Source organism: Macaca nemestrina, chromosome X, assembly GCF_043159975.1.
Source record: "Macaca nemestrina isolate mMacNem1 chromosome X, mMacNem.hap1, whole genome shotgun sequence".
Classification (NCBI taxonomy): domain Eukaryota; kingdom Metazoa; phylum Chordata; class Mammalia; order Primates; family Cercopithecidae; genus Macaca; species Macaca nemestrina.
The window spans coordinates 38,277,928-38,422,106 of NC_092145.1; positions in this window are offsets into that span (position 1 = coordinate 38,277,928).

Consider the following 144,179-nt stretch of genomic DNA (forward strand, 5'->3'; position numbering starts at 1 on the left):
GGCTGAGATTATATGGTTTTCTACATATAGGATCATGTTGTCTGCAAACAGATATAGTTTACTTCCTCTCTTTCAATTTGGATGTCATTTATTTCTTTCTTTTGCCTCATTGCTCTGCCCAGGACTTTCAATACTATGTTGAATTGGAGTGGTGAGAGAGGGCATCCTTTTCTTGTGCCGATTTTCAAAGGGAATGCTTTCAGCTTTTGCCCATTCAGCATGATGCTGGCTATGGATTTGTCATAGATGGCTCTTATTATTTTGAGGTATGTTCCTTAAATATTTAGTTTGTTGAGAATTTTTAACATAAATGGTGTTGAATTTTAGTGAAAGCCTTTTCTGCATCTATTAAGACAATCATATGGTTTTTGTCTTTAGTTTTGTTTATGTGGTGAATTGCATTTATTGATTTGTGTTTATGTTGAACCAAACTTACCTCCTAGGGACAAATCCTACTTGATCAAGGTGGATGAGGTTTTTGATGTGCTGCTGGATTCTGTTTGCCAGTATTTTGTTGATAATTTTTGCATCCATTTTCATCAAGGATATTGGCCTGAAATGTTGTTTTCTTGTTGTGTCTCTGCCACATTTTGGTATCAGGATGACTTTGGCCACAGAATGAGTTTGGGAGGAATTCCTTCTCCTCGGTTTTTTGGAATAGTTTATATAGGAATGGTACCAGCTCTTCTTTGTACATCTGGCAGAATTCAGGTGTGAATCCATCAGGTCCAGTTTTATTTTTTTTCTGGTTGGTAGGCTATTTATTACTGATTAAATTTCAGAGCCTGTTATTTCTCTGTTCAGGAAATCAGTTTCTTCCTGACTCAGTCTTAAGGGGTGTTGTGTTCAAGAATTTATCCATCCCTTCTATGTTTTCTAGTTTGTGTGCATTGTGTTTATAATAGTTTTGCTGGTTATTTTTGTTTATGTGAACTCCGTGGTAACATTCCCTTTGTTAATTCTAAATCTGTTTATTTGAATCTTCTCTCTTTTCTTCTTTAGTAGTGTAGTTAGTGGCCTATATATCTTATTAATTTTTTTCAAAAAACTACTGGATTCATTGATCTTTTGAATGGTTTTATGTGTCTCAATTTCCTTCAGTTCATCTCTGATTTTGGTTATTTTTTGTCTTCTGCTAGCTTTGGGGTTGATTTGTTCTTGCTTCTCTAATTATTTCAGTTGTGATGTCAGGTTGTTAATTTGAGATCTTTCTGAATTTTTGATGTGGACATTTAGTACCATGAATTTCCCTCTTCATACTGCCTTAGCCATGTCCCAGAGATTCTTATATGTTGTGTTTTTGTTCTCATTAGTTTCAAAGAACTTCTTGATTTCTGCCTTAATTTCATTATTTAACCAAAAGTCATTCAGGAACATGTTTTTAAATTTCTATGTATTGCATGGTTTTGAGCAATCTTCTTAGTCTTGACTTCCATTTGTATTGCACTGTGGAGAGTGTGTTTGGTATGATTTTGGCTATTTTGCATTTCCAAAGGATTGTTATATGTCCAATTATGTGGTCCATTTTAGATTAAGCGTATATGTTGATGAGAAGAATGTATATTCTGTTGTTTTGGGTGGAGAGTTCTGTAGAGATCTACCAGATCCGTTTGGTGCAATGTTAAATTCAGGTCCTGAGTGTCTTTGTTAATTTCCTGCCTTGATGATCTGCCTTATACTGTCAGTGGAGTACTAAAGTCTCCCACTATTATTGTGTGGGAATCTATGCCTCTTTTTAGGTCTCTAAGAACTTGCTTTATGAATCTGGGTGTTCCTTTGTTGAGTGCACATATATTTAAGATAGTTAGGTCTTCTTGTTGAATTGAATCCTTTACCATTTTGTAATGCCCTTCTTTGTTTTTATCAATGTTTGTTGGTTTAAAATCGGTTTTGTCTTCAGCTATGATTGCAACCACTGCTTTTTTTCTGTTTTCCACTTGCTTGGTAGATTTTCATCCATCTCTTTATTTTGAGCCTCTGGATGTCATTTTGTGTGAAATGGGTCTCTTGAAGACAGCATACCTTTGGGTCTTGCTTTTTTATCCAGTTTGCCACTCTGTGTCTTTCAAGTGGGTCATTTAGCCCATTTACATTCAAGGTTAGTATTGATATGTGTGGATTTGATCATGTCATTGTGTCCCTGGTCTATTTAGGTAAGTGTGTTTTTGTATTAGCTGGTAGTGGTCCTTCCTTTTTATATCTAGTGCTTGAGATCCCTTGTAAGGCAGGTCTGGTGGTATAAACCTCCCTTAACATTTGCTTATCTGAAAGGAACTTATATCTCCTTCACTTAGGAAACTTAGTTTGGCTGGATAAGAAATTCTTGGTTGAAGATTTTTTTTCTTTAGGAATGTTGAATATGGGCTCCCAATCTCTTCTGCCTTGCAGGGTTTCAGCTGAGACATCTGCTGTTAAACTGATGGTGTTCTCTTTGTAGGTGACTTGACCTTTCTCCCTAGCTACATTTACCATTCTTCCTTTCATTTCAATCTTGGAAAATCTGGTGATTAACTGTCTTGGGGATGATTTTCTTGTGTGGAATCTCACAGGAGTTCTCTGTTGTCCTCTCTAGCAAGGTTGGGGAAATTTTCCTGGATGATATCCTGAAATGTGTTTTCCAAGTTGTTTGTTTTTCCCTCTACACTTTCAGGGATGTCAATGATTTATAGATTTGGTCTTTTTTTTCTATAAAGCTTCTATACTTAAATTTTTAAAATATAAAAGTGTCAATTTATTATGGTTCAATACATAAACTGACATTCAAACATCTTAAACTTTAGGAACAAAAGTTTAAAATTCAAACCGAAGTACAGTTTTCAGGAAACATCTAGAAGTAATTTGTTGTCTAATCTAGAGTACTGACAAAAATTGCTTCATGATGAATAAAGTGTGTTTCACCAGCAAGTTTCTTTTTGTTTTGTTTTTTCATTCCTCCATGAAAATCACCGGCAGTTGAATTTAGACCAACTTCATAATGACCATGGCTCTGTACCTGAGAAGAAACCGCTAAAGAAATCCCTTAGGTTAACCAACAAGCTTGGCTTATAATTCAGAGGGGATAAGCAAAGCATGTAAATGAACAAATTAAATTGTTCTTTAGAGATGAAGGTAAAAGTGTGTCCATTACAGTAATTTTTGCCTCTGACAGATTATTCAATTTTCAGTGTTTTCCTTATTTTTTTTGGTGGGGGGAGGGAGGGTCTTGCTCTGTTTCCAGGCTGAAGTGCAGTGGTGTGTTCATGGCTCACTGCAGCCTCAACCTCCTGGGCTAAATGCAATCCTCCCACCTTAGCCTCATGTGTAGCTGGAATTACAGGCACATGCCACTTTGCCCAGCTAATTTTTTAATGTTTTGTAGAGGCAGGGTCCCACTATATTGCCCAGGCTGTTCTCAAACTCCTGAGCTCAAGCGATCCTCCCACCTCAGCCTCCCAAAGTGCGTGGATTACTTGTGTAAGCCACCGTGCCTGGCCTTACCTGCTAAAAAACAAAACAAAACAAACAAACAAAGAACCAAAAAAAAAAACGTAGGTTTTCTTGGAGTCTGTGCTATTCGCATCTTGCAAATGCAAACCACATATGCTCTTTAATGAAAACCTTTCCATGCACACCACTGTTAGGAAGAACATCATTAAATAACTGACTTCTATATCCATAAAAGGATGATTTCAGTTTCAAGATTTTAGATTTACTAGAGATAGCCTGTATTTGAGTGTATCAATCATGTCACACAAAGAAAAATATTTGCAAAGTGTTCTCTGTTCAGAAACGTCACAAATGCTTCTCCTGTTTGTCAGATCATTTTGCAATAGGTCGAGTAATACTTATCTACATAAAAACCTGAAAATTGACTCAGGCAAGTGTATTGAATTAGTAAATTACCCCAATGAAACAGTGTTGAGAATTATTTTGTCTTGTGGGCTCTGAGGCTTTGGGAGGTAGAGGTGGACCCTGACAGTCTAGGTCATCAACATCCACATTCAGTTCATGCCTTTTCTCAGGCACAGTTCAGTACTGAATACTATTTATCATTCTGCACAATGTTGGCTACATCTTTCAGGTGTTAGTCAGATTCTTAGATTAGCTTCTTAGCTCTGTTCTGTTGATGAACAGAAGACTTCAATTTTCAGGACTGGTGATTCCGGCATCTTCCACAAGCTTTCACTTTCACATCTTTAACTAAACTATGTGTTATAAATTTGGTCTCCTTCAAAAGTGCCCTGAAGTCAACTTTGGTTGTAATATATTTGTCTCTGACATATTCTTCAAATTATCTTTGTTTTTTTCCTGTCATTGGAGGAGAACTCCACCCAGAATCTTAATTTTTTAACTTCTTCCACGTGGATGTTAAGGTACTCGAGGTTTCATCTAGAATTCTTCCCTCTTCTTTCTGGCAAGTACTTCAATGTTCTCATTAAGCTTCTCTTTATCTTCCCTCTCCAACAAAGATCTAGATTCCCAGTGGTGATCTTTTTGATGAGTCCTGTATCAAACCATGACATATGTGAAGAATGTACCCAAACAACCCTTGGGAAAAGGCAGGATTTTTCGAGAAAGTTCCAGGGTATCTACTGGTGTCAATACACTTTCAGTCCTACACCTCAGACCTTTTTTTTTATAATCACTTTATTGAGATACAATTCACATCTTTCACTTAAAATGTACAATTGAATGGATTTGAGTATATTCAGAGTTGTGCAACCTACACCACAAGCTAACTGTAGGATATTTTCTCCACCCTGAAAAGAAACCCCATACCCATTAACAGTTACTCTGTTCTACCTACAGCCAGTCTAGGTAACACTAATCTTTCTGCCTATTCTGGACATTTCATATGAATGGAATCATCATGTGATATTTTGTGACTGTGTTCTTTCACTTAATGTTTTCAAGGTTTATCCATGTTTAGCATATATCAGTCCTTCGTTTCTTTTTACTGCCAAATAATGGTTATGGGCCTGGGGGTAGAGTTGCTAAGTCATACGGCAGCTCTGTTTCATCTTTTGAGGAACCGATGATGTGTTTCCTGAAGTGGCTGGGCCATTTTACATTCCCACCAGTAATGTATGAGGGTTCCAATTTCCGCACATCTTCACCAACACTTGCTATTATTTCTCTTTTTAATTATGGCATTCTAGTGAATGTGAAGTGATATCTCCTGTTTTTTTTTTTGTTTTTTTTTTTTTTTATTATGGAGTCTTGCTCTGTTGCCCAGGCTGGAATTCAGTGGCATGATCTCAGCTCACTGCAACCTCTGCTTCCTGGGTTCAAGTGATTCTCCTGCCTCATACTCCCAAGTAGCTGGGACTACAGGCATGCACCGCCACCCCCGGCTAATTTTTGTATTTTTAGTGGAGATGAGGTTTCACCATGTTGGCCAGGCTGGTCTCAAACTCCTGACCTCAAGTGTTCCACCTACTTCGGCCTCCTAAAGTACTGGGATTACAAGCATGAGCCACTGTGCCCCAGCCTCATAATAGTTTTGATTTACACTTCCCTAATGCATCTTTTCAGGTGCTAACTGGCCATTTGTTGATGGTTTTTCCTTCTTTTAAAAACTGCTGAGACATCCATAAACATTTTCAAAATGTAGGGTATGTTTTTCAGTGTGAAGACAACTGTTTTGATGTGTTTTCCTTTGCTCTCTATCACCAAATACTGTACATACAAATAGGAAGACTGGGATTTTTGTTGTCCATTGTTAATCCTAAATGCAACCAAACACATGGAGACTTTGAAAATCCTTCAGAATAATGCTATAGTTAAGATTTTGCTAAAGCAAGTGTATTTTTCTAACTCCTTGAGCTGCATATTGCCTTGAATAATCAATCATCATCTGGATTGTATCCTCTTCGGGGGCACTTTTGTTTCCTTTCAATTCTTCCCTTGCCCAATACTTCAGGTATTTGTGAGCAAAATCATTTGGAACTTGCCAAATTGTTTGCAAAATCCTTCTGTAGTGGAGAAGAACTTGTTGCCTTCTTATGAACTGCTTTAATGTTAGCATTGCTGGGGGTAAGCAGGAAGTGGCCGTGTCTGCCAGTGGTCCATGGCCTCTTTAATCACTTACTTCTCAGAGATTTTACTATGTCCTTTTATTCTTTTTCCTCTTTTTTTCTGATTGTCTTATTTCAGAGAACCAGTCTTTATGTTCTGATGTTCTTTCCTCTGCTTTGTTAATATTTGTGATTGCATTGTGAAATTCTTGTATTATGTTATTCATGTCTGTCAGACCCAGTAGTGTCTTTCTTGTACTGACTATTTTGTCCTTCAACTCCTGTATTACTTTATTGTGATTCTTACATTCCTTGGATTAGGTGTTGCCATTTTCCTGAATCTTGATCATCTTCATTCCTATCTATATTCTTAATTTTATTTCTATAATTCCAGCCAGTTCACCCTGGTTAAGAACTCTTACTGGTGAGCTGGTGCAGTCATCTAGAGGACATATGGCACTCTGGCCATTTGAGTTACTGGAGTCCCTGTGTTGGTTCTTTTTTATCTCTGTGTTTGTATATTACTAAAACTGCAATGTAGACTGAGTACAGTCAATAGACTTCTATTCTGAATGTTTTCACCAGGTCAAGGGTTTGTGCAAGGTCTTCATTTGAAATTGATGCCTTATCTCTGGTTTCAGAGGAAGGTATGTTAGTGAGGTACTTTTGGTGTTGAAGCATTGAAGTGTGATCCAATAGGTGGCACTTAGGCTTATTGCTTAGTTGGTAGACTCTTGCTTGGTTGTATGGCTCCCCTACGTTTCCTCACAGTTGCAGTGAGGTTTCCTCTTAATGCCCTGGAAGTATGGGTTTCTCTCCCCCTTGAGTGCTGCCTCTAGATCACAGCTTGGCACTCCTGGGCTGCTCACTGACGCTCTTGGGTGATCTCAGTATTTATTTTTCTTCCTCAACTTGGAGACAGCAGAGAAAGGGACCTTGGTAGTGGTTGTGGCCTTTTGCTTGTCTCCTGTGGGCTCCACCCCAGAGAGATGCAGGTCAGCAGTTGCTCTGTGCAATCAGCCCAGGATGGAGGGTCTGTGCTGCAGGCCCATCTACGGGTTCCCTGTCTGGTGATGAGCAGTGGGGTGTATGTGGGTGACATAGTTTGGCTCTAGGTCTCCACCCAAATCTCATCTCAAATTGTAATCCCCACATGTTGGGGGAGGTACCTTGTGGGAGGTGATTGAATCATGGGGGTGGACTACCCCCTGCTGTTCTCGTGATAGTGAGTTTGCACTAGATCTGGTTGTTTAAAAGTGTGTGGCACGTCTTGCATCTCTCACACTCTTTCTCTCCTGCCACCTTGTGAAGAAGGTCCTTGCTTTCCCTTCACCTTCTGCCAAAATTTTAAATGTCCTGAGGCTTCCCAATCATACTTTTTGTTAAGCCTGCAGAACTGTGAGTGAATTAAACATCTTTTCTTCATAAATTACCCAGTCTCAGGTAGTTATTTATAGCACTGTGAGAATAAACTAATACGGAATATTGGTACCAGCAGTGAGGTACTGACATAAAGATAACCTGAAAATGTGGAAGCAACTTTGGTAGTAGGTAATGAGCAGAGGCTGTAACAGTTTGGATGACTCAGAAGACAGGAAGATGTGGAAAGTTTGGAACTTCCTAGAGACTTGTTGAATGGTTTTGACCAGAGTGCTGTTAGTGATATAGACACTGAAGTCCAGGCTGAGGTGGTCTCAGATGGAGATGAGAAACTTGTTGGGGACTGGAGCAAAGTTGACTCTTGCTGTTCTTCAGCAAAGAGACTGGTGGCATTGTGCCCCTGCTCTAGGGATCTGTGGAACACTGAGCTTGAGACAGATGATTAGGGTATCTGGTAGTAGAAATTTATAAGCAGCAAAGCATTCAAGATTTAACCTTGCTGCTCCTAACAGCATACAGTCATATATATTCACAAAGAGATGGTTTGAGATGGGAAATTATGCTTAAAACAGAAGCAGAGCATAAAAGTTTGGAAAATTTGCAGCCCAGCAATGTGGTAGAAAAGAAAACCCCATTTTTCTGGGGAGAACTTCAAATTGGCTGTAGAAATTTGCATAAGTGACAAGGAGCTGAATGTTAATAGCCACAACAATGGGGAAAATGTCTCCAGAGCATGTCAAAGATCTTTGCAGCAGCCCCTCCCATCACAGACTCAGAGGCCTAGGAAGGAAAAATTGTCTAATGGACTTGGCCCAGAGCCCTGCTTCCCTGTGCAGCCTCAGGACCTGGTATACTGTGTCCCAAACACTCCAGCTCCTGCTGTGATGAAAAGAGGCAAAGGTACAGCTCAGATCAGTGCTTCAGAGGGTGCAAGACCCAAGACATGGCATTCACATGGCGTTGGGCCTGCAGGTACACAAAAGGCAAGAGCTAAGGTTTGAAATCCATCTGGATTTCAAAAAATGTATGGAAATGCCTGCACGTCCAGGCAGAAGTCTGCTGCAGGGATAGAGACCTCATGGAGGACCTCTACTAGGGCAATGCAGAGGGGAAATGTGGGCTTGGAGCCCCTACAGAATCCCCACTGGGGCACTGCCTAGTGGAGCTGTGAAAAGAGGGCCACCATCATCCAGAACCCAGAATGGTAGACCCACTGACAGCTTGCACTGTGTGTCTGGAAAATCCACAGGCACTCAATGCCAGCCAGTAAAAGCAGCCACAGGGACTGTACCCTCTGCAGAGCCACAGACATGGTGCTTGTCCAAGGCCTTGGGAACCCACCCTTTGCATCATTGTGCCTTGGATGTGAAACATGGAGTCAAAGGAGATTATTTTAGAGTTTTAAGATGAAATAAATGCCCTGATGGGTTTTGCAATTGTATGGGGCCCGTATCCCCTTTGTTTTGGCCAATATCTTCTATTGGAATGGGAGCATTTACCCAATTCCTATAGCTCCATTTCATCTTGGAAGTAACTAATTTGTTGTTGTTGTTGTTGCTTTTTAGTTTTACAAGCTTATAGGCGAAAGAGTCTTGCCTTGTTTCAGATGAGACTTTGGACTTGCAGTTGAGTTAATGCTGGAATGAGTTAAGACTTTGGGGAACTGTTGGGAAGGAATTATTGTATTTTAAAATGTAAGAAAGACATTAGATTTGAGAGGGGCCAGAGTGGAAAGATATGGTTTGGCTCTGTGCCCCCACTGAAATCTCATCTTGAAGTGTAATCCCCACATGTTGTAGGAGGGGCCTGGTGGGAGGTGATTGAAGCATGGGGGTGGCCTTTCCTCTTGCTGTTCTTGGGATAGTGAGTGAGGTCTCATGAGATCTGGTTGTTTAAAAGTGTGTGGCATTTCACTCCTCATGCTCTCTATCTTTCTCCTACTATCATGTGAAGGTTCTTGCTTCCCCTTTGCTTCTGCCATGGTTATAAGTTTCCTAAGTAATCCCAGTCATACTTCCTGTTAAACCTGTGGAACTTTGAGTCAATTAACCTTTTCTTTCATAAATTACCCAGTCTCAGGTAGTTCTTTATAGCAGTGTGAAAATGGACTAATACAGTGGGACATGTGGGAAATGAACTAGTCTCCTCTCCTTGGGTTGACTGCAGCTTCTTGGAGGTGTGGATAAGGAAGTTAAGGTCTTTGCTTCTTTGCCGGTCCAAGGGCAGCAAGGGCAGTTCCACTGCAGAGGCAGTGGCAGAGACACTCTCAGTTGCCTCTAAATGCTCTTTCCAGGGAGCATCTCTCTCGATAGTTGCTACTCTCTCGATAGCTCTGGTTGGGTGTGTGTGTGTGGAGGGGTGTTTGGATGCCCAGGCCTGGAGTATCTGCCTAGTGAGGAGATACGGGAACAGCCACCCATGTAATAGTGTGGCTGCTTTTCCACAGGGTTGCTGCAGTATGCTAGGGGCCCGCTTCTGTCTGCATTCACCTCAGATTTTCCAGTACCTGGAGGTATCACCAGTGAAGGCTGTGAAACAGTAAAGATGGGAGCCTGCCTCTGCCTTTGGGACCTCTGTCCCAGGGAGGTACAGACTTGTTGCTTGCCTGAACACACCTATAGGAGGTGGCTGGATACCCCGGTTGGGATGTCCCACCCAGTGAGAAGGAATACGATTGGTTCCCCACTCAGAAAACCATTCTGGACATGTTTTCATAGAGCAGCTGTGCTGTGCTGGTGGTCCACTTCAGTGCCCAGTTTGCTGAGACACTCCAAAGCCTGAAGACTGGAATAGCTGATCACCCAAACAGCAAAGATGGCAGCCTGCCCCTCCTCTGGGAGCTTCATCCCAGGGAGATCTGAAACCTATGTTAGCCAGAGAACACTGGTGGGGGTAGCTGGAGATCCTAGTTGGGAGACCACACCCAATGAGGAGGAACGGGATGAGGGACCTGCTTAAAAATGTTGTCTGGGGTGGGAGCGGCAGCTCACGACTGTAATCCCAACACTTTGGGAGGCCGAGGCAGGTGGATCACCTGAGGTCAGGAGTTCGAGACCAGCCTGGCCAACATGGTGAAACCCCATCTTTACTAAAAATACAAAAATTAGCCGGGTGTGGTGGTGGGTGCCTGTAATCACAGCTACTTGGGAGGCTGAGGCAGGAGAATTGCTTGAACCTGGGAGGCAGAGGGTGCAGTGAGCCAAGACTGCGCCACTGCACTCCAGCCTGGGCAACAGAGTGAGATTCCATCTAAAAAGAAAAAAATGTGATCTGGTCACATTTGTGTAGGGATGCTGTGCTGTGCTGGCAGCCTACAATAGCCCCTGGTCACCTTTGTCTCTCCAAAATCTGAAGGCTGGAATAGCTAAGTCACCCAAACAATGAAGATGGTGGCCCACCCCTCCTTCTGGGAGCTCTGTCCCAGCGAGATTTCAAATCTATGTTGGCTGGAGAGCACTGATGGGGGTGACTGGAGACCTCAGTCGGGAGGTCCCATTCAGTGAGGAGAGATGGGATTAGGGACCTGCTTTAAAAAGCAGCCTGACCATGTTTTCACAGAGCAGCTGTGCTGTGCTGGGGGACTGCCTTCTCCCCTGGTTGGCTCAGACCCTCCAAAGCCCCAAGGCTGGAATGGCTAAGTCACTACAACAGCAAAAATGATGACCTGCCCCTCTCTTTGGGAGCTCCATCCCAGGGAGGCTTCAAATCTCTGCTGGCTGGAGAACACCAGTAAGGGTGGCTGGAGGCCCTGGTTGAGAGATCCCACTCAGGGAGGGGGAATGAGATTAGGAATCTGCTTAATACAATAGCCTGGCCATGTTTTTGTAGAGCCAGCTGTGCTGTGCTGGGAGATCCCTTTTGCCCGATTGGCTTGGACACTAAATCCTGAAGGCTGGAACAGCTGTTGCTCAAACAGCGTAGATAGAGGCCCACCCCTCCCTCTGGGAGCTCCACCCCAGAAAGGCTTCAAATCTCTGTTGGGTGGAGAACACCAGCAGGGTGGCTAGAGGCCCCAGTTGGGAGATTCCACCCAATAAGCAGGAACAGGATTGGAGACCTGCTTTAAAAAGCAGTCTGGCCACGTTTTTTTAGTAACAGCTATGCTGTACTGTGGGCTCCCTTCCACCTCGGGTGGGCCTGTCCTTTCCAAAGCCAGAAGGCTGGAAGGACTGACAAGGTCACCCAAACAGCAAAGATTGCAGCTCACCTGCCCTACTCCCAGGGAGCCCATCCCACGGAGATGCAATGCTGCTACTGGTAGCTGGCTGGAATTCTGAGACAGTGGGTCTATCCTGTGAAGTGTGGTGGAAGTGGGGCCTGCAGACCGTCAGTGCTCAACCTCCTTGATTTAGCCTCTTTCCTAGGGGTATGTATGGGGGTCTTACCTCCCAATGTGCTAGAGCTGCAGTTACTTCTGTTGGAAAACCCAAGTATCTAAGGCTGCCAGGTCTCCATGCGTGCCTGAGAAGCTGATCTGCCAAGACTCCATGTAGCTCTATGTGACAGACTGAAGGCTCTGGTGGAGTGGGTTCATGAGGGGATTTCCTGACAACCTGAGGGTTGCTAATATTTGTAGGAGTAGTGTGGATTTCCAGGGTCACACATTCACTCACCATTTTCCTGGGCGAGGGAGGTTCCCTTGGCTCCAAGTTGCTCCTGGGGGAGGGGGCGGGGGGGGGCGGGGGGGGGCGGGGGAGGGCGGGGGAGCTGTTGTCCTGCCTTGCTTTTCTCTGTTCTCCGTGGGTCAATTTGTTTCCTTGATTAGTTACAATGTGAGTACCTGGATGTTTCATTTGAAGGTTCTTTATTTACTCACCCCTTCCGTTTCTATCTGTGAGAACTGTGAATACTAACTGCTTCTAGTTAGCCATCTTGGCCACCTCCTTAGAATTTTTTCTTTACTTTATAAGTTTCTTTAAATCTCCAGCATCACTCCTGTGCCTCCTGCCATTACTTACTTAACACTTGTGTGTTATAAGAATCATTCTTTTCTTTTTATTTATCAACTGTCTATTCTTCTGATTCTTTGGCTCTTTCATGTTCACCTGTTCTCATATCCATTTTCTCACATGTTTGTATTTAGAAATAAGCTGGTGGCATACACAAAAGTGGCAGGAAACATGACTTCCGAAGCCACTCTAGGAACTCTAGGAACTTGAGAAGGAAGAGCTGGTTGGTGTGAGTTGAGTGTATTTTTTCCTAGTGAATTTAATGAAGCTATGAGGTCTTTGTCTTATTCTTCTAGGAATTCTGAAGTTTTTGTGGGCTATGAATAAATGTAAGCACCATAGTTTAATAGTATTTCTTCTTAAATATATGGTTTTAAATCATATATGATATGGTTCTTTATTCCCCTCTGTAGCCCTTCTATTTTATTTGGTTTTATTTTCTCCCCAAGGAGTATATCTCATGTGTTATAATGAAAGTCAAGGCAAAAAGTAATTCAAAATATATACATTCAATACAAGAACTATAAGGAACATCTCTTGGCCCTGACATAAATTAACCCCATTCTGCAATACTATGGAAGAACTAGCAAAGTTTATTATACCAATATATTGACTCTATGCTCTAAAAGCTTTATAATTCATGACTAAGATCTATAAATTTAGAGAAGAAACACCATGACTATACTTACATGGCAGAAATAGAGAGCATACTTGAGTCAGTGCTTTGGATAGCTAGTTGTTTATTTGGATAAGTATTGTCAATATAATTAAAACCATAACATTGACAATCAATTAGATGATGTGATTGCTATGAAATCTTGGAAATTATTGAATCATGTCTTTTAGGTAGGAGTAGTGGTTCGTGAGAAATAATTCTCTGGTTCTGTTGTTACATGTTGTTCAATTCCCTGATTCTGGAAAGATGCTAGACTTACTCCCTTCCTTTTTTATCTGTTTTCTTTTCTTCTTTCCTTCTACTGTATATATGTATTTATACATAGCCCTTGCATTCTTCCCTTAGGAGATATATCTATATCTATCTCTATCTATTTATCTATCTACCTATTTATAATTTAGTATGCTAAATAAATTTACTTGTATTAATAATATATAAATATGTCACACTCCTTCCTTGAGATATTAATATTTATATATCTATATTGTGTATATAAATAAATATATATTTATAAGTTATATATTTATACATATATGTGCATATAATACATATGTATACAGAGATACAAATAAATAAGTAAATAAGTAAGTATAGATATATTCCAAGAGAGAAGTATGCATGGGGTTGAGGGGAAAGAGGGATGCAGTTCTCATCTTTAGGTCATTTATACATGAAGGGGAGAATTGGTAAGCTTTCTTGATCAAAGCGTTAATCAGTTTTATATATTTTCCTGTATTGCAAGAACTATAGATCAAAGGTATTTTATTGCATGTTCATAGCTTTTTGTGGGGTAAGAAGTGGCAAGTATAATAAATTACTATATCCTATTAGTTGTGCAAAAATGATCTTTACAAGGAAACAACTTGTTTTCTTTCTCTTTATGACACTTAACACATTTAGTGTGATAGCACACTAACCTGCATAAATGTTGTACCTCTCCTCCTATGTTTTAAGCTTCTGGATGGTAATGACAGTGTTTGTTTCCTATTTTATCCCTCATGGTATCTAACAGGGTGTCTAACATGCCTGGAACAAAGCGAGTACTCTGCAAATGCTTCTTGAATAAATGAACCCTAGGAAGTTGAGAGCTGTAAGACAACACTTTAACTTTGAATAAAACAGTAGTGCTTGAGGTATCTTACCTGGATTCTGTGTACATTTCAACATAATTCAAAAAGGTGAAAACTTACCTTCATTAATTATAAAGGTTTATGTTGGCCACCACTTAGTTCCTATGGTTACGTCTCTGAGATATTATAAAATAGGTACTTCAAGAGTTTGGTAACAAGAACGAATTGGCTGTTGAGAATTCATGAATGCTGATAACTAATTTACTTATAATGGTTATAATTAATTAGTTTAGAATCATCTACTGCAGTCTTAAAATGAATAGGATATTTAAAGGTCACCACTGCTCTAAGCTCTCATTTAAAACTCTGAACAAAAATACATTGCAGATATCAATTGAAACATTTGAAATTAGTCTCTGGCTAAAATAGTCCTAAAATAGTAAATGATAGATTTATTTGCTTTCTCTTAAATGTTGTGATCTATATACTATGCTATTAAGTTATTATAAAACACTAATTTCCAAAGTTTTGGATCACCGGGGATATGCCCATCATTTATGACATAGAAAGAAGTAGAATGAATCATGTACACACTAAGTAATTTCCTACTAGATGTTTAGCAATGAATTTTCACTTTTTTCCCCTTCACTGGAAATGCAAATTGATATCATGCACTAAATCATGTTTAGCACTAAAGATATGAAATTCAATTAGAAAGTCCATTTATCAATGACAGATAACATCTAACAATAAATCTCAACATAACAAAGCAACCTGTCTACACATAATGGGAACACAGAAGAAATAGCATTTCTCACTGTGATTTTTGACTAGAGGTGTGTTAGCAGATATGTGATAATATTAAAATGGGGCATTTGTAATTGTAAAATAGTAAATCTTTGAAGAAAGTTGTTGCTGTTGGATCATGGCAGAAGCTTTCCACCTGTATCTCACCTAATATTGTTTCAGAAAATGTTGCTATCAGTGCCATGTAAAAAAGTCTCCACAATCAAAGAGGTTTGGAAAATTGTTTATAGTGGTTCTTTAGCCATGCCTTCCTGGTGTCAGTAGGTTTTCCTATAGTTCTGAGTGGTTGTAGGAAAGCACGTCTACCCACTGAATTGTGTCTTTTGTATGAAAGCAAACAACTTATCAAAACACCAAAAACCAGCTTGTTTAAATATGGTACATAAATCAACAATATATAAAGTATAAATGCCAAGTGTGACAGATTGTATTGTCTAAAGATGTTTGCAACAGTATCTCCCATCCCACACATTCTTTTTACAAAGTAATGCGGACACTTTTCCCATGGAGAAGTGGGGTCTTTGTTGGCTTCCCTTAAATTTGGATGGGCTTGTGACTATAGCAGACGTGATGCAATGTAACTTCTGAGACTAGTTCATAAAAAGTGATATAATGTCTGGTTCTTTTGGATACCTGCTTGTAGCCCTGAGCTGCCACATAAACAAGTGTCTCAAGGCCACCATGCAGTGCCATGAGGATGCCCAGATTATACCATGTGGAGACTACATATAGTGGAAAAAATACCTGGCTTGCAACCTACTGCTTCAGCCAGAACCCCTGCAATTCCAGCTGTAATCAACATCTGACCACAATCACATCTGACACTCTGAACCAGTCAGCACTATTCAGCAGAACCCTTTCAGAAACCCCTGACCCACAGAAACCATAAGAGGAATAAATGTTGTTTTAAAACCATTACATTTTGGGGTGATTTGTTATGCAGCAATAGTAATTAGAACTTTGGGTATCATATTTAACACAATATTTAGTAATAATACATACCATTGTATTCATAGTATAATACATACATATAATAATACATACCTTAGTATTCAAACCAATCATGACCTCATTGACCTTCAGCTTTTGACACTGTGAAATGAGGCTATTATTTTGAATTTAACAAAGGAATAAGAAAAGCATATTAAATATTTCACACGTTCCAAGTCTTGAGATATATTGTAGATAAGCCACATGTTCACTGCCCAAAGTGTTTCCAGGAACATAATTTAGGGTTACTGAGCCACTAGGAACATATTATTTTACTGTTCTTCTTGAATTATTTAAATAAAAGAGAGTATTAGAAATGTTGACACCTGCTTCTTTACCATTTACAGCCCACAAAAACCTTAGCGTGATTCAGTGATTTAAAATGAGGTGAGCATTTGAGTGTTCTCAGCTGGAGTCCTATTTCTGGACTTTAAAAGGCCCCAGGAATGTCTAAGAGCAACCAGAGATCTCCCTGAGAACAGTGATTCAGAAACGTCTTACAGGATGATGTTCCCTCACATGGGAAAAACTGAGAAGATACCACAAGTAGATTTTCTGAAGATAGGAGTCCAGTATGCTTCCTTAGTCATAAAGAGCCATTAAATCAGTGTGGTTGCCAATGATTTTCCTGAAGAGTGGAGGGCAGACTGCATAGTCATTAGGTAAGCAAATTTGAAAAAGCCCATTTAAAAGGAGGTTCTGATGACATACATTTGAAAGAGGGAGCAATATATGTCTGGGGAAATATTTTAAGACCTAGAAAAATGTCCAGTGTTTGTCTAGAAGTATCGAAACATCAACTCTCATTTTCCAGTAAAGATTTGAACTTTCTTTCTCCAAATATAGACATGTAATGTTGTCTTAATCTAGAGAGGTTAATTTTCTCTTTGTCAGCTAACCAGTGAGTGATTAGACACTATCATGCTCATTGAAATTCACTTAATATAACTTACCATTTATCCCTTACCATGCACCTGGTATGTGTATTAAGTCTTTTAATCATCACAACAACTCTATGAGACATAGGCACTGTTACAATCCACATTTTACAGATGAGGGCCCCTGAATCCCAAAAAGGTTAACTTGCCCAAGATTACGCAGTCAATAATTGATAGTCTGGATTTAAATACGGGCAGTCTGGCTCTAGAACCAGTGCTGTTCAATTCCATGCTATATTACCTGTCTTGGATATTTGTTGGTATATAGTGCTAGCCAAAGATGGTGCTAAGTTAAAATTCTGTTGTTGTTTTTTATCTCAAGAACTCTGCTCTCAGATAAGTTACTTAATTGTTCCGACTCTTTGTCTCTGCAACTATGTGATGAGAATAATAATATAGTTCCTATGCTTATACTACAGCTGTGAAGATTGTAGGTAGTATATGTGAAGTACCTAGTGTGATACTCAGTACATACTCTCGGTGCTGATAGTGATGGTAGTATCTTCTTTCTCTGGTATGTCCTACTCAAAGCTTAATATGATAGTACATGGAGACACAGGGACAGATGTGTAACTCACATCTGTCTGCACAGATGTGTGCAAGGCAAGAAAAGATGATATGGCAGAAAGGAAGTACAGAAGTCTCTTTAATTGGGCATCTCCACACCTAAATGATAATGTGGAGGTACCAAGAAAGAACCTAGGTTTAGGAAAGGGAAGCCACAGTGAAGAACTAAGAATGTTCAGAAAAATGAGCAATGATAAGTCATAGAGTGCAGGAATTTGGTGCAGAGCCTAAAAGTTCACTCACAATCAAGAGTATTATTTGCATTTGACATGCTGTAGGGGTGGTATACTATAGGTTTGAGAATAGAGGAGTTACATAATCTGAACATCCCATAGGGAACATATTTTCTTATTACTGTGGAGAAGAGGGCTTGGTGATAATTAAGGAGACAAACAGTTATCCAGCTGGTTACAATTTGGGTTAAGCCTATAATTTTGGAAATGGAAAGTAAGGGGCACATCTGAGACCTCTAAAATTTAATAGATCTTCAACATTCTTGAGGGTTATGTCTTGAGATCTTTGCAGACTCCCAAATTCAGTAATACAATTATAACATATAATTCATTATAAAATGTAGTGAAGTATGACTGAAAAATTTATGGGAACCCTTTGGGTCATTAACAATCCAATAAATGCATCTAAATAATTCATACAGCTCTTAAGATAAATTCTACCAATAATATCACATCCTTAGACCATTCCACTTACATTACCATTACTTGCAAATTGGCATTCTTTGTACAGCCTTTTTACAAGGAAATTATCTCCTCCACCCCTACCCCAATTCCTAAAAATTACTATGTTACACATTACCAATGGAGAACAACAAAGCCATGTTAAGATGCAGGCACTTAAAGGAAATGATATCTGTGGTGGGTGTCAGCTGGGTTCATGCACAAGCTAAGTAACTTACCTCGATACACCAGCCAAAAGGAGTACATGGTACAATTTCATGCTTCAGTTCACTGACAAATTGACTATGTGCCATGGACCTTCAGAACCACTTGAGAATAATTATAACCGAATTTCAAACCTGTGAATGCTTAGTAAAGGTTGAGTATACATTAAACTTTGTGTCACTTAGTTAAGATAAGACTATTGGTCTAAGCGCCTATCTACCCAGTAAGCCTAATTACACAATTAGAATGCTTTTGCTTGTAAGGACTAAATCATGTGTCAATATGGGAGTGCATATGAGCATGAAAATCTTGTCTCTTTTACCTGAAACTGCTCTATTACATCCATTAAAACCCTATGTCAGTGATTTTGCATCCCAGGCAATATTTGGCAAAGTTTGTATACAGTTTTAGTTGCCACAACTTGGGGAGTTGTGTTACTGGCATCAAGTGGGTAAAGGCCTTGAATGCTGCTAAATATCCTACAAATGCAAAAGACAGTCCCCTACAACAAATAATTATTCAACCCAAAGTGTCAGTACTGTTGAGGTTGAGAAACCCTGCCTTATGTCAAGAGAGTAATCTTATCTGGGAGAGGCCACTTTTAATTTTTCCCACTGTGATTACTTTAATGCATCAACAAGACTGGACCATGGGATGCCCAAATATCTCATTAAAAACTGTTTCTGGGTATGTCTTTGAGGGTGTTTCTGAAAGAGATATGCATTTGAATTGGTGGAATGACTGAAACAAATTGGGTGGGCATCATCCAATCTGTTGAGGGCCTAAAGAGGTCAAAAAGACAGGAAGATTAAATTAACCGCCTAACTGTTAAGCTGGGTCACTGATCTCCTGCCCTCAGTGTTTCTGGTTCTCAGGGTTTCAGACCTAAACTGGGAACTACCCCATTGGCTCTTTGGCCTGTGAGCTATGCTTTTTGGGGCATCCAGCTTTCAGACAGAGATCATGGGGACTTCTGAGTCTCCATATCTTTACAGTAAATCTCTCTCTCTCTCTCTCTCTCTCTCTCTCTCTCTCTATATATATATATATATATATACACACACACACATACACACACATATATAGATAGATAAGTGATATATAGATAGATAGATATAGATATACTGGTTTTGTTTCTCAAAAGAATCCTAACTAATATAATATACCTATTAAAAAGCTGGGTTTGGTCCCCAGTTCTTGGTTCCTCTTGATTTTTAGTCCAATAACTAGGAGAATCTACAATCCCTAGTGTCAAGGATGTAACATTTTCATATCTACAAGATCACTTATTTGTAGTAAGCCACTGAACTTTGTGATTTATACATGTAGCCCATGCATAAATATTTAGTATTTACTGTGCTAGTTCTGAGTTACAGTGAAGAATAAGTTGGACAAGCTATTTTCCCTTAGGGTTCCATAGCATTTAGAGTTTGTTGAGGGATACAGACAAGCAAGCAGACAATTACAATGTCGAATGGTAGCTGCTGTGTTAGCAGAGTCCAGGTTCTCTGGGAGCATACTATGCATCTTTTAAAATCAGGTGTTTGTGGGAAGCTCACCTTTAAAGCGTATCTATTCGGTTCTGTTTATATGCTGGATTACATTTGTTGATTTGCGTGTGTTGAACCAGCCTTGCATCCCAGGGATGAAGCCCACTTGATCATGGTGGATAAGCTTTTTGATGTGCTGCTGGATTCGGTTTGTCAGTATTTTATTGAAGATTTTTGCATCGATGTTCATCAGGGATATTGGTCTAAAATTCTCTTTTTTTGTTGTGTCTCTGCCAGGCTTTGGTATCAGGATGATGTTGGCTTCATAAAATGAGTTAGGGAGGATTCCTTCTTTTCCTATTGATTGGAATAGTTTCAGAAGGAATGGAATTAACTCCTCCTTGTACCTCTGGTAGAATTCGGCTGTGCATCTGTCTGGTCCTGGACTGTTTTCGGTTGGTAGGCTGTAAATTATTGCCTCAATTTGAGAGCCTGTTATTGGTCTATTCAGGGATTCAACTTCTTCCTGGTTTAGTCTTGGGAGAGTGTGTGTGTCCAGGAATTTATCCATTTATTCTAAGTTTTCTAATTTATTTGCATAGAGGTTTACAGTATTCTCTGATGGTAGTTTATTTCTGTGGGGTCGGTGGTGATATCCCCTTTATCATTTTTTATTGCATCTATTTGATTCTTCTCTCTTTTCTTCTTTACTAGTCTTGCTAGTGGTCTATCAATTTTGTTGATCTTTTCAAAGAAACCAGCTCCTGGATTCATTGATTCTTTGAAGGGTTTTTCGTGTCTCTATCTCCTTCAGTTCTGCTCTGATGTTAGTTATTTCTTGCCTTCTGCTAGCTTTTGAATGTGTTTGCTCTTGCTTCTAAAAACCACATGATTATCTCAATAGATGCAGAAAAGGCCTTTGACAAAATTCAACAGCACTTCATGCTAGAAACTCTCAAGAAATTCAGTATTGATGGAACATATCTCAAAATAATAAGAGCAATTTATGACAAACACACAGCCAATATCATACTGAATGGGCAAAAACTGGAAGCATTCCATTTGAAAACTGGCACAAGACAGGGATGCCCTCTCTCACCACTCCTATTCAACATAGTGTTGGAAGTGCTGGCCAGGGCAATCAGGCAGGAGAAAGAAATAAAGGGTATTCAATTAGGAAAAGAGGAAGTCAAATTGTCCCTGTTTGCAGACGACATGATTGTATATTTACAAGACCCCATCCTCTCAGCCCAAAAATCTCCTTAAGTTGATAAGCAACTTCAGTAAAGTCTCAGGATACATAATCAATGTGCAAAAAATCACAAGCACTCCCATACACCAATAACAGAGAGCCAAGTCATGAGGGAACTCCCATTGACAATTGCTTCAAATAGAATAAAATACCTAGGACTACAACTTGCAAGGGAAGTGAAGGACCTCTTTAAGGAGAACTACAACCCACTGCTCAATGAAATAAAAGAGGACACAAACAAATGGAAGAACATTCTGTGCTCATGGATAGGAAGAAACAATATTATGAAAGTCGCCATACTGCCCAAGGTAATTTATAGATTCAATGCCATCCCCATCAAGCTACCAAAGACTTTCTTCACAGAATTGGAAAAAACTACTTTAAAGTTCATGTGGAACCAAAAAAGAGCCCACATTGCCAAGATAATCCTAAGCCAAAAGAACAAAGCTGGAGGCATCATGCTACCTGACTTCAAACTATACTGCAAGGCTACAGTAACCAAAACAGCATGGTACTGGTACCAAAATAGAGATATAGGCCAATGGAACAGAACAGAGCCCTCAGAAGTAATACCACACATCTACAACCATCTGATCTTTGACAAACCTGAGAAAAACAAGGAATGGGGAAAGGATTCCCTATTTAATATATGATGCTGGGAAAACTGGCTAGCCATATGTAGAAAGCTGAACCTGGATCCCCTCCTTACACCTAATAAAAAAATTAATTCAAGATGGATTAGAGACTTATATGTCAGACCTAAAACCATAAAAACCCTAGAAGAAAACCTAGGCATTACCATTCAGGACATAGGCATGGGCAAGGCCTTCATGTCTAAAACACCAAAAGCAACGGCAACAAAAGCCAAAATTGACAGATGGGGTCTCATTAAATTAAAGAGCTTCTGCATAGCAAAAGAAACTACCATCAGAGTGAACAGGCAACTTACAGAATGGGAGAAAATTTTTGCAATCTACTCATCTGTCAAAGGGCTATTATCCAGAACCTACAAAGAACTCAAACAAATTTACGAGAAAAAAACAAACAACCCCATCAAAACGTAGGCAAAGGACATGAACAGACACTTCTGAAAATAGGACATTTATGCAGCCAACAGGCATATGAGAAAATGCTCATCATCACTCACCATCAGAGAAATGCAAATCAAAACCACAATGAGACACCATCTCAAACCAGTTAGAATGGCAATCATTAAAAAGTCAGGAAACAACAGGTGCTGGAGAGGATGTGGAGAAATAGGAACACTTTTGCACTGTTGGTGGGACTGTAAACTAGTTCAACCATTGTGGAAACACTGTGGCGATTCCTCAAGGATCTAGAATTAGAAATACCATTTGACCCAGCCATCCCATTACTGGGGATATACCCAAAGGATTTTAAAACATGAATTGAATTGGCAATCTGCAGCCTGAACTACTTTTAATTTTGGTTGTTGTGTGAGGAGAATGGTGAATTGGAGGGCGAGGCTTATCAAGATCACATTGGTACCATCTCCAATCCTGAAATCCCCATCTTCCTTTTTCTTCTTGTGCATATTACAAAAATAATCCTTACTCACTGTTAAAATTTTCTAAAGTATACAAATTGAGACATGAAATTCCACTCAACATCCATCAATTTCGTTTTTCAAAGCAGTACTGTGGTTTGAACGTGTCCTCTAAAAGTTCATGTGTTGGAAACTCAATTCCCCTGCCCCCATGAATAAATTAATGGATTAATTAGGTATCTGCCCTTATGAATGCACTAGTGCAGGAGTGGGTTTCTTATTACAGGAGTGGCTTTGTCATAAAAGTGAACTTTCTCTTTCTCTCTTGCCCTCTCACTACGTGATGCCCTCCTGCATGTGATGATGAGGAAAGAAGGCCCTCAACTGATGCTGGCACCATGCTCTGAGACTTCCCATCTTTCAAAACCATGAGCTAAATAAGATTATTTTCTTTATAAATTACTCAGCCTGTGGTTTTATGCTATAGTAACAAAATAATGGTTTAATAAAGTGGTGTCAATAGTATGTTTTCTGCAAGCCTTATCTTCACTTCCTTTTTAATGCCGTTACATTCACAAACTGTATATAGTCTTGGAGGTTTTAAAGCATAAATTATATCCGTCTATCTATCTATAGATGTAGACCTCTTCCCTTTTTCTTTTTGAAATATTTTCTGAAAATCTTTTTACATCAGCATACATGAATCTACATAATTATTTTTCTAGTTGCTTAGTTTTTTATTATCCGGATGAGCCATAATCTTGGGTGGCTCTTACTTCACCACAGTTATCCCAGTTACAGATTACTTTTCTTCTAAGGGGGTGGGGCACTGGAGTGCCTCTTAAGAAATCAGTGGTCTGCCGGATGATGGGAAAAATAATTAGAACTCCTTAGTCAAGGCTTATATAGAGACTATCTGCACCCGAAACCTTCAACCTTAAACACTACCCCTTGCTCAAAGCCTTTCCCTTTCCCACTTTTATAAAAGCCCTTTAGACTGCAGGATTTTGTCTGCCATGCCCCTCAGTAATGCCTTTGATATTTGCCTTAATGTGATTTCATTTGGATAAATGTATCTGAGGGGGAGAAAGGCGGGGAAGCACCCAATGGGATTTGCCCCAGAACCTGCCCACTCCCTTTTTCCATCTGTGCTTCAGATGAAACACACTCAGTTGCTTTTGGATGTAATTTAAATGATAATAAGGCTGTTAGAAATATAAATAAGGTAGGGAAAGGAACTTGGGAAATTCACAAAAACAGGCAGAATGCAGTTGACAGGAAGCAGAGAGTGGAGGCACCTGCCTGTGCAAGCCAACAGTAAAATAACATATGTTTGAAGGGCCCCAGGCTCAGAGAAATTTATTTGAGTTTGTTAATGATATTACTTTTTATTCCTGTCTTTGCCAGCTTTATTGGTATATGTTTTCAGGATCAAGAAAACAGGCAGTCTGACTTACTGTTTTTAAAAAATCTGCACTTCACCTTTTACTTTACAGTTTTTATAAAAGATGGGATCATTTTATCCCTCCAGATGATCACAAAGAAGAATTGGATATCAGTTTTTTTGTTACTGTTTTCAACCAAAAACGGTGTCGACTGAGGCAGATGTGGTCATTGTTCAAGGCACCCTAGGAAGGATGGAGTTGATAGGCAAGAGATAACATGAGGACCTGGGTTAGGGCCAATGTTGAGAGAACCCAGAAGATGAAAAAAAGGAAGGCAGACTGAAGAGGGCAGGAGCCAGAGCAGAAAACAGGGCAGAAATTGAGAGACAGATCAATCAAGCTGGTCAGGGACAGGAATAAAGAAGCCTAAGGACCATTGAAATAGACTGCCAGTGTACCAGGTTAAGTGCCCAGGGAACAGGATTGGCAAAAATAGTGCCTCTGTTGAGAAGTTACACTACTGAAATGAGTAACACCAAAATTGCCTGATCTTAGAGTGAGGTGAGAAGAGTTTGATTTTAGTGGGGTAGATTAAAGGACTCTGAGGGAAGCAGAGCATGGGTCAATTCTCAGATATAAAGCATTTTGGTCCGCATTCTTCCCAGTCTACTGGGTATTTAACCACCCTTTTGTAGAATTGAAAGTTCACGCATCTGTACCTTATATTCTTTTGAGCCATTTACTGTTTTAAAGGACAGTAGGTATATATATGGTAAGAGGAGAATAGAGTCAATTTTAGTTGCAGTGGGCAGAGAGAGAAGTGTCATGGTTCCTGAATATGGACAATAACTATAACAAGAGTGCTGTGAGGCTTAAGAGCCTTAACAATGGTGCAGAGCTTTATGAACATGTCTTCCAGTTTCTTGAAGAGATGGATCAATATAGTAATATAGGTGCACATCCTTTCCAGGCATCTCTTTTGAACAGGCTAGTCATTGGGATGCCAAGTGTTTGCTTACTTACTGTAATTGACTTTGCCCCATTACACTTGGTGGGTAGCTCAGAATTTACTTATGACAGTAGTTTCTAAATTTTATTTTTAACAGTAGGGTTTTTTTAAATCAAATGGAATCTCACAGACAGCTGTAATATTTAAACATATGTTAGAATATTTTAAGTTCAAATGCACCCCATTTCAGCACATGTATAACGTTTTGATGAATGCAAGCCTTTAAAATATGGGCTTCTACATGACAGTTGTATTCTTATGTTCAGCTTTCACATCTAACTTACTCTTCTGTAAGATTTTGTTTGCACAGTGTAGAGACATTCCTAATTCACACAGATGAATTGGAAATAAAAGCAGCATTTCTGATAGCTCAGCTTGCAGTCTCAGGGGACTCTTGAGATAAATAAAATGATAGGAGTAGCTACCAATCAAGGTCTGCACCAAAAACTAAATCATCTGGCAGCAAAAATTAGCACTGTATGTACTAATCTGATGTATATTCCATTTCAGTGTGTTATTTTACTACGTTTGAAAGATATTTAAAAATATAGGCCGGGCAAAATGGTTCACGCCTGTAATCCCAGTATTTTGGGAGGCTGAGGCGGGTGGATCACCTGAGGTCAGGAATTTGAAACCAGCCTGGCCAACATGGTGAAACCCTGTCTCTACTAAAAATACGAAAATTGGCAGGGCATGGTGCCAGGTACCTGTAATCCCAGGTACTTGGGAGGCTGAGTCGGGGGAATCACTTGAACCTGGGAGGTAGAAGTTGGAGTGAGCTTTTATCACGCCACTGCACTCCAGCCTAGGTGACAGAGTGAGACTGCATCTCAAAAAAATAAAAATAACTAACTAACTAAATAAATATTATTGTAATTTAAACTGAATGCTTTTGGAATCACCAGAACATCTTTGAAGAACCTTAGAGGTTTTTGAAATACAGTTGTAAAGCCTTTGGCCTAATAAGGTGTCTGCTCTAGGAACAGCATAGTGAGAAATGAGTCAGGGAACTGAATCAAAGGAAAAAACTTGTAAGAAAATTGTGGTTGTCAGTCAAGCCAGATGATCAGGTAAGCAAGTTCTATGATTCATAAAAGGGTTACTCAATTGTTTCTTGGATAATACAACAATGTAAACACTGGCTACCTGACTACAAGTGCTTGGGACAGGGTTGTGGTAGGGCAAAGTAGGCTCCTGACTGGAAAGCAAAGATAAAGCTGCCTCAAAACTATTTTTTTCCTTTATTTCTCTTTGCATATTTAGTTTTTACTATAGTAGGTTTTCGATAAATATTAATTAAATAAATTAAGAGGAATGTGAATGTCGATCTTGATGAAGAGTTAACAGAGGTAAGATAGCCTCTGTGAGTATATTGCTGCCCTCAGATACCATAAGGATACTTAGTCCATTCTGGCGGATATAAAAAAACACTATAAATTGAGTAGCTATAAATAACAGGAATTTATTGCTCACAATTTGCAAGCCTTGGAAGTCCAATATCAGGGTGCTGGCAGATAAAATGTCTGATGAGGGCCTACTTCCTGGTTCCTAGATGGTGCCTTCTTGCTGTGTCCTCACATGGTAGAATCCATCCAGTAGTCTCTCTGGGGCCTCTTTTATAAGGCCAGTAATTCCATTCATGAATGCTCTGCTCCCATGACCTAACCACCTTCCAAAGACCCCACCTCCTAATACCACTACCTTGGGGGTTAGGATGTCAACATATGTATTTTGGTGGGACATCAACACTCAGAACATAGCAGATGCCTTATACATAATTGATGTACCATTTATGTTTACTGAATGAATGCAGAACTTTAATCTTGAAATCCAGGGCCTGTATATGTTTTTTGTAGAGCTTTGAGCACTAATTTTTGTCTTATTCAACTAGCTTCACCCCATTACATTGGGCTTTCTTTTAAAGAATATGGCTCAACCTATGACTGGCTAATACAGTGCTAATTAACAGATTCCTTCCCTGTCAGTTCTAGGCCTCCCAGAACAAATGTCCCAACAAACTTTCTTTTGCTCTCATCTGCTTGTTATCAATTCCAAACTTAGTTGCTTCTGATATTGCCTTTTGTTTTTCCTCGGTACACCTGGTTTTAGCAAATTGCACATCCTCTTAACATATGCCCCTCAATGACATTAAACCCATCCCACCCCTGCCACAACAACTCATGTAATGCCTTTTTTTCCATTAATCCTTTTTTATCATCATTCACTGTTTCCCTTGATATCCCCAAATGTGGAATAGTGTGGAATAGTGAGGCTAAATTTTAATAATAGGTCACATTTTTTTCTTTAGCATTTACTATGTGCCAAGTATTAAGCTAAATGCTTCACATGCCTTATCTCCATCCTTTCAAAACCCCAATGTAGTAGATATTGTATTTTCCCCCATTTTACAGCTGAGACAAATGAGGTCCATAAATAATAACTAACTTGAACAAAGTCACACAACTTTTTAGTGAGAGCCAGAATCTGATTCCAGACACTATTTCCTAATTCTTATCGTCACTCCCTGCAAAACAGCTTGTAGGAAGGAAGCATATTATTAGCAAAAACATCATTTTTTTGTGATTCTGGCTAGAGTCCAACTTTTACACAGGCCTTTGGAATGAAGATCAGGACATCGCTTTTTCTGTCTCTACTGCTACTCTTAAAGGCAAATACCAACTCAATGTATTGTGTGTTATCAAATTTGAGGGTTAAGAGTGATTGTCTTAGTATATTCAGGCTACTATAATGAAATACCTTATGCTGGGTAACTTATAAACAGCATAAATTTATTGCTCACAATTCTGGAGGCTGAGAAGTCCAAGATCAAGGCACCAGCAGATTCACCAGTATGTGGTGAGGGCTTACTCTTTACTTTGAAGATGATGCATTCTAGCTGTGTCCTCATGTGGCAGAAGAGGGGAATGAGCTCTCTTGGGCATCTTTTGTAAGGGAATTAATATTATTTATGAGGACAGAGCCCTCATGACTTAATTGCCTTCCAAGAGGCCCCTACTATTGTGTATTAGATTTTAATAAATGAATTGTGGACAGGTGGATTGTGAGGAGGGCAAACATGCATATCATAGCAATGGTTCTTCCTATTTCAGGAACTATAATTATAAGGGCCACTGAGAGGGTAAGAGGCTGTCCCAGAGTCACATATCAAAGGTGTGGCAGAAGCAGGAAACAAACCTGTGGGTTGTCAGTCTTAGTCCACCTACACTTGCAGGCTATGCCTAGATAAGGGACATGGAGAATTTCCGGATGTATTTGAGACTTCCATATTGCTCTGAAAAAATGTCTTGAGTGAGTCCTCTTCCTTTTCTTCCAGTGCCCCCCTCAACTAAATTTTTCCGCAGCAAAAATGATTTGTGAAATCATATCCTATTTATTCCCACTTTCCATGAAATTTTGTAGTGAGCTCCAAGTCTTCTACAGACTTATTATTTCCTGTTTGTCTCTATCTCTTCTTCCCTAGTCTGGCAAGTTTTATGCTAATACTCCTAACACTTAGTGAGCACCTTGAGGTGCTCCTGCCTTCTCCACACACAGGCATAAGAATCACAAGGTTTGTGGCCTGTGTTCACTATGTGAACATAGTGCCTGCTTAGGACCCTTTGAGGTGGTAGGGTTATGTTTCCTAAGGCAGTCTATACAAGGTCTGTATTATGACTTTGAGGATAGTAATTAAAGTAGGGACAGGCTGGAAGCTATGGTTGAGAAAGCAAAGAATATGCAAAAGTCTAGGTCAGCAACTAAGTGGGTGATTCTTGTTTGCATTTATGAGAGTTTTATCCAAACCACCAGAGGAGGTGGAATTCAGCGTATGCTTGCTCCCTTCCTGGATTGTTAGACATTGTCTTACCCCAAACCTGTTAACAACCACTATTCTTCACAAGATTGTGACATATCCCTTTTTTACAGGAGGAAAAAAATAATAGTTAACATCAATTAAATATATCTTAATCATATGTGTCTGGTATATTATGTGCCAAGCATATAGTGTTAAGGCGTATTAATTTATATAATCCATGCATATACTCTATAAAGTAAGTACAATTGTTATTATCTCAATTTTTCATTTAGGGGAACTGAGGCAGAAAAAGAACAGCTTGCCCAAGATCACATAGCTACTAAATGGTAGAAGTGGGGCTAGAATTAAAGCAGTGTGACTCCAGAATCCACTTAGTTACTTAGTCTGCTATACTGCATCTCAGAAGCATAATCACTTAGATTCCGACAAACGGTATCTGAATACAATAGGGCTGTGATAACAAAACTACTATAGACTGAGAGCTTATAAAGATATCTCTCGATAGATAGATAGATAGATAGATAGATAGATAGATAGACAGACAGACAGATAGATAGATATCTATATCGTACAATTCTGGAGGCTGGAATGTCCATGTTAAAGGTGCTGGCACATATAGTGTCTGATGAGGGCCTGCTTCTTGGTTCATTGACAGCCATCTTCTCGCTGTGTCCTTACATGGAAGAAAGAGTGAGAGAGTTCTCCAGGGTGTCTTTTATAAGGTCATTGATCCCATTCATAACGATAACACAGGGTAAAGAAAAATATATATGTTGGGCTTCTATCTGTATTTTACAATAAGCCACTTTAATTTTTTCTTGGAAGGGTTCAGGAAACAGATAATACAAAAGTAATCCTGGGACCCTGGTAGTGACTGAGACATCTGCAAGGAACTGAAAGGACACAATCTGTAAGGAGTTGAAGTTGAAGGAGTAAGGTAGCAACCCTAAGAGATCTCTGTAATTAATTGCTGCTCTAACATTTCCTAGAGTTCTTCTGATGCCTTCAAAGAAAGTGATATGTTCTTGGCCTTTTGCATACTTCATTTGTTCCTCACAATAACCTAATTATGTAGGTATTCATTTTGCCCTCCACCTATCAGAAGAAGGAACTCAAGTCCTGAGAAGACAAATATTTTGTCCAAGGTCTCAGAACTGGTAAGTGGCAGAGCAGCCTGGATTTAAACTCAGGCAGTTTGTTTTTAGAGCCCACATATTTAAATGTTGCAAAGGATATAGAAAATCTAGAGTTCAAAAGCTCGTGCAAATAAAGCGTCAGAGCAATGAGTCAGCAATCTGAGGAAAGCAAGATCCTGAAGGATCAAACTATTGAAAAGCAAACCCAGCAGCTGGCCAAAAGGTCAATGTCAGCAGAGCCTCAAGCAATGATGAGGCAAAATGAATTAGAAAACACCCTTGAGGAACAGTAAAAGGAAATTTGAATTTTACCTTTCCCAGCTAGCAAACACCATGTATGTTTCCTATTAGTGCAAAGACCAGTCCAGTAGTATAGCTAGCCTCAGAGCTATAGGGAGAAGTAGGTTCAGTAGAAATGACTGAATGGACTGGCAGTAGCAGGGAAGAACATATTCAGCTAAAGTTACTTGCTAGAGATCATTTAGAAAATAATAGAATTATGGACTATTAGAAGTTAGAAAAAATACTAGATTCCTCTATACCACATTTATTCTTAAGTCATTTTTTATGACATTCCTGTGAAAAGGTCACACCTTCCCGCCTGTGTGGTTTTCAGGTAACTTTCATGTTTCAAAATGTACTCCTTATGTTGAGCTGAAATCTACCCCCATGTACTTTCCTTCTTTGGGGCTCAGTTATTTGCTCCTGGAGCACACTTGAGTAAGTCAAACCTCTGTCCACATGGCAACACCCTTTTGGGGCACATTTTGGAGAGAAATGGGGGAGGATAAGTTGTGCTATTAGCTTAACCTGATTGGAAGGTAAGCATAGGCTGACTTTTCTCATGAAAAGTCAGAAAGTCAAAAGTTTTATTTGATCATGGGAAGTATAGTTCATTAATCCATGACTTCTCCACAAGGGGATTTTGTTTTGGAATTGCTATTGTCTGAACTCATTCTTAATGGATCTTCTAAAACACCCTCAAAGCAGTTCATTCCCATGGTAGGCTCAGTTGTAGTTTGACTTTATTATTTACTTCTGGCCCTGAGATCTTGGCTCTATTCAGTGAAGAGTATGAGGAAGCAATTCCTGTTCCAAACGAAGGTAAATCCTAGCAAACTCTCTCTTTCTCTCACTATTCCTGCAATTATTACATACATTTCCAAATATATTCATTCTTTATAGCTAACCTAGTAATTTAGAATAAACATTCAGTATTTACAGAGACACGGTATAAGTGAAATAAGAACAGAAATAACAGGCTTTGTCTTATTTTGTTGATGACATTAATAGCTAAATAAGATAAAATAATACAGGTTAAATTGGATTCTGTGCCTGAGTCTAAAAAAAAAATAATATAGGCTAAGGGTCACACAAAAAGTTATGCATTCTTTGTTGTGTGTGTGATAGAGAGAGAGTTAGTACCAGACAGAAAGAGGAAAATGTCATACAGAGTTGTCTGGAAAGACCATCCAAGATATACAGCTTCTTGGCTTCTGTATGATGAGAAAGGAAGGAAAAATGAAACAATGGCAAGTATAGATGAAAACTAGAGCTTGCGAATCAAACTTAAGGAGGATGTATGAACCACATAGAGGAATTCCATACTAGATACTTGTGAATTTTTCCAACCAGAAGTTCTGAAAATTAAGAAAAAAAATGAATTAAGAAGTTGAGACAGTGTGAATTTAAGAATTAAAAAAAGGAATGATTGGTCCTAAATTGGAACTGAAAGAAGCAGAAAAAATGATTTTCACAGAAGCTTGGAATAGTGTTTCATGGGGTTCCTTTTTTTCCCCTTTGGTGTGTGTATGGGGGCAGGGGCTCTGGCTTGGCAAAGGTCCAGCTGTCTAAAGGTACTAGTGTAGTTTTTGTTATGGGGCACCTTGGAATGGTAGAGTGGGCAGGGGTGTGTAGCTGGCCAAACCTAGTTAAGGAAAAAAGGGAATGAGGAACTCAGAAGGCTATAAAGAACAGAGGGAAGATCTTCCAGTTAGGCCACAAACTCTATTGGATCTTTTAAGAGCTCTTTCTCAGTTCTGATGCTGTCAAAGTCAGATAGTTAAAGTGCAAAGAAGGGCTATGAGGCAGTTTTGGAAAATGAATAGACATTAAGGGTACTGGCGAAGTAGATGGAAACACTCACACATGCATATGTGTATGAATTCACACATATTCATACATCTATGTAACACACACACACATGCATACACACACTCACTCATGAATGGCATTACTTCAGAATGGCTTATAACTTTAGCCAAAGAGTAATTTAGACCATGGATGCAGTCCTGTATGCTGTTCAAACATCAGTGGTAATCTGGGTACTGAAAAATTGCCTTTAGCCCCAACCCACAGAGGGTGAGTCCAGGATTGACAGACAGGCTGCATTGTTGTAAGTGGATCTTATAAGAATTTAGATATCTTGGGAGGGAGATATTCTAGGGTTTTTTCAGTTAGGGAGAAAGAAAAGTTACACTGAGTGCACAAGGCAAAGGAAGCTAGGCAGAATCTCTCTTCTCCTATCCCTGCTATTGTCAAGTACACACTCAAGAAGTCTTGAGTGTATATTGTGTGAGACACGAGGCAAACTTTTCTGACCCAATAATTTCGCTGAAGATGATGAAAAGGATGAGTGGGTCCTTTCTGTTTCCAGTAGCAACAGTTGAATAACAGGAATGAAAACTCTCCTGCCTATGAGATTTAAGATGGGAGAACAAAAGGTCAAGGGATAGGATCCACAATCAATGACTAATTGACTTCTCTACACTGAGGAGCTCTTGCTGGATTTTAAGATGTGATTGTGTAATCCCTCATAGTGCCACACTGTTTATAATTTACCCCAGATAAGAAGTGCATTTTCTTGCCGATGCTTAAAATGCAAAGATATTCAACCCTGAACAAATTAAAGGCAACATAAAGTAAATGACCTTTATTCATTATGATGCTCTCAGCTCTAGCTGAATAAAGAACATCTTTTTTCACCTAAATTTTAAATTACAGGGTCCCCTAGATCAAAATCATAATGACATTTATCTTGTTATCTGATGCCTGTAAGAAGTTGAAGGGATTTCTAAATATAGTTGTCTCCATGTTTCAGACACATTTTTTCACTTTATTTGACAGTTATTAAGTACATTAATTTGCTGATGGTAATTTCAACACAACAATCATATAAAAAATGTAAGTCTTGTTTTCCCATCAAAGAAGAAGAAACTAGCAACTATCTTGAGAGCCATAAATCAAAGTATTAAAGACCCTTCAAATACCATTTAGGGAGTGAAGTGGAATTCTGGGTATCAAAATTCAGTTGGATAAGAAATATAATATGATTATAGTTAAAGGAACTTTTTTATGTGGTATTTCCCTAACCCAGATAGAGGGATATGGTAGTTTTACTAGAATAATCGGTAAGCAACAAATATATAGGTACAAGACAAGGTCTTGAATTCTTGGTTGATTCTACCAAAACAAACTCATAAATAATGTAGGTGAAAAAGCTTATTGAAGCAGATAGCTTGAAAATCCAATAACTTGAGAGTAAACATTGACTTTCTTAGTAGAATGTTTTGTGAAGGCCCTGAATTTATTTCCCTGAGGTGAAGCTAATCACATCTGCTTTGTTCCATGGCTCTAGGCTGTACCCCGCTAGCTTTAGCCAGGTTTCCTGCAAATGCGTATAGTTGGCCCCAAGGGCCTGAACCAAAGATCAGGAAAATGGCCTAAATCCACACACACCAATGAAAAAACAACTCAAAGTGTATTTTTTCTCCATAAATGAAGGGTAGCATATTATTAGTAATAAAAATACCACTTTTCTTCAAAAACTTTGATTTTAGGATATACATGGTTCTTAATGTGATTGTTAAAAGTCCCAAATGAGCCCCAGAGTATACTGGGGATCAAGCATGACAGAACATTTTATTTATCCTAGTTGGTAGTATTATCCCTATCCATTGTTTTGAAGCAAAACAGGTGGATTTCTTGTTGATTATAAGACTTTCCTTTTAGACACACCCATATAACATTCACATCCTGGTCCTATACAATCCATGTAATTTCACTTTATTACTTTCCTTTTTCTTTTTTTAAAAATAGTATTACCAAAATAATATATGTATATAGTTTAAAGTATAATTTGTGTTGAAAAATCAGTCCCTATATTCATATCTCTCCACAGCCCAGTCCCATTTGAAACTGTTAGCTATTTCGTCTAGTATTTACCTTCATATTTCTAAATGACATACTGTGTTGCATTTTCTTGACTTATTGACATTACACATTGCCTATTAATTTCTTATAATAAAATATAAGAATTTAAGCTCTCTAACTTCTCTCTCACACACATTCACTTCTATTATTATTTAAAATACTATGCCTATGTAAACAGTGTTCACTGTTGAACTCAGTGTTCTACCATGATTCTATTTCTTTTCTCTTGCAATTTTTAAAATCATAAATTGCTCTTTTTTGTTTTCCATTTCCCATGTTTTCTTTATACTTAACTTAATTTCTCCTCAATGTCCTTCTAGAATTGTCAGTGACAATCATTATTTTTTAAAAGTACTCAAATACTTGGAAAAAGTTAAATCCCCCACTAGTTCCATTCTTCCCTATAAGCTTCTTTCCCACAGTCCTGTATCCTCTTTTTTCTTTTTTTTTCTTTTTCAACTTTTATTTTAGAATCTGGGGGTATGTGTGCAGGTTTTTTACAAGGGTAATATTGCATGACACTGAGTTTTGGGATATTACTGAATGTGTCACCCAGGTAGTGAGCATAGTACCCAACAGGTAGTTTTTCAGCCCTTTCCCCTCTCCTCCTCTCCCCTACATTGCAGTCACAAGTGTCTATTGTTCTCATATTTATGTCTTCATTTACCCAATGTTGAACTCCCACTTATAAGTGAGAAATGCAATATTTGGTTTTCTGCCTCTGCTTTTTTTTTTTTTTTTTTTGCTTAGGGCAATGGCCTCCAGCTGCATCCATATTTCAATCTAGAATGGATGTTCTCTGTTCTCTAGGCATGGGCCACAGTTGTCCCATAACCTCCTTTCCTCATTCTGTGGTGGATCACCTGTTCGATAGATTCCATTGTCTTTCTAGGTTTATTATCTCACTTTGATAAGCATATGCCACCTAAGAAAAGACACATGGAGAATAAAGTTTTGAGTTCTTATAATCAGCCCTTTAAAAAATCCTATTTTTTGGCCGGGTGCGGTGGCTCATGCCTGTAATCCCAGCACTTTGGGAGGCCGAGGTGGCCGGATCACCTGAGTTCGGGAGTTCAAAACCAGCCTGACCAACATGGAGAAACCCAATCTCTACTAAAAATACAAAATTATCCGGGCATGGTGGCACATGCCTGTAATCCCAGCTACTAGGGAGGCTGAGGCAGAAGAATTGCTTGAACCTGGGAGGCGGAGGTTGCAGTGAGCCGAGATTGCATCATTGGACTCCAGCCTGGGCAACAAGAGCGAGACTCCGTCTTAAAAAAAAAAAAAAAAAAAAAAAAAAAAAAAAAAAAAAAAAATCCTATTTTCAATGCTGGTGGGAATGTAAACTAGTTCAGCTATTGTGGAAAGCAGTTTGGAAATTCCTCAAAAAGCTAAAACCAGAACTACCATTCAACCCAGCAATGCCATTATTGGATATATACTCAAAGGAATATAAATCATTCTACCATAAAGACACATGCATGCTTATGTTCAACACAGCTCTATTCACAGTAGCAAAGACATGAATTCAACCTAAATGCCCATGGATGGTAAACTAGATAAAGAAAACGTGGTATATATACACCATGAAAAAGAACGTAGCCATAAAAAAGAACAAGATCATGTCATTTGCACGGACATGGATGGAGCTAGAGGCCGTTATTCTTAGCAAACTAATGAAGGAACAGAGAGCCAAATACCATATATTCTCGATTATAAGTGGGAGATAAACATCAAGTATGTATGGACACAAGAAGAGAAAAGGAGACACCAGGGCCTGCTTGAAAGTAGAGCATGGGAGGAGGGTGAGGATTGAAAAACTATCTATCAGATACTCTACTTATCCCCTAAGTGACAGAATAATCTGTACACCAAACTCCCTGTGAGATGCAATTTACTTATACAACAAGCCTGCACATGCACCCCTGAACCTAAGATAAAAGTTAAATAAATAAATGAAAGGATAAAAGAAAGAGAAAAATCCTTTAAAAAAGAATTTCTCTCAATTTGGAAAATTGCTTGGGCACCTCTTGGCTACATGAGTGATACATTATAAACTTGATTAACAGTTTTATATGTATGTGAGATGAGAGGTTGAATGCTGCTGCTTGATGAGTTTGCTTGAATGGTGATCAGGCAACAGCTGACCTCTTCATAGCCACCCTCCAAATGTCAGAGGTCTTTTTCTCTAAGGACCTTAGTTTCTCCAAGAATCTTTGTCTACTGCATCATCCTGAGCAGAGTAGCAGTGATACATACCTAGCTGTTTCTAGGAACAGGACAGGGAAAAGGAGTGAGGGTTCTTGTGCTCAATATGGGATTTCTACTTAATCTTCTTGTTCTCATACCCATGACTTATCCTTGTCCTACACTACGGTCCTTGAGCCTGGAGCCTCCCAGTTCAATTTTTCCGGAGACTAAATCTCTCTTCTCTTGGGGGAAGAAGGGGTAGACACCACCCACGTGGATCAGAAAAGGGGAACTGGTGAGTTCAACCACTATGTATATTATCTTTCGACCTGAAAATATCTCTTCATCTGAAAACAACTTTTTCAGTTGCAAGCCATTTCCTTACGTTCTGCAGTACCTGGTGCCTCCAGGCATTGAGCCTCAGATTCTGCAGAGATACTGGAGTTACTTCTCATTGTTTTTCCCCCTCTGCAGGCACTGAAGTTATAAATTCCGTTTCTATGCTAAATCAGTTAATACTTTTCTTTCCACGTTTTATTTTGTGGAAAAAAAAAAAAAAAAGGCTTTAAAAATCTTTTGTCTCCTGTTGTCTCGTCTTCTATTTTCTTAGTTCCTGTTCCTAATATCATCCATTACTGCTATCCATGGCTCTTGGCTTAGGGAGAAAACAAGATAAACTCGTGGTCAATTTGCCATATTTAACTAGAAGTCTGTTTATCCATTACTTTCCTATAAGCATGATGGTTTGCATATTCTTCTCTCCTTATCTATAATTACAGTTGATTTAGTGTGGCTTTGACAGAATAGACAAGAAAGCTAAATTAAAGTGGACTTTATATAAAGATTAGTTCTTGATTCCAACTCAGCAATATTTCTTAGGGTCCTATAATAAGTGGTTTTAGTTTTCTCGACTTCAGGGGACATTATCAATATCATCTTGGGCCTATTACTAATTAGCAAATATAATATCAGTGTACCCTTAATAAGTTGTCTTTCAAACATGTTGTGTCCTAAATGTTCTAGCAAGAGAATTATAAGGAGGCATTAGCTTGAAATTCCACAAAAAGTAAATCCAGGCATTTGTGTGATAAACTTTTAACTAACTTGCAGTTATTAAGTTTAAACATAAGATAATCATGTATAGCTTCAAGTTCCACTCAAAAGTTTCCTGAAATTCTGCATACACTAATTCCTTAGTTATTTATTTAGAAATATCCCTGCTGGTGAGCAGTTACGTAGCTTTCATTGTTTCCCACTTATTTAGGTTAGAATTATCTACAGCAGGAGGTTGGACTTCTTTTTTGAAATGTGAAAGAGATGATTTGGAGATGGATTCAATAGAAACCCAAAACCCAGCATTGCACAATATACTTATGTAACAAACCTGCACATGTACCCCCTGAAACTAAAATAATAAAAAAGAACTTTTAAAAAAATAAAGTGAAAGATGAACACTGTATAATTCCCTTTAAAGCATTTAATATTTTGTTAAATGTCTTAAAGAATCGTAAAAGAAATAGTCTTTTTAAAAAAGCTATGATAGACAAAATTATAAGCCCCAAATATATATCTCCTGGAGCCTCTGAATATGTATTGTTACTTGGCAAGGACAAATTAAGGTTGTGGATAGAATTAGGGCTGCCAATCAGCTGACCTTGGAATGAGGAGAGTAGCTTAAATTATCCAGGTGGGCCCAATGTAATCACAAGGGTACTTATAATTGGAAGAGGGAGGCAAAAAGAGAGTGTCAGAATGATGCAGAAAGACTTGACAAACCACTGCTGGCTTAGAAGATGGAAGAATGGGGGCCAGGAGCCAAAGAATGTGGGAAGTCTCTAGAAGCTGGAAAAGGCAAGAAAATGAATGATTCCCTGGAAACTCTAGAAAGGAATGCAGCCCCGCTGGTACCTTGATGTTAGTCTAGTGAGAACTGTGTCATACTCCTGACCTCCAGAATCATAAGATAATAAATTTTTGTTGTCTTAAGTCACTAAATTAGTGGCAACTTGTTACAGTAGCCATAGGAAACTAATACAGAAGTCATATACTGAAACTTCACTTTCTCCATTCAATATACATATTGAACAGGAACTAGTACCAATAACCGTGAAGATAATATGGGGGCTACAAAGTTGAAACATGAGGGCCATGATCTTTAGGAACTTATAGACCAGTATATAAGATTTTGTGTTGTTTCGGGTGTGCTATGGATTGGTGGAAAGAGTCTTGTCTTGTCTTTTCGTTTCGTTTCTTTTCGTTTCTTTTTTCTTTTCTTTTCTTTTCTTTTCTTTTCTTTTCTTTTCTTTTCTTTTCTTCTCTCTCTCTCTCTCTCTCTCTCTCTCTCTCTCTCTCTCTCTCACACACACACACACACACGGTCTTGATTCATTTAGCTAAGGATATACAAATTTAGCACAAGCGAGGTGCTTATTAGAGTAGGATCAGCAGCAGCATTATTCCTTTAACCCTTTTAGTCCCTAATGTGGGGCACAAACAGTAGCAGGTAACACTGCTTGAATAAGGCATGATCTTGCCAAGTGCGAGAAATCTGATTTTGTGCTGTACCATATCCCTTCTCTGTGTGAGGGTTATATCACTGCCCAGGAAGAATTAAGTAACACATGCTCTTACATTTAAGGGAGTATTTATACATATCTGGTTTTCCTGCTTCTTGTTCTCAGAGTATTGTTTCTTAGGTTCTCAGTATCATGAGGCTGCATCTCACTCAGGGTGTAAAAGCTGAGTCAGGGAGTGCCCAGGTCCCCCTGAGGTGTATTTCTTCATCTAGAAAGACCATTTCTCCATGCATATTTAAGTATGTGAATTTAATTGCTTTACATATAAGGTAGAAAGTGATAAGAGAAATATGTTTGCATACACAGCAACAGACATGTAGACATGTTGCTTTGGATACTTCTAAACAAATATTGTTAAGGTGATTAATGTATTCTCTTTTTTTTGCTCCAGGTTTTAGATTTAATATAGATAAATGGTATATATTTCTTATCTAGGAACATTGTTTCTTCCTTTTTGGGTATTTTTTTTGTTTGTTTTTCTTTTTTAATTTGCAACTTTTATTTTCAGTTCAGGGGTACATGTGCAGAATATGCAGGTTTGTTACATAGGGAAACATATGCCATTGTGGTTTGCTGCACAGATGATCCTATCACCTAGGAATTTTTTTTTTTTTGATTTTTGAAATTCCCTTTTTTTTGGTTTTGTTTTTTGTTCTTCAAAAGGCACTTTTAAAAATTTTATTTCAATAGATTTTTTTGGGAACAGGTCGTGTTTGGTTACATAGATAAGTTCTTTAGTTGTGATTTCTGAGATTTTAATGCCAGCACCCACTGGTTATTCTTCCTGATCCTCTCTCTTCTCCCACCCTCCACCCTCCACCCTCCAACAGGCCTCAGTGTGTGTTGCTCCACTCCTGTGTCCATGTGTTTTCATAATTTATCTCACACTTATAAGTGAGAACATGCAGTGTTTGGTTTTCTATTCCTGCATTAGTTTGCTAAGGATAATGTTCTCCAACTCCATCCATGTCCTTGCAGAGGACAAGATCTTGTTCCTTTTAATGGCTGCATAGTATTTTGTAGTGTACATGTACCACATTTTCTTTATCCAGTCTATCATTGATGGGCATTTGGGTTGATTCCATGTCGTTGCTATTGTGCAATGGACATACACGTGTATGTGTCTTTATAGTAGAACAATTTATATTCCTTTGTGTATATGCCCAGTAATGGGATTGCTGGGTTGAATGGTATTTCTGCCTCTAGGTCTCTGAGAAATCACCACACTGTCTTTCACAATGTTTGAACTAATTTACATTACCACCAACAGTGTAAAATGGTTCCTTTTTCTCCATAAAACTTGTCAGCATGTTGTTTTGATTTTACTTTGTTGTTTTTGTTTTGACTTTTTATTGATAGCCATTCTGACTGGTATGAGACCATATCTCATTGTGGTTTTGATTTGCATTTCTCTAATAATCAGTGATGTTGAGCTTTTATTCATATGCTTGTTGGCTGCATGTGTGTCTTCTTTTGAGAAGTGTTGGTTCATGTCTATATTAGTCCATTTTCAAGCTGCTGATAAAGACATACCCAAGACTGGTCAGTTTACAAAAGGAAGAGGTTTATTTGGACTTACAGTTCCACATGGCTGGAAAGGCCTCACAATCATGGTGGAAGGCAAGCAGGAGCAAGTCACATCTTGTGTGGATGGCAACAGGCAAAAGAGAGCCTGTGCAGGGAGACTCCCATTTTTAAAACCATCAGCTCTCATAAGACCCATTCACTATCACAAGAACAGTATGGGAAAAACCCACCCCCATGATTCAGTCATCTCCAAATGGGTCCTTCTCAAAAGAAGTGGGAATTATGGGAGCTATAAGATGAAACTTGGGTGGGGACACAGAGCCAAACTATATCATTCTGCCCCTGGTCCCTCCCAAATCTCATATCTTCACATTTCAAAAGCAGTCTTGCCTTCCCAACAGTCCCCCAAAGTCTAAACTCATTTCGGCATTAACTCAAATGTCCACAGTCCAAAGTCTGATCTGAAATAAGGCAAGTCCCTTTTGCCTATGAGCCTGTAAAATCAAAAGCAAGTTAGTTACTTCCTAGATACAATGGGGGTATAGGCATTGGATGAATACAGCCATTCCGAATGGGAGAAATTGGCCAAAACAAAGGGGCCACAGGCCCCAGACAAGTCCGAAATCCAGGAGGGCAGTCAAATCTTAAAGCTCCAAAATAGACTCCTTTGACTCCATGTCTCACATCCAGGTCAGGCTGATGCAAGAGGTATGTTCCCATGGTCTTGAACAGCTCTGCCCCTGTGGCTTTGCAGGGTACAGCCTCCCTCCTTGCGGCTTTCACAGGCTGGCATTGAATGTTTGCAGCTTTTCCAGGTGAATGGTGCAAGCTGTTAGTGGATCTACCATTCTGGGGTATGAAGCATGGTTGCCCTCTTCTCATAGCTCCACTAGGCAGTGCCTTAGTAGGGACTTTGTGTGAGGTCTCTGACCCCACATTTCTTTTCTGCAATGCCCTAGCAGAGGTTCTCCATGAAGGCCCTGGCCCTGCAGCAAACTTCTGACTAGGCATTCAGGAATTTCCATACATCTTCTAAAATCTAGGCAGAGGTTCCCAAACCCCAATTCATGATTTCCATGCACTGGCAGGCTCAACATCATGTGGAATCTGCCAAGGGTTGGAGCTTTCACCCTCTGAAGCCACGAACCAAGCCCATTCAACCATGGCTGGAGTGGCTGGGATGGAGGTACCAAGTCTCTAGGCTGCACACAGCAAGCGGACCCTGGGCTCAGTCCCTGAAATCACTTTTTCCTCCTAGGCCTCAGGGCCTGTGATAGGAGGAGCTGCTGTGAAAACCTCTGACATGCCCTAGAGACATTTTTCCCATTGTCTTGCAGATTAACATTTAACTCCTCATTACTTATGCAAATTTCTGCAGCCAGCTTGGATTTCTCCTCACAAAATGGAATTTTCTTTTCTATCTCATTATCAGGCTACAAGTTTTCCAAACTTTTATGCTGTTTCCCTCATAAAACTGAATGCATTTAATGGCACTCAAGTCACCTCTTGAATGCTTTGCTTCTTAGAAATTCCTTTTGCCAGATACCATAAATCATCTCCCTCAAGTTCAAAGTTCCCCAAATCTCTAGGGCAGAGGCAAAGTGCTGCCAGTCTGTTTACTAAAACATAACAAGATTACCTTTACTCTAGTTCCCAACAAGTTCCTTATCTCCATCTGACACTACCTCAGTCTGGATTTCATTGTCCATGTCATTATCGGCATTTTTGTCAAAGCCATTCAACAAGTCTCTAGGGAATTAGAAACTTTCTCACTTTTTCCTGTCTTCTTCTGAGCCCTCAAAACTTCCAACCTCTGCCTGTTACCCAGTTCCAAAGTTGCTTCCCCATTTTCGGGTATCTTTTCAGCAGCGCCCCAGTCTACTGGTACTAATTTACTGTATTAGTCCTTTTTCATGCTGCTGATAAAGACATACCCAAGACTGTGCAATTTACAAAAGAAAGAGGTTTAATTGGACTTACAGTTCCACATGGCTGGGGAGGCCTCACAATCATGGTGGAAGGCGAGGAGAAGCAAGTCATATCTTAAATGGATGGCAGCAGGCAAAAAGAGAGCTTGTGCTGGGAGACTCCCCTTTCTAAAACCATCAGATCTCGTGAGACCCATTCTGTATCACAAATACAGCACAGAAGAGACCTGCCCCCATGATTCAATCACCTCTACCAGGTCCATCCTACAACACGTGGGAGGTACAAGATAAGATTTGGGTGGGGACACAGAGCCAAACCATATCAATGTTCTTTGTCCACTTTTTAATGTTTTTTTTTGTTTTTTCTTGTAAATTTGTTTATGTTCCTTATAGATGCTGGATATTACACCTTTGTCAGATGCATAGATTGCAAAAATTTTCTCCCATTTTTTAGGTAGTCTGTTTACTCTGTTGATAGTTTATTTCACTGTGCAGTAGCTCTTTAGTGTAATTAGATTACATTTGTCAATTTTGACTTTTGTTGTGATTGCTTTCAATGTCTTTTTCATGAAATTTTTTCCATGCCTATGTCCTGAATGATATTGCCTAGGTTGTCTTTCCAGAGTTTTTATAGTTGTGGGTTTTACATTTAACTCTTTAATCCATTTTGAGTTGATTTTTGTATATGGTATAAGAAAGGGGTCTAGTTTCAATTTTCTGCAGATGGCTAGTCAGTTCTCCCAGCACCATTTATTAAATAGGGAATCCTTTCCCCATTGCTTATTTTTGTCAGGGTTGCCAAAGGTCAGATGGCTGTAGGTCTGCTGCCTTATTTCTGGGTTCTCTATTTTATTTCATTAGTCTATGTGGATTAATGTATTCTCTTAAGCAAAAAGATACAAGGCAACTGTTAGGACAACTGGGCTTCAAAAGGCCAGGAGGCAAAATTAAACATGTTAAAAAGAAAATCTCTTGATTAGAAAAAGAAAGATAATGATGCAAACTGCAAATGTTGGATCATGTTTTTAATTTTTCTTTTTCTGTCTTCTTAGCTTACAATAAGAGATAGATACAGTGGCAGCAAAAAATTAGAGAACTATAAAAGTCTGACAAATCTAAAATATGAGAAGTTGAGGTTAAATAGTAGCTAATGGTTGAGTTTATTGTTGCACCCATAGTCATCCAATTAAACAATGATCTTTTTGTCATTTATTTTGTACTCAATAGGTTCTGTGGAATACAAAGATGATTAATACCCAGTTCTTTTCATCAAGTAATTTTTAATCTAACATTTTGGTATAAATACTCATATAACTCTAATGCAAGGCCTGTTAAAGAGGTTAATAGATAGAAGCATAGGGCCATACTATTCAGAGAGAGAGAGGGGGTGAGAGAGAGAAAGAGATCAAACTCGTTTGTGGTGAGAGATCACATTCATTTTGCAGAGAGGAGTGGATTCTGGGATTTGACTCTTGGATGGCATTTTGGGACATTCCCTGGGGCAGGGAGTGGGGATCACACTGCCCTGAATGATGATACCCAGGCCAAGCAGCATCTACCATAAACTGACTTGAACCTTAAGAGAACATCTAGGGTAGTCTGGCAGTACTCCTCATGGCCTGTGGTGGCAGTGGCTACAGGGTAAGGCTTTTCTGCCTTTGGAAAGGAGAGGGCAGAATGGGAAGTACTGCATCTTGTGGTTTGAGTGCCAGCTCAGCTGCAAAACAATAGAACACTAGGTAGACTTCTAAGGTTTTTTAATCTAGGCCATGACTCCCAAATGAGAGCTTGTCATCTGGGGCAGCTCTTCTGGATCCACCTGAGACCTGGGGGACCTCACCACCCTGAAGGGAAGAACACAGGCCTGGCTGGCTTTGCCACCAACTGATTGTAGAGCCCCAGGGTCTAGAGAGAACATAGGCAGTAGTCATAGAGAGGTTATAGCAGGCCTTGGGTGAGACCTAGTGCTGGTTTGGGTCTGATGCAGCACAGTCATAGTAGTGGGGGCCACTGGGATGCTTGTATTACTCCACACCCAGCTTTAGGTGGCTCAGAACAGAGAGAGAGAGAGACAGAGGAGAGAGACTCTGTTTGTTTGGCAGAAAGTAATGGAAGAGAAAAATAGCCACTGCCTGGTAACCTGGAGAATTCTCATTGATTTTGTCTAAGACCATCAAGGCAGTTACTTCTACAATTCTACAAGAACCACAGTGTTACTGGGTTGCCCTCTAAAACAGATACAGGTTAAGTCACAACACTCAGGTCCTTTCAAATATCTGGAAAGCCTTCCCAAAAATGATGTCTACAAATAAGCCCAGACAGTGAAGACTACAATAAATATCTAGCTCTCCAATGCCCAGACAATAGCATCAACGTCATGCAAGAAAATAACCTCACCAAATGAACCAAATACAGCACAGGGGACCAATCCTGGAGAAATAGAAATATGTGACCTTTCAGACAGAGAATTCAAAATAGCTGTATTGAGGAAGCACAAAGAAATGGAAGATAACACAAAGAAGGAATTCAGAATTCTATCAGATTCATTTAACAAAGAGACTTAAATAATTAAAATGAATCAAACAGATATTGTGCAGCAGAAAACAGCAACTGGTATATGGAAAACTGCATCAGAGTACTTTAATGTCAGAATTGATGAAGCAGAAGCAAAATATAGTGAGCTTGAAGACAGACTATTTGTGAAAACACAGAGGAGACAAAAGAAGAAAGAATAAAAAACCATGAAGCATGCCTACAGGATCTACAAAATAGCCTCAAAGGGACAAATCTAAGAGATATTTTCCTTAAACAGGAGATAGAGGAAGAAATAGGAGTAGAAAGTTTATTCAAAGGGATAATAGCAAAGAACTTCCCAAACATAAGGAAAGATTCCAATATCCAAGTACAAAAGGTTATAGAACACCAAGCAGATTTAACCCAAAGAAGACTCTCAAAGTAGTTAATAATAAAACTCCCAAAGATCAAGATTAAACGAAGGGTCGTAAAAACAGCAAAAGAAAATAAACAAATAACATAAAATAGAGCTCTACTAGATCTGGCAGCCAACTTTTCAGTGGAAATCTTAAAATTCAGGAGAGAGTGGCATGATATATTTAAAGTGCTAAATGGAAAAACCTTTAACCCTAGAATAGTATTTCTGACAAAATTACACTTCAAGCATGAAGGAGAAATAAAGACTTCCCCAGACAAAAGCTGATGGATTTCATCAACATCAGACCTATCCACAAGTAATGCTATAGGGAGTACTTCAATAAGAAAGAAAGTGACAGTAATGAACAATAAATAATCACCTGAAGGTACAAAACTCACTGGTACTAGTAAGTACACAGAAAAACACAGAATGTTATAACACTGTAACTGTGATGTGCAAACTACTCTTATTCTAAATAGAAAGAATAAATGATGAACCAGTCAAAAATAATAACTACAACAACTTTTCAAAACATAGTACAATAAGATATAAATAGAGACAACAAAAAGTTAAAAAGCAGGGGTAAGACTTTAAGGCATAGCATTTTTTTTTCAGGTTTTTTGTTTATGTAATTAGTGTTACATTGTAATCAGGTTAAAATATTGGATGATAAGATAGTATTTGCAAGCCTCATAGTGAACTCAAACCAAAAAACATACAAAGGAGATGCAAAAAATAGAAAGCAAGAAATTAAATCATATCTACAGAGAAAATCACCTTCAGTAAAGGAAGACAGGAAGGAAAGAAAAAGGAAGAGAAAACCAGAAATTAAATAACAAAATGGCAGGAGTATGTTCTTATCAATAATAACATTAAATGTAAATGGACTAAACTCTCCAATTAAATGATACAGATGAGCTGAATGGATGAAAAAACAAGACCCATTGATCTCTTGACTACAGGAAACACACTTCACCTACAAAGACACACTTAGACTGAAAATAAAGAGTTGGAAAAAGATATTCCATGCCAATGGAAATCAAGAAAGACCAGGAGTCACTATACTTATATCAGACAAAATAGATTTCAAGATTAAAAAATGTAAGAAGAGACAAAGAATGTCACCATATAATGATAAAAGGATCCATTTGGCAAAAGGATACAAAAATTTTAAATATATATGCACCCAACATGGGAGCAGCCAGATATATAAAGAAATGTTATTAGAGATAAAGAGAGAGATAGGGCCAAATACAATAATAGCTGGAAATTTCTGCATAACACTTTCAACGTTGGACAGATCTTCCAGACGGAAAAAAAAAGAAACATCAGATTTAATCTGCAATGTAGACAAAATGGATCTAATAGAAAATTACAGAACATATCATCCAAAACTGCAGAATACACATTCTTTTTCTTAACACATGGATTGTTCTCCAGGATGCACTGTAGGTTAGATCACAAAACAAGTCTTAAAACATTCAAAACATTTGAAATAATAATCTTCTCTGACTAAAAGGACATAAATCTAGAAATTGATAACAAGAAATTTTTGAAATGATGCAAATACATGGAAATTAATATGCTCCTGAATGACTGGTGGGCCAATGAAGAAATTAAGAAGAAAATTGAAAAATTTTCTTGAAAATATGATAATAGAAGCATAACATGCTGAAACCTGTGGGATACAGCAAAAACAGTACTGAAAAGGAATTTTACAGCTATAAGTGCCTACATCAAAAAAGAAGATAAACTTCAAATAAACAACCTTATGATTATTCTTAAAGAAGTAGAAAAGCAAGAGCAAACCAAACAAAAAATCAGTACAAGAAAAGAAATAATAAAGATCAGAGCTGAAATAAATGAAATTGAAATGAAGAAAACAATACAAAAGATCAATAAAACAAAAAGTTGGGTTTCTTTTTGAACTTAAACAAAATCGACAGACCTTTAGTAAAAATAACTAGGAAAAAAAGAGAGAAGATCTAAATAAATAAAATCAGAAATTAAAAAAGAGATATTAAGACTGATACTGCAGAAGCTCAGAGCACCGTTAGTGGTTAGTCTGAGAAACTCTAAGCCAATAAATTGGAAAGTCTTATAGTAATGGACAGGTTTATAGACACATTTAATCTACCAACATTGAACCAGAAAGAGATTCAAATCCTGAACAGTCCAATATCAAGTAATGAGACGGAAGCCATAACAAAAATCTCCCAGAAAAAAAAAAAAAAAAAAAAGAAGCCTGGGAACTGATGACTTCACTGATGAATTCCACAAAACATTTAACGAAGTACTAATACAAATCCTACTCAAACTGTTCCAAAAAAGAGAGAAGGAATAAATACTCAAATTCATTCTATAGGGCCAGTATTACCCTGATACCAAAACCAGACAAAGACATATCAAAAAAAGAAAACTACAGGCCAATATCTCTGATGAATATTGATGCAAAATTCCTCAACAAAATATTAGCAAACAGAATTGAACAATACATTAGAAAGATCATTCATCATGACCAAGTGGGATCTATTCCTGGGATGCAAGGGTGGTTCTATATATGCAAATCAATCAGTGTGATACATCATATCAACAGAATGAAGGAAAAATCCTATATGATCACTTCAATTGATGCTAAAAAAGTATTTGATAAAACTCAACATCCCCTCATGATAAAAAGTCTCAAAAAACTGAGGATAGAAAGAATGTGCCTCAACATAATAAAAGCCATATATGACAGACCCACAACTAGTATCATACTGAATGTGGAAAAACCGAAAGCCTTTCCTCTAAGATCTGGAACACAACAAGGATGCTCACTAACACTACTGATATTCAACATAGTACTGGAAGTCCACAATAGAGAAGTCAGACAAGAGAAAGAAATAAACGGCATCCAAATTGAAGAGGAAAAGTATTAGAACTGATAAACAAATTCAGTAAAGCTGCAGGATACAGTATCAGCATACAAAAATCAGTAGCATTTCTACATGCCAACAGTGAACAATGTGAAAAGAAATAAAAAGGTAATCCCATTTACAGTAACCACACATAAAATTAAATACCTAGGAATTAACTTAACAAAAGAAGTGAAAAATCTCTATAGGGAGAACTATAAAACACTGATGAAAGAATTTTGAGAGGACACCAAAAAGTGGAGAAATATTTCATTTTCATGGATTGGAAAAATCAATATTGTTAAAATGTTCATAGTACCCAAAGCATCAACAGATTCAATGCCATCCCTATCAAAATACAAACGACATTCTTTATAGAAATAGAAAAAAATTTTCCTAAAATGTATATAGAACCACAAAAGACCCAGAATAGCCAAATCTATCCTAAGCAAAAAGAAAAAACTGGAGCAATCACATTGCCTGACTTCAAATTATGCTACAGACAGAGCTATAGTAACCAAAACAGCATGGTATTGGCATAAAACAGGTAAACAGACAAATGGAACAGACTAGAGAACCCAGAAACAAATTCACACACCTCCAGTGAACTCATTTTTGACAGAAGTTGCAAGAACATACACTGGGAAAATTAGTCTGTTCAATAAATAGTGATGGGAAAACTGGATGTCCATATGTACAAGGATGAAAGTAGACCCCTATCTCCTGCCATATACAAAAATCAAATCAAAGTGAATGAAATACTTAAATCTATGACCTCAAACCTTGAAACTACTACAAGAAAACATAGGGAAAATTATCCAGGACATTGGTCTGGGCAAATATTTCTTGAGCAATACACCACAAGCATAGGCAGCCAAAGCAAAATTATACAAATGGGATCATGGCAGGTTAATAAGCTTCTGTACAGCAAATGATACAATCACAAAGTGAAGAGACAACCCACAGAATGGGAGAAAATGTTTGCAAACTATCCATTTGACAAAAGATTAATCACCAGAATATATAAGGAGCTCAAACAACTCTAAAGGGAAAAATCTAAGTTGATCAAAAAAATGGGCAAAAGATCTGAATAGACATTTCTTAACAGAAGACACAGAAATGCAAAACAGGCATATGAAAAAGTACTCAGCATCATTGATCATCAGAGGAATGCAAATCAAGACTACAATGAGATATCATCTCACCGCTGTTAAAATGGCTTTTATCCAAAAGACAGGCAGTAACAAATGCTGGCAGGGATGTGGTGAAAAGGGAACCCTTGCACACTGTTGGTGGGCATGTAAATCAGTACAACCACTATGGAAAGCAGTTTGGAGGTTCCTCAAAAAACTAAAAATTGAGCTACCATGGGATCTGGCAATTCTACTGCTGGGTATATACCCTAAATAAAGGAAATCAATATATTGAAGATATATCTGCACCCTATATATTGGTTACAGCAATCTTTACAATAGCTAAGATTTGGCAGTAACCTAAGTGTGCATCAACAGATGAATGGATAAAAAAAAATGTGGTAGTTATCTACAATGGACTACTATTTGGCCATAAAAAACGAGATCCCGTCATTTGTAACAACATGGATGGAACTGGAGATCATTATGTTAAGTGAAGTTACAGAAAGACTGTAACTGGCTTACTTCACTTTCTAACTTATTTGTAGTATCTGAAAATCAAAGCAGTTAAACTCAGACAAAGAGAGTGAAGGATGGTTACCAGAAGCTGGGAAGGGTAGTAGAGGGCTTAATGAAGGTGTGGATGGTTAGTGAATACTGCAAAAAAAAAAAAAAAAAAAAAAAAAAAAAAAAAAAAAAGTTAGAATGAATAAGTCCTTGTATTCGATAGCACACCAGGGTGACTATAGTCCATGATAATTGAATTGAACATTTTGTAGTAACTAATAGAGTGTAATAGGATTGTTTGTAACTCAAAGAATTAATGCTTAAGGGGTTAGAATACCCCATTCTCCATGATGTGCTTATTTCACGTTGCATACCTTTATCAAAACATCTCATCCACCCCATAAGTATATAAACCTAATATGTGCCAGCAAAAATTAAAAATTAAAAAATTTAAAAACCGAATCTCTGCTCTCAAAGATCTCACAGTGTTTTGTGGACTATGATAACGTTACATACAAAGTGCAGGTCAACTTTAGAACATAACTTTCCTCATCTCTGAAAATGGAGCTTGGAATGGATGGGCTTGTGGTGAGACAAATTACTGAATGTGAAAGAATGTGTGAGACAAATTGCTGAATGTGTAGGTGTATGGATGAGTTTCTGCGTTCTGTATTCTGTTCCTCACCGTTAAAAGTATGAAGACTGATATATGTTCCATAATATATTTTTGTGAATCTGGCGATTATTCCTCACTCGTATTTTCCCTTCTGCATGGCTTCAAGGAGTCTCTCCAGCCAGAATGAGCTATGATAAGTGCCTGTCCTGTCATGTACTGTAGTGATGAGTCAAATGAATGTCCTGACTCTAACACATTGGACTGGCTCTCTGACTCTTGGCTATAAGTACTCTTTGTAGAGAAAGCATATTTCTACTCTATTCACCCATTGGGAAAATGGATTCTTAGCTGGTAATACTCAGGGATGTGAACACGCAGTCTGAGCTCTTTCTGCTGGGGCCTCTGAGCAGTCTGTGTTTCACCAGACTGCAACTGTTCTCCAAAGTGACATTTGTTAGGCTTGTTAACTGATGTCTTTTCTTCAAAGTGCAATGTGAAACAGCAAACTTAAGGATTTCGTAAAACTATATAGGGATAACTTTTACTGAAAATATTGGTATTAATGCAAATGCTTTCACTAAGAATAATGGAACAAAAGGCAGTTGACAGCTTATCTGCTTTTAGAAGAAGAGGGAGTGGGCTTTTGAAATTGATTGCTTGGGCTAACACAATTTGTGCAAAATTTGCTTCTCAATTGGACTTGTGATAGCTTTTAGCTATGTTTGAAACACCAGAGAAATTTCTCTTTTGTTCCTTGAAAGGAAAGTGGCTATACTGATTTGGGTTATTTGTCTGGAAACCTGTCTTGCTCTCTGAAAAACTGTCTTTTAAAACAGCCTTTTAAAAAATGATGGAGCTCTGGGCCATGGCTACCTTATATAATTATGACATGCACAACATTTATCAGCAATAGTTTCTCTTTGGAAATATTCTGGCTGAATTGCAGTGGTTTATCCTTATTTCTAAATAAAAAGCTCTGAGTGGGTTGTGACAACTGCCAGACAGGTGTTATTTAAACAAACAGACAAACAAACCAAATAATGAAATAATTCTGATTAAATTTTCAAAGAAGTCAGCTCAGGTAGCTAGAATAATAATCCTGAACACTGATTTCCCCTCAACAACCTGCACCTGGGGAAGTTGAGTGACAGCTCTCTAGGGGAGAGGATAGACCTACTTGAAGTATTGCTCCTCTAGAATTATATAGGAGATGAAAAGAACACAAAGGTTAAATTCCTCACTCCCACCCGCCATGACTTGCCTGTTTCCATCTAGTAAGTAATGAGTGAATTGGAGGAAACTTACTGTGCCTTTTTACGTGAGAAGAGAGTAGTATCTTGAGAAGTGATACCTAATTCAAATATAGGGAGAGCTTCTTTTTGCTCATCTTGGGTTCTTTAATTATTTTAACTGGATTTTGGATTTCTCATAAAGATATTTCGGCCTGAATTTCGTTGTTTTATTGGTATTTCTGTGGAAAACAAGGACAAGGACTTCTTACCCTGCCATCTTGCTCCTCCATCGTTTCTTTACATGGGTTATGTTATCAACAAGTGTGTTCTAAAGATTTAGTACAATGTCTGCCTGGTACAGAGTAGGGACTTTATAAAAGATAGTTATTTGACAAATACATGAATACATGAACAGAGGAAATTGGGGAGTTCCAACTGGGCATGTTCCTTTGAAAGGAAACACAGGCTGGGCACGGTGGCTCACACCTGTAATCCCAGCACTTTGGGAGGCCGAGGCGGGCGGATCATCTGAAGTCAGGAGTTCAAGCCTGGCCAACATGGTGAAACCCTGTCTCTACTAAAAATACAAAATTAGCCGGGCATTGTGGCAGGCACCTGTAATCCCAGCTACTGAGAAGGCTGAGGCAGGAGAATCACTTGAACTTGGGAGGCAGAGGTTGTAGGGAGCGAGATCACACCATTGCACTGCAGTCTGGGCGACAGAGTGAGACTCCATCTCAAAATAAAATAAAATAATAAAATAAAACAAAATAAAATAAGGAAACAGTCTGCTCCTGGCTGAGCCTCTAAGTGTCTTAAATGAAAATCAGTGAAGAGTCTATATGGGGGAGAAAGTTCTATACAAGAATTAAACAAATGGCTAAATGAGTCATGTGCACTGGTTCTGTCAGGGAAGGAAATACAAAGATTCTTCTTTAGAGAGTGATTTTTTCACCCTCTAAATTCCTAAAATTTATTTGGCAATTGAGTATATACATTATTCTCTTCTCTGATTGTTTTACAACTATTTAAAATTTTAAACTTAAGGTAAATTTAAATTTACCTTAAAAATGAACAATATGGGTAAAAAATGAAGAATTTTAATATAGAAAGGTGCCAGATTATTCTCATTTTTTCCAATTCTTCTAATGCCAATAAATCTCTAAATCATATATAAAAATACCCATTATATTTGAACATATCTTGGCATGCTTTTAGAATTCTATTGCTCATTTTTATTAACTAATAGTAAATTATTAATACTTCCAATGTATAGAATGCTTATTATGTGATAGGCATTTGGAGAAGCACCTTTATATGCCTTAACCTCATTTAATACTTATTACTTTTAAAGGTGTAGGCATTAGCATACCCGTTTTAAAGATGAAGACACTGAGACCAATAAAGTTAAATAATTTTTGCAAGATCATATGGCCAGAAGAATGTTAATACATTTCAGAAGAATGTTCAGACTCATTAAATATTTCAAAATAGCACATTGAAGGAAAGGAAACTTTCAAATGGAATAGCTTCAAATGGAATTGCTTTGCCTGGCTGCATGGAGTCTAAGGAACAAATTTCTTATCCTCTTCAGGTTTATGAAAGAAGGTTGTAAGAGAAATACAGCCCAGGTGGTTCTTGATTTTTTTAAGGATATTAGCAAGAAGAAATGGACTACTATTCAAAGAAAAGACCTAAATAAAGTACCATATCTTGCCATCAAACCTATGGAATAAATGACCCATGAATGGTGGCCGATTTCACAGCCATGGGGCTTGGTTGATTTGCTCAAATGCCTGTTCAGTTACAAGAGTCAAAAGAATTAAACTTTTCAAACACAAGATGGAGGCTCAAGATATAGTAATATGTTTCTGATTCCAGATTTATTTTGCTTTCCATCCATTGCTCTAGAGAGATACATTTCATTACATTATTTTCATGTTTTAAATGCATCAACTTGGTAATGTGACTTATATTTTAATATGATGTGGAAAACATTGTTTTTTATTTTTAATAAGGTATTCTCATCTAAAATCCCAAGTCAGTATTAACTCTGAAGTATCAATTAGTATCATTCCTGAGAGCAATCTTTTAATCCCAGGGATAGGTATTTGGGGTATATATTTTTTGAGTATATGCCTAAGATGATCTTTAGCTTTTGGGAAAAATAAAGCAAAAACTGATAAAATATGGCAAGAAAAGATAAAGGAATTTGGTGCATAATATCAGAATAGGTTATGCTTATGTGGCAGGATATATATTAAATATCCAGATCCAAAATCTCTTTAACATGTATGAGTTGAAAATTGCATATTGAAGTAGAATGCAGAGCACCTTCCTTAGGTACAGTGATGCTACATATCAAACAAGCTAAAAGGAATCATATGCTTTTTTTTCCATTTAATTATCATAACCATAATGTGCAAAATTATTTATCAATCATTCATGAATTTCTAAAATGCTTATAACTGTATTAGCTGGGCACTTAACAATCAATTAAACAATGAAATCAATCTACCTTTCCATTAGCAAACAGAGATCCCTTGCAGGACCATGTCTACATTAGTTCTCTAGAATACTTAAAACAATGTGAACATTTATTAAATGATTAGTGACAATACAAATACATTTATGTATTAAAAAGGACTATCATAACTTTGGATTTATTTTATTGAAATGTTTTTGCTTGAAACAGATCTGAAATTGATCCAAGGGAACAGCTACAAACTGCAAATATGAATAAAAGGTTTTTCTTTCAAGGGAAATATGAAAAAATATGTATTTAATCATTACTACTGCCTTGTTATGCTCATGGTATCTAGGCCTCTTCAATTTTTTATCTGCATACTTTCCTGAAGTCCTTACCTTTGGGCCTGCAGCAGATAAAGTCCTAATAGTTTCTCCACCCAGAAATAGGGCAAGCCTAAATACCGGAACTCAAGTCTTCTCTACCTAAACTGGTTGTTGACTCCTGTCTCTTAACTCATAGAGTAAGTCCTGATGTTTCTGGTACTTAAATCTGACCCGAGCAGATTTTGCTTTGACCACTGAATACCCTAGGTGGGGTACTATAGATCAGTATTTTTCAACTTATTAGGTTCACAGACTCCTTAAAAAATCTTATGAAACCCATAGACCTCTGTCCCACAAAAAATTTCATTACAATTTTATGTAATGATCCCTAGAACCTCATCTATGACCCTCAGGTTAAGAGCCATTTCTTTAAGCTGTCACAGGAGCTTGATTATACTTTGGTATAATAAAGTATACCAAAGTTTGGTATACTTTATATAATAAACTTGATTAAACTTTATAGCAGTTTGTAAGTCCAAGTTTGTTCGGGAAAAGGTGAATTCCACTAAAGCCAAATATGTATAATTTATTACCTAGTTTGACATTATCCAGAGACTCAAGTAGCATTGAAACTGGCATAAGGTAAAATTTTAATACAAAACTACATGTGGAAAATAACATCACAGTTTATTTACGTTGCTAGGATGAATGTCTGTATATTTTCCTTTGGAATTGTGACTCCTTTGGGTTGGCAGAAATATGAAAGTTCATTTTGTTCAACAGGTCTTTTGATGCTTTAAACTCCTCTATGTGTATCAGTTTTCTCTGTTGCTTCAGAGTTAGCTATCATACTTTTAACACGTGAGAAAGAAATGATTAAATATCAGTTTGAAAATTTAAACCTGCTTCCGCTTTATATAAGAAAAATTTAGCCTATTGTGACCTCTGGTGTTTTTTTCAGAATTGAAAAGAATAAATAAATGGATTCCTTTATGTAAAATAATATAACATACTTCTTTCTTTTCTGACTTGATTCTCTCTAGAGTGTAAGATCTGGATTCTGTAGTTGTTGACATGGTATCATTCTTTTTTTATGCTGAGAGATGTCATCAGTTTTTGAATGAGAAATAGAATATCATTGTTGGAGCAGATAAAAATTGAGTCACTTATTTACAAAATACTTTTCTCTCTGTGACAACCAGCCTTCACTACCTAAATTAATAGCATATTTTAGAAATCAGCCTTTTTAATACCGTGAGTTTTCTAACTTAAGAACCTGAATGGAAATATAGTAAAGAGAATAGAGTATTTCTGAATGTCATTTCCAGGAATTCTTGTTATATGTCCCATTTGTTTTCATCAAACTTCTAGATTCCAAATGTCTTTATCCTTTCACCAGTTTTACCCCTCTTTTAATGAAGTGTTTGAAAACCCTTACTTTATGTATGAGAAAGGAATAAAAGTAATGTGACCAATTTCATTAACAATGCACATGCTAATAAACATTGGTCTTTAAAGTATGTCAACTTGGGATTCCAGAAAATTATCCAAGTGTTGTCTTGGCCAAAAAATAACACAAAAATTTGTTTCAGAACCAGTTTATGAGCCACATAGGTTGTTATACTGATTACTGGGGCTAGATTTCTGATTCTCAAACTTGTTTCATATTAACATCACACAGGGAGCTTTAAAAATATGATTTCCAGGCCCAACCCTAAAGATTCTGAGTAATTGGTGTGGGGTGTGGGCTAGACATAGGGCTTTAAAAATTTTCCCAGTTGGTTCTAATGTGTGCCCAAGGTTGAGAACCATTGGGCAGAAGGTTTGACAAGGTTCTGAGGACACCTAATAGCTTATTTGCTACCTAAGAGTGCTTTTAAACCAAAATTTACAATTTAAAGCTATTCGGAATAAAGTAATAGAATAGTTTGTGAAGTAATTTTCCATGGCTCTCGAATTCACCATGATTTCTCCAATATAATGGCTAATTCAGCACTGTGCCCAATAAACACATTACCCGGAGAGCATTGAACTATCTTTAATAAAGAAAATCCAAAAAAGAAGCATATTCACAAGAAGGGCAGTCTTATTAATTTGACTTTGCATTGACCAGGTTTAGATTTACATTACATATAGTTTGTTGAGGAAGATCATTTTCGTTCTGCACTATTTTGAGTAAGTGTGTACTGAATTAATGTGTTTTTTCCATATAATGGCAGTGAAGGGTTTTTGGTTTGTTTACTTTTTTGACAGAGAGACAGAGGAGTGGCTAAAAATAATCTTTTTATCCCATGGTCTTAGCTTATGTGTATTTGAGATTTTGTTCCCGTTTCATGGTACATGCTCTTCCTATAAACAGTTTATCCATAATGTTGGTTTCTTATCAAATATGTCTTACAAGATGAAGTACTATCTAACACTCCTGAAGTTCTGAATGATTTTATAGAAATGCTTGATATGGTAGAAACATTTTTAGCTCTCTCTCAAATTAATAGGTTTTACTTGTATTCCATGGATAAAAATATTTTATTTGATCAACATATTTAATTAAGTTAGATTCAGGAGCAGAACTCATTTACTCAGTGATGATAAAATGCAGAAAAAGCACAATAACTTACAGATATGTGTAGCTGATAAAAATGTAGTTATAGAAAGAATTAGTGAAAAGTTTGACATTATGGTCTGTGCATTTTTTATGTAAAGATAAACTTCTAAGTAACAAATAACAAAACCAATAACTGTGGAAACACCTTCATACCTATGAAGGGTGAACCAAAAAGACTCCTCAAGTCTACTCAATAGGCTGTGCATTTATACTCTTGATGGAGCTGCTGACCTTGTCCTCTATTAGTGCAAATTGGAGTATCAAAGCGGTATCAAAGAATTTCATTGTAACTGTTAATAACTACCTGTGGGAAACTACACAGTCCCACTTGACAAGAAGGTTAGGAGGTCTGAAAGAAAATGCTGAAATATGGTAATCTCCCAATTCCCACAAAACCTAATCATTCAAATATTTCATGTAATGCCAATGTGCATGTCAAATTTTAACAATGACTCACATGAGATGAGGAACATTTCTTATACTCTAGGGTGGTGAGGAAGTTTTTAAAAATTAGGTGCGTTTCATGTGTGTACTTTACAGACCAACATTCTTTAATACACCCTGTCATTTAAAAAAAATCATAATAATCACTCTTTATTGACCTTATGCAGATGCTAGACACTGTTCTCTATATAGTAGATTGAAGATATAAAATTGACGTATTTGACCATTGTTGATCTGCATAAACAGCATATAGTTCAACCTAATATATTATCTCAATTTATCCTTAGAACTCCACTGAGATAGTTGCTATTGTCCTCATTTTACAGATGTGGAAGCTGAGGTTCAGAGGCTTACTTTATCTTCAGTCCAGAACAAGATACTGGCAGAAGGATGATTTTTAAAAAAGTAAATTGTATCGTGTATATTTGAGATTTACAACAAGATGTTATGGGATACATAAAGATAGTAAAGTTGTTACTATAGTGGAGCAAATTAATATGTCTATTATCTCACATAGTTATTTTTCCTGTGAGAAAGGTGATGAAAATGTGCTTATTTAACAGAAATCCCTAATACAATGAAATTTTATTAACTATAGTCCTCATGTTGTACATTAGATCTTTGAACTTGTTCCCTCTATAGATCTACTACTTTATATCCTTTGGAATACATTTCCTCTTGCTCCACCTGACCCCTGGTAATCACCGTTTTATTCTCTATCTCCGTATATTTGATCTTTATTTTTTAAAAATATTATACGTACAAGTGAGGCAATATATTATTTTTCATTCTGTGTCTGGCTTATTTCACTGAGCATAGCATCCATTTTGTCCATCCATGTTGTGGATAATGGTAGAATCTCCTATTTTTACAGCTGAATAATATTTCATTGCATATATTTACCACATTTCCTTTATTCATTCATTCATCAACAGACACTTAAGTTGTTGTCCTATCTTGGCTATCATGAACAATGCTCCAATGAACATAGAAGTACAGAGTAATGATTTTACCTTAATCAAGTATATAGACATACCTCATTTTATCACACTTCAATTTATTGTACTCTATAGATAATTGCATTTTTGACAAATTGAAGGTTTATGACAACCCTGTGTCAAGCAAGTCTGTTGGCACCATTTTTTCCAACAGTTTGTGCTCACTTCACATCTCTGCATCACATTTTTGTAATTCTCTCAATATTTCCAACATTTTCCTCATTATTATCTGTCATGATGATCTATGTGACCATAGATCATCTTTCATGTTCTATGATGTTACTATTAAAATTATTCTGGGGGGCCACGAACCACACCCAAATAAGATGGCAAACTTAATTAATAAATGTTATGTGTGTTCTGAGTGCTCCACCGACTGGTTGCTCCCTCATTTCTCTCCCTCTCCTCAGGCCTTCCTATTCCCTGAGACACAACACTATTTAAATTAGTCCAATTAATAACTCTACAATGACCTGTAAGTGTTCAAGTGAAAGGAAGAGTCACACTTGTAATCAAATGCTAGAAATGATTAAGTTTAGTAAGGAAGGCATGTCCGAAACCAAGACAGGCTGAAAGTTAGGCCTCTTGTGTCAAATAATTAGCCAAGATGTGAATGTAGGGAAAAAGTTATTAAAGAAAACTAAAAGTGCTACTCCTATGAACACATGAATAATAAGAATGTGAAACAATTTTATTTCTGATATGGAGATAGTTTTAATGGTCTGGATAGAAGGTCAAGTCACAACATTCCCTTCAGCCAAAGACTAATTTAGAGCAAGATCCTAACACTCTTCAATTTTATGAAGGGTAAGAGAGGTGAAGAAGCTGCAGAAGAAAAGCTGGAAGCTAGCAGGGGCTTAAGGAAAGAAACTGTCTCCATAACATAAAAGTGCAAGGTGAAATAGCAAGAGATGATAGAGAAGCTGTAGCAAGTTATCCAGAAGAGCTAGGATCATCGATGAAGGTGGCTACACTAAACAATAGATTTTCAGTGGAGACAAAACAGCATTATATTGGAAGATGTAAGACTTTCACAGCCAGATAAGAGAAGTCGATGCCTGGCTTCAAAGATTCAAAGGAGAGGCTAACAATCTTGTTAGGGGCTAATGTAGCTGGGGACATTAAGTTGAAGTCAATGTTAACTCATCACTTGGAAAATCATAAGGCCCTTAAGAATTATTCTCAATGTACTCTTCCTGTTCTGGATGACAGCTTATCTGTATGCAGCATGGTTTATTAAATATTTGAAGCCCACTCTTGAGACCTACTGCTCAGAACAAAAAATTTCTTTCAAAATATTGGTGCTCATTGACGATGCACCTCATCACCGGAGAGCTCTGATGGAGATATACAAGGAGATTAATATTGTTTTCATAACTGCTAACAACATCCATTCTGCAGCTCATGGATTAAGAAATTCCAAACAATATTGCTTAAGAAACAAGTATTGTAAGGCCATAGCTGCCAATGATAGTGATTCTTTGAATGGATCTGGACAAAGTAATTTGAAAACCTTCTGAAAAGGATTTACCATTGTAGATTCCATTAAGAACATCCATGGTTTATGAGAAGTGATCAAAATATCAACTTAACTGAAGTCTTGAAGAAGTTGATTCCAGTCCTTGTAGATGATTTTGAGGATTCAAGATATCAGTGGAGGAAGTATTTGAACATGTGGTGAAGTTAACAAGATAATTAGAATTAGAAGTGGAGCCTGAAGATGTGACAAAATTGCCACAATCTCACAACATAAATTTAACCAATGAAGAGTTGCTTTTAATGTATGAGAAAAAGTGGTGAGCTTTTTTTTTTTTTTTTTTTTTTTTTTTTTTTTTTTTTTTTTTTTTTTTAAGATGGAATTTACTCCTGGCAAAAATGCTGTGAAATTATTGAAATGATAACAAAGAATTTAGAAAATTCCATAAACATAGTTGGTAAGGCAGCAGATTTTGGGAAGATTTACTCCAATTTTGAAAGACGTAATACTGTGGGTAAAATGCTATCAAATAACATCTCACACTACAGAGAAACCTTTCATGAAAGAGTCAATCAATGTGGCATGCCTCCCTGTTGTCTTATTTTAAGAAATTGCCACAGCCACCCCAATATTCAGAAACCACCACCCTGATCAGTAAGCAGCCATCAACATGGAGGAAAGACCCTCCACTAGCAAAAAGATGACTCACAGAAGGCTCAGATTATTTTTAGCCACAAATTATTGTTAATTAACGTATGTACATTTTTTTCATATACAATGCTATTGAACACTTAATAGAATACATTTTAGTGTAAGCATAAGTTTTATATGCACTGGCAAACCACAACATTTGTGTGACTCACCTTATTCCAATATCCAATTTATTGCGGTAGTCTCAAATTGAACTTGCATTATTCTCAATGTATGCCTGTATACCCAGAGAAGGAATTCCTGGATCATATGGTAGTTCTATCAGTATTATTCAATCTCAGAATGGCCTGACTCTAAATAGACTAATATTCTAGTGTAGTACTGTGCCTGGCATTTTCCAATTTATTTAAACAATGTATGCATAGGACTTATTCATGATAAGGGTGTAAGTTCAATTTCCTTTTTAAAAATAGTTTTATTGATACATAATATTTGCACATATTTATGGATGGGGTACATGTGACATATTATTGCACTCTTACAATGTAAGTCAGAATATTTAGGACATTCATCAGCTCAAATATTTGTCATTTCTATGAGTTGGGAACATTTCGAGTACTCTCTTCTAGCTATTTTGAAATATACATTATATTGTTGTTATCTTTAGTCACCCTACTCGACTGTGAAATATTATAACTTATTCCTTTTATCTAACTATGTTTCTACCCATTAACTAACTTCTCATCTCTACTCCTATACACACACCCTTCTCAGCCTCTGGTAACAATCATTCTACTATCTACCTCCATTAGATTAACTTTTATAGCTCTTACATGTGAGTGAGTACATGTGATTTTTCTCTGTGCCTGGCTTATTTCAATTAACATAATGATGTTCAGCTCCATCCATGTTGCTGCAAAGGACATGATTTCCATTTTTATGGCTGAATGGTATTCCATTGTGTATATATCCAATATTTTATCAATTTTTCTGTTGATAGACTCAAAGTTGATTCCATATCTTTGCTATTGTGAATAGTGCTGCAATAAACATAAAGGTGTAGGTATCTCTTTGATATACAGATTTATTTTCTTTTTTATAAATAACTAATAGTGGGATTGCTGGATTATATGGTAGTTCTATATTTATTTATTTTTTATTTGTACACATTTTGTGTATACATGTATAATTGAATCACATGTATATAATGAATACATACATGTAATGATCCAGTCAGAGTATTTAGTGTATGGTAGTTCTACTTTTAGTTTTTTGAGAAAGTTTCATAATGTTTACCCTAGTGGCTGCACTAATGTACATTCCTACCAACAGTGTATATGAGTTCCCTTTTCTCCATATCCTCACCAGCATCTGTTATTTTTTTGTCTTTTTAATAATAGCCATTCCATTTGTGGTAAGACAATATCTCATTGTGGTTTTTATTTGAATTTCACTGATGATTAGTGATGTTGAACATTTTTAAATATATGTGCTGCCCATTTGTATGTCTTCTATTGAGAAATGTCTATTGAGGTCCTTTGCCCATTTTGTAATGGAATTATTATTATTATTATTATTATTATTATTATTATTTTAACTGTTGATTTGATTTCCTTGTATATCTGGACATTAGTCCCTTATTGGATGTATAGTTTGCAAATATTTTCTCGCATTCAACCAGTTGTCTCTTCACTCTGTTGATGGTTTTCCCTTGTTGTGCAGAAACTTTTTATTTTATTTTATTATTTTATTTTTTATTAGTTTTTTTTTGAAGTTTCTGCAGGTTCTTTACTTCAAGACAGTGCTGAGCAATATTAGGTGTTAATTGCATTGTCTTCAGCCCCTGTGTTGAAACTGGGGTTCTTTCGAGGACTCTGGGATCCTGAACTTTGTGGCACATTGGTTGAAGGGCTGAAATAGAAGGATTCTCCTGCACCCGCATTTGTTTTTATTTTTTATTTTTATTTTTTTTTACATTTTAAGTTCTAGGGTACATGTTCACAACGTGCAGGTTTGTTACATATGTATACATGTGCCATATTGGTGTGATGCACCTGTTAACCCGTCATTTATATTAGGTATATCTCCTAATGCTATCCCTCCTCCCTCCCCTCACCCCACAACAGGCCCTGGTGTGTGATATTCCCCTTCCTGTGTTCAAGTGTTCTCATTGTTCAGTTCTCACCTATGAGTGAGAACATGCAGTGTTTGGTTTTCTGTTCTTGCGATTGGTTGCTGAGAATGATGATTTCCAGCTGCATCCATGTCCCTACAAAGGACACAAACTCATCCTTTTTTTATGGCTGCATAGTGTTCCATGGTGTATATGTGCCACATTTTCTTAATCCAGTCTGTCACTGATGGACATTTGGGTTGGTTCCAAGTCTTTGCTATTGTGAATAGCGCCACAATAAACACACATGTGCATGTGTCTTTATAGCAGCATGATTTATAATCCTTTGTGTATATACCCAGTAATGGGATGGCTGGGTCAAATGGTATTTCTAGTTCCAGATCCCTGAGGAATTGCCAGACTGTCTTCCACAATGGTTGACCTAGTTTACAGTCCCACCAACAGTGTAAAAGTGTTCCTATTTCTCCACATCCTCTCCAGCACCTGTTGTTTCCTGACAATTTAATGATGGCCATTCTAACTGGTGTGAGATGGTATCTCATTGTGGTTTCGATGTGTATTTCTCTGATGGCCAGTGATGATGAGCATTTTTTCATGTGTCTGTTGGCTGCATAAATGTTGTCTTTTGAGAAGTGTCTGTTCATATCCTTTGCCCACTTTTTGATGGGGTTGTTTGTTTTTTTTTCTTGTAAATTTGTTTGAGTTCTTTGTAGGTTCTGGAGATTAGCCCTTTGTCAGAGGAGTAGATTGCAAAAATTTTCTCCCATTCTGTAGGTTGCCTGTTCACTCTGATGGTAGTTTCTTTTGCTGTGCAGAAGCTCTTTAGTTTAATTAGATCCCATTTGTCAATTTTGGCTTTTGTTGCCATTGCTTTTGGTGTTTTAGACATGAAGTCCTTGCCCATGCCTATGTCCTGAATGCAAGAAATAACTAAGATCAGAGCAGAACTCAATGAGATAGGGACACAAAAAAACCCTTCAAAAAATCAATGAATCCAGGAGCTGGTTTTTTGAAAAGAACAACCAAATTGATAGACCGCTAGCAAGACTAATAAATAAGAGAAGAGAGAAGAATCAATTAGATGCAATAAAAAAAGGATAAAGGTGATATCACCACTGACCCCACAGAAATATAAACTTTTTAGTTTAATATAGTCCCATTAGTCTATTGTTTCTTTTGTTGCTTGTGCTTTGGGGGCTTAGTTATAAAATCTTTGCCTAGATCAATGTCCTAGATTGTTTCCTCTGTTTTCCTCTATAGAACTTTTAGTTTTGGTTCTTATGTTTAAGAATTTAATCCATCTTGAGTTACTTTTGTATATGGTGAGAGAAAGAGGTCTAGTTTTATTTTGCTCCATATAGATATCTAATGTTTGCAGAATCATTTATTGGAGAAGGCCATCTTTTCTCCAATGTATGTTCTTCATACCTTTTAAAAAATATGTCATCTTTAAAAATTATGTTAATTTTTAAATAAAATTTTCTAACAAATGATTAATACTTATCAGCTTTACAGGATGTTTAATGAAGAAATAATAATTTTCCTGAAATAAAAATTTAGGTACATGACCAAAAGTGCAATCTAATTTACATTAAACATTTTTAACTTTCATCTAATTTAAAGCTCCTCTCAGTTCCAGCATGAGTCTGGCCACAAAATTTTATAAATAAGCTCTGAGAAAGGAAAACATAGTCTATTTCTTTTTCATTCTTTTGCATTGCTTTTCTATCTTTCTTCCTCCAATCACTATGTTGCCTCCCTCTGACTTCTCTAGGATAGGTATGGGATAGTGATAGGGTAAGGGTAAAGAAAAAAGGTGAGATAGCCAATGGTCTTACTTGGCTGGTGCATTATACCTTTACTATGATAGATGTGCAAATACTGGCTACCATGATACTAGAGTAAATGGGATATTTTTAAGAATTGAATTGCTACCTGATACATCCCTCTGCTAAGGTCTCCCCAATACTGTAGGCAATACATTCCTTAATTGACTTATTATTACTCTCTCAGCTCCCACACTGTAATGGTATCCCACTTCCTTTCAAACAGTCTCTTTCTGCTGGGTCTATCTTTCCCTAGAAGGCAGTCTTCCTATTAGGATCCTTTAGGACAGCTCTGCTATGGCTTTTTTCATGTACTCTTCGTCAAAATAAAAACACTGAAAATTTGCCCCATCATTGGTGAAAGTGCAGCTTGTATCCATTGTGGCCCTCCTAACCCTGTTCCCTCTAAACTCCAGGGGCTGCCTGCCAAGCACTTCATTAAGTATTTTCTCCATACTCCACTCTAGTACCATGGCAGTACTGGGCACTAGAGTAAGGCCCAATGAAACCCCTTATATGGCTTGAGGTGGAAAGTGGAAGGAGGAACCCCTTTTCTCCCCTAATAACAACACTTCAGTTCTCCAACCCTAGTAGGCTAACAGTTCTCTTCTTAAAAATTCCCCCCTCAACAACCTCCTTCCAATCTCTACCTCTCTTACAGATAAGTTTGGGATGAGTGATGAAACAAGAGGTGTAGGACCTGTTTGGAGGCATCTCTTGGTAAGTCTAACATATATAGCCTTCTGTTTAAAATGTGGAGGAACATGCCATCTATTATTATATATCTTGTGGACTCAGATATTGGACAATTGGATCAGCAAGAAAGAGAAAACCTGAACAGACTAATACTGATTAATGAAATTGAATCTGTAACTAAAAACTCTCCCAACAAAGAAAAGTCCCAGACTGGATGTCTTCACTGCTGATTTCTACCAAACTTACAAGAAAAACTAACACCAGTTCTCCTGAAACTATCCCAGAAAACGAAGGCGGAAGGAGTTATCCCTAACTCATTCAATGAGGCCAGCATTAGCCTGATACTAAAACCAGAAAAATATGCAACAGGAAAAGAAAACTATAGGCCAATAACCCTGAGGAATATAGATACAAAAATCCTCAAGAAAATACTACCAAAGTAAATCCAATACCACAGGAAGAGGATAACACACCATGATCAAGTGGGATTTATCCCAGGGAAGCAAGGATGGTTCAACATATGCAAATCAATAAATGTGATACCTCATATCAACAGAATGGAGGACAAAATCCATATGACCATCTCAATAAATGCAGAAAAAAAGGTTTTGATAAAAAGCTTTTGATGTCCCTTCATGATAAAAACTCTCAACAAATTAGGCACACAAGGAGCATAACTCAACAAAATAAAGGCCATAATCCACAGCTAACATCATACTGATGGGGAAAACCTAAAAGCATTTTGCTTAGTAACTGAAACAAGGCAATGATGCCCACTTTCACCACTCCTATTCAACATAGTACTGAAAATCCTTTCCAGAGCTATCAGGCAAGATAAATAAAGGCATCCGAATTGAGAAAGAGAGTCACATTGTTCCTCTTTGCAAATGACATAATCTTATAGAAAAACCTAGAGACCACCAAAAGTCCTGTAGCTCTGAAAAATAAATTCAGTAAAAATGCAGGATACAACATCATCATACAAAAATCAGTAGCATTTATGTACACTAAAGATGAACTAGCTGAGAAAGAAATTGAGAAGTTAATCCCCTTTACAATAACTATAAAACATACCTAGAAAAAAATAATCAAGGAGATATTATAAAGAAACCTCTACAAGGAAAACTATAAAACAGTAATAAGGACATTCAACAATACACAAACAAATGGAAAGACATGACATGCTCATGGACTGGAAGAATTAATATTGTTAAAATAACCATACTGCACAAAGCAATCTACAGATTCAGTGCAATTCCTATCAAAATACCAATGAAGTATTTTACATAAATGGAGAAAACAATTCTTAAAATTCTATGGAATCAAAAAGAGTCCAAATGACCAAAGTAATTCTGAGCAAAAAGAATGAAGCTGGAGTCATTACACTACCTGACTTCCAAATATATTACAGGCTATCATAAGTAACACAGACACATAAACCAATATAACAAATTAGAGAACCCAATAATAGATTCACATATTTACAGCCAACCAATTTTTGAAAAAAGCACCGAGAACATGTATTAAAGAATGAACACACTCTTTAATAAATGGTGCTGAGAAAACTAGATATCCATATGCAGAAGAACAAAACCAGACCCCTATCTCTCACCATATATGAAAGCAACTCAAAATGGATTAAAGGCTTAAACATAAGACCCAAAACTAAAAATCCTATAGAAGAAAACAGGGGAAACAATCCAGGATATTGATCTAGGCATAGGTTTTATAAGTAAGAACTCAAACTTACAGGCAACACAATTAGACAAATGGGACTATATTAAACTAAAAATCTTCTGCACAGCAAATGAAACAACAGAGTAAAGAGAAAACGTGTTGAATGAGGGAAAATATTTACAAACTATTCATCCAATAAGGGACTAATATCCAGGATATACAAGGAACAAAGGAACTCAAACAGTTAAAAGAAATCCCACTAAAAATTGGGCAAATGACATAGACATTTCTCAAAAGAAGACATACACACGGCCAACATGTATGTGAAAAAATGCTCTATAACACTAATTATCTGGGAAATTAAAATCAAAATCACAATGAAATGTTATCTTAGCCAGGTAGAACAGCTACTATTAAAAACAAAATATAACAGATGCTGCTGGGGATATGGAGAAAAGGGAACTCATATAGACTGTTGGTAGGAATGTAAATTAGTGAAGCCACTATGGTAAACAGTGGGGGAGCTTTTCTTGAAACTAAAAGTAGAACTACCCTATCATCCTCAAATTCAACTTTAGGGTATTCATCCAAAGGGAAAGAAATCAGTATATCAAGAGTATACTTACACTCCCATGTTTATTGCAGCACCATTCACAATAGCAAAGACATAGAATTAACCTGTGTGTCCATCAATGGATAAATGAACAAGAAAATGCCATGTATATATACATAATGTAATACTATTTGGCGATAAAAATAATGGAATTATGTCATTTGCCATAACATGGATGGAACTGGAGGCCATTATGTTAGTTGAAATAAGCCAGGCACAGGAAGACAAATATTGCATATTCTCACTCATATGTAAAAAGCTGATTTCACAGAGTAGAGAATAGAAGGATAGATGCCAAAGGGTGGGAAGAATCTGTGGGAGGTTGATTAATGGGTACAAGCATACAGTCAGATAAAAGGAATAAGTTGTGATACTCAATAGCAGAGTAGGATGACTAAAGTTAACAACAATGTATTGTATATTTCAAAATACTGGAAGAGAGAGCTTGAAATGTTCCCAGCACATATAAATGATAAATACTTGAGATGATGGACACCCCAAATACTCTAACTTGATTATTGCATAGTCTGTTCCTGTAACAAAATATCACATGTATCTGATAAATATGTACAAGTATTTGTATAAATTTAGAAAACTGAGAGATTCAAAATTGTGTATTTTTATCCCATGCAATATGATGTTTTGAAATATGTATACATTGTAGAATGGCTCAATTGAGCTAATAAACAATAGTTAAAAATATCTGTTGTATAATGTGGTGACTGTAGTTAATAACAATGCATTATATTTTGAAACAGATTGGCCTTTTAATTCCTGTAACTGAAATTATTTGTCACCCCTGACAGTTACCTGAATAGCTAAGGTTGCTGTCTGAAATATCATCCAGGGGTCTGAAAAAGAGATTTAACAGAGTAGTTTTGATGATAGAAATAGAAGAAAAATCAAATTATTTCCTAAGTGCAATATATTGGAATCCACTTATTCAATATTCTAGTCAATTCCATTTTTAAAATGAGGAGATGTGAACAGACATTTTAATGTGTCTTCCATATTAACTATTTTCTGTACAATGGAAATAGTGAGCATTCTGAGCTGTGAGAGAAAGGAGAAAATACAAATACACTAGAGTCGTTAAGGAAGGAAGGCTTTGTGGAGATCATGGAGTATAAGTAGGTGGTAGGATTTGGATTGTTTGTGGAGGAAGAAATAGTAAAGTGGAAATACTTATGAATATTGAGATTGTGGTGAGAAAAAAAAGTCGTTGTTACCCATGCTTTTTGGGGAGGTTTTTAATGTAATTTGCATATTTGCTTCAGAATTTCAATGATATAAAATTGACAACAGTTAAGATTGCCTGGCTTTTTCTCAACTCCAGAACCAGTTATAACTGTACTGCTGTGAAAGGGAATATGGCAAAAACCACATAAGGTTTGAAGTCTTTCGGATTTTGGATATGATTGAGCCTTGATCTTATCTTACAACCAAACAGATGACTTCTAAAAAAGAAGCCTGTTAACCTAGCTTTTCTAGTATATGTCCACATTATTGGAGGATTTAGTTACTATGTAGAGCAGCAGGTTAAGTTTATTTCTGGAACAGTTTCCTGATTCTTAGGCTAACTGCATAATTGGGGCAAGAGGTATTACAGAGGGAGGAGGGAGAAAAAGGGGAGATTTATGCCCAGCTTCAGATGTTTAGAAGGAATAAAAAAGGCATGAATGCAGGAAACAAGTACCTCCTCACCTGCCAGTGACCCCACAAAGAGAATGCCATCTGACAGGCTTTGTGAGTACTTGGGGGAATATACTGTGGACTAAGCTGTAATGGCCCACGTTATTGTAAGGATTATTTTGTAACGTCAACACCTGTTATGGGCTATTATATTATATTCCTCCCAAATTCATATGTTGAAGTCCTAACCCCTATTACTTCCTAACATCACTGCATTTGAGGATAGAATCTTTAAAGAGGTAATTATGGTTAAATGTGGTTAATAGGGTTGGCCCTAATTCAAAATGACTGATATCTTATAAGAAGAAACCACGACACAGATTTACACATAGAGAAGATCAGACATACACATAGAGAAGATCAAGACACAGGGAAAAGACAGCCATTTACTAGCTGAGGAGGAGAGAGGTCTTAGAAGAAATTAACTTTGCCGACATCTCGATCTCAGACTTGTGGCTTCCAGAACTGTGAGAAAATTAATTTTTATTGTTTAAGTCACCTAATATGTGATATTTTGTTATGGCAGCCCTAGAAAACTAATACAAGGTCTCAAAATAAATGCATTTTGATTATTATCAATGCTTAAATCAAATGATAGAACCATTTTTTTTGTTTGTTTGAATGTTTCTTTTTTCCTGTCAGAGCTCTTTAGTCACTTATTCACCCAGTAAATCTTTATCTGGCATGTACCTTGTGTACCACACAAGGAGGTAGATTCCTGGGAATATGAAGAACAGATATACATCTTACACTCAAGCAGCTCACAGTCTATTGGAGGAGGCATAAAATTAGGGAATCGTAACACAGTGTGAAAAATTCTGCAATATGTACACATAGGGTATTGTGGGAATGCAAAGGTGGTGCACTAAACCCAGCGTCAGTGGCTGGGATAACTGAACTTCTGAGGGGAGGTACTACTTCCCCTCAGAAAATGTTTAAAGAATAGGTAGGAAGTAGCCAGGGAAAGTAAGAGCTGAAGGTATTACATTCAGAGGAAATAACAGGGACAGATGAGCAAGCAGAGTGCATTCAAATTATTGGAAATAGTAGTGAAAGATGAGGCTTAAAATGTCACCAAGGCTAAACCACTGAGGGTTTTCAATGTCATATTAAGTGTTCAAGAAAACTAAACATGACCTGAGGAGGACACTGTACTTCTATATTTGAGTCCTTGTGGATGAGCTATAACCTAGCTTAATAGTCAGACAAAATTGAAAATCTAACTTAAGAGTATTTGCCTGTAGTAATAACTGAGTCTTGGTCAATCCCAGCAGCCATACTTCAACCACGCATAGACAGCTAAGTGTTCAAACTGTGTTAAAATAAGGCAAACAGCAACCTGTAACCAACCCAACTGTTTCTGTACCTCACTGCTGATTTCTATACATCATTTACGGTGTTTTTTGTTTTTTGTTTTGTCTATAAATCTTCTTCCACCACGTGGCTGCACTGGAGTTTCTGTGAATCTGCTGTGATTCTGGGGGTTGCCCGATTCGCAAATAATTCATTGCTCAATCAAACTCTTTAAATATTAAATTCAGCTGACATTTTTCTTTTATAAGAAAGTTGTATTTTATCTTAAATTCAATGAGGGAGACAATGAAGAGATTTTATCATCGGAAGAGTGAAAAAAATCAAGTACGCATATTATAATATGAAGATTGGGGGATGGCATGGCCATGCCCTGAGACAGGGAACATTGAAGGAGAGGTTGAGTTGAGGCAAAGATGAAGAGCTTAGTTTTGGATAGGGTGGGTTTATTTTACTGATTGCCTTGGTGTATTTTGCTCCTATAACAAAAAAAAACTTAGATTGAATAATTTGTAAGGAGTAGACATTTATTGCTGACAGTTTTAGATACTGGGAAGTCCAAGATCAAGGTACAAGCAGATTCAATGTCTGATGAGGGACTGTTTCTCATAGACAGTTTCTTTTAGCTGCGTCTTCACATGGTAAAAGGGACAAACAAGATTCCTTGGGCCTCTTTTATAAAAGCACTAATCCCATTCATGAGAGTGAGGTCCTCATGACCTAATCATCCTCCAAAGACCCTACCTCTTAATGCCATTTCATTGGGCATTAGGTTTTAATCTATGAAATTTGGGGGAGACAAACATGTTGACCATAGCACTGCTTGTGAGACAGTTAAGATACAGATGTCTTATTTGACTTTTGGAACTGGAGTTCAAGAGCGAGAAATTGGATAGAGATCCATACTTTATAATTTTATTATTATAAGTAATTCTTCTTACATTCTTTGTTACGTGTGCAATTTGGGCACAGATCAGGAGCCATTTGTGTAAGAGAGATACACTGCATATATTGAGAAGCAATGTTGGGAGCAGGAAGGATTTCAAAAGATGCTAAGAACCCAGTAAGGACATACAAGAGCTGTAATGTGGAAAGAAAGCTGAGATTGGAAGCTGGGGTGCACAGTTATGAAATAGGTCTAGGACTATGAGTTGAGTTTCAGCGAAATTCTGCAAGGTCTTCCAAATCCCTTCTTCCTCATGTGATATGGTTTTTATTTTGCAGCCTGTTCATGCATAAAGCCTTTTCCCCTTAAAGCCACTGCTTAGCCTGAGTCATCACTATAGTAGCTGACACAAAGAGAACTTAATGATTGAGATTTTTAAAAATGACAGGTCAACCTTCAGAATATCAAGAAACTGGTAATGAGGGACACTGATGACATAGTTCAAAGGAGAGTAATATACTATCACTGTTAATTACAAGTAAACTTTTAATATTTTCTTTTGGATAATAGAATGAGAAATAACAATAGAGGAGAACAAAATTCTATAAGCCCCTTTTAAAATCTTTTTCACTTTCAATCCTGTTTGTCTTGAGGCTGCATTCAAGTATCTATGTGGGTCATTCTTTGTGGAAATTTTATTGTCTCCTAACACCATTTGACAGTTAGAAATGAGTTATATATTGAAGAGTCAAGGTAGAGATTTCACTACAGTAGAAAGGTCATAAATGGTAAGCATAAAGATTATACCCAATATTGGTTTTATAGTGTTCATTATTAAGGTGATAGTAGAGAATTTTTGTCAAGTTATTTGTGATGGACAGACACTAAGGAGCTAGAAGTATATTAACCAAACCGCTTGTTTCCCTCAAAGTGTTTTATTTTGTTGTCTATGGTTATTACTTTGGAACATTTATTTAGAAATTTCTAGCTCTTTCCTTTGTCACAGAAGGTGATAAAGACATAACCATATATTTAGACATGATTTTGAAGTTCTGACTTTTCCATTAGACATAATCTTAAATATTTCTCCTGAAAATGCATCAAATACATGACATTAATAAATCCCAGGCAGTAAATGTTATCCTTAATTTACAGAACAGGAACAAAAATAATGCAAAACAAGGTGATAGTTAATAGAAAATTTAATTTACAGGGACAGTGTCAGAATAACCTGAGCCATGTATGAGCTTTAATGAAAGTATTGAATAGAAAGATAAGTAAATACCTTGTCTTTGTCAATATTCTGAGAAAAATCAAGCCCAAAATTTTACAGTATGGAAAGTCAAAAACAATTTGGCATCCGTGCTGTCATAGCTTAAGGTTTTTCCTAGGCCTTGGTTGGGAGAAAATGGAAATGTTGATGCAAAGGGATGAGGAAGATATTAAGAAAAACCCAGAGGCAAAAGCAGCTTACGAAGTAGTTAGAGAGCCACCAAAGTGAAAGAAATTTTGTTTCCCTTTATTAACTATTACAAAGATCGGATGGAGAATAAAAATAAACAGGTCATTTTATTTTAAAATATTATGTCCTTTTCATCTCCATTCCTTCGGTTAAAATTGTGTTTTACCTGTGCTTCCAGTCTTTCAGAAACAATTTGTTGATTCCTTTTATTTACATATTTTGTTATGCAAATTCAGTAACCTTGAAGTATTCATGTATTTCAATTGTCATTGTGATTATGAGTTGTTTTTTGTTGTTTGTCTTTCCCAGATAATGAATGAAAATAAAAATTACTTTGGAAACATGTAAATGCATTTGGCTGAAACAACAATCTGGTGTTTAGATAAGAATTAGCCCTATATCCTTACAAGGTTGCATGTACCCATTGATTCATTCATTCATAGAGAATAATTTATTGGGTTCCTTCTATTTTCTAGGCTCTCTGTGGGTACTGAGAGCTCAATACAATACAAACCCTGCCCTCAAAAATAATAACCATCTCTCCAGAATAATTTTGCTTCTAAGAGTCCGTAGTTACCATAAAACAATCTTGGTGTCTCATACTGTTCCTTTTTTTCATCACAATTGACTTCTTAAAATGAAAGTGCACTGAAGTACACTTAAGGAGAGTTCACCTTGAAATTATAAGTGATCTATATCAAATTAATTCTAAAAGTTGATAGTAGACAATATTAATATTCAGGGATTAGTTGGGGTGGTGGCTTACTCCCCTCTCATTTTACAATAATAGTGAGATTGCATCTTACAAAAAAAATTCTAGATCTCAGGCTTGAAAGCCCTCAGAGTTATATTCTCTGCCTAACCTAATAATGAAGGTAGTTCTGTTCTCACATTAGGAATAAAAACCATAAAATATTTACAACAAGATTTTTTTCTTTATATAACCTCAACTTTCATTTTAGATTCAGGAATACATGTGCAGGTTTCTTACATGGGTATATTCCTTGGCACTGAGGTTTGGGGGTGCCCAATAGGTAGTTTTTCAGTTTTTGATCCCTCCCTTTCTACTCCCTTTAGTAGACAGTAGTCCCCAGTGTCTATTATTCTCATCTTTATGTCCATGTGTATGCAATGCTTAGCTCTCACTTATACAGAAGAGAAAATGGTGTTTGGGTTTCTATTCCTGTGTTAATTTGCTTAGGATAATGGTCTCCAGCTGTATCCATGTTGCTGCAAATGACATGATTTCATTCTTTTATATGGCTGCGTAGTATTCCATGGTGTATATATACTATATTTTCTTTATCCAATCCACTGTGGATGGGCACCTAGGTTGATTTCGTGTCTTTGCTATTGTGATTAGTGCTATGATGAACATATGAGTGCATGTGTCTTTTTGATAAAATAATATACATTTTCCTTTGGGTATATGCCCAGTAATGGGATTGCAGGGTTAAACAGTAGTTCTCTTTTAAGTTATTTGAGAAATATCCAAACTACTTTCCACAGTGGCTGAACTAATTTACATTCCCACCAACAGTGCTTAAGTATTCTCTTTTTTGTGCAGCCTCACCAACCTCCATAGTTTTTTGACTTTGTACTAATAAGCCATTCTGACTGGTGTGAGATAGTATCTCATTGTGGTTTTTATTTACATTTCTCTGATGATTGGTGATGTTGAACATTTTTTCATGTATTTGTTGTCTGCTTGTATGTCTTCTTTTGAGAAGTGTCTGTTCATGTCTTTTGCCCATTTTTAATGGTTTTTTTAAACCTATTAAGTTCCTTATTGATTTTAAATATTAGATATTTGTCAGATACATACTTTACTAATATTTTCTCTCATTACTTAGGTTGTCTGTTTATTCTGTTGATTGTGTTGCTGAGCAGAAGCTCTTTAGTTTAATTAGGTCCTACTTGTCAATTTTTTTTGTTGTTACAATTGCTTTTGAGGACTTAGTCATAAATTCTTTCCCAAGGCTGATGTCTACAATGGTATTTCCTAAGTTTTCTTCTAGAATTCTTATAGTTTGAGGCATTACATTTAAATCTTTAATCCATCCCGAGTTAATTTTTGTATATGGTGAAATGTAAGGGTCCAGTTTTATTCTTCTACATGTGGCTAGCCAGCTGTGATAGCATCATTTATCAAATAGGGAGTCCTTTCTCCATTGTTTATTTTTGTCAACTTTGTTGAAGATCAGATGGCTGTAGGTGTGCAGCCTTATCTCTGAGTTTTCTATTCTCTTCTACTGGTCTATGTGTCTGCTTTTATACCAATGCCATGGTGTTTTGATTACTGTAGCTTAATATATAGTTTGATGTCAGGTAATGTGATGCCTCTGGCTTTGTTCTTTTTGCTTAGGATTGCTTTGGCTATTTGGGCTCTTCTTTTGGTTTTGTATGAATTTTAGAATAGTTTTTCTTTCTAGTTCTCTGAAAGATGACATTGGTGGTTTGATACGAAAAGCACTGAATTTGTAGATTGCTTTGGGCAGTATGGTCATTTACACTTCTATGCACACAAACAAGAAGATAATTTTAGAAAAAAAATTTGATTACATTTTGAACTACGATAGTCACCAGAGCTTGTCCTGTGGTTAATTCAAATTCATAAGATATTGTATCAGTCATCATTTAGAGGCCAGAGTCTTTTGACTAGGAATTGCATATAGGGAATCTCAGTGTTCATGACTGTCTAGTGACCCTTAAGTATTGCAGTGATTTGTGTCCAAGCCACTTTTATCAGCAGTCTCCTGTCATAAGCCCAAAAGTGGGCATCTGACCAGGGAAACCTGAAGTCGTGTTAACTGTTTTTGGATAGATGGCAGTAGACAGGAGAGGTGTGGCTTTTACTGTTTCATATAGATACATATAGTTAATTGCAATTACCCTCACCCAAAATCAACAAACTCTCTCCATTACAAAATACTAACTTTTTGTGCTTTTACTTACCTGTTTTTCTCCTCATCCTGGCACATCTTGAACTTCATCACCTATAAATTTGGTTGGGAAGACACATCATTAGTTATCATTTTGACTCTAAGCCAGGACCTGTGTGTAAGCAGGAGGAGTCAATTATCAGAATATATTCTCTTGGTAGAAAGTCATTTACATCTTTGTGAGGTTGTTCCCTATTAAAGACTAACTGCTCATTGATATTTCATTGAGGCTGCTTGGGTTAAGTCCTGTATCTCCCTTCCATCTAAGCCCCGAGACTATTTTGATGCTGCATTAAGGAACTCAGTCAATCAGTTTCTCAATACACTACTCACACAAAGTACTGGAGCCAGGACCCTGAAGTAAAAACTAGTACTTTTTGCTTTTGTTCTTTTCTTTTTTCCTTGCTGTGATAACAAAAGGGACAAATAACTCTTAATTGGCTGAAGGGTTTTCATACAATGGTCCTTGCCAAAAGATGCAAACCAGCAGGATTTTACAAATCTCACCCATGCCATGCCTTATCCATTATGTTGCTTATCATGAAGGAGCTTTACTGGACAGCTTAATATTAGTGGTGTGCAATTTGTTTCCATTAACTCTGCTAGCCTGAGAGACAAGTCACCCATTCTAATGAGCAAACATCTTTCTCTTAATAAACCTTGCAGTGACCTTGGCATGACTTCATTCTATTTGGATGTAATGATATCCCAGTTCCATTAATCTTTCCAGTGATGTTTGGCCTCATGTAATGGTTACCAACCCTTGAGTTGCTCTAAGGAAATGAGACATTATGCAAATTTGCACCCATTCCACTGAGGTCAACCTTTTCAGAACTTTCCCAGAAAGAATAATGCTGCATTCATGCTTACCCCTGCTTTATGAATGGAGCCTCTCAGGAGTTCTGTTGCCGTTACTTATTTTGCTTTGCAGCCTGTATGACCTTGCCTAGGAGAAGGGCTCTTTGCAGTGTAATTATAATGACAAACCCAGTGTTGTAAGTTAATGTTGTGCATCAGCATAGGCATTTAGGGCACTGGTGGGATCAAGTCAAGAAAAAAAAAAAGAAGCACTTTTTCCCCCCAAGATGTTTAGGTTATTTATCTGGCTGCTAGCTCTCTGAAATGCAAACCCTCACTCAGCCACATTAAGCTAAGCCCTTTAAAAGAGAAAAACAATTTTCCTCATACTTCTCACTTGCAGAATGGCTAAATGCTTGTAAACTGCTAAAGGATGAGTAGACGCTTCATTTCTGAAAGGCTTTTTATATAGTTCTGTTGTGCCAGGATGAGCAAAATTAATCTATTCTAGTATATTTTTGACCTTTTATAATTTTTCAAAAGGTATTATAAAGCGATGCTCAGCTTTATGAACAACAGATATTTGACAAGTAAGAGGTCGTTATTTGCATTTTAGTCTTATTCACTTGACCGAGGAATTATAAAACATCTTTTGAACTCCATAGTGTATCTCTGCGTTTATTTACAGATTATTAAATGTTAGAAAAGATGATGGGCAGGAATATTGAAAGTGCAAGAGTTTGGAACCACTATGAACTGAAGAGTAGAAATATAACCTATAAGAAAGTTATAATAAAGTCAACAGAATATTAAGAATACAGATTTATATATAGCTTTTGAGAAACTTAACTCGTGTATTGAGTAATCCTATATTCAGATTAAATGCTTTGGCACTACCAGGCCCTGAAGACAGATGCTGATTTGGAATTAGAATTGAACATTTTTAGGAATTTCGTAGACAAACATGATATATATTATATTGGTTAGAAGAGTGTTCTTTAGAGGCATACTTGGTTTGGAGTCGTGATTTCTACGAACTAGCTATCTGAACTTGGACAAATGACTTCACCTCTAAGTTTCTTCATCTTAAATGAGGGACAGTAATAATTAATAATAATAATAATACATACTCATTGTGGCTACTGTGATGATTAAATAACCTAATTTTTTTTTGAGTGACTAGCATGGTGCCTGGACCATAGTAATTATTTAAGAAGTATTTGATATTATTATCACCATCATCAGTTTTAAGTGTATTGCTTTATCTTCATAGTACAGCAATTTCTAAGGTGGTAAGCCTTAAACTTTAGCCTAAATCAAAATCACTCTAGCTCCTGTATGACATTTTTAGACACAACTTGGGGCAGAAGGGAACTTGGTGCCTTGAATAAAAGGACCCAGTCCTCGCAGGATTCATCACCTGCTGACTAAAGAGCCCTTGGGCCCTAAATAACCATCAGCCATACTCAAATAGTATGCCATGGGCCTTGGGTGAGACTCTGAGATGTGCTGGCTTCAGGTGAGACCCAGCATGTTCCAAGTAGTGGTGGCTATAGAGAAAGACTCCTTCTGCTTGAGAAAAGAAGAAGGGAAAGTAAGAGGACTTTGTCTTACACCTTAGGTGCCAGCTCAGCCACAGTGGGATAAAGCAGCAAGCAGTATCTTGGGGTTCTGGAGTCAGGCCTAGGCTCTTGGAGAGTAATTCTGGACCTGCCCTGGGAGCGAGGGGAGGGGAGACCATTGCCCTGAAGGGTATGTCCCAGGCCTGGCAATATTCATCAGAGTCTGACTGAACAGTCCTTGGGCTTTAAGTGAACATTGGTGGTGGCCTGGCAGTACTCACTTTGGGCTGGTAGTTGTGGCAGCTGGGAGAGGCTCCTCTGCCCATGGAAAGGGAAAGAAGAGGGGAAGGGACTTTGTCTTGTGGTTTGAGGGCCAGTTTAGCTGTAGTAGAATAGAAACCAGGTAGATTTCTAAGGCTTTTGACTCTAATCCTCGGCTCTCAAATAGCATCTCTGGACATGCTTGGGCCTGGGGACCTTGCCAGCCCAAAGTAAAGGACATTAACCTAGCTGGATTCCCTATCCACTGCTTATAGAACCCTAGGGCCTTGAACAAACATAGGTGGTAGACAGGCAGTGGTTACAGTGGGCCTTTGGTGAGATCCACTGCTGGCTTCAGAAATAACCCAGACAGTCCAAATGGTGGTGGCCACAGGGGTGCTTGCATCATGGCACCCCGTAATACAGGCAGCTCAGCAGAAAGAGAGACTCCATTTGTTTGGGAGAAAGTAAGGGAAGAAAACGAGTTCCTGCCTAGTAATCCTGGGAATTCTTTTGGATGTTATCCAAGACCACCAAGATGGTACATGTACAAGTCTTTTTTTTTTTTTTTTTTTTTTTTTGAGATGGAGTTTTCCTCTTATCACCCAGTCTGGAGTGCAGTGGCATGATCTCGGCTCACTTCAACCTCCGCCTCCCAGGTTCAAGTGATTATCCTGCCTCAGCCTCCCGAGTAGCTGGGATAACAGGCACCCATGACCACACCCAGCTAATTTTTGTATTTTTAGTAGAGACAGGGTTTCGCCATGTTGACCAGGCTGGTCTTGAACTCCTGACCTTAGCTGATCTGCCTGCCTCTGCCTTTCAAAGTGCTTGGATTACAGGCGTGAGTCACTGTGCCCGGCCGACATCTACAATTGTGAAAGAACCGCAGTGGTATTAGGGTTGCAGCCTATAGCCCTTTGAATACCTGGAAAGCCTTCTCAAGAAAGACAGGCACAAACAAGCCCAGACTGTGATGACTACAATAAATACCTGTCTCTTCAATGCCCAGACACTAACAAACATCCGTAAGCATCAAGACCATCCAGGAAAATATGACCTTACCAAATGAAATAAATAATATACCAGGGAGCAATCCTGGAGAAACAGAGATATGTGACCATCCAGGGAGATAATTCAAAATAGCTGTTTGGAAGTAACTCAAAGAAATTCAAGATAACACAGAGAAGGAATTTAGAGTTCTGTCAGAGAAATTTACAAGGAGATTGAAATACGTAGAAAGAATCAAGCAGATACTCTAGAGGTAAAAATTCAATTGAAATACTGAAGAATGGATTAGAGCCTCTTAATAACAGGATTGACCAAGCAAAAGAAAGAATTAGTGAGCTTAAAGACAGGCTATTTGAAAATAGAAAGGCAAAAGAAAAAAAATAAAAAATGATGAAGCACATTGACAAGATCTAGAAAATAGCTTCAAAAGGGCAAATCTAAGAGTTATTGATCTCAAACAGGAGGTCAAGAAAGAAATAGGGGTAGAAAGTATATTCAAAGGGATAATAATGAGAACTCCCCAAACCTAGAGAAAGGTATCAATATCCATGTACAAGAAAGTTATAGAACACCAAGAAGGTTTAACCAAAAGAAGGCTACCTCAAGGCATTTAATAATCAAACTCCCAAAAGACAAGGATAAAGAAAGGATCCTAAAAGCAGCAAGATAGAAGAAACAAATAACATACAATAGAGTTCCACTAGGTCTGGCAGCCGACTTTTCAGTGGAAACCTTACAAACTAGTAGAGAGTGGCATGATATATTTACAGTTCAGAAGGAAAGAATACTTTTACACTAGAATAGTATATCTAGCAAAAATACCCTTCAAGCATGAAGAAGAAATACTTTCCAAGACAACCAAAAGCTGAGGGATTTCTTCAACACCAGACATGTCCTACAAGTAATGCTAAAGGGAGTTCTTCAATCAGAAATAAAATGAAGTTATTGAGCAATTAGAAATCATCTAAAGTTACAAAACTCATTGGTAATAGTACACAGAAAAATACAGAATATTATAACACTGTAATTGTACTGTGTAAACTACTTTTAAGTAGAAAGACTAAATGATGAACCAATCAAAAATGATAACTACAACAACTTTTCAAGACATAGACAGTACAATAAGACAAAAAGAGAAAAAAAAAGTTAAAAAGTGGGGGATGTCATTAAAGTACCACGTTTTTATTAGTTGTCTTTTTGCTTTTGTGTTTGTTTATACAATCATTGTTGTCATCAGTTTAAAATAATGGGTTATAAGAAAGTATTTGCAGTTCTTATGATAAACTGAAATGAAAAAGCATACAACAGATACATAAAAAATAAAAAGGCAAGAAATCGAATTATATCACCAGAGAAAAATCACCTTCACTAAAAGGAAGACATAAAGGAAGGAAAGAAATAAGAGAAGACCAAAAACAACCAGAAAACAAATTACAAAATGTCAGGAATAAGTCATTAATTGTCAGTAATAACAATGAATGTAAATTGACAAAACTCTCGAATCAAAAGACATGGAGTTGCTGGATGGATTAAAAAAAAAAAAAAAAAAAGACCAAATAGTCTGTTGCCTACAAGAAACACACTTCAACAATGCATATACACATAGACTGAGAATAAATAGAGGGAAAAAGATATTCCATGCCAATGGAAACCAAAGAAAGAGCAAGAGTGGCTATACTTGTATCAAACAAACCAAAAAAAAAATTTAAGACAAATATGTATGAAGAGATAGTCATTATATAAAGATAAAGGGGTCAATTAAACAAGAGGATATAACAATTTGAAATATATATGCACCTGAAGCTGTAGCACCCTGATATATAAAGCAAATATGATTAGAGCTAGAGAGAGAGAGAGAGAGAGAGAGAGAGAGCTCAATACAATGATAGCTAAAGACTTAAACACCCCACTTTCAGAATTGGACATATCTTACAGATAAAATATCAAAAAAGAAACATTGGACTTAATATGCACTATAGAACAAATGGACCTAATAGATATTCACAGAACATTTCATCTAATGTTTACAGAAAACACATTCTTGTCCTTAGTACATGGATCATTCTCAAGGATAGACCATAAGTTATTTTACAAAACAAGTCTTAAAACATTCAAAAAATTTAAATAAAATTAAGTATCTTCTATGACCGGAATGGGATAAAACTGGAAATTAAAACCAAGAAGAATTTTGGAAATTATGAAAACATGTGAAAGTTAAACAATATGCTCCTGAATGACCAGCAGGCCAATGAAGAAATTAGGAAAAAAACCTGAAAAATTTCTTGAAACGAATGCTAATGAAAATACAACCTACTAAAACCTATGGGATACAGTGAAAGCAATACTAAGAAGGGAATTTAGAGCTCTGAGTGTCTAAATCAAAAAAGAAGAAAAATTTCACATAAGTAGCCTAAATGATGCATCTTAAGGAACTAGAAAATCAAGAGTAAACCAAACCGAAAAACCAAACCAAAGAAAAAATAAATATCAGAACAAATATAAATAAAATGGAAGCAAGGAGAACAATAAAAATATCAATGAAATGAAGAGTTTGTTTTTTAAAGGTCGACAAAACTGACTAATCTTTAGCCAGACTAAGAAAAAAAAGAGAGAAGACCCAAATGAATAAAATCAGAGATGATAAAGAATGCATTACAGCTGATACCGAAGAAATTCAAAATATCATTGGTAGCTATTATGAGTAACTATATGTCAATAAATTGGAAAATCTAGAAGAATTAGACAAATTCCTAAACACATATAACCTACTGAGATTGAACCAGGAAGAAATGCAAAACCTGAACAAACCAGTAACAAGTAATGAGATAGAAGCCTTAATAAAAAGTCTCCCAGTAAGGAAAAGCCTGCGACCTGGTGTCTTTAATGCTGAATTCTACCAAACATTTAAAGACATACTAATTCAACTCCTACTCAAACTATTCCAAAATATAGAGGATGAAGGAATATCGAACTATTCCAAAATAAAGAGGATGAAGGGATACATCTAAACTTACTCTATAAGACCAGTATTACTCATATATATGTATTTCTGAGATTTTGGTGCATCCATCACCCAAGTGGTGTACACTGTATACCCAATATGTAGTCTTTTATCCCTCACCCTTCTCCCACCCTTTCCACTGAGTCTGCAATGTCCGATGTATCATTCATTGGCCTTTGTGTCCTCATAGCTTAGGTTCCACTTGCAAATGAGAACATATGATCTTTGGTTTTCCATTCCTGAGTTACTTCGCTTAGAATAATAGTCTCCAATTCCATTCAGATTGCTGTGAATGCCATAATTGTATTCCTTTTTATGGCTGAGTAGTATTCCATGGTGTATATATATATGTAGAGAATATATATATAAGTTAATATATATTAAATATAATTTATATATATATATTCACCACATTTTCTTTATCCACTCATTGGCTGATAGGCATTTGGGCAGGTTCCATATTTTTGCAATTGCAAATTGTGCTACTATAAACATGCATATGCAAGTATGCTTTTTGTATAATGATTTCTTTTTCTCTGGATAAATACCTAGTATTGGGATTGCTGGATCAAATGGTAGATCTAATTTTAATTCTTTAAAGAATCTCCACACTGTTTTCTCTAATGGTTGTACTAGTTTACATTCCTATCAACAGGTTAAAATGTTTTTTTTGTTTTTTTGTTTTTTTTTTTTTTTTTTACTTTTTTGATTATGGCTACTTCTTGCAGCAGTAAGGTTGTATCACATTGTGGTTTTGATTTTCATTTCCTTGATAGTTAATGATATTGAGCATATTTCCATATGCTTGTTGGCCATTTGTGTATCTTGTTTTGAGAATTGTCTATTCATGTGCTTATCCCACTTTTAGCTGGGATGGTTTGTTTTTTTTTTTTCTTGCTGATAAAAGTTCTTTGTTAGATACATAGATTGTGAATATTTTCTCCCACTCATTGGGTTGTCTGTTAACTCTGCTGATTAGTTTGCTGCGCAGAAGTTTTAAATTTGATTAAGTCCCATGTATTTATCTTTGTTTTTGTTGCATTTGCTTTTGGTTTCTTGCTCATAAAGTCTTTGCGTATGCCAATGTCTAGAAGGGTTTTTCTGATGTTATCTTTTAGAATCTTTATTGTTTCAGGCCTTAGATTTAAGTCTTTGATCTATCTTGAGTTGATTTTTGTATAAGGTAGGACATAAGGATCCAGATTCATTGTTCTACACGTGGCTCACCAATTAACCCAGCACCATTTGTTGAGTAGGGTGTCCTGTCCCCACTTTATGTTTTTGTTTGCTTTGTTGAAGATCAGTTGGCTGTAAGTATTTGGCTTTATTTCTGTATTCTCTATTCTGCTCCATTGGCCTATGTGCCTATTTTTATACAAGTACCATGCTGTTTGGGCAACTATGTCCTAATATTATACTATGAAGTATACTACAGTATTTCTATTATACCAGAACCTGGCATAGACACATCAGAATAGAAAACTACAGACCAATATCTCTGATAAACTTTAATGCAAAAATCCTCAACAAAAATACTAGTAAACCAAATTCATCAATACTTTAAAAAGATCATTCATCATCACTAAGTGAGATTCATCCCAAGGATGTAAGTATTGTGCAGCCTATGCATATCATTGTGATACAGCATATCAACAGAATGAAGAACAAAAACCTTATGAACATCTAAAGTGATGCTGAAAAAAACCTTTGATAAAATTAACGTCGCTTCATAATAAAGACCCCAAAAAAACTGGTTATAGAAGTAACATAACTTAACATAATAAAAGCCATATATGACAGGCCAATAGCTAGTATCATACTGAATGGGCAAAACTGAAAGCCTTTTCTCTAAGATCTGGAATACCATAAGTATGCCTATTTTCACTACTGTTATTCAACACAGTACTGGAACTCTTAGCTAGAGCAATCATAGAAGAGAAAGAAACAAAGGCATGCAAATTGGTAAGGAAGAGGTCAAAATATCCTTGTTTGCAGATGATAGCATCTTATGTTTGAAAAAACAAAGATTCTACAAATAATCTATTAGAACAGATAAACAAATTTAGTAAATTTGCAGGATAAATATCAACATAAAAAATTACTAGCATTTCTATATGCCACCAGTGACCAACCTGAAAAAGAAATATTAAAAAATCCCATTCACAATAGCCACGAATAAAAGTAAATGCCTAGGAATTAACTTAAGTAGTGAAATACCTCTATAATGAAAACTATAAAAAACTGATGAAAGAAATTGAAGGGAATGTGAAAAAGTGGTAAAATATTTCATTTTCATAGATTAGAAGAATCATTATTGTTAAAATGTCCATAGTATCCAAAGCAATCTACAGATTCAATGCAATCCCTATGAAAATACCAATGATATTGTTCACGGAAATAGAAAAATCATTCCTAGAATGTATATGGAACCAAAAAGGATCCAGAGTACCCAAAGCTACCATGAGCAAAAGAATAGCACTGGAGGAATCACATTACCTGTCTTCAAATTACACTACAGAGCTATTGTAACTTAAACAGGATGGTACTAGCTTAAAAAAAGACATAGACCAATGAAACAGAGTAGAGAACCCATAAACAAATTCATACACCTATTGTGAACTCATTTTTGACAAAGGTGCCAAGAACATACACTGGGAAAAAGACAGTGTCCTTAACAAATGGTGCTGGGATATCTGGATATCCATATGCAGACAAATGAAACTAGACCGCTATCTCTCACCATATACAAAACGGATTAAAAAATTAAATCTAAGACCTCAATCTATGAAACTGCTAAAAGAAAACATTGAGGAAACTCTCCAGGACATTGGTTTGGACAAAAATTTCTTGAGTAATACCCCACAAACACAGGCAACCAAAGGCAAAGTGGACAAATGGGATCTCGCATCAAATTTAAAATATTCGTCACAGTAAGGGAAACAATCTAGAAAGTGAAGAGGCAACTCACAGGACGGGAGAAAATATTTGCAAACTATTCATCTGTATTCATCTGTATTAGTCCATTATTATGCACTAATAAAGACATACCCAATACTGGGTTTAGTTGAATCACAGTTCCACATGGCTTGGGAGGTCTCAGGAAACTTATAATCATGGCAGAAGGGGAAGCAATCATGTCCTTCTTCACATGTAGGCAACAAGGAGAAGTGTCGAGTGAAGCAGGGAAATGTCTCTTATTAAAGTATCAGATCTCATGAGAACTCACTATCATGAGAACAGCATGGAAATAACTGCCCCCATGATTAAATTACCTCCCACTGGGTCCCTCCCGTAACATGTGGGGATTATGGGAACTACAATTCAATATGAGATTTGGGTGGGGACATGGTCAAACCATATGATTCCACCCCTGTCCCCTCCCAAATCTCATGTCTTCACATTTCAGAACACAATCATGCCTTTCCAACAGTCCCGCAGTCTTAATTTATTTCAGCATTAACTCAAAAGTCCAAGTCCAAAGTTTCATTTGAGACAAGGCAAGTCCCTTCTGCCTATGAGCCTATAAAATCGAAAGTAAGTTAGTTTCTTCCTAGATGCAATGGGGATACAGGCATTGGATAAATATACCCCTTCCAAATGGGAGAAATTGGCCAAAACAAAGGGGTTACAGGCCCCATGCAAGTCTGAAATCCAACGAGGCGGTCAATTCTTTAAGCTCCAAAATGACCTCCATTGACTCCATGTCTCACATCTAGGTCACCCTGATTCAAGAGGTAGGCTCCCATGGCCTTGGGCACCTCTGCCCCTGTGGCTTTGCAGGGTACAGCCCCCCTCCTGGCTGCTTTCACAGGCTGGCATTGAATGTCCACAGCTTTTCCAGGAGCACTGTGTAAGCTTTTATGCTCTGTCACCTCTTGAACGCTTTGCTGCTTAGAAATTCCTTCTGCCAGATACCATAAATCATCTCTCTCGATCTCAAAGTTCCACAGATCTCTAGGGCAGGGGCAAAATGCCAACAGTCTCTTTGCTAAAGCATAACAAGAATGATCTTTGCTCCAGTTCCCAACAATTTCCTCATCTCCATCTGAGACCAACTTAACCTGAACTTTATTGTCCATATTACTATCAGCATTTTGGTTAAAGCCATTCAACAAATCTCTAGGAAGTTTCAAACTTTCATATATTTTCCTGTCTTCTTCTGAGACTAGAAAACTCCAAATTGTTCCAACCTCTGCCTGTTACCCAGTCCCAAAGTTACTTCCACATTTTTGGGTATCTTTACAGTAATGCCCCACTACCCGGTACCAATTTTGCTGTATTAGTCCATTCTTACACTGCTAATAAAGACGTACCTGAGAATGAGTAATTTATAAAAGTGAGAGGTGTAATAGACTCACAGTTCAGCATGGCTGGCGAGTCCTCAGGAAAAGTACAGTCATGGTGGAAGAGGAAGCAAACACATCCTTCTTTACATGAGAGCAGCAAGGAGAAGGACAGAGCGAAGGTGGAGAAAAGCCCCTTATAAAACCATCATATCTTGTGAAAACACACTATCATGAGTACAGCATGGAGATAACTGCCCTCATAATTCAATTACTTTCCACCAGTTCCCTCCCATGACAGTTGGGGATTATGGGAACTATAATTCAAGATGAGATTTGGGCGGAGACACAGCCAAATCATGTCACCATCTGACAAGAGATTAACAACCAGAATATATAAGGAACTCAAACAACTCTATAGGAAAAAATCTAATAACCTGATCAAAAAATGAGCAAAAGATCTGAATAGACATTTCTTAAAAGAAGACGTACAAATGGCAATGGACATATGAAAAGGTGCTCAACATCATTGGTCATCAGAAAAATGCAAATCAAAGCTACAATGAAATATCATCTCACCCTATTTAAAATGGCTTTTATCAAAAGACAGGCAATAGCAAATGCTGGCAAAATATAGAGAAAACAGAACCCTCATACACTATTGGTGGAAATGTAAATTAGTCAAACCACTATGAAGAACAGTTTGGAGTTTTCTCAAAACACTAAAAATAGAGCTCCCATATGATCCAGCCATCCCACTGCCGGGTATGTGCCCAAAATAAAGGAAATCAGTATATCAAAGAGATATCTGTTCTCCCATGTTTGTTGCAGCACTATTCACACTAGCCAAGATTTGAAAGCAACCTAAGTATCAACTGGTGAATTGATAAGGAAATTGTGGTATTAATACATATACACAATGGCATGCTATTCAATCGTAAAAAAGAATGAGATCCAGTCATTTACATCAACATGGATGGAACTGGAGGACATTATGTTAAGAGAAATAAGCCAGGCACAGAAAGAGAAACTTTGCATGTTGTCACTTATTTGTGGGAGCTAAAAATTCAAACAATTGAACTCATGGAGATAGACAGTAGGAGTCTCGTTATCAGCGGCTTGGTGGGGTAGTTGGGTCGTCATGGGGATGGTTAATGTGTATGAAAAGTAGTTAGAAATAATGAGTAAGACATAGTATTTAATAGTACAACAGGGTGACCATAGTCAATAATAATTTAATTGTACATTTTAAACTATGAGAGTATAACTGGATTGTTTGTAACACAAAGTATAAATGCTTGAGATAATGGATACCCCATTTACCTGGATGTGATTATTAAATATTGCATGCCTCTATCAAAGTATCTCATGTAACCTGTACACATATGCACCTACTATGTACCCACAAAAATTAATAGTATTTTTTTTTTAAAGAAATGGGCTAGTTTCAACAGTTATGATGGTGAACACCTTGGAGAGTCCCTGTGTTCATAGAGGGTGGAGTAAAACAGCTGAAAAAAATCACCTGGAGTGTTTAGTAAAGCACAACTTGCGGTGCTCCACCTGCAGGGCTTCTGATTCAGAAAGTCTGAGGTGGGGCTTCAGAATTTGCATTTCTACAAGTTCCCAGGATCAGCTGCTGCTGGTGGTCCAGAGATCACATTTTGAGAATTATTGTTGTAAAGTACTCAGGGAATGTTTTAATGCACCTCTTCTATGAATAGGTAAAAGTGACAACTGGTGCACTGAACAATCAGAACTGATGACTTATAACCTGAAAGCCTGTTTATTATTTTGCCTCCCAGTGTCGCTTCAATATTTATTTAGTAATGAAGATATTTTCCTTCTCACAGATGAAAAGCTCAGTAGATGTAGACTTTTGAAACTCTCTCACCGGGCAATTTTTCAATTACTAAGGCATCACAATCCTGTGCTTTGCCACTGTTAAGAGAGTTACCTATATAGAATAATTTTAAGTGGGCCTCGTCATCCATTCCAGGTGCAAACCCAAATAACAAAAGCTTTGATTGTTCTATGAAAAAAAAATATAGTGGCTGAAGAAACTTTTTAGTTTTTAGGTAGTGTAGGCTTGGTGAGTTTCCTTCTTTTCCTTCTCCCTTGGAGAAAAGAAAAAAGTATCTCTGAAAGAAGAGAATTGAAATCTATAAGGGATGACTTCAGAAACCTCTATCAACAAAAGCAGTTAGATAAATGATTTCTGAGTCTGAAGCACTTATGCCTGGTTGCAAGAACTTCAACTCCTTTTGCAGTCAAACTAGTATGAAATGTTAGAGTGATTTATTCACTCTAGTCAGTGTTTTGCTATATGATATTAAACTAGGGCAATTAGAATAGAAATTTCTACCCGAAGGCTGGAGATAAAACCATGGTTAGATAGAGGTGTGTTTGATAATGCTTAAGAGGTAACAGGGAAAGGGCCTGATCCGACCTAGAGTTAGTTAAAATTCCTCAGGAGTCCAGGTAAAAAAACAGTCCCTATCTTCCCAAGTGTTTCCCACATTTTAGGAAATAAAATAAATATTAAATAGGAAACATGATAATTTATGCACTGCAAATCTAAAGTTATAAAAATAAAATAAAATAATTTAGAAATAGACATCTCCAGATATTTCCATGTGAAAAAGTAAAAAATAAAAGAAACAGGAGAAAAAAATAGGGGATGTTAAAATTTCATTGTCCATGATCAATAAACACACACACTTTGAATTAACCTTTGTTTCCTGTGGGTATACATTTTATGTCAGATTATACTTAAATTGCCTCAACAGATGTTAAGCCCTTACTATGTGTCAAGTACTGTGGTAGTTGCTTTACCTACAATATTTATTGAATAATAAAATAAGTATGTATTAATCAGGGCAATTAATATAAGCTAATGTAATAATTCTATAATTTTCTTGGCATATTACCGTATCTTTTTCTCTCATATCTCAATCTATTCAGATATTGATGAGTGCCTTTCCAGAGTTTTCCAAAGAGTGACTCAGGGACACAGGCTCTGTGTATTTAGTAATCCCCCATTATATAAGACTTTCTCAGAATACTATGCTAGATCCTCTGCCTTCTGCTAGCCAACAAGCCAAGAACAAACATGGAGGATTATGTGGGTTGTTTTATGGCCAGGCCTGCGTGTGGTACACATCATTTCTGTCCATATTGCATTGGCTAGAACTCAATCAAATTCTACAACTTAATTTCAAAAGAGGCTGGGAAATATAGTCTTCCTCTGTGGTCATGTAGATAAAATGGGACTAATTAGCATCTAGCCAGTCTCTCCCATAATAGGAGGAAGATATTTTACAGATAAGATAACTGAAGCTTAATGAATTTTGGGGAGCTGGGAGAAGGTGTTGAATTCAAGATTTGAACACAAGTGTATAAGATTTGAAAAAGGACGTATTTTTCAACACTGCTTTATGAACTAACAATGAAAAATATTCTTGCAATGTTCTAGATTTTCCTGAAAGTATATATAGCGGGAGAGGATAGAATATGACATATGATGATGAGAATAGGAACTATTTATTTGGGGTTCATTGAAGTTTCTGTTACTCTCTTGAAATTTTTAAAGGAAAGTCTAAGATGGGGAAGACACGGGGAGGTTAGATTCATAGGATCCTGTCCTCAATATTTATTGCCACCTTAATCCACCCAGAAAACTGGTTACTGTCTGGAATAACAATTAGGGGATGTGTCTCTGGCTGTTTCATTTTGTACTTGCTATCTTCCTTCCAAAAGTTGTTTGACAATATTGTTTATTGCTTTTCATTATTATTCTTTGTTATTGTTCTGCCACTGGATGAGTCTAGCAATACTTTAGCAAATGCCAAACCATCTCTGTTTGATGCAAATCAAAGGTGCCAGGGTAGCCAAAGTACCACAGACAGATATATACCTTAATTTCTACTACTCACTACCATGCCATATGGTTTTCCAGAAGCCAGGTATTTATCCTCAGCTCTCTTTAACCGGGTTGGTATCACAGAGATGGAGAGTTTAGGAGTTGCCATACTATGAGAGCCACATGATCAAATTTGTACCTTAGTCAAGACAGGAAAGAGGCAGCATTTTTCTCTGCCTTTCTGTGCCCTTTTCTTCATCTTTCCCAGCCATGTCGTTTTTCAACCAAAGCCCATCACTTCAATTTATACTGCTGTCTGTTATCCCTGCCTCCCTGCCAAAGTGGCCTTTAATTAGTAATATCTTAGTGTAAATTAATTTAGTGTTTCTATACCACCTGGATGCATTTCTTCAAAGTTAAGCTTGTTTTTTTTTTATAGATTTGTGGGTTAGCAATTCTGAAACTACTTTATGTATATAATGGGGTTGGACAAATCTATCTATCTATATATATGCGTTTGTGGATATGTGGAAAGATAGATACAGAGATAAATACAGAGCTGTGTTATACATGAGTTAGTGCATACATATATATATACACACACACATACATATACATATACAAAGATATTTCTAGAGGGCCCAGAAAGAGGGATAACTCAATAGCAATAGTACAACAAGCACAGAGGTCATGGTTTCTAAATACCACTCACCAGTAAAAGGAAACAGTGAGCATTGGAGAAATGGTTAATTCTAGCTCTGGGGTAGGAAAAATACAGAATTATCTTGGTGCCAGGAAGTAAGGAAAGCATTTAAAACAACAGATGGTAGTATGTCATAAGGACATAGTAGTTACCCCAAAAGAGTGTCCAACAGACAAAACTGGACAATGATAATATTATATTCCAAAGACTAAAATAAATATCTCTTGAGTCCATAGTAATAGAAATTAATAATTGGTTTGTATTCTAATTATGATGGTGATTACACAAATTTTTGCTTATGATAAAATTTTATGGAAGTACACGCATACATATACGCAAACATGCAAAAGATCACATGTAAAGCCACTAGGAAAATCCATGGAACCACGCACAGTGGCATGTGGCTCTAGTCCCAGCTACTTGGAGGATGAGGTTGTATGATCATTTTAGCCCAGGACTTTGGGGCTGTAGTGAACGTGGACAATAAAGTGAAACCCAGTCAAAAACAAAACAAAGACACAAACAAAAAGCGCAATTCTTCCCCCAAAAATCTACAAGTGAATTCCAAATCCAGATTAGGTATAATTACTTAATATAGTAATGTGGTACAAAACCCATAAATTTCTTGGTTTTGATGACGTACTATGTTTATGTAAGATATAATCTTTGGGGAAATCTGAGGAAGGGTATTCGGAAACTCACTGTACTAATTTTGCAACTTATAATTCTAAAATTATTTCAAATAAAAGTCATCGAACCAGGAAGAGATGAAATCAAACGATCTCTCTTTGCAGATGGTATGATTCTCTACTTTAAAAACTCCATAGTTTCTGCCTAAACCTCCTAGAACTGTGATAAACAACTTAATTAAGTTTCAGAATATAATATTAATGTATATAAATCAGTACAATTTCTACATACCAACAATGTCCAAGCTGAGAGCCAAATCAAGAATGCAATCTCATTTACAATAGCCACAAAAAGAATAAAATACCTAGTAATACAGCTAACCAGGGAGGTGAAAGATATCTACAATGGGAATTAAAAGCACTGCTGAAAGAAATCAGAGACAACACGAACAAATAGAAAAACATTACATGCTCATAGACAGGAAGAATCAATATTGTGAAAATGGCCATCCTGCCCAAAGCAATTTACAGATTCAATGCTATTTCTACAACACTTCCAGTGTCATTTTTCACAGAATTAGAAAAAAAAAAAGATGTTAAATGTCATATGGAACCAGAAAAAAGACTGAACAACCAAGGCAATCCTAAGCAAAAATAACAAAGCCAGAGGCATCATGGTATCCGACTTCAAAAACCTTTGTTAGGCTACAGTAATCAAAACAGCATGATACTGGTAAAACAAACAAACAAAAACAACAACAACAAAAGAAACAGACACATAGACCAATGGAACAAGTTAGAGAACACAAAAATAAAGCTGTACACCTACAACCTTCTGATCTTTGACAAAGTTGGCAACAAAAAGTAATGGGAAGAGGACTCCCTATTCAATAAATAGTGCTGGGATAACTGGCTAGCAATATACAGATCATTAAAGCTACACCACTTCCTCACATCATATATAACAATAAACTCAAAATGGACTTAGGACTTAGACATAGACCTAATGCTATGGAAACCCTAGAAGAAAACCTAGGAAATTCCATTCTAGACATCAGCCTTTGGAAAAAAATTATGACTAAGTCCTCAAAAGCAATTGTAACAACAAAAAAAGTTGACAAGTGGGACATAATTAAACTAAAGAGCTTCTGCTCAGCAAAACAAGCTGTCAACAGAGTAAACAGACAACCTACATAATGGGAGAAAATATTAGTAAATTATGTATCTGATAAATGTCTAATATTCAAAATCTGTAAGGAACTTAACAGGCAAAAAATAAACAAAAAACAACCCCACTAAAAAAGTGGGCAAAAGACATGAACAGACACTTCACAAAAGAAGACATATACACAGCTAAGAAACATAAGAAAAAATGCTCAATACCCAACAGTAACGAAAGCCAAAATTGAGAAATGGGATCTAATTAAACTAAAGAGCTTCTGCATAGTAAAAGAAACTACCATCAGAGTGAACAGGCAACCTACAGAATGGGAGAAAATTTTTGCAATCTACCCATCTGACAAAGGGCTAATATCCAGAATCTACAAAGAACTTAAACAAATTTACAAGAAAAAATCAACCCCATTGAAAAGTGGGCAAAGGATATGAACAGACACTTCTCAAAAGAAGACATTTGTGCAGCCAACAGACACATGAAAAAATGCTCTTCATCACTGACCATCAGATAAACGCAAATCAAAACCACAATAAGATACCATCTCACATCAGTTAGAATGGCAATCATTAAAAAGTCAGGAACCAACAGATTCTGGAGAGGATGTGGAGAAATAGGAACACTTTTACACTGTTCGTGGGACTGTAAACTAGTTCAACCATTGTGGAAGACAGTGTGGTTATTCCTCAAGGATCTAGAACTAGAAATACCATTTGACCCAGCCATCCCATTACTGGGTATATACCCAAAGGATTATAAAACATGCTGCTATAAAGACACATGCACACATATGTTTATTGCAGCACTATTCATAATAGCAAAGACTTGGAACCAACCCAAATGTCCATCAATGACAGACTGGATTAAGAAAATGTGGCACATATACACCATGGAATACTATGCAACCATAAAAAAGGATGAGTTCATGTCCTTTGTAGGGACATGGATGAAGCTGGAAACCATCATTCTGAGTAAACTATCGTAAGGACAGAAAACCAAACACCACGTGTTCTCACTCATAGGTGGGAATTGAACAATGAGAACACTTGGACACAGTGTGGGGAACCCCACGCACCGGGGCCTGTCGTGAGGTGGGGGGAGGGGGGAGGGATAGAATTAGGAGATATACCTAATGTAAATGACGAGTTAATGGGTGCAGCACACCGACATGGCACATGTATACATATGTAACAAACCTGAACATTGTACACATGTACCCTAGAACTTAAAGTATAATTTAAAAAAATGCTGAACACCATCATTAGAGAAATGCAAATCAAAACCACAATGAAATACTATCTCACACCAGTCAGAATGACCATTATTAAAGATAAAAAAGCAACAGACACTGGCAAGGCTGTGGATAGGGGAGTGCTCATACACTGTTGGTGGCAATGTAAATTAGTTCAGCAATTGTGGAAAGTAGTCTGTAGGTTTCTCAAAGAACTTAGAACTAGCTTTCAGCTCAGCAACCACATTACTAGGTATGTATCCTTCCCAAAATAAATTGTTCTGCCAAAAAGAAAATGCACAGATATGTTCATTACAGCACTATTCACAATAGCGAAGGCATGAAATTAACCCAGATGTCTATCAACAGGGGACTGGATAAAGAAAATTGGTACATATACACCATGGAATAATATACAGCCATTAAAAAGGGCATGATTACTTCCTTTGCAGCAACATGAATGCAGCTGGAGGCCATTATCCTAAGTGAATTAATGCAGGAACAGAAAACCAAATACCACATGTTCTCACTTAGTGGAAGCTAAGCATTGCGTACACATGGACACAAAGATGGGAGCAATAGACACTGGGACTACTTGAGCGGGGAGGGTTGGAGGTATCAGGATGATGCCTCCCGAGTAGCTGGGACTACAGGTGCCTGCCACCACGCCTGCCTAATTTTTTTGTATTTTTAGTAGAGATGGGGTTTCACCGTGTTAGCCAGGATTGTCTCCATCTCCTGACCTCGTGATTCACCTGCCTCGGCCTCCCAAAGTGCTGGGATTACAGGCGTGAGCCACCGTGCCTGGTCCACAACTGTTTTTTTTAACTGATGTATAATATTTGTTCTTTGTACATATTTATGAGGTAAATATATTTTATTACATGTATAGAATGTGTAATGATTAAGTCAGGGAATTCAGAGTATTCAATTCCTTCTGTTTTTATCATTTCTATGTGTTTGGACTATTTCAAGTGCTCTCGTCTAGGTATTTTGAAATATACAGTAAATTGTAATTAACTTTAGTCACCCTACTCTGCTATGAAACATGAGAACTTATTTCTCCTATCTAACTGTAGGTTTTTACCCCTTAAATGACCTCTCTTCATCCCCTCTACCTTCTCACACACACCCTTTCCAGCTTCTATATCTATCATTCTGCTCTTTATGTAATCAGCTATTTTAAGATCCCACATATGAGAGAGAATGTGTGATATTTGTATTTCTGTGCCTGGATTATTTTACTGATTATAATGACGTCCAGTGCTATCTATGTTGTTGAAAATAAAATGATTTCAAAGGGAATGCTTCCAGTTTTTACCCATTTAGTATGACATTGGTTGTGGGTTTGTCATAAATAGCTCTTATTATTTTGAGATACGTTCCATCAATACCTAGTTAATTGAGAGTTTTTAGTAGGAAGGGCTGTTGAATGTTGTCAAAGGCCTTTTCTGCATCTATTGAGATAATCATGTAGTTTTTGTCATTGGTTCTGTTTATGTGATGGAATACGTTTATTGATTTGTGTATGTTGAACCAGCCTTGCATCCCAGTGATGAAGCTGACTTAATTGTGGTTGATAAGATTTTGATGTGCTGCTGAATTTGGTTTGCCAGTATTTTATTGAGGATTTTCTCATCGATGTTCATCAAAAAAATTCATCCAAAATTTATCAAAATTCCTCAAAAAATCATTTTTTGTTGTGTCGCTGCCAAATTTTGGTATCAGGATGATGCTGGCCTCAAAAATGAGTGAGGAAGGATTCCCTCTTTTTCTATTGCTTGAAATAGTTTCAGAAGGAATAGTACCAGCTTCTCTTTGTACTTCTGGTAGCATTCAGCTGTGAATCTGTCTGACTATGGACATTTTTGGTTGGTAGGCTATACTACTGCCTCGATTTCACTAGTTGTTATTGGTCTATTCAGAGATTTGACTTCTTCCGGTTTAGTCTTGGGAGGGTGTATGTGTCAAGGAATTTATCCATTTCTTCTAGATTTTCTAGTTTATTTGCAAAGAGGTGTTTATAGTATCCTCTGATGGTAGTTTGTATTTCTGTGGAATTGGTGGTGATATCCCCTTTATCATTTTTTATTGCATCTATTTGATTCTTCTCTCTTTTCTTCTTTATTAGTCTGGCTAGAGGTCTATCTATTTTGTTGATCTCTTCAAAAACCAGTTCCCAGATTCACTGATTTTTTTGAAGGGTTTTTCGTGTCTCTGCCTCCTTTAGTTCTGCTCTGATCTTAGTTATTTCTTGTCTTCTGCTAGCTTTTGAATTTGTTTGCTCTTGCTTCTCCAGTTATTTTAATTGTGATGTTAGGGTGTTGAATTTAGATCTTTCCTGCTTTCTTTTGTGGGCATTTAGTGCTGTAAATTTCCCTCTACACACTGCTTTAAAGGTGTCCCAGAGATTCTGATACATTGTGCCTTTGTTCTCAGTGGTTTCAAAGAACATCTTTATTTCTGTCTTCATTTTATTATTTACCCAGTAGTCATTCAGGAGCAGGTTGTTCAGTTTCCATGTAGCTGTGCGGTTTTGAGTGAATTTCTTAATCTTGAGTTCTAATTTCATTGCACTGTGGTCTGAGAGACTGTTATGATTTCCATTATTTTGCATTTGCTGTGGAGTGTTTTACTTCCAATTATGTGGTCAATTTTAGAATTGGTGCTGAGAAGTATGTATATTCTGTTGAATTGGGGTGGATAATTCTGTAGATGTCTATTCGGTCCACTTGGTCCAGAGGTGAGTTCAAGTCCTGAATATCCTTACTAATTTTCTGTCTTGTTGATCTGTCTAATATTGACAGTGGGGTGTTAAAGTCTCCCACTATTATTGTGTGGCAGTCTAAGTCTCTTTGTAGGTCTCTAATAACTTGCTTTATGAATCTGAGTGCTCCTGTATTGGGTGTATGTATATTTAGGATAGTTAGCTCTTCTTATTGCATTGATCCCTTTACCAGTATGTAATGTCCTTCTTTGTCTCTTTTGATCTTTGTTGGTTTAAAGTCTGTTTTATCAGAGACTAGAATTGCAATTGGCACAAGACAAGGATGCCCTCTCTCACCACTCCTATTCAACATAGTATTGGAAGTTCTGGCCAGGGCAATCAGGCAAGAGAAAGAAATAAAGGGTATTCAAATCTATCCATCTGACAAAGGGCTAATATCCAGAATCTATAAATAAATTAAACAAATTTACAAGAAAGAAACAAACAACCCCATCAAAAAGGGGGCCAAGGATATGAACAGGCACTTCTCAAAAGAAGACACATATGCAACCAAAAAACATGAAAAAAAGCTCATCATCACTGGGCAAGAGACAATTGCAAATCAAAACCACAGTGAGATACCATCTTATTCCAGTTAGAATGGCAATCATTAAAAAGTCAGGAAACAACAGATGTTGGAGAGGATGTGAAGAAATAGGAACGCTTTTACACCATTGGTGGGAGTGTAAATTATTTCAACCATTGTAGAAGACAGTGTGGTGATTCTTCAATTATCTAGATCTAGAAATTGCATTTGACCCAGCAATCCCGTTACTGGTTATATACCCAAAGGATTATAAATCATTCTGCTATAAAGACAAATGCACACGTATGTTTATTGTGGCACTGTTCACAATAGCAAAGACTTGGAACCAATCCAAATGCCCATGAATGATAGACTAGATAAAGAAAATATGTCACATACACACCATGGAATACCATGCAGCCATAACAAAAGGGTGGGTTCATGTCCTTTGCAGGGACATGTATGAAGCTGGAAACCATCATTCTCAGCAATCTAACACAAGAACAGAAACCCCAACACTGCATGTGCTCACTCATAAGTGAGAGTTGAACAATGAGAACTCATGGACAGGGGAGGGCATCACACACCAGGACCTGTTGGGAGGTGGGGGAGGTGGGGGATGGATAGCATTAGGAGAAATAACTGATGTAGATGATGAGTTTATGGGTGCAGCAAACCACCATGGCACATAACAAACCTGCACATTCTGCACATGTACCCCAGAACTTAAAGTATAATTAAAAAAAGATTTCATATTTTATGGTCAAAATGTATTCTATTGTGTATGTACACTGCATTTTCTCTATTTGTTCATCTGTTGATGGAAACTTAGTTTGATTCAGTGTCTTTGCTATTGTTAATAGTGCTATAATAAACATGGCAATGCAGGTATCCCTTTGATATACTGATTTATTTTACTTTACCCAGTAGTCGAATTGCTGGATTGCATGGTAGTTCTATGTTTTGTTGTATTGAGAAATTGCCATATTGTTTTCCATAATGACTGTACTAATTTACATTCCCACCAACAGTAAATATATATATATATATATATATATATTTTTTTTTTTTTTTGTCATTTTAGTACTAGCCATTCTACCTGGGGTAAGGTGCCATCTCATTGTGGTTTTGATTTGAAAGCCCATAATTAGTGATATTGAGAAATTTTTCATATACATGTTGGCCATTTACATGTCTTTTTTGAAAAATGTCTATTCATGTTCTTTACGCACTTTTAAAAGGCATTATTTAGAGTTCTTTAACTGTTAATTTTCTTGAGTTCCTTGTCTATCCTGGATAGTAGTTCCTTGGTGGGCCAATCCTTGTGCCTCATTGGTATCAGTGGCAGGTGGAAAATGCCTGTCCTTGGGCCCCAGGGTAGCATAAACTGGCACTAGTGTTAGAGGGTCCAGGTGGACCAATTCTTGGGCCTCCAGGTGGCTTGTTTGGGTGCCTGCAGTGGCAGTAATTGGGTGGGTGGATGGGAGATTCCTTGGGCCCCTGGGCAGTGGGTGTGGCATGGGTGATGGCAATAGGAGTGGTGAGACAATTTTCTGGCTCCCAAGCAGTTTACACCGGTGTGGACAGCAGCTGTGATGGGCTTGGCAAGCCAGTCCCCAGACTGGCAGGTGGTGCATGCAAGTGGTAGCAAGTTGTGATGGCAGAAACAGGTTTGGTGGCTCTGTCTTCACTCCCCTGGGAAGAGTGTTCAGGTGCCAACAGTGGTGGATGGAACAGTGTCATTCCCAGGCCCCTGGATAATGTGCTTGGGTACTGTAGGATGGAGCAGAGCTGGATGAGGCTGCCCTCAGTCTCCCCAGTGGTGTGTGTGAGCTCTGGCTGTGGTGAGCAGGGGCAAAGTGATTCCCAGGCCCCCAGCAGAATGGTCCAGTGGATTTGGCAGCAGCTATGCTGAGACCTTGCTCCAGGGGCAAATGGGGTTGCTTTCAGTGACCGTAGCAATAAACAATGAGCTGGAGGGTATCCACTTCAGGCCAATGTGGTGACTATAAGCAGGGTAGCGTTTCTTTAGCACTCTTTTAATTGTGTAGTTACCCTCCTGTTGGATGTGGTTGGATTGTTACTAATGGCTCCTGCATTGGTCCTGGTGGCAGCAACCAGTGGTGTCTCCTGGATGCATACAGGGTATGTCAGTGAGGCATCAGGTATATGGAGATGCAGGGGCTGTTGGCCCCAGGGCAGGATGCAATCTGAGGGACTGTGCTCTCAAAATGGTGCCATGCCATGGCTGCTTATGACTTAGGTTGGTATGGGTCCCTGTGAGATTTCGCTCTGGAGCAATGCCATTGCATGTTTTCCAGGCAGCTCCCTATGTTAGTCTCAGGGTATGTGTGAGTCAGGGGGCTCTCCTGTGGCTAGGATTGCAGAACTTCATGGTGGGAATATAGACAACTGGAAATCTCTCATTTACTCTTTCCCTGAATTGGGTAGCCTCTTCAGGCTCCAGCCAATCTCAGCTGAGCAGGTTGCCTCACTTCCCTTTCCTTTCTTGCCTTAGGTGTTTCCTGTCATTTGTCTGTTAAATTCCAGCATTCACTCTTACATGACCAATTTGAAATATGAGTATCTATTAGCTATTTTTGATACTTTTTGGAGGGGGCAGATACAACATGCATCTAGTCAGCCATCTTGAAACCATAACTGGGTTTTAAGACTAATTTTGTTAGACTTCAAAACCTATGTACCACTGTTTCTTACTGCTTTTTAGGTGGAAGCATTTCAGATTTGTCTCCTTTGTGCTTCTGTATTTGAAGGGACTTCACTAGCTTATGACCAGCTTCAACTACTTTCACTAGACCTCTTATTGAGACACATTTTTTGAAGAGTAGGGAAAGAAATTCCAAGGGAATGTTAACTGTGTGGAGAGTTGAACAACAAGGTTCCAGGCTTCAACACTGTTATTCTGTGGAGAAGTATCTTGTTCATAGAAGTATCTTTTATCAAGTGTCTTGTAGAACCCTTATACTTTTAGCATCTGGTCGTTTACTGTGTGAGAGTAGATCATTTAAGGTAACAATCTCAGACAAAAATGTTCCCAAATCATCCTGATTATCTTTAATATCTCATTAACTAAATCACGTTATCAACCCACGTGCATGTCTATTTTCTGCCCGTACTACTTTTATAAGCCTTTATTTTCAAAAGTTTACCCCCTGTTGCATCATAACAGTAATAACTTATTGATCTGGCAACATTAGGGGAAACTCTGTCCTTGATCTGCTGAAAACAAGCCTTTGCAATCTCTGCTCATTTTAAGGGGATTGGGGTTTATTTTTTTATTTCAAACTTAAAATTTTATAAAACTATAACATATGATTGCAAAAAAGTCAAGTAAAAGTCCCTAGTATTTTAAAATGCAGAGAATCTTTGTATAGAACCATTATTCTTCATCTTGATCTGACTATAATCAGGCTTTTAATCAAAAGGTTTGGCATTTTTAAACATCTATGCTCCATCTGCTCATACTATGGGCAGTAAAGTAGACTTTTGATGCTTGTTACTATAGATTGCCTTGTGCTCCAGTAAATATGAGCTTAATAAAATATATAACCAAATTTTTGAATTAAATCCAAACTATTAATAATTTGCCAGACTAGGATTGTGCCCATTAAAAAAATTAGAAGATTAAAGCTCCACTTTAACTCAGAAATAAACATTGCATAACCATTCTCCAATTTCCTATTATTTTCTTTTAACTATTCTGCAGTTGGAGTATGGGACCAGATGGCCTTCTAGTTAGTGAGGTGAAAGACTAGGTGAAATAAAAGACACTTGATGGAAAAATCCATTACCCTCCCCTATTCTCTTCTGTTCAGTGACATTTAGGGAGCTTACACTCTTGAATTTGTGCATTATTTCCACAGGATGATGAAAGAAAGAGAACATCCTTTCTCAAGTTGATAACAATCAGACATTTCTATAATCCGTTTAAACTTTTCCAGGCAGAGGCAATAAAGGTGAATGCACTGGTGTAACCAGAGAAGGGTATGAATCTCTTTTGTGCCTCTCCTTGCTGGGTACTGCTAGTAAGACTGAGCCTGGGCACACATCCCAGGGACAGAAAACATTCTACAGGTGAAGAATGTGGGCTGTAGCTTTCAATAATGGAATTCGAATTATAGCTCTACCGCCTCCCAGCTTTGATATCTGTGGCAACTTATGTAACCACTTTCAAACCCTAGTTTCATAATCTGTAAAATAGTAAAATAGTCTATTTTATCATGGTACCGTTTTGAAGATTAAATAAGACAACCTAGAAGGAGCCATGACAGCCAACTAGACATAGCTAGGAGGAACATCTCCCATCAAGAGACTGGGGACTTTGGGAAGACTGGCACATTCTGAACAGATCTTCAGAGGGAAGGCATTGAGAGTGGATGGAGGGAGGATGCAGATGCTAGGCTGAAGGGGGAAGAAACTGAGAACAGTACGCAGTGCTGCTGAGCATCAGGACTCCTTCCTGTTCCTGGCCTCTAGTGACTCCTAAAGAAGGGGTGAGTTGAACAGGTGAGGAGTGCCCTGTTCTCACCATGGATTTTTAGAATTCCAGTGGCAGAAGACCCCAAGATCCCTACCGACACTTGAGCTGGCAGAGGGAGCTGCTTAGAGAAGTGACAGGAGCAGGCCTCCAGTCTGTGTGAAGCCCAGAGGGTTTGGGTACTTATGAGAAAGTCTGCAGTGGAGCACAGCCAGCAATGCTGAACTCCTAAGTCTAGCCATATTCCTTTTGAAGACTTTAGCTTTAAGGTGACTGTTGGACCTGGACAGAGCAGAGAAATCTTGCCAGTGGGACAGGGCCAGACCGGTCTGAGTATCCCCCGTCTGCTGGCCTCTCCTGGGGCCCCAGCCTGGCTGTACCCACTGGCTGTGCAGCCTCATATGCCCAACCATGGCACTCCCTGGAACTCCCTGGAAGCCCTCATCATAGCTCTTTTGCTGGAAGACCATGCCTGACCATCAGAGGGGTCCAGGAAACTCATTCGCCAACATGTAGCACCCCACGAGCACCTTCCTTACATCACAGCCTCTCCTGCTGTTTTGCCAACATGCACTTGTCCACAGCTCCCCACCCCACCATTTTTCCATTGGGCATGCACAAACAGACCTCCCCTCTTATCCTCCACTATTGTGTGTGTGCACACACATCCCTCCACACCACTGCTGCCAGCATGAGACCACCCTGATGAACCCCCTGTGGCTGATGCGCAAGCACATAGCTGTGCCACCACCGCTGGTGCAAACATACGCACAGATGCTGGCAACCTTGCCTCCATTAGTGCCCTATCCCTGCTGCTGCTTTCACTGGCAAGAGTGTGCACGGAAATACCACTGCCCTTCTTCAACTGGTGCCGAACCCCAGTCAGTGTGCATGCACCTTGCCATGGTACTGTGGCTGCTAGAATGTACCAGTGAACATGTACCACTCCCACCAGCCTGATGAAGTACTTTGGCCAGCACCACCCATGACTGTTGTGGCCAGCAGGCTGGGAACACCTAGGACCCTCCAGTGCAGCAGGATGAGCTAGAGAACAAAGCTGGGGGCCTGGTATCAGACCCCCAGAGTTAGATCATGCGTCCCAATAATGCTCAGCTGAGCCTAGACCCCATTAAATCACCTAGAAACAAAGCAAGTTTACTGAACCCACCTTAAACCACAATCAAACACTCAATGGCACCCAAGAAGGTAAAGGCAAAAAACTCCATCTGGAGGACAGAAACTTATAAGAACTTAAAAGATTGAAGGAACACCAGCCTACAGATTAGAAAGAACCAGTACAAGAACTCTGGTAACTCAAAAGACCAGTGTTTTCTTACCTTCAAATGACCACACTAGTTCTCCAGCAATGGTTGTTAACCAGGCTGAAATGGCTGAAATGACAGACATATAATTCACAATATAGATAGAAATGAAAATCATTGAGATTCAGGAGGAAATCAAAACCCAATCCAAGAAATTTAAATAATAAAAAAAATTATACAGGAGTGGAAAGATAAAATAGCCATTTTAAGAAAGAACCAAACTGATCTGACAGAGCTGAAAAACTCTTTCAATAATTTCATAATATATTAACAGTAAAATAGACCAAGCTTAGGAAAGTATCTCAGAGATAAAAGACTGGTTCTCCAAAATAACTTGATCAAACAAAAACAAAGAATAAAGAATAAAGAAGAATGTACAAAACTTCCAAGAAATATGGGATTATGAAAAGAGATGAAATTTATGACACATTGGTGTCTGTGACAGAGAGGGATTAAAATCAAGCAACTCGAAAAGCATATTTGAGGATATCATCCATGAAATTTCCCCAACCTCACTAGAGAATCCAATAATAAAATTAAGGAAATAAAGAGAACCCCTGTAAAATACTGTAAAAGATAAGCATTCCCAAGATATATAGTCACCAGATTTTCCAAAGTCAAAATTAAAGAAAAAATGTTAAAGGCAGCTAGAGAGAAGGGACAGGACAACTACAAAGGGAATCCCAACGGGCTAAGAGTGGATCTTTTAACAGAAACTCTACAAGCCAGAAGAGATTGGGAGCCTATATTCAGCATTCTTTAAGAGAAGAAAATCTAACACAGAAATTTATATCTAGCCAAGCTAAGCTTTATAAGCAAAGGAGAAAGAAGAAGCTTTTTGAAAAGCAAATACTAAGAAAATTCATTACCACAAGATCTGCCTTAAAAGTGGTCCTTAAAGGACGGCTAAATACAGAAAGGAAAAACTGCTAATGGCCACCATGGAGATACACTTAATTACACAGACCATTGACACCATAAAGCAACTACACAATCAAGTCTGCATAATAACCAGCTAACAACATGATGACAGGCTCAACTATGCATTTATCAATATTAGATTTTAATGTAAATGGTCTAAATGCCCACAGAATGGCAAGATGGATAAAGAAGCAAGAGCCAACTATATGTTTTCTTCAGGAGACCCATGTCAAATGCAATGACACCTATATTCTCAAAGAAAGGGATGGAGAAAAATCTATCAAGCAAATGGAAAACAGGGAAAAGTAGGGCATGCTATCTTAATTTCAGGAAAAACAGACTTTAAGCCAACAATGATCATAAAAGACATGACATGATGGTAAAGGATTTAATTCAACAAGAAGATCTAACTATCCTAAATATACATGCACCCAATGCAGGAGCACAAAGACTCATAAAGCAAGTTCTTAGAGACCTATGAAGAGACTTAGATAGTCATGCAATAATAGTGGCAGACTTCATCACCACCCCCCGCCCCAACAGTAACATAGTCCCATTCTGTGACAGTGACACAGTCTCATTCACAATATCCACAAAAAGAATGAAATACCTAGGAACACACCTAACCAGGGAGGTGAATGATCTCTACAATGAGAATTGTAAAACACTTCAAATAAATCAGAGATGACACAAACAAATGAAAGAACATTTCATGATCATGGATAGGAAGAATCAACATTGTTTAGATGGCTATCCTGCAGAAAGCAACGTACAGAGTCAATGCCATTCCTATTAAACTACCAATGACATTCTTGACAGAATTAGAAAAAAAAAAATCAACTTTAAAATGTAAATGGAACCAAAAAAGAGCCCGAATAGCCAAGACAATCCTAAGGAAAAAAGAAAAGCTGAAGGTATCACATTACCCAACTTCAAACCATACCACAAGGCTACAGTAACCAAAACAGCATGATACTGGTATAAAAACAGACATGGCCACGCATGGTGGCTCACACCTCTGATCCTAGCACTTTGGGAGGGTGCGACAGGCAGATCACTTGAGGTCAGGAGTTAAAAACCAGCCTGGCCAACATGATGAAACCAAGTCTCTACTAAAAATACAAAAAAAAAATTAGCCAGGTGTGCTGGCACATGTCTGTAATCCCAGCTACTTGGGAGGCTGAGGCAGGAGAATTGTTTGTGCCTGGGAGGTGGAAACTGCAGTGGGCCGAGATCACCACTGCACTCCAGTCTGGGCGACAGAGTGAGACTACCTTCTCAAAAAACAAAAAACAAAAAAGAAAAAACAAAACAACAACAACAAAAAAGACACATGGACCAATGGAACAGAGTAGAGAGCACAGAACACGGAAATAAAGCCATAAACTTCAATCATTTGATCTTTGACAAAGCTGACAAAAACAAGCAATGGGGAAATGACTTTCTATTTAGTAAATAGTGGTAGGATAACTGGATAACCATATGCAGAAGATTGAAAATGTATCCTTTCCTTTCACCATATACAGAAACCAATTCAAGGTGCATTATAGACAAATGTAAAACCCAAAACTACAAAAACTCTAGAAGTGAACTAGGAAATACCATTCCGGACATAGGCCCTGGCAAAGATTTCATGATAAGGACTCAAATGCAATTGCAACAACAATAAAAATTGACAAGTAGGACCTAATTTTACTAAGAGCTTCTGCACAGCTAAAGAAACTATCAACAGAGTAAACATGACTTACAGAACGGGAGAAAATATTTGCAAACTATGCATTTGACAAAGGTCTAACATTCAGCATCTATAAGCAACTTAAATCAGTAAACAAGAAAAAAACCCATTGAAAATTGGGCAAAGAACATAAACATACACTTTTGAAAAGAAGATGTACATGTGGCCAACAAGCATATGAAAAAACGATCAACATTACTGATCATTAGAGCAATGCAAATGAAAACCACAATGTGATAACATTTCACACTAGTCAGAATGACTATTTATCAAAATGTCAAATAAATAAGAGATGCTGGTGAGGTAGTGGAGAAAGGGGAATGCTTATAAACTGCTGGTGGGAATATAAATTAGTTCAGCCATTGTAAAAAGTAGTTTGATTCTATAAAAACTTAAAATGAAACTACCATTTGACTCAGCAATGACATTACTGAGTACATACCTGAAGGAATATACATCATTCTACCATAAAGACAGCCACATGTGTATGTTCATCGCAGAACTATTCACAATAGCAAACATATAGAATCAACCTAAATGCTCATCAGTGGGTGGACAGGCATATGAAAAGGCGTTCAACATCATTGATTATCAGAGAAATGCAAATCAAAAATATAATGAGATATCATCTCACCCCAATTAAAAAACCTTATATCGAAAAGACAGGCAATAACAGATGCTGATGAGGATGTCGAGAAAAAGGAACCCTTGTACACTGTTGGTGGGCAGGTAAATGAGTACATCCACTATGGACAGCAGTTTGGCAGTTTCTCAAGAAGCTAAAAATTGAGCTACCATAATTTCTAGCACTACTGGGTATATACCTGAAAGAAAGAAAATCAGTATATTGAAGATATATCTGCACCCCATATATTGGTTGCAGCACATTTTACAATGGCTAAGATTTGGAAGCAACCTAAGTGCTAATCAACAGACGAATGGATTTAAAAAATATGGTGCATATGCAGAATAAAGTACTATTCAGCTATTAAAAAAGAATGAGATCCAAACATTTGCAATAAATGCAAATGTTTGGAACTGGAGGTCATTCTGTTAAGTGAAATAAGCCAGGCATAGAAAAACAGACATCATATGTTCTCACTCATTTGTGGGAGGTAAAAATCAAAACCACTGAACTCATGGACATAGAGAGTAGAGGGATGGTTATCAGAGCCTGGGAAGGGGAGTGGGGGTATTGTGGGAAGGTGGGGATGGTTATTTGGTACCAAAAAATAGAAAGAATGTGTAAGACCTTCTATTTGATAGCACAGTAAGGTGACTATAGTCAATAATAGTTAGACTGTACATTTTACAATAACTCAAAGAGTATAATTGGATTGTTTGTAACTCAAATGATAAATGCTTGAAAGAACGGATGTCCCATTTTCCATGTTGTACTTATTTCACATTAGTAGTATCAAAATATCTCCTGTACCCCGTAAATGTACACACCTACTATGTATCCACAACAATTAAAAAATATCTAAATGCTCATCAATGGCAGACTAGATAAAGGAAATGTGGTACATATACACCATGGAATACTACACACCCAGAACAAAAAATAAGATTATATGTCTTTTCCAGTAACATGGATGGAGCTGGAGGCCATCAGAAGAAACACATAACCAAATATTGTGTGTTCTCACTTAAAAGTGTGAGCGGAACACTTAGTACACAAGAACAGAATTATGAATTTTAAATACTATTGTTATTAAAGGAGGAGAAGGGGAATGCAAATATTAAGCTGGGGCACCATCCTTGTGCCCTTTCATTCCACATTTTCCTTCATGAAAGAGAATGACAAAGGTACACATTCTCACATAGCAGCTATCAGAAACATAGCTGAAAGTTGAATGTGGGCCTTCTCGATATTGTGTGGCCATGCAGCAAGGTACTCTAGGACTATGGGTAAAATAAGCATATGCAGGCACAGCCACACAGATGCACACTCACCCACTGTAGTCAGAGTCCTCTCTCTAAAGAGTATATGGGACCCTTATTTAAAATCATAAAATGTTTTCCCATTCCCCTTAGAGTAGACTTCAAATCCTTTCATGAGGCTCGTAAGGTGATTTTTACCTGGCTATTCAGCCTAGTCATTCTTATCTTCTGTAGTAGTCCATTCCCACATTGCTATAAAGACATACCTGAGACCAGATAATTTATAAAGAAAAGAGATTTAATTGACTCACAGCTTTCTGAAGGCTCTACAGGAAGCACAGTTCGGTAGGTCTCAGGAGATTTGTAATCATGGCGGTAGGGGAAGAGGAAGCAAGCACATCTTACATGGTCGGGGCAGGAAGATAGAGAGAATGAATGGGGAGGTGCTACACACTTTTCAAAGAATTCACGAGTTCTCAGATCTCATGAGAACTCTATCATGAGACAGCACTAGGTGATAATGCTAAACCATTAGAAAACACCCACATGATCCAATCATCTCCCACCAAGATGCACTTCCAACACTGTGAATTACAATTCAGCATGAGATTTTGTTGCAGACACAGAGCCAAACCATGTCATCTTTCCTTCATCTGTTCCAGCTGCTTTGAGGTTATTTCATTTATTTGAATGTGCCATGTTTTGCAATTTTTGTATGTTGTTGCTGCTCCTTTAGTTTCCCCCTATTCTTTTCCAAACTATTTACTTGTGCTTCAAGCTAAGCTTAAATGACCTCTTCATGGAAGGTTTCCTTGACCCCTCAGACTAGTGTATCACACTTATAGGTATGCTGTGATAGCATAATGTACCCCTCTTTTCTGTAGCGTCTTTGAAAACTTGTTATGGACTGAATTGTGTCCCCTCCAGATTTATTTGAAGTCCTAATCCCCAGTGTAACTGTTTTTTGAGATAGGACTTGTAGGATGTACCTAAGGTTAAATAGGGGTAGTAATGGTGGGGCTTTAATCCAACCGGACTGGTATCTTTATAAATAGGGGAGGGGTAACAGAGATCTCTGTTTTTCTGTGCAAACACAGAGGAAAGGCCATGTGAGGGCACAGCAAGAATGTCGTCATCCACAAGCCAAGGAGAGAGGACTCACCAGAAACCAACTCTGCTGGCATCTTGATTTTAAACTTCTAGCTTTGAGAAATATGAAAAACAGTGTGTGTTGTTTAACCCGTGTGTTCTATGGTATTCTGCTACGGCAACTTGAGGAAACTACTACAAGTCCATAGTATTTTCATTGTTGAATTATTTAATGTCTGTTTTTCTGATTTTTTAAAATACTTCATGAGCCAAGAACAGTGTCTACCTCATTTATTTTTTATACCTCCAAGGCCTATAAGAGCACTTGACACATAGTAGATGTTGAATAAATATTTATTCAGTAAATAAGCTGCTACTTTTTTTCCTTTATAAACTATGAGATCATTAGAATACACATCTCTCTTGTTACTACTATGTGTTAAGCATACCTAACGCAGGGCAACTCATTCATTCATTCATACATTCATCAAATGCATTGATCAGAGCAAAGTGAAAACCTATGATAAATAGAGAAGAAAAGTAGAGATTCAGTTTGGGCTGAAAACCTCTTGCTATGCTTCTTTTCTGACAAAACATAAACAAAGGAGACAAAAACTAACATTTTCATTGTTCTTTAACATGATGATCACATAGGTTCTCAGAGGTTATATACCATAAAAGTATATTCCTCAATTGCCAGCATTAATTTTAATCTTGAAAGGCTTTTAACATGGGCAAATGTGATTTCCTTATAGACATCTTTAACAGTCCAAGGTTAGATTTAAATTTAGATTGTTTGGCTAGAGAATCAGCTTCTTACTACTTGATGCCTTCTCCTGTATTACTCCTAATATACACAAATAATATAATGTTTTCCCTGGAAATAGTTTATGGGTACTTGGCAGTGATGCCTTTCCTTCTTTATCCTTATTATACTAGCTCTTGTCACAATCAAGAATGAAATAAATAATCATATCAAGATTCATGATTTCTTCAACAGCTTTCTGACTCTGTGTTAATAATGAGGTGATGCTTTCTGTAGCAGGAAATAAAATGCAACCCATGAATTTATGACTACTTGCTGAATTTTATATGATTTAGTGATATATTTAATGAGCATTTTCATTATGGTATCTTCCAGAAGACACTGTGTAATTTTTTTAGACTTAAAAACAAACCTGTTTGTGTGATTTCAATTTCAGCATGCTCAATTTTTTTATACCAACTATAAGAAAAGATAGAACATTTGCACCATCACTTTTGCTAGGTAATTTGGTACCCCCTTTTGTCTCTTTTATGTAATGCAGACTTGAAGATAAGGAGTCTTCAAAGGCCAAGTATATACTTAAGGTAGTTAGGCCTCTGTTAATGAAGAGGATGCATTGCAATGATAGATTTTGTTTTCAGAAACTTTTTTAGCAGAGGTAACTATTTAAGAGACCTAGGACATGGCATTTTAGCCCCATGTTGACATGCTGGCATTGCTTCCCATCTCTTGGAGCTCACTGTTCCACTTCCATGAACTCCTGACTCTTTCCTTGAATAACTTACCAATCTCTATTGACACATGATCCCTATTCTTCTCATTCTGGGAACCAGGTACATAGTCTTCTGTTCTTCTGGGTTCAGGTCATGTACTTCAGAGAGAGCTTACTGCTTCCTTTAACAAATGGAAAAACATTCCATGCTCATGGATACGAAGAATCAATATCGTGAAAATGGCCATACTGCTAAAAGTAAGTATTCCATTCAGATATGTGTCTGTTTTTATGCCAGAACCATGCTGTATTGATTACTGTAGCTCTGTCATATAATTTAAAGTCAGGTGCTGTGATTCCTCCAGTTTCGTTCTTTTGGCTTAGGATATCTTTTGCTATCCTAGTTGTAGCTCCATGTAAATTTTAGGATTGTTTTTGTCTATTTCTGTGAAGAATGCCATTGGTATTTTGATAAGGATTGCATCAAATCTGTAGATTACTTGGGATAGTATGGGCATTTTAACAATATTGATTCTTGCCATCTATGAACATGGAATATTTTCCCAATTTTTGGTGTCCTCTTCAATTTCTTTCATCATTGTTTTATAGTTTTCATTGTAGAAATCTTTCAATCCTTTGATTAAGTTAATTCCTAGTTATTTAATTTTGTGTGTGGCTATGGGATTACTTTTTAACTTCTTTTTCAAATTGTTCACTGTTGGCATATAGAAATGCTACTAATTTTTGTATGTTAATTTTGTATCCTGCAACTTTACTGAATTTGTTTATAAGTTCTGATAGTTTTCTTTTGGAATCTTTAGGTTTCTCCAAATATAAGATGATATAATCTGCAAACAAGGATAATTTGACTTCTTCCTTTTCAATTTGGATGCACTTTATATCTTTCTCTTGTCTGATTGCTTTAGCATGGACTTCCAGTGCTATGCTGAATAACATTGATAACAATGGACATGCCTGTCGTGTTCCATGTCTTAGAGGAAAGACTTTCTGTTTTTGCCATTCACTATGATATTAGCTGTGGGTCTGTCACATATGGCTTTTATTATGCGGAGGTAAGTTCTTTTTATCCTCAGTTTTTTGAGGGTTGTTATCAGGAAGGAATGTTAAATTTTTTGATATGTTTTATTCAGCATCAATTGAAATGATCATATGGTTTTTATCCTTCATTCTGTTGGTATGATGTATTCATCAATTGATTTCTGTATGTTGAGCCATCCTTGCAACCCTGGGACAAATCCCAGTTGATCATGATGAATAATCTTTCTAATGTAGTGTTGAATTCTGTTTGCTAGTATTTTGCTGAGGATTTTTGCCTCAATATTCATCAGAGATATTGACCTTTAGTTTCTCTCTCTCTTCTTTCTTTCTTTCTTTCTTTCTTTCTTTCTTTCTTTCTTTCTTTCTTTCTTTCTTTCTTTCTTTCTTTCTTTCTTTCTTTCTTTCTTTCTTTCCCCTCCCTCCCTCTCTTTCTTTCTTTCTTTCTTTCTTTCTTTCTTTCTTTCTTTCTTTCTTTCTTTCTTTCTTTCTTTCTTTCTTTCTTTCTTTCTTTCTTTCCCCTCCCTCCCTCCTTCCCTCCCTCCCTCCCTCCCTCCTTTCTTTCTTTCTTTCTTTCTTTCTTTCTTTCTTTCTTTCTTTCTTTCTTTCTTTCTTTCTTTCTTTCTTTCTTTCTTTCTTTCTTTCTTTCTTTCTTTCTTTCTTTCTTTCTTCTTTCCTCTCTCTCTCTCTCTCTTTCTCTCTTTCTCTCTTTCTTTCTTTTTTTCGATGGAGTTTCACTCTTGTCACCCAGGCTGGAGTGCAGTGGTGTGATCTCTGCTCACTGCAACCTCTGCCTCCCGGGTTCAAGTGATTCTCCTGCCTCAGCCACCCAAGTAGCTGAAATTACAGGCATGTGCCCCCACGCCTGGCTAATTTTTGTATTTTTAGTAGAGACAGGGTTTCAACATGTTGGCCAGGCTGGTCTCCGACTCCTGACCTCAGGTGATCCACCCACCTTGGCCTCCCAAAGTGCTGGGATTACAGGCATGAGCCACCGCACCCAGCCAGTTTTCCTTTTTTTTTTTTTTTTTTTTTTTAATGTGTCTTTGTCTGGTTTTGGTATCAGGGTAATACTGACCTCATAGAATAAGTTTGGCAGTATTCCCTCCTTGTCCATTTTTTGGAATAGAGGAGTAGGGTTGGTATTAATTCTTCTCTAAATGTTTGGTAGAATTTGGCAGTGAAGTCATCAGGTTCCAGGTCATTACTTTCAATGGCAAAAAACGTAATTATTTTTTGCACCAACCTAATATTTCAGTTTTGATCTCATTATCTGTTATGCTTCTGTTCAGATTTTGGAATTCTTCCTAGTTCAATCTTAGTAGGTTTTATGTATATAGGAATTTGTCAATTTCTTCAAGCCTTTCCAATTTATAGGCATATAATTGCTCATAGTAGCCACTAATGATCTCTTGAATTTTTACAGTATCAGTTGTAATGTCTCCTTTTCCATTTCTAAGTTTATTTGGATATTTTTTTCTTAGTCTGGCTGTTTGTCAATTTTATTTAGTCTTTCAAAATTGACTTTTTATTTTATTGATCTTTTGTAACTTCTTGCATTAATTTATGCTCTAATCTTCATTATTTCTTTTCTTCTACTAATTTGGGTTTTGTTTGATTTTGCTTTTCCAAGATGCATCATTAGATTGTTCAGTTGAAGTCTTCCCTCTTTTTCGTGTAAGCACTTACAGCTATAAACCGCCCCCTTAGTACTGCCTTTGCTGTGTCCCATAGGTTTTGGTATACTGTGTTTCTGTTATCATTTGTTTTGAGAAATTTTTCAATTTCCTTCTTGATTTATTCATTGACCCACAGGTCACTCAGAAGCATATTGTTTAGTTTCCATGTATTTGCATAGCTTCCAAAATTTTTTTTGTTATTAATTTCTAGTTTTATTTAATTGTGGTCAGAGAAGATGCTTGATTGTATTTCAATTTTTTGGAATGTTTTAAGACTTGTTTTGTGACCCAATGTGGTCTATCCTTGAGAATGATTCATATGCTGAGGAAAAGAGTGTGTATTCTGTAGCTGTTGGATGAAATATTGTATAAATATTAGATTCATTTGGTCTATATTTCAGATAAATTCTGATGTTTCTTTGTTGATTTTCTGTCTAGAAGATCTGTCCTATGCTGAAAGTGGTTTGTTAAATCTCCAGCTATTATTGTATTGGGGCCTATCTCTTTATCTCTAATAACATTTCTTTATATATCTGGGTGCTCCAGTATTGGGTGCATATATATTTAAAATTGTTATATACTCTTGATGAATTAGCCCTTTTATGATTATATAGTGATCTTCTTTGTCTCTTCTCATAGTTTTTGTATTGAAATCTATTTCGTCTGATATAAGTATAGTGGCTCATGCTTTTTCTTGGTTTCCATTGGCGTGGAATATCTTTTTCTAACTCTTTGCTTTTAGTCTTTGTGTGTCTTTACAAATATATTGTGTGAAGTGTGTTTTTTGTAGGCAACAGATCAAGGGGTCTTGTTTTTTCATCCATTTAGCTAGACTACGTCTTTTTATTAGAGAGTTTAATCCATTTACATTGAATGTTATTATTGATAAGTAAGGACTTACTCCTGTCATTTAGTTACATGTTTCTGGTTGTTTTGTGTTCTTCTCATCCTTCTTCCTTTCCTTCCTGTCTTCCTTTAGCAAAGGTGATTTTCTCTTGTGATATGATTTAGTTTATTGCTGATATGTTTTGGCTGTATCCCCACCCCAAATCTCATGTTAAATTGTAATCCCCATAATACTCACATGTCAAGAGAGAGACCAGGTGGAGGTAATTGATTCATGGTGGTGGTTCCCCACCGCTGTTCTCGTAATAATGAGTGAGTTCTCACAAGATCTGATGACTTGATAAGTGTTTAGTAGTTCCTCCTGCATTCATTCTCCCTCCTATCACCTTGTGAAGAACGTGCCTTGCTTCCCCTTCTTGCATGATTATAAGCTTCCTGAGGTCTCCCCTGCCATGTGGAACTGTGAGTCAATTAAACATCTTTCCTTTATAAATTACTCAGTCTCAAGCAGTTCTTTATAGTAGTGTGCAAATGGACAAATACACTTGCTTTTCATGTTTTGTGTATCCATTGTATGTTTTTTTTAATTGCGGTTATCATTAGGCTTTCAAATATTATCACCGGTTTTAAATATGAGTACAATATAACACTATTTGCTTAAACAAGCAAGCAAAAATCAAACTAATAATAACTCCATGCTTTAACTTTATCCCTCTGCTTTTTAACTTTTTGTTTCTATTTATATCTTATTGTATTTACTATGTCTTAGAAAGTTGTTGTAATTATTATTTTTGATTGCTTCATAGTTTATTCTTTCTACTTAGGATAAGAATAGTTTACATACCATACTTACAGTGTTACAATAGTCTGTGTATTTCTGTGTACTTACTATTATCAATAAGTTTTGTACCTTCAGGTGATTACTTATTGCTTATTAATGCCTTTTTCTTTCTAATTTGGTGTCTTGGCATCGAATAGTTGGGTATATATTGTAGGCTTCACTGTCTGAGCTTATTTGTAGCTGTCCTTGTTGTGAAAGCTTTGCAGATATTTGTAAGGGCTTGGGTATTGTGACCTAAGCTTTTTCTGCTTCAGGGGGCCTGCCAAGCCTAGTAATACTGTAGTTCTTGTAGACTCGTAGAGGTACCACCTTGATGGTAGTAGAGAAAATCTTGAATTCTCTGGATTATGAGACAGAGACTCTTGCTCTCTTCCGTTACTTTCACCCAAACATTCAGCATGTCTCTCTCTATTCTGAGCCACCTAAAGTTGTGGGTGGAGTGACACAAGCACCCTTGTGGCCACCACCACTCTGAATGTACTGGATGAAACCTGAAGTCAGCAGATTGGTGGGTCTCAACCAAGGTTTGCTAGAACTAGTCCCTGGTTTCTGCCTATGTTTACTCAAGGCCCTGGGCTCTACAAAGAACAGGTGGCAAAGCCAGCCAGGCTTGTGTCCTTTCCTTCAGGATAGCAAGTTTCACCAGGCCCCGGATGAGTCTAGAGTTGCCAATCAGGAGTCAGAGTGTAGAGTGAAAAACGTAAAGGCCTACCTGGTGTTCTATTGTATTGTGGCTAAGATGGCACTGAAACCATAAGATGCAGTCCTTCCCACTCTTTCCTCCTGTTTCCAAAGGTACAGGAACCTTAACGCCACCACCACCCAAGGACATGAGGAGTAGTGTCAGACTACCACTGATGTTTCCTTAAGGCGCAAGGTCCCTTAGGTCAGCTTGTTGTGAATGCTGAGTGGCAGGGCAGTGTGCTGCCCCTTGGCCCAGCACAGGTACAGAAATGCTGTCTGAGAGTCAAATCCTGGAACTGGGGACCCCTAAAGTACCAACAAAGTCCCATTTACTTTTCCGTCTACATTTCTCAAGTGGAAGGAGTTTTGTCCTCTAGCCACCATAGCTGGTTATGTTTGAGTCTTCCCTGAAGCTTGGAAGTCTCATTGAAAGCCCTTGTTGTAGTGCCTGGGTATTGTTGCTGGTTACTCAGGGCTAAAGGTCTCTTCAGTTAGCAGGTGATGAATGCTGCCAGGACTACATCCTTTTCTTCAAGGTAGCATGTTCCCTTCTGGCCCAGGGTGTATCTAGAAATGTCATCTGGTAGCTAGGGCCTGGAATGGGGGCCTCATGACTCTGAACGATGTCCTGTCCTGCTGCGGCTTGGCTGGTATCCTAGATGCAAGACAAAGTCCTTCTCACTCTTCCCTCTCCTCTCCTCAAGTAGAGGGAAGGGATCTCTTTTGGGACCATGAACTACGCAGCCTGGGGTTAGGGGAGAGGTGGTGCCAGCACTCTCTTCACTGCCCCAGCTGGCTTTTCAGTATGTCATTTGTCCCCCTAGTCCACTGCCTCTGACCATAGTTCAGCACTAGGGTTCACCTAAGATTTTCAGTCCTTACAGCCTAGACTGCCTTTCAAATTTACCTGGAGACACAGAATACTGTAGCTTTCAGTAGCAAAGTTTGCAGACACTCCAAGTTCCTATTGCTGGCATTTGTTATTCCCCTCTGACTAGGGCTATTTTAAATGCTCCTTCTGTGGGCTGGCATCAGCTGCATTTGGTCCGATTTTCCTTTCTCCTCTAACAGGACAGCACTGAGTTCAATGTCTCATAATTTCATAATTGCTTTGTTCTCCCTCTGCCAGTGCCCAGAAACGCTCTCCACACCGTGTTGCTTTGCCGGGGTTGGGGAAGGGTGACATCAGCACCTCAGGACTGTTTTTTCTATCTCTTCAGTCCCTCTTCCATTGATATAAAGTTAAAACCAGATACTATAAGTGCTCACCTTACTTGGGTTCTTAAGAAAGTGTTTTTGTTTTGTTTTGTTGTGTTGTGTTGTGTTTTGGTTTTTTTCTGTGTAGATAGTTGTTGCTTTGGTATCCTTGTCATGGGGGATGATCGGTGGGGCCTTACATTCTGCCATCATACTCCATCTCTCAATGAGCACTTATGTCTAAGATAAAGTCTACCACTCTTCTGAATCAGTGGATCTACAATGGTAAATATCATGAGAACAAATCTTGGTGATGGTGAACATACATATTTATGGTCTGGGGTTTTTGATAACCTCAGTGTTGACCTATCATCTTTCTTACCACATAGGACATTATACTTGTCAAAAAGTCATACTGTGAGATTTGTGCCTTTCAGTTTTCCACTTGATCCTGGCCCAACTTTACTGCTGCCTTAGGTGACTCCAGCCTCAGGACCTTTAAGAGAATCCTCACTTTGCTCAACTAAAATAATTATCAGCTAAAAATAACCAACTCACTACTTTTATGGTTATCAGTATCATTGGGCAAAATGTACCCAATACCCAGTGAGATGATGCTAAAGATTTCACAGACAATGCAAAGTGACAATGAAAGATGGTAAACCTAAAATTTAAAAACTATTTTTTGAAAACTGCTTTCCTGCCATTTACTTCTCATCAGACAGAAGCACAGAGCTATCCTTGTGTCCTTAAATACATAATTGAGAGAATATAGCTGGTTACTTATCTTTAGTTTGTTTTTCTTAAATTGGAGAACAAAGTGTTTTTCTTTCCAAATTGATTATTTGTGGTACAGATGAATCTAAATCTGTAAGCGTTAATATCCACTCTTCATTACAAATCACACTGCCTCACTAAATGGGAGAAGACTGTGTTAACACTGTATTCTTTGTTCATTATGGCTTACTACCAGAAATGGTGGACTGTGGAGCTATATAAGTTGTTAAAATGTTCTGCATGTCAGAAACAAGATACCTAAATATTTAAACATTTCCAGACTGACAAATCTTTAGACATGGATAAAAATTCAATCCTCATGGATCCAAGTCAAACCACAAGGTAGGTTAGCCTTATTTCTAGAGAGGAGCAGTAAGAAAAAAAAATTTAAATATATTAAACGTTATGTGTATTACTTGTGTACAATCGTTACATACTGTCTTTAGCAAAGAGCAAAGGGATTGGATCCTATCTCAATGACCCTCAAGCTAACATACAGTTTTATGTTGTTAGGCTATTTCTACGTCCAGGCAGATCGTCCAGAGCAATACTGCTTTTCTGAGTTACAAACAAAGAATTCTATTTGAACAAGAAATTCTGTGTAAAAGATGTACTCATAAGCCTCTATTTTTAGTCAGAAATTTATACTTAACAGACTCATAGAATCTTAAAACTAAAAGGGATTTGAGAAAACATCTAGTCTACTCTGCTTATTTTTCTAGATTAGGAAATTTAGGCCCGAGTAAGGGAAGGGTTTTGCCTAAGTTCGTATGGCTAGTCAGTGCCAGAAACTGGGATTGAAATCCAAGTCTTTTCATTCATAGTCCAGAAGTCTTTTTATTAAATGTATATTGCTTCTTTTCCCTTCAGAAAGGAAATAAACTGTGGTTGTTAGAAACACAGTCTTGAGGGCTAACTTGCATGAATTAAGCTCCTTATTCTGTCCCCTTGCTAATGTGTGATATATGGCAAATCAAACTCTGGTTCTCATTTTCTCACTGTAAGATGAGGATAGTAATACTGTTTATTTCATAGGATTGCTGTGGGGTTTAAATGCCTCAAATAATATAAAACACTTAGGACAGTGTCTGCCACATGGTAAGTTGTCAAAAGTGGTATTACTTTATTATTATACAATTAAGGTAATTGGTTTAATAAAGATAGCATTTTTTGACAGAATATTTAAGAACCATCTGATATTTGGAAATAGTGAATAAAGAAACAGTAAATGGAAATGGCAACAGACAGCTTTAAAAACACCAGCCTATTGGCAGAACTACATTATTTAAAGGCTCTGTCTGGTCCCTCAAGACATACCTAATGTCAAAAAGGGAGCATCACTGCTTCTGCACAGATTTCAAGTTAATTTCACCTGGTTAATATTTCTCATACAAACTGAAGTAATGCATTTTTATTACCACAGAGCTACTCACACTTGTAGATATGCCAATATCACTTGTTCCTGAGAGACCTAGACTAGTGCTACTGGTATATGAGCTGTTTGTTACTCGTCTGCAATTAGACATGGAGCTTGCACCCATGTGTAAATAAACAGTCACTAAACACACTGTTTATCTATGTAGATATAGGTAAAGATATACATATAGACATAGATATATTATGTATAAATATAGATTTGGTATATATATTACATATAACATATACAGCTATGTATAATTATATATATGCATATACTTTATATATAACTACATATGAATATGCATATCATATATATACATATATACATTAGTAGCAAGACTTTTTGATAATGGAAGTGTGCATTAATTCACATTCCAGCACACACTCCTAACTTCTAGGTGGATCAGAAAATATTCATTGAGTGGAACTAATGTATGCATTGGCCCTCAGACCACACTTTAATCAATACTCTCCTAGACTATGTTATTTAGGGTACTCTAGCAACAGACTGCTTTAATTTCTTGGCTCTTTCTAAAAGATCTGGCACCCACTTAGCCTTCCAGAATTGTACTTGTAGGTAAGAGGTATATTCTAATATAGAAAAGTTGATAACTTGCTGACAGATCCACTCCTATCAGATTTGTGAGATACCATTCATATAACTCAGTCTTTCTGGAAAATTCCTATGGTTTGCCTTCTTATCTAATAATGGCACTATAACTTTTCCAGAAAACAAATCTATAAAATTGTACTTATGGCTGTATTAAAGTGCAAACGTTAATCACTAACACTTGCATTTCAATATCTACCTGATATTAAGTGACATTTTAAAATGAAATAGCAATGAATGTGAGTGAAATAGAGAGCATATGACAACAAGAAGAAAACATGGCTTTGTTTTTAATTTTGTACAGGTTTGTGTATTACCTAGGTTTCTCTTTTGCTTTTTTCCCAAGAAGTGTGGTGGATGTTTTCTGTCATATTGAATTTCTGAATCACTACATTTTAGGGATATTTTGAACTCCTAGAATAGTGCCTGTAGTTTTACCAGAACCTAATTCTCGGAAGTTATTGGTCTTTCTTCTTCACTTTCTGCTTTCTCCAAGAGAAGCAAACATCTAGTCCTAAAACCCTGATTTTACAATTCTCCCTCAGAAAAGGTCAAGTTCCTAAGCAGCTTATAACTATTTACATAGTTTAGTGGTGGTTGCCTTCTCTTTTTCTCAGAGATTCTCCTTGCCTTTACTCAAATACTTGCCTCCAAAATTTATTTAATTTTGGAAACAACTGGCTTGCCCCATTATTAAACAAATACAATCTACTCCTCCTGGATTTCACTTTTCACACTGAAACAGTTTTGAGGGCAGAAATTGATTCTGTACCACAGGGTTTCCAAGTAGATGGAAAGAAACATTATTACCAATGTTCATCACTCAGCTTTGTTCTTCCCAACAACTCATAGCACTCCCCCAAAGCATCTACTTGCCATTGGTTTATACTTTTCTTTTTGTTAGGAATATTTACTGTTACTCTTAAAACCAGTGCCAGAAGAAGGACCAAGAAGCATTAACCTATTAGGAGCAAAGACTCTGGAACCTCCAAAGAAACAAAAAACCAAAACAAACAAACAAACAAACAAAATGAAAATGCATGTGGTAGTCATTAATGTTATCTGCTAAATATTCCAATTCTGTCTGCCTTCTGACTCATGATAGGGTTGTACTATCTGGACTCTTATTGTTGTGTAAGGTTGTGTGACCAGTTCTGGCCAATAGCTTGCAAACAGTAGTGACATGTGTTACTTCTGGCTGAGTACTTAACCAATATATTAATTAGAACTCTCCTTCCCTCTGCCATGATAATAAACACTGCTCCAGCAAGTGGCTATTTCGTTATCCTGGGTCCTAAGAAAAGACAATGTGAAGCAGAGACCCTTGCTTACCCTTGATGAATACACAGCATGGGCAAGAAATAATCTTTAGTTTTTTGAAGCCACTGAGATTTGGGGGTGTGTTACTGAAGCACAGCTTAACCTATCCTGATGGAAACATCTTTCTTTATGTAGCCTTTCTAAAGACATCCCCACTACTTATCTTTGTTTGCAAATTTAAATGGAATTAAATGCCATTTTTCTATAAACAATATGGCATATATATAGCAGGGTCAAAGGGAAAATGGTAATCCTGGAGTTTTGATTTTTTATTTTGGGAGATATTTTAGATGTGATGCAGAAATTTCGCTATGCTTGGTAAATTATCAAATGGCATTCTATCTACATAGGTTTTGTTTAATATGTATTTCATAAGGTAAAGCTGCACAAAGTAAGCTCTGGAGCAATTGACACAGAAAATAATTAAAATAATGGTAGACTTAAAGCCAGACATATCAGTAGTTAATTTAAATATAAATGAACTAAACGCCACATAAAGGGCAGAGATTTACTGCACTGGATAAAAAAATAAATAAATAAAAAGACCTAAAGAGATGCTATCTACAAGAGATATATTTTAAATTTAAAGATATAGATAATCTGAAGATAAAATGATGGGAAAGGATATACTATGTAAACTCTAAGTTTCACAAGTGTGCCTGAGAAAGGCCCAGAAATGTAGTCTGGAAAGTATTACAGTTGGGTAAATGAGAAAGAGAAAAAAGACATTCAAGCAAAGTACAGGTTTTAATTGTTTTCAAATGCTAAGCATTCTTTTATATATTTTTAAATAATTGTAGGTGTTTTTCATGTTGAAAGAAGAAACATCTGGAACCTTTTGAGATAAGGCAGTCATACAAAAAAACTCATAAAATATTAATATTTAGAACACAGAGGACTTGAAAGTCATTTAATCCAGCACTTCCAAATGACATAGTAATGCCTCTTATGGTATGTTGAAAGGTGGCATTAAAAAAACATTTTAAGAGCTATGAATTTCATAAGATTACCAGGAAACACTATAGCAAGCACATTACAATCATGATTTCACCAATATTATTTACTTATTATTACCTGATAATTATTAGGTAAATGATAACAAATATGGTATTCAAATATGGTAAAAATAATGAAGGTGGTAAGAAAACAACTAAATGACTAAATTCTTTGATTGAACCCAGTTCTCTCATTGGAAAAACTGAGGCCCAGAGAGAAGAAATAACTCACTTGCCTAAGGTCACACAGTAAGTGAATGGCAAGCCTAAGTCTAGAAACCAATTCTAATATTCATTAGAGTGCTTTTTCCCCAATTATACTATTTAAGAAGCAGTATTAATTAGCTGGATATTTTAGAACATTTTCTATCTTCTTTCTGTCTTCTATTTAGAGACAACTAAATAATGTGTTGTTATGTATTTACTAAACATTGTAACCTGCCAAGACAGAATGAGTTCAATACAGATTCAGCCAAATTTCTTTGTCCATCTCCACCGTCTGTCTTACTTACTGGTGGTTGATGTTAACTCTGAAGTGCTAAAGTCCTGACCCATCAAAGAGCAATCATTTTACTGGTAATCATTACAAGTGGCAATGTTTTCCCCTTGTAAACATTTTTATATGTTTATTATCTCTCCTCCCCATTAGAATGTAAACTACATGAGACAGGGACTATTTTGCTCACTACTTATATACTCAGAATCTAGAATGGTGCCTTCCCTATAGTGAGCGCTAATTAATTATTTGTTGGTTAAATAAATGTGAAAGATCAAGATAATAATGTAACCCCCAAAACAGAGGTTATATAATCTTGGCACATGTTCATGTGTTATTAATTCAATAGAAGTAGCTATTTATTCATTTAACAAACATTGGTACAGTATCTGCCATGTGGCAGGCACTGTCCTGGCATGAATAATATAATAATGAATGAGACAATCATGACATCTCTTTTCGCAGAACTAACTTTCTACAAGAAAAACCCCAGACTAGCAAATGTGATCAAATGTGTTAAGTTTTACATTAGGTGTATGTTTAAAGGTGCTATAGTAGGCATATTGGGGGTACACTTCACCCAGACATGAAAGCAAGGAAAATTTAAGCTGAACATGAAAGATGAGTGCAATTATTTAGTGCAAAAAAGCTTATGATTACTTACCACTGCAGTAATACCCCAGAGCCTGCCTAGAAAAAAATACCGTATATATAAAATGTGTTGTCTGCCCCTCCCTTTTTCCCATGAGTGTCTCTGACAGATTTCTACCTTGTGTTCTATTTCCGAAGGGCCTTGCCCTCAACTGTGCTACACTATCGTAATAGCTGAAAAAAGTTCAAGGCATTTTTTTCTTCCAGAGATATTCTAAGAAAACATAGAATTACCTAATCTTTGCATCCTTTTCTCAATTATAAAGAGAAATTTAACATGCTTTAATGACAACTTATATTTGTAGCATTGTTCAGAGAAGAAGTCCTGGAGCTATACAGTCCACTGTTCAGCCACTTCTTTTAAAAATAGCATTTTATTGGAACACTGCCATTCTAATTTACACATTGCTTATGGCTGCTTTTGCCCTACAATGATAGTATTTAGTTGCAGCCGAAACTGTATGGCATCTCTGAACTAAGATAATTGCTATCTGGATATTTACTGAAAAAGTTTGCCAACCCTTAGTTTAAAATTGTGATTCTACCCTTAAAATACTTAATCATTTTTACAATGGAGAATTAAATTTACTGGCATATTTGGTCAATTTCTGTACTCATTACAGTTTTCAGAAATACACCTTGCTTCTGTGTTTACTTTTCTTCTTTTTTAGATGTATCTTTTAAAAATGCTTTTAGTAAGAACTTATACTAAACTTTCTTACTCATTGCATGTTTGAAAATGCCTGTATATTGGCCTTGCTCACAAAGGATCATTTAATTGAGTATAAAATTCCAAGTTCACAATCTTTTCTCACTCCTAGTACTCTGAAGGTATCGTTTTATTGTCTGTGGACTCTTTTTTTTTTTAGTTGAGAAAACAACTCAGTCTTTTGTATATTATCTGTCTTTTCTTTGTAATATTTTTAAAGAGTCTCTCATTAACTTGTTGCTCTGCAGTTTTATAAGGTTTTCCTAGGCATAGATTTATTTTTATTTAGCCTATTTGGTGCTTATAATGCACTTTCAGTCTAAGAAGCTCGTTTTAGTTCCACAACATTTTCAGCTATTACATCTTCAAAAAGTTCTTTCCTTTTTAAAGTTTTATTTCATTTGTAATTATATATATAATTACATATATTTATGAGGTACAATGTCATGTTTCAATACATGTATACATTATGGAATGACCAAATCAGGCTAATTGACATGTCCATCATCTGACATACTTATCATTTTGTTTTGGTGAGAAGATTTAAAATTCCCCCTTTTAGCTGTTTTTAAATAGACATTATTATTAACTACTGTCACCATGCTGTGCAATAGGTCAACAGAACTTATACCTCCCATCTAATTGAAACTCTCTACCCTTTGATCAACATCTTCTCTTTTACCATCCACCCTCCTCTCCAGCCTCGGGTATTCACCATTCTACTCCCTACATCTGTGAATTCAGCTTTTTTTATATTCCACATATAAGTGAGAGCATACAGTGTTTGTCTCTCTGTGCCTGGCTTATTTCACTTAGCATAATGTCATTTGGGTTCACTTTGTTCCAAGTGACAGAATTTCTTGCTTTTTTTCTCTTATCATTAGTGCTTAATAATTTTTAAAATAAATACACTTATGAATGAATGAGTATTATTCCTGTTTATCATGGGATCTAGGATAAAGTTATAGATCTAAAACTATTTTCATTGAAACACAGCACAATGTTCAAAGAAATTGAAACTCATTCTCCATTCTGATTCATGGGTTAATGCTCTGATGATTACTATTGCTTCATCCACAGTGTTCTTCATCTTGAAAATGTGAAAACACTAGTTTTTTTTTTTTAATATATGAAAGAGTATTTCAAAGAGTAATTTAGTGAGGGTTTCTAAGTAAAATATTTCATTTGCTACTGCTTTTATTTTATTCATGTACATCTAATAAAGCTTTGTCAAAATGACAGCCTTACGTGCCCACTTAAAATAATTGATGTTCCTTGAAAAAAACAACTCTACAGAATTTTACGTAGCATAATGGTGGCCATCACTTTTTTCTCCACTTCTGAATTATGCACTAGCATCAAGCTTCTTGATCAGGGGAGACCTGTGAGATGCCAGCACAGTGTACAACTCCAGAGACTCCTCTGATTCTGCAGTCCAAATGGATGATAATCCCCAGGTGTGATATAGTGCACAGCCAGGCAACTGTGGCACTGGAAAATAAAGTGAAGAAAAACACTGGTGAGTGCCCAGGACAGAACAGAAAGATAGCATACAAATGAAATACAGTTATCTATGCAAATTCTATGTCTTTATGTGGTTGGCGTGGACATGCTCCAGATACAGATTAAAGCAGAGACATAGGATACAAAGAAGTGCTTACAACTGGTTCGAAAAGTTCAGGAGAATTTTTCACTGTGAGCAGGAATTATCAAAAGCAGACAGCTCTTTAGAATTAACAGCATCAATTACTAGTGACTTTAGAACCTATGTAATCTGGGAACTGAAAAGATATTAGATAAGGTTCACAATCTGAGAGCCTATGTTGAAAGATGGGAATGCTGCCAACTTCAGACAGGGCAGAGAGTACAAATACAAGTAAGCAGCTGGAAAAGAATTGTGCTCCTAAGAAAGTTAGGTGGGAGGTTCTTCTTTCTTTTTTGTTTTTAATTCTATGTTTTTGTGACAGTTTCTCTCTCTGTCACCCAGGCTGGAGTGCAGTGGCACGATCACGGCTCAGTGCAGTTTCAAATTCCCAGACTCAAGTGATCCTCCCACCTCAGCTTCCCAAGTAGCTGGGACCACAGGCAAGCACCACAATGCCTAGCTAATTGTATTTTTTGTAGAGAAGGGTCTAGCTATGTTGCCTCAGCTGGTCTCAAGCTTCTGGGCTCATGCAGTCCTCCTGCCTCGGCCTGCCAAAGTGCTGGAATTACAGGTGTAAGCCACCATGCCCAGCCAGGCTCTTGTTTGTAATAGCCCTTGGCTCTCACAATTTTCATTCTTCTTTTCCAGGAATTTTCCACCAGATGTTTCTGTACACTAAAACCTGAAATGTGAAGAACTTAATATGTAAATTTAAATTAATTTAAAAATTACTCCCACTATTTTAATTTCTGCATTTACAGGCCTGGAGCCACAATGTCACAGGTATTTTATAGATGAGTATTACTTTTTTTGGGGGAGGCAAATCTTTTCTTGGTACCTAGCATATCTTTTTAAAAAATATTATATTTTAAGTTCTGGGATACGTGTGCAGAACGTGCAGGTTTGTTATGTATATATACACGTGCCATGGTGGTTTGCTGCACCCATCAACCCATCATCTACATTAGGTATTTCACCTAATGCTATCCTTCCCCTAGCACCCTACCGCCAACAGGCCCTGGTGTGCGATGTTCCCCTCCCTGTGTCCATTTGTTCTCATTGTCCAACTCCCACTTATGAGTGAGAACATGTGGTGTGTGGATTTCTGTTTCTGTGTTAGTTTGCTAAGAATGATGGTTTCCAGTTTCATCCATGTCCCTGCAAAGGACATGAGCTCATCCTTTTTTTATGGCTGCATAGTATTCCATGGTGTATATGTGCCACATTTTCTTTATCCAGTCTATCATTGATGGACATTTGAGTCAGTTCCAAGTCTTTGATAATGTCAACAGTGCTGCAATAAACATATATGTGCATGAGTCTTTATAGTAGAATAATTTATAATCCTTTGGGTGTATACCCAGTAATTGGATTGCTGTGTCAAATGGTATTTCTGGTTCTAGATCCTTGAAGAATCGCCGCACTGTTTTCCACAATGGTTGAACTAATTTACATATGCATCAATAGTGTAAAAGTGTTCCTATTTGTTCACATCCTCTCCTGCTGTTTCCTGACTGTTTAATGACAGCCATTCTATCTGGAGTGAGATGGTATCTCATTTTGGTTTTGATTTGCATTTCTCTAATGACCAGTGATGATGAGCTTTTTTTCATATGTTCATTGAACACATAAATGTCTTCTTTTGAGAATTGTCTGTTCATAACCTTTGCCCACTTTTTGATGAGGTCGTTTTTTCCATTCTTATAAATTTGTTTAAGTTCTTTATAGATTCTGGATATTAGCCCTTTGTCAGATGGATAGATTGAAAAATTTTCTCCCATTCTGTAGGTTGCCTGTTCACTCTGAGGATAGTTTCTTTTGCTGTGCAGAAGCTCTTTAGTTGAATTAGATCCCATCTGTCTATTTTGGCTTTTGTTGCCATTGCTTTTGGTGTTTTAGTCCTGAAGCCTTTGCCCATGCCTATGTACTGAATGGTATTGCCTAGGTTTTTTGTCCCAGGTTTTGATGGTATTAGGTCTTATGTTTAAGTCATTAATCCATCTTGAGTTAATTTTTGTGTAAAGTGTAAGGAAGGGATCCAGTTTCTCTTTTCTGCTTATGGTTAGCCAGTTTTCCTAACATTATTTATTAAATAATCCTTTCCCCATTGCTTGCTTTTGTCAGGTTAGTCAAAGATCAGATGGATGTAGATGTGTGGCATTATTTCTGAGGCCTCTATTCTGTTCCATTGGTCTATATATCTGTTTTGATACCAGTACCATGCTGTTTTGGTTACTGTAGCCTTGTAGTGTAGTTTGAAGACAGGTAGCATGATGCCTCCAGCTTTGTTTGTTTTTGTTTGTTTTGTTTGTTTGTTTGTTTGTTTTGCTTAGGATTGTCTTGGCTATACAGGCTCTTTTTTGGTTCCCTATGAAATTTAAAGTAGTTTTTTATAATTCTGTGAAAAAAGTCAATGGTAGGTTGATGGGGATAGCATTGAATCTATAAATTACTTTGGGTATTATGGCCATTTTCATGATATTGATTTCTTATCCATGAACATGGAATGTTCTTCCATTTGTTTGTGTCCTCTTTTATTTCGATGAGCAATGGTTTGTAGTTCTCCTTGAAGAGGTCCTTCACATCACTTGTAAGTTGTATTCCTAGGTATTTAATTGTCTTTGTAGTAATTGTGAATGAGAGTTCACTGATGATTTGACTCTCTGTTTGTCTATCACTGGTGTATAGGAGTGCTCATGATTTGCGCACATTGATTTTGTAACCTGAGATGATGCTGAAGTTGCTTATCAGCTTAAAGAGATTTTGGGCAGAGATGGTGGGGTTTTCTAAATATACAATCATGTCATCTGCAAACAGGGACAATTTGACTTATTTTCCTAACTGAATACCCTTTATTTCTTTCTCTTGCCTGATTGCCCTGGCCAGAAGTTCCAATACTATGTTGAATAGGAATGTTGAGAGAGGGCACCCTTGTCTCGTGCTGGTTTTCAAAGGGAATGCTTCCAGCTTTTGCACATTCAGTATGATATTGGCTGTGAGTTTGTCATAAATAGCTCTTATTATTTTGAGATACATTCCATCAGCACCTAGTTTATTGAGAGTTTTTAGCATAAAGGGGTGTTTTTTCAAAGGCCTTTTCTGCATCTATTGAGAAAATCACATGGGTTTTGTCATTGGTTCTGTTTATGTGATGGATTATATTTATTGATTTGCATATGTTGAACCAAGCTTTCATCATAGGGATGAAGCTGACTTGATCTTGGTGGATAAGGTTTTTGATGTACTGCTGGATTCAGTTTGCCAACATTTAATTGAGGATTTTCGCATGGATATTCATCAGGGATATTGGCCTGAAATTTTCTTTTTTTGCTGTGTCTCTGCCTGGTTTTGGTATCAGGATGATGCTGGCCTCATAAAATGAGTTAGGGAGGAGCCTCTCTTTTTCTATCATTTGGAATAGTTTTAGAAGGAATGGTACGAGCTCCTCTTTGTACCTCTGGTAGAACTCGGGTCTGTATCTGTCTGGTCCTTGGCTTTTTTTTAGTCTGTAAGCTATTAATTACTGCCTCAATTTCAGAACTTGTTATTGGTCTATTCAGGGATTCAACTTCTTCCTGGTTTACTCTTGGGAGGTGTATGTGTCTGGGAATTTATCCATTTCTTCTAGATTTTCTAGTTTATTTGCATAGAACTGTTTACAGTATTCTCTTATGGTAGTTTGTATATCTGTGGGATCAGTGGCGAAATCACCTTTATCTTTTTTTTATTATATCTATTTGATTCTTTTCTGTTTTCTTCTTTATTAGTCTGGCTAGGGGTCTATCTGTTTTGTTAATCCTTTCAACCAACCATCTCCTGAATTCATTGATTTTTTTGAAGGATTTTTTGTGTCTTTATCTCCTTCAGTTCTGCTCTGATTTTAGTTATTTCATGTCTTCTGCTAGCTTTTGAATTTGTTTGCTCTTGCTTGTCTAGTCATTTTAATTGTGGTGTTAGCGTGCTGATTTTAGATCTTTCCCACTATATCCTGTGTGGATTTAGTGTTATAAATTTCCCGCTAAACACTGTGTCCCAGAGATTCTGGTATGTTGTGTCTTTGTTCTCATTGGTTTCCAAGAACATCTTTATTTCTGCCTTCATTTTGTTATTTATCTGGTAGTCATTCAGGAGCAGTTTGTTCAGTTTCCACATAATTGTGCAGTTTTGAGTGAGTCTCTTAATCCTGAGTTCTAATTTCATTGCACTGTGGTCTGAGAGACTGTTTGTTATGATTTCCAATATTTTGCATTTTCTGATGAGTGTTTTACTTCTAATCATGTGGTTAATTTTAGAAAAAGTGTGATGTGGTGCTGAGAAGAGTGTACATTCTGTTGATTTCAGGTGGAGAGTTCTGTAGATGTCTATTAGGTCCACTTGGTCCAGAAGTGAGTTCAAGTTCTGAATATCCTTGTTGATTTTCTGTCTTGTTGATCTGTCTAATATTGACCATGGGTGTTAAAGTCTCCCAATATTATTGTGTGGGAGGCTAAGTCTCTGTGTAGGTCTCTAAGAACTTACTTTATTAAACTGGGTGCTCCTGTATTGGGTTCATATATATTTAGGATAGTTAGCTCTTCTTGTTGCATCGATCCCTTTACTATTATATAATGCCCTTCTTTGTCTTTTTCAGAGACTAGCATTGCAACCCATGCTTTCTTTTTGCTTTCCATTTGCTTGGTAAATCTTCCTTCATCCCTTTATTTTGAGCATATGTGTGTCTTTGCATGTGAGATTGGTCTCCTGAATGCAGCACACCAATGGGTCGTGACTCTTTATCCTATTTGCCAGTCTATGTCTTTAAATTGGGGCATTTAGCCCATTTACGTTTAAGCTTAATATTGTTATGTGTGAATTTGATCCAGTCGTTATGATGCTAGTAGGTTTATTTTGTCCATTAGTTGATGCAGGTTCTTCATAGTGTCGATGGACTTTACAATTTGGTATGTTTTTGCAGTGGTTGATACCAGTTTTGCCTTTGCATTTGTAGTGCCTCCTGCAGGAGCTCTTGTAACGCAGGTTTGTGGTGACAAAATCTCTCAGCATTTGCTTGTCTGTAAAGGATTTTATTTCTGCTTTGCTTGTGAAATTTAGTTTGACTGGATATGAAATTCTGGGTTGAAAATTCTTTTCTTTAAGAATGTTGATTCCTGACTTTTTAATAATCGTCATTCTAACTGGTGTGAGATGGTATCTCATTGTGGTTTTGATTTGCATTTCTCTGATGGCCAGTGATGATGAGCATTTTTTCATGTGTCTGTTGGCTGCACAAATGTCTTCTTTTGAGAAGTGTCTGTTCATATCTTTTGTCCACTTTTTGATGGGGTTGTTTTTTTCCTGTAAATTTGTTAGAGTTCTTTGTAGATTCTGGATATTAGCCCTTTGTCAGATGAGTAGATTGCAAAAATTTTCTCCCATTCTGTAGGTTGCCTGTTCACTCTGATGGTAGTTTCTTTTGCTGTGCAGAAGCTCTTTAGTTTAATTAGATCCCATTTGTTGATTTTGGCTTTTGTTGCCTATCAGGGAAAAAACCCACCCCTTATATTTATCGCTGGTTCTTTTCTATTCCCTAAGTGTCTCAGCTGGTTTGAGAAATAAAGGGAAATAATACGAGAGATTAATTTTAAAGCTGGGTATCCGGGATAGACGTCACACATTGGCAGGTTCCATGATGCTCCCAGAGCCATAAAACGAGCCAGTTTTTATTAGTGATTTTCAAAAGGGGAGGGAGGGTATGAATAGGGTGTGGGTCACAGAGAACACATACTTCACAAGGTAATAAAATATCACAAAGGAAATGGAGGCAGGGCAAGATCACAGGACCACTGGATAGGGTGAAATTAAAATTGCTAATGAAGTTTCAGGCACCCATTGTCATTGATAACATCTTATCAGCAAACAGGGTTTGAGAGCAGACAACCTGTCTGACCAAAATTTGTTAGGTGGGAATTTCCTTGTCCTAATAAACCTGGGAGTGCTATAGGAGACCAGGGCTTATTTCATCCCTTTGGCTTTGACCGTAAAAGACGGTCGCCTTAAGGGGGCTGTCTATAGACCTACCCTCAGGGTGCATTCTCTTTCTCAGGGATGTTCCTTGCTGAGAAAAAGAATTCAGTGATATTTCTCCTATTTGCCTTTGAAAGAAGAGAAATATTGCTCTGTTCCATCTGGCTCACCGAAAGTCAGTTTAAGGTTTCTTCCCTTGTTCCCTGAACATTGCTGTTATCCTGTTCTTTTTTCAAGGTGTCCAGATTTCATATTGTTCAAACACACATGCTCTCCAAACAATTTTTGAAGTTATCACAATCATCACAGGGTCCTGAGGCAACATTCATCCTCCTCAGCTTACGAAGATGATGAGATTAAGAGATTAAAGTAAAGACAGGCTTAGGAAATCACAAGGGTATTGATTGGGGAAGTGATAAGTGTCCATGAAATCTTCACAATTTATGTTCAGAGATTGCAGTAAAGACAGGCGTAAGAAATTATAAAAGTATTAATTTGGGGAAGTAATAAATGTCCATGAAATCTTCACAATTTATGTTCTTCTGCCGCGGCTTCAGCTGGTCCCTCTGTTCGGGGTCCCTAACTTCCTGCAACAGTTGCCATTGCTTTTGGTGTTTTAGACATGAAGTCCTTGGCCATGCCTATGTCCTGAATTGTATTGCCTAGGTTTTCTTTTAGGGTTTTTATGGTTTTTGGTCTAACATTTAAGTCTTTAATTCATCTTGAATTAATTTTTTGTATAAAGTATAAGGAAGTGGAGAGGATGTGGAGAAATAGGAACACTTTTACACTGTTGGTGGGACTGTAAACTAGTTCAACCATTGTGGAAGACAGTGTGGCGATTCCTCAAGATCTAGAACTAGAAATACCATTTCACCCAGCCATCCCATGACTGGGTATATGCCCAAAGGATTATAAAACATGCTGCTACAAAGACACATGCACACGTATGTTTATTGCGGCACTATTCACAATAGCAAAGACTTGGAACCAACCCAAATGTTCATCAATGATAGACTGGATTAAGAAAATGTGGCACATATACACCATGGAATACTATGCAGCCATAAAAAAGGATGAGTTCATGTCCTTTGTAGGGACATGGATGCAGCTAGGAACCATCATTCTCAGCAAACAATTACAAGGACAAAAAACCCACACACCGCATGTTGTCACTCATAGGTGGGAAATGAACAATGAAAACACTTGGACACAGGAAGGGGAATATCACACACCAGGGCCTGTCATGGGGTGGGAGGAGGGGGGAGGGATAGCATTGGGAGATATACCTAATATAAATGACGAGTTAATGGGTGCAGCACACCAACATGGCACATGTATACATATGTAATAAGCCTGCACGTTGTGTGCATGTACCCTAGAACTTAAAGTATAATAAAAAAGAAATAAAAATAAAAATAAAAAGAATGTTGAATATTGGTCCCTACTCTCTTCTGGTTTATAGGGTTTCTGCAGAGAGATCTGCTGTTAGTCTAATGGGCTTCCCTTTGCCAGTAACCTGACTTTTCTCTCTTACTGCCCTTAACATTTTTTCCTTCATTTCAACCTTGGTGTAGGTGATGATTATGTGTGTTGAGGTTACTCTTCTCGATAAGTATCTTTGTGGTGGTCTCTGTATTTCCTGAATTTGAATGTTGGCCTGTCTTGCTAGGTTGGGGAAGTTTTTCTGCCTAATATCCTGAAGAGTGTTTTTCAACTTGGTTCCATTATCCCCGTCATTTTCAAGTACACCAGTCAAACATAGGTTTGGTCTTTTCACATAGTCCCATATTTCTTGGAGACTTTGTTCTTTCCTTTTCATTCATTTTTCTCCAAACTTGTCTTCACACTTTATTTTATTAAGTTGATCTTCAATCTCTGATATCCTTTCTTCCCCTTGATCAGTTTGGCTGTTGATACTTGTGTATGCTTCATGAAGTTCTCGTGCTGTGTTTTTGAGCTCCATAAAGTCATTTACGTTCTTCTCTAAACTGTTTATTCTAGTTAGCAATTCCTGTAACCTTTTTTCAAGGTTCTTAGCTTCCTTGCATTGGGTTAGAACATGCTCCTTTAGCTTGGAGGGTTTGTTATTACCCACCTTCTGAAGCCTACTTCTGTCACTTTGTCAAACTCATTCTCTATCCAGGTTTGTTCCCTTCCTGGAGAGAAGTCATGATCCTTTGAATAAGAAGGGGCATTCTGTTTTTTGGAATTTTCAGTCTTTTTGGGCTCATTTTTCCTCATCTTCGTGGAGTTATCTACCTTTGAGTTTTGATGATGGTGCCCTTTGAATCGGGTTTCTGTGTGGACGTCCTTTTTGTTCGTGTTGATGCTGTTCCTTTCTGTTGTTAGCTTTCTTTCTAACAGTGAGGCCCCTCTGCTGAAGGTCTGCTGGACTTTGCTGGAGGTCCACTCCAGACCGTTTGCCTGGGTATCACCAGCAGAGTCTGCAGAACAGCAAAGATTGCTGCCTGTTCCTTCCTCTGGAAGCTTCTTCCCAGAGGGGCACCCACCAGATACCAGCCAGAGCTCTCCCATATGAGATGTCTGTTGACCACTGCTGTGAGGTGTCTCCCAGTCAGGAGGTATGAGGATCAGGGACCCATTTAAGGAGGCAGTCTGTCCCTTACCAGAACGCAAGTGTTGTACTGAGAGATCCGCTGCTCTCTTCAGAGCCAGCAGGAAGGAATGTTTAAGTCTGCTGAAGCTGCACCCACAGCTGCCCCTTCCCCCAGGTGTTCTGTCCCAGGGAGGTGGGAGCTCCTGACTGAAGTTGCTACCTTTCTTTCAGAGATGCCCTGCCCTGTGAGGAGGAATCTAGAGAGGCCATCTAGCTACATTGGTTTGCCAAGCTGCAGTGGGCTCTGCCCAGTTCGAACTACCTGGTGGCTTTGTTTACACTGTGAGGGGAAAATCTCCTACTCAAGCCTCAGTAATGGCAGACGCCCCTCCCCCTACCAAGCTCGTGCATCCCTGGTTGACTTCAGACTGCTGTGCTGAGTGGATCTTAGCTTGCTGGTCTCCATAGGGGTGGGATTTGCTGAGCTAGACCACTTGGCTCCCTGGCTTCAGTCCCTTTTCCAGGGGAGTGAACAGTTCTGTCTTCCTGGCATTCCAGGCACCACTAGGGTATGAATAAAAACTCCTACAGCTAGCTTGATGTCTGCCCAAATGGCCACCCAGTTTTGTGCTTGAAACCCAGGGCCCTGGTGGTGTAGGCACCCAAGGGATTCTGCTGGTCTGCAGGTTGCGAAGACTGTAGGAAAAGCATAGTATCTGGGATGGAGTGCACCTTTCCTCACGGCAGAGTCCTTGGTTTCCCTTGGCTAAGGGAGGGAGTTTCCTGACCCTTTGCACTTCTTGGGTGAGGCAATGCCTCACCCTGCTTTGGCTCACCGTCCGTGGGCTGCGCCCACTGTCTAACTAGTCCCAGTGAGATGAGCCCTGTACCTCAGTTGGAAATGCAGAAATCACCTGCCTTCTGCATTGATCTCGCTGGGATCTGCAGACTGGAGCTGTTCCTATTTGGTCATCTTGCCAGCCACATCATATTTATTGCTTTTTAAAGATTGAATGTATTGTGTGTGTGTGTGTGTGTGTGTGTGTGTGTGTGTGTGTGTGTGTGCCACATTTAAAAAATGTGTTCATTCGTTGATGGGCACTTTGGTTGTTTTCATATCTTGGCTACTGTGAATAATGCTAAAATGAACATGGGATTGAAGATATCTTTTCAGCACATTGATTTCAGTTCTTCTGGCTACATACCCAGAAGTGTGATTGTTAGATCGTATGGCAATTTTCCTTTTAGTATTTTGAAGAAACCCTATATTGTTTTTCACAACTATGCTAATTTACATTCCCTCTAATGGTGTACAAGAGTTTCTTTTGCGTTACATTCTTACCAACACTTGTTATTTTTTCTTTTTTGATAGTCTAATAGATGTGAGGTGATATCTCACTGTGTTTTTAAAAGTTTTATTTTATGTTTAATTAACAAATAATTTTACATATAAATGGGGTACAATGTCATGTTTCCACACATGTATACATTATGGAATGATTGAATCAAGTTAATTAACATATCCTTCTTCAAATATTATCATTGCTTTGTAAGGAAAACTTTTAAAATCTCAGAGTCCATTTCTGCCATTCCATTTATTCCTTTCTGGAAGTTTTGTGAGATAAGTATTAGAAATTATTGATCTATCCTTCATGTCTCTTAATGTATCCTTCATATATTTTTAAATTATTGTCTCTTATTGCCATATCCTGGGTTAATTTTCTCAGAAATTTCCTCCAATTCATTAAGGATTTATTCAACTCTGTTGAGTCTAGAACATTTTCTTATTTCAATGACTGAAGAAAGTGATGAGACCTATTCATGCCCTTAGGGTTAAGCCTGGATTAGACCATACATCTTGTTAAAAGCACTTTTAATTTCTTTACCCCACAGCAGCTAGGCCTCTAGCTGCCTCTGCCTGCTGTGAAAAAAAGAACCTAGAAGTGGCTTCAGGCTCACTTACTGTTTTATGCTTTTCTTTTGTGCTATTTCTGGTTCTCAGAGATAACCATATTATTTTTGTTCACAGTTATATCCTTTTGGTTTTTCTCTTCTTATATTTATACATCATAACTTTGTGTTTGGAATAGAGAGGTAATCAAAGAATGAATTCATTACACCATCTCAAACAGATGTCTCTTTCTAGAAGTATTTGTACTTAATAGAGACCATTTAAGAATAAATGCCTCCAATAATATAAAATAATCATAACTGGGTCTCCTGAGGAAGCATGGCTTGTTGTTAAGGATTTAGGAAAAGGGTCCTTATGGAAGTCTTCAAACTGTATGAAATAAACAACTGCATCTTTTAAGGATGGACACAGCAATGACATATGCAACCCCCTATCATATGGGATTTTCCACCTATATTAAGATTCTCTTGAACTCAATTTTATAACATTTGGAAGTTTAAATAATTCCTAAATATTTCTATGGATTTCAAGGGACATACATTCCCATGATTGCCTTTAGTTCTGGACTCTTACTTTTAAGTGTGCTCTCTTCTATAATGTCCTAGTTCAGGCTCTTCCATCCAAACAAATCTTTTTTGCTTTACATCTACAAATAATCAAACAAAACAAAAGTCCTTTGATATGCAAAATCTGCAAAGCCTGGGAAAGAGGATTTACATTGAAGAAATAAAACTGTTTCCAAATGGAATGTTAAAACCCCCTGTTTCTAAGTCTTTCCCATGCACCCAAATGATTACAAGTAAAACTGAAGGATTTTTTATGAGATTAATGCCAATGCATTGGTTTTGATAATCAATTTTGTGGTTCTTACTTGTAGCCGAATGGTAGTATTAGGGTTTCTGCTTTTTGGTAGCTTTAGGGCTAGGAGGACAGTTGGTGGCATGTAGGAAATTTCAAATCATTCCTTGATGCCTTATCTGATTATAGGTACTTAGATACAGCTGAGTTTGGTAGAAAGAATAACGCAAGGGCTGGGAAATAAAGGGAGAGAAATGTTCTTTAAACTCAGAGGCAAGAGTGATATGCAGTTTATGTGAAGATGGTAAGTGACGATTTCTTTGATTGTAGTACATAGTCCAAACAGTGCTAGAATGTACAGTTATGAAAGCAAATGCTCTGGGATATTCATTTGGGAGGCATGGGTTCTGGATAATAATGGTTAACACCTCCATGATTCTTACCATGTGTCAGACAGATAATCCAAGTCTTTTGCATGTATTGACGAATTTAATTCTCATGACCTTTCCATGGGATGAGTACAACCATTGTTCCAATATTTATATTAGGAAACAGAGGACTAGCTTGGTTAGGCTACTTGGGCTATGGTCACACAGTAAATTTTAGGTAATTTTCCTCTAGAATATGTATCTTTTAACACTCCATTCTCCTTCTGTATTTGGGTCCTGGATCTGCTACTTTATACATATGTGACTTTAGGTAAGCTGCTTAATTTCTTTGAATCAAAGTTTCCTCACTAGCAAAATATATTGTTATGAAGATTAAATAAGATACTACATGTAAAGAACTTAGAGTAATGCCAGACTCAAAGCAAGAACTCAGTGCGTACTAGCTGCTATTTTTAGTAATAGTGGTATTGTTGGTTTTTAAAATATTTTATCCTTTTTTTTCTCTCCCATTCCTGTCCTTTCCATCACTGACAACTGAAGAATGAGTATTAGAGGTGATCCAAAACTCACATCTGACAGAGAAGTAGCCAGAGGCCCTTTAAAAATGAAGCCTGCCTGAACATTGAGAGAAAGGACTTCAACCCCAAACTAGGACATGGCAAGGTGAGTCACAAAACTGTTCTCATCAAACTAATCAGTGGCTGCGTATTAGATTAGGCTTAGAATACAATGAGATAAATATTAAGAATTTTTTATTAGATTTAATTTTATTTAAAACTTGTTTTACAAGATCCTTTAAAATCTTTTAAATGATGTATTTCTCAGAATCAATAGAAATATGAAAAGCATAAATTTAACTCAGTGTAGAAATGCAACATAAAGTAACAACCAGTTCCTACTTCCCCCATTAGATTGAAGCATATTAGAACACTGACAATTCACCATGGTGATCACACTCACACAATGTACACCTCTTTGATGAACAATTTATTACTATCAATATTTTTAAGGCACATCCCCTTTAACCAAGCTATTCCATTCCTAGAAATGTATCTTACAGCAATGCTCACCCAACTGAGGAAAGATGCATGCACAAGGCTGTTTGCAGCTCTGTTTGTATTTGCAAAAAACTGGAAATAGCTTAAATGTCCATCAAGCCCTTTATACTGCTATGAATATGTGCCGTGCTTTCCTAACAGGCATCCCTCCAGCTAAATTTTTCTGCTTTAATAACTAAAAAAAATGTTTTCCATTCAATGGACTTGTCTATTGCTTTATGAATAAATCGCTGAGTAATTTCAGTGGTTCAATTATTGTTTTCATAAACCTGAGAAGAGTTACCGCAGGTATTATGATACCATATCAATGTCAAAGGGTGATTGAAAGAAACTATTTGTAGTGTTTAATCATTGCTTACTTTCATTTCTAGGCTATTTTCCTTGCTCTAAGTGTTCAGCAGAATCTTGTCTTCTTTTCCAAACTGATTTTTCTCTCCAAAGTTTCTTGTGTTTTTCTCAAGCTCTTACTGTCCTTCATCTAATACCTGAAGGACTTAGTCATTGTCAAACTCCTAGGGAATTAAAAAAAAAGAAGAAGAAGTAAAAATAAATAATCCTGGAGGCTTTGGAATGGGAGAATTACCTATCTCTGTGAAAATGGTGACACTTTACCAAATATCAACCAGGCAATTTCTATGTAAGATGAAAGAGAGATGGCCAATGAAAGATTGGATAATATTTTGAAATAAGAACCCAGCATGATCCTCTAGGGAAGAAATTAAAAGAAATGTTTTATAGAGCCCTTTAAATGTTCAATTAAGTTTATTTAGCAACTTTTTTCTAATTATGGCATAACTATTCCGAGTAGAGATATCATTGCTTTATCCTGGATATTTACAATTGTGTCTGAAAACCCATTTGTCCTTGGGAGACTAGCAATCAGCAAAGCAGTTGATGAAGCCATAAATCTATGGAATCGCTTTGCCAAATATCAGCATCTCGTCGTTATGGTGGTGAAATGAGTTCTTTTACAGAATGCTATTGAATACGTCTCACAATCACCATTTTTCAGTGGCTTAATCTACACTGTGAGTTGACTTAAAAATTTTCCCTGAAGCTTGGCTATAAATAACAAATCACAGAAGGACAAAGCTGAAGAATAAAAAAAAAAGTTGGAATAGATTTTATTTTAAATATTTCAATTTGTGAATTTCTAAAGCAAGATTATGTATTTCCAGTCACTTCTAGCCACTATTTATGCATCTGTGCTCAAGAGAGGGAGATAAAAATAGTATGATCATATTTAACTCAGAAAAGCAATAAAAATCACCTCTTTGTTCCATCATCACTTTTTTTTATTTTAGTTATTTAAAGCATACATAAATATATCCTAGATTGCTACCATTGGACCTGAGAATAAGATCTCAACAATTTACAGAAGAACTTCAATGAATATTGTACCTTTTCATACATAAGAACATACTGGAGACATCAGGGTGCAAATTGAAAATACTTTTACAATTAGGTTCCTTCCTTCTATCTACTCAAAATAAAGCCATTCTCTCCCCCATCACCAAATATACACACATATTTTGATTTAATCATTAACATCATAGACTTTTTTCATTAAATTAAACTCATGCTAAGGTAGTCAAATATCCCAAATTGCTTGGAACTATGCCACCATTCATCTTTTTACTCAAGTAGTCAACTGCCTGCATGTTGCTGTATGCCAAATAAGTTTGAAGTAGCAAGTTTTAGGGTCTCACTCTGTTGCCCCGGCTGGAGCATAGTGACACATTCATGGCTCACTGCAGTCTCACTTCCCTGGGGTCAGTGGGGGCTCCCTCAGCCACCCAAGTAGCTAGGACCACATGCATGTGCCACCACGCCAAGATAATTTTTGTAGTTTTTGTAGAGATGGGAAATAAAATCATATTCTGCTACCAGGTGAAATATTTTCAATTCTATTGCTAGAGTTGGATTTCTTATTTGTCTATCATTGCTTATTGTAAGTTATGGTCTATTAATTTGAAAAATAAACTTGGCCTGCCTTACAAGAGTTCCTGAAGGAAGCACTAAACATGGAAAGGAAAAACCGGTACCAGCCAGTGCGAAAACACAGCAAATTGTAAAGACCATCAACACTATGAAGAAACTGCATCAACTAATGGGCAAAATAACCAGCTAGCATCATAATGACAGGATCAAATTCACACATAACAATATTAACCTTAAATGGAAATGGGCTAAATGCCCCAATTAAAAGACACAGACTGGCAAATTGGATTAAGAGTCAATACCCATCTGTGTGCTGTATTCATGAGACCCACCTCATGTGCTAAGACACACATAGGCTCAAAATAAAGAGATGGAGGAATATTTACTGAGCAAATGGAAAGCAAAAAAAAAAAAAAAAAAAAAACAAAAGCAGAGGATGCAATGCTAATGTCAAAATAGCCTTTAAACCAACAAAGATCAAAAAAACAAAGAAGGGCATTATATACAACTTGTAAAGGGATTAATGCAACAAGAAGAACTAACTATCCTAAATATATTTTCCTTCAATACAGGAGCACCCAGATTCATAAAGCAAGTTCTTAGAGACCTACAAAGAGACTTAGACTCCCACACAATAGTAGTGGGAGAATTTAATACCACACTGTCAATAATAGAAAAATCAATGAGACAGAAAATTAACAAGGATATTCAGGACTTGAACTCAGCTCTGGACCAAGCAGACCTAATGGATATCTACAGAACTCTTCACCCCAAATCAACAGAATATATATTCATCTCAGCACTACATCACACTTATTCTAAAATTGACCACATAAGTGGAAGTAAAACACTCCTCAGCAAATGCAACAGAACAGAAATCATAACAAACAGTCTCTCAGACCACAAGCAATGAAATTAGAACTCAGGATTAAGAAATTCACTCAAAACTGCACAACTACATGGAAACTGAATAACCTGCTCCTGAATGACTAGTGGACAAATAACAAAATTAAGGCAGAAATAAAGATGTTCTTTGAAACCAGTGAGAACAAAGACGCAAGGTACCAGAATCTCTTGGACACCACTAAAGCAGTGTTTAGAGGGAAATTTATAGCACTAAATGCCCACAGGAGATAGTGGGAAAGATCTAAAATTGACATCCTAAAATAACAATTAAAAGAACTGGATAAGCAAGAGCAAAATAATTCAAAAGCTAGCAGAAGAGAAGAAGTAACTAAAATCAGAGCAGAACTGAAGGAGATAGAGATATGAAAAACTCTTCAAAAAATCAATGAATCCAGGAGCTGGTTTTTTGAAAAGATTAACAAAATAGACCACTAGCCAGACTAATAGATAAGAATCAAATAGACACAATAAAAAATTATAAACAGGATATCAGCACTGGTCCCACAGAAATACAAACTACCATAAGAGAATACTATAAACAGCTTTATGCAAATAAACTAGAAAATCTAGAAGAAATGGATAAATTCCCAGACATGTACACCCTCCCAAGACTAAACCAGGAAGAAGCTGAATCCCTGAATAGACCAATAACAAGTTCTGAAATTGAGGCAATAATTAATAGTCTACCAACCAAAAATGCCCAGGACCAGGTGGATACAGAGCTGAATTCTAACAGAGATACAAAGAGGAGTTGGTACCCTTCCTTTTGAAACTATTCCAAACAACAGAAAAACAGGGACTCCTCCCTAACTCATTTGATGAGGCCAGCATCATCCTGATACCAAAACCTGGCAGAGACACAACAACAACAACAAGAACAAAAATTTCAGGCCAGTATCCCTGATGAACATCAATGTGAAAATCCTCAATAAAATAGTGACAAACCGAATCCAGCAGTACATCAAAAAACTTATCCACTGCGATCAAGTTGACTTCATCCTTGGGATGCAAGGCTGGTTCAACATATGCAAATCAATAAATGTAATTCATCACGTAAACAAAACCAATGACAAAAACAACATGATTATCTCAATAGATGCAGAAAAGGCATTCGATAAAATTCAACACCCCTTTATGCTAAAAACTCTCAGTAAATTAGGTATTGATGGAACATATCTCAAAATAATAAGAGCTATTTATGACAAACCCACTGCCAACATCATACTGAATGTGCAATAGCTGGAAGCATTCCTTTTGAGAACTGGCACAAGACAAGGGTGCCCTCTCTCATCACTCCTATTCAACATAGTATTGGAAGTTCTGGAGAGGGCAATCAGGCAAGAGAAAGAAATAAAGCGTATTCAAATAGAAAGAGAGGAAGTCAAATTGTCTCTGTTTGCAGATGACCTGATTGAATATTTAGAAAACCCAGTTACCTCAGCCCCAAATCCCCTTAAGCTGATAAGCAACTTCAGCAGAGTCTTAGGATGCAAAATTAATGTGCAAAAATCACAAGCATTCCTACACACCGATAAAAGATAAACAGAGATCCAAATCATGAGTGAACTCCCATTCACAATTGCTACAAAGACAATACAATACCTAGGAATACAACTTACAAGTGATGTGAAGGACCTCTTCAAGGAGAACTACAAACCAGTATTCAAGGAAGTAAGAGAGGACACAAACAAATGGAAAAACTTTCCATGCTCATGGATAGGAAGAATCAATATCGTGTAAATGGCCATAATGCCCAAAGTAATTTATAGATTCAATGCTATCCCCATCAACCAACCAGAGACTTTCTTCACAAAATTAGAAAAAATCTACTTTAAATTTCATATGGCGCCAAAAAGAGCATGTGTAGCCAAGACAATCCAAAGCAAAAAGAACAAAGCTGGAGGCATCACAATACCTGACTTCAAACTATACTACAAGAATACAGTAACCAAAACTGCATGATACTGGTATTAAAACAGATATACAGACCAATGGAATAGAACAGAGGTCTCAGAAATAATGCCACACATTTACAATCATCTGATCTTTGACAAGTCTGACAGAAACAAACAATGGGAAAAGGATTCTTTATTTAATAAATAATGTTAGGAAAACTGGCTAGCCATATGCAGAAAACAGAAACTGGATCCCTTCCTTACACTTTATACAAAAATTAACTCAAGATCCATTAAAGACTTAAATGTAAGACCTAATACCATGAAAACGCTAGAAGACAACCAAGGCAATATCATTCAGGACATAGGTATGGGCAAAGGCTTCATGACTAAAATACCAAAAGCCATGGCAACAAAAGCCAAAATTGACAAATGGGATTTAATTAAACTAAAGAACTTCTGCAAAGGAAAAGAAACTATCATCAAAGTGAACAGGCAATCTACAGATTGGGAGAAAAGTTTTGCAATCTATCTATCTGACAAAGGGCTAATATCCAGAATCTACAAAGAACCTAAACAAATTTACAGGAAAAAAAAAAACCATCAAAAAGTGGGCAAAGGATATGAACAGACACTTCTCAAAGGAAGACATTTATGGGGCCAATAAACATATGAAGAAATGCTCATCATCACTGGTCATTACAGAAATACAAATCAAAACCACAATGAGATACAATCTCACTCCAATTAGAATGGCGATCATTAAAACGTCAGGAAACAACAGATGCTGGAGAGGATGTGGATAAATAGGAATGCTTTTAAACTTTTGGTGGGAGTGTAAATTAGTCTAACCCTGTGGAAGGCAGTGTGGCGATTTCTCAAGCATCTAGATCCAGAAATACCATTTGACCCAGTAATTCTATTACTGGGTATATATTCAAAGGATTATAAATCATTCTACTACAAAGACACATGCACACATATGTTTATTGCAGCAGTATTCACAATAGCAAAGACTTGGAATCAACCCAAATACCCATCAGTGTCAGACTGGATGAAGAAAATGTGGCACATATACATCATAGAATACTATGCAGCCATAAAAAGGATGCATTCATGTCCTTCGCAGGGACATAGATGAAGCCGGAAACCATCATTCTTAGCAAACTAACGCAGGAACAGAAACCCAAACACCACATGTTCTCACTCATAAGTGGGAGTTGAACGAT